This window comes from Arachis stenosperma, chromosome 3 (genome assembly GCF_014773155.1).
Source record: "Arachis stenosperma cultivar V10309 chromosome 3, arast.V10309.gnm1.PFL2, whole genome shotgun sequence".
Taxonomy (NCBI): domain Eukaryota; kingdom Viridiplantae; phylum Streptophyta; class Magnoliopsida; order Fabales; family Fabaceae; genus Arachis; species Arachis stenosperma.
Window position 1 is genome coordinate 161,660,534 of NC_080379.1, and position 129,551 is coordinate 161,790,084.

Here is a 129,551-nt window from a genome sequence, read left to right on the forward strand (position 1 = left end):
CGTACCAAGTCGGGGTTGACACCGACCTCTAGAATGGAGGTGGGTGCTTTGCTAGGCTTAATCTATTGGATCAGGCCTTTCGATTGGACCTGGGCCCTTAACATTGGGTCGGGGTATGAATATTATTATTATTATTATTATTATTATTATTTTTATTATTATTATTATTATTATTATTATAATAATAGTAGTATTAGTCGTCGTCGTCATAATTATTCTACTATGAGAAATTATAGGTAATTAATATTTTTATTTTACTTTACATTTACATTAAATTGACTAATTTTTTTAATTAAAGGTGTTGACCTTCTTGTATTATCTCTTTATATCTGCTACCTCTATATTAGAAAATATTTAAGATATTATACATTAATATAAATCTAAATATATTTGTTATTGATTTTGTATATTTAATAAGAAAATATTATAATATATTCAAGATATTATATCTACATATATTCCTTGTAATTTTATATCAGTACTTGTTTGTATAAAATCAATATGAGATATATGTAGTTACAATATTAATATTCTGAATATATTATAACGTACACTCCATACTCCTATAAATTCCTTGATACAACAAGTCAACAACAAAACCAAACCTCCCACCAAATTCAAAACAGTTTCTTCTCGCACTCTCTGGGCAACATGATGACGAGCACCCTTTTTCTCTTCATCCTCCTCCTCTTCTCATCCCTTACTGTAAGCGTATACTTCTGTCTCCGTCATAATTTTCCATATCCACTTTCATGTTTACGTAATTTAGGCTAATATCATTTGTGCATTATTACTATTATTATTATTATTATTATTATTATGATTATGTAACTCACATTATATATATATATTAACCACCGTAAATTAAAGTGGTCTTTTGTACATACTATATGTATTATCCGTCATAATTAATTATTTCGCTTGCAAATTGAAATGCTGTTATAGTATTTTTTAAGTACAAGTAGAATTAAAATTTCAAAATTATTTTCCAGTCTAACACTATGTGATCGAAAGAAACTAATAACATTCTTTTCATCAAACGCATTATTCACACGCAGATTGGTTTCTCCAGCAGCGGTGCCAACGGTGGAGACAAAAATCCGTTCACACCAAAAGCGTACGTTCTGCGGTATTGGGACAAAGCCATTCAAAACACGCTTCCAAAGCCATCCTTCCTCACCTCCAAGACCTCACCATTAACCGCCATCCAAGCCGCTTATTACGCCAAACTCGCCGCCACCAACGCCCTCACCACGCGGCTCCCTGAGTTCTGTTCCGCCGCGCACCTTCTTTGCCTCACGGACATTAAGCCCAATCTCTCCAAGCGAGACAAGAGCCAAAGCTTCACTGGCTACGAAGACGGCCAGAACTTCACCAGCTACGGCATCGGCGGAGCAGGAAGCGTCAACGACTTCAAGAACTACTCCGACGGCTTTGGCAACCCCGGGTTTAACGAGTTCCGCTCCTACAGCCGCAATTCCGGTGGCGGAAACGAGACCTTCACGAGCTACGGTGAAGGCAACAGTAACTTCGAACAACGCTTCAACACCTACGGCAAAGGTTCCGGAGGCGGCACCGGGGAATTCACACAGTACGGAACCAACACAAACGACCCAACCCTCCGGTTCTCGTCGTACGGCGAGGAAACCGGCGGAAGGCAAGAACAATTCTCCAAGTACAGCGACGACGGCAATGCCGGAGAGCAAACGTTCTCGAACTACGGCAAAAACGCTGCCGGAGCCGTGAGCGAGTTTGACAGCTATGGTAACAACTCGAACGTGGCGGCGTCGTCGTTCACTAGCTACGGCGGTGGTGGAGCCGGACAGAACGAGACGTTCATGAACTATGGGATAAACATGAACGTGCCTGAAGAGAATTTCAGTAATTATGGGGCTCGAACCACCGGAGGAACGCAAGCATTCACGAACTATAGAAATCAGGCGAACGTGGGTGATACCTCGTTTTCTTCATACGATAAGGGATCAAACCAAGGAGCGGCCAATTTCACCAGCTACGGCCAATCCTTCAATGAAGGCTCCGATACCTTTAAAGGCTACGCCCTCAATTCTACGAGCAAGGTCAGTTCTCTTGTTTCTTGAGAATCGATCACTTTTAATTATTAACTTAAAATATTTTTAACTTATACTTTTAAATATTAATTATTAACTTATAAATATAAATAATAAAGTTTGATAATTTTTTTATATTTTTTTATTATTTAACTTCTAAATACAAATAATAACCCTATGTGATTATGGTTTTGTAATTTGTTGGTTGCATAAAAGGCTGGGTTCAAAGAATACGGTGTGAACACGACCTTCAAGGAGTACAACAAAGACGGTGTCTCCTTCTCCGGCTACACCAATGCCACCACTTCTTCCGCCCACATGAGTGGCAGTCTGGCCAAAAAATGGGTGGAACCAGGCAAATTCTTCCGCGAGAGCATGTTAAAGGAAGGCACTATTATGCCCATGCCGGACATCAAGGACAAGATGCCCAAAAGGTCATTTTTGCCCCGTTCCGTTTTGACCAAATTACCCTTCTCCACCTCCGAGCTCAAGCGCATCTTCAAGGCCTCCGATGAATCCTCCATGGACAAGATGATAAAAGACTCCATGGGAGAGTGCACCAGAGCTCCCAGCGCGGGGGAGACAAAACGCTGCGTTGGATCTGTGGAGGACATGATCGACTTTGCAACTTCCGTTTTGGGGCGTGACATTACCGTTAGAAGCACCGAGAACGTTAACGGGTCAAAGAAGAATGTGATGGTGAGTAAGGTCAAAGGGATCAACGGTGGAAAAGTAACCAAATCTGTTTCTTGCCATCAGAGCTTGTTCCCTTACTTATTGTATTACTGCCACTCGGTTCCTAAGGTTCGGGTTTACGAAGCGGATCTTTTGGACCCGAATACAAAAGCTAAGATTAACCACGGTGTCGCCATCTGTCACTTGGACACCACTGCATGGAGCCCAACCCATGGTGCATTCTTGGCCCTTGGATCAGGTCCTGGTAAGATTGAGGTTTGCCATTGGATCTTTGAGAACGATATGACTTGGACCATTGCTAATTGAGGAACAACGGATAATAATGGATTCGAAGCAACCTCTCCATCATCAGTTAATATAAGATTTTAATTTCATCCCTACTACCAAGTTAAGTCATGGTTTTCAGACCGTGGTCCTTTATTATTATTATTTATTAGTTATTACTATTATTTTTTTGTGGTCATGCTTTTGGATCCGAGTATATATAGTTTATGTAGTTGTTAAAATATATAATGACGAGATTGCCTTTTTGAGTGTGTATTTTATGGTTTCTCTACCATGGTAGTTGTAAGCCAACGACGAATCAAATGTGCATTTTGTATTTACATAATAATAAGTATTACTCAATCTCTATTTATAAAAGGTAAATTTTGTGATGACTATGACATATTGACAATATTTTTGAAAACTTAGTTAAAAATTTAAAATTATATTAAATTTTAATTTAATTACTCTTTTTTATTTTTTTAAAAATTGAGAAGCGTTGCTAAAAAATAAAAAATAATGTGACTTACTTTTAGCTAAAATTTTATAATTATCATAACAATCAAAATCATAATTATAAAATGCATCTTAATAAAAATTATATTTCCTTTTTTCTTTTTTGGCATTTATTTCATTATCCAATCCTTAACCCATATCATTTATTTCATCTATATCGGATGTGTAAGTATTACGTAAAGGAATTATGAGGTTGCTTCCTAAGCTTGTATTTTATGGATTCCAGTTAATGCAACGAATATAAATAAACTCCACGTATACATGGAGAAATGAAAAAATAGTTCATATTTATCTTATTTATTCTTTATTAATTATTTTGATAATTAATAATATTAAATAAAATAAATTTAAATTTTTTTCTAAATATTATTGATTAATATATAATTATTGGTCATTTCTTTAACTACTCTATTATTTGAATTGGACGTAACTAGGTAAGCCGTTACATATTATTGCCACGTAGCATCGCAAATATCATTTTAGTTCTGATTTGCCAGTGGGTTTAGTATGGACCTATTGGGAATATTAATTAGAAATGCTAGATCATCAATAATTAATGCATGAATAGACAGAGACATAGTGACATACTACAGTGATGGTATAGTCCACGATTCCACGTTTTAGAAGGGTGGACAAGCTAAGAAGGAAAACCAGCTTACACATAAAAGTTTGTGATTATATCCACAAACAGCAGTCATGTCGACAAAATAATGAGTCCATACTTAAATGTCACCCATAATATACATGAACGGGTGTGCAAAAGTTTACAACACATTTATATATACATAATATATTAATTAATAGAAAGCAACTTTTCTATTAATTTTTATATAAATATAATAAAAAATTTGAAATTAATTAAGATAATAAATAATACATTTTTATTTTATAAATTTTATATATAAAATTATATTTTAAAAAAATAATTTGGACACCAAAATACTTTTCATATTTCTTGTATATAATAGATAAATAGATAAATAAATAAATAAATAAATAAATTATATTACATATATATTAAAATTAATTACTAATATAAAATATATATTAAAATATAAATATATATTAAAAATAAATTAAATTATATAAATATATATTTATATATAAATATATTAATAGTTAATTTTAATAGCTAATTTTAATATATATATATATATATATTTAAACAATATTTTTGTAGATAGATAAATAATACCAAGATAGGAGAAAAATGAATTTATCTTTTTGAATTTTGATTTAGGTAAAAGAGTATTTTTTTTTACTTTTTCATTTTTTAAATAACTTTTTATTTAATGAGTTTTATTGACATAATTAAAATATAGTTAAGATATCACCTCTATATGGATTATCGAGTAAATCATGATACTTTAATGAGAAGAAACCCTCTTCTGATTTCTAGAATAAAAGCTGTAATGATTAATTATATTATGTATACGTTAAAATCAGTTATTAATATAAATTATATGTTAAAATATAAATATATATTAAAAATAAATTAAATTATATATATTTATATATAAATATATTAATAATTTATTTTAATGATTAATTTTAATATATAAATTATATTTTCTAATTATTAATATACTAATAATAAGCATATTTTTTACTAAATAATTAATATTTATATATATAATTGAAGTGACTGACATTTGTGAAAGAAAGAAGAAAATAACTAAGAAAGGTACGTAATAATGAATAAAGCAATATTAATCTTATCCGATCCTTTATTCTTTCTTTCTTTTTTTCCTTTTTTTTTTTTTGTATACAGCTCACATCCTTTATTCTATAGTGCAGCATTTAATCATTCATGATGCCCTGGGTTGAAAGTAATTAATTAGAACATTATTGTTTAATGTGATAATTTAGACCCATCATTAGCTCTGAGTTATTCTTTTTTAGGTTAAGTAGCTTTGAGTTATTTAATTTCGATGGCCTTGACATTCCCCCCCCCCCCCCCCTCTCTAGTACAGAATTATAACTTCCATTCCCCCCCCCCCTCCCCCTCCCCCTCCTCTCTAGTACAGAATTATAACTAAGTACTACTATATCATTGCCTTTAGAAATTGAATTAAGATTTCCTTGCTGCTTTTCAATTTTTTTTAGTAAGATAATTAAGAAGACTCAAACTCACAATCTCTTAAATGAGTATGAAAATATTATATCATTTAAATTAGAATTTGTTGGTTGCTGTTTTTGAATGTTAACGACATTGAAAATATATAAATTATAAATTAACGGTCGCCCAACTAAATTACTATTAGTTTCATCACTAGTTTTAATAAGCCATCTTCAACTACGTCCTAATCATGTGTTATTCTAGAGATGCATATAGATCGAGTGACATCAAATTTATCTTAATTTGGATTCGATCTTGCATAATAATTGAACTTGTTTTTTAGATGTTATCTTATTCTAAATACAGTAAAATTATCTATTTTTAGAGCTATATTAAAATTAGATTTAGATCGAATAAAGTTCAGATTTTAATAAAATTTATCTCAAAAAATTACGATGCTTTCATTTATAAAAAAAATAATTAAAAAAATTATACTTGTTATCAAAAAATTAATATCTATATCTAAACCTGAATTTGTCTATAAATTTTAATTTCATATTTTTTTTATCTATTTTTCTAATTCAATAAATATGACTAAAAATAAAATAATAAACTTATAATTAATATAATATAATATTTGAATTAATTTAAAATATTTATATTTTTTAGTCTTCCAATCTTAAGATTCACATAGACCGATGGAGTGAAACTGAATTTGCCTTTATACAAACTCAACTCTAAATAATGATAAAATATATTTTTAAAATTTTATCTTTTTAAAATTTTGTCCAATCCTAAATCTATTGAAATCGCTCCAAAATATTCAAGTTTAGACCGAATTTTCGGGTTGACTGAGTCATATATACCCCTGTCTTTTGATCATATATATGTTAACGGTACTTATTTGTGGTTCCAACGAGGATTAATAATTAAGGATTAGATTATTTTAGTATACCCTAAAATTTAGATATACCTCCTCAATCACAGTTATTTGATTATTATTATTATTATTATTATTATTATTATTATTATTATTATTATTATTATTTCAGAAAAAAATGATTTTGTAATTTTTAATTCAATTAATCAATTAAATTCTCTGGTATAAGTATAATTTGCATCTTAGCCGTTGCGCTTTCGCTTTCATGATCACACATCCACTAATAAGACTTGGCTAGCTTTGCATCCAGTGAGCTAACTTCATAATTTCAAACCACGTTTAAACTGCTACGCCAGAAAAGTCAAGACATTGTAACAGTCTTATTATAATTAAACATATACATAATTAAGTTAATTTTGAATATAATGAATATCAAGGTTCTCTCGTTGCGGCAAAAAGGTTATAATTTGAGGTATTCAAAAATATGCTAATGATTAACTTTCATCAGGATATCATATATATCTTATCTCCGGCCATATATATACGTACCAGCCACTGCAATTATTGGAGTAAATAAATATGTTGTCGCTTGTTGAAAGAGTTTCGTTTCATTAGGACTTATTAGGAGCAGTAATCATATCATCTTTTCTATATATATATATATATAGAAAAAGTATAGGTAACAACATATTATCTGCCAACTTCTGTCAACTCTTATTTATATTTGTGTTTTATGGAAGTGTGTGTCTAATAATTAATATATTTTAAACATATATATAAAGAGACACATCCAAAAAATATATCTATAAAGATACTTCTATTAAACACAGTTATAAAAAAATATTTTTATTAGACACATCCACGAACACACTTCCATGAAACACAATTATAAATAAGAGTTGGTAGAAGTTGGCAGATATGTTGTTGGTAACGTAGCGGAACCCGATATATATATAATGGAAAAGTCTAGGAGACCCACAAATTTTTGTGTTTTTTAGCCAACACTTAACTATTAAAATAAAAGTGAATAATCTCTCACTATTAAAAATACTATTGATGGTCAATTAATGGTTGTAAAACACCAAAATTGCTGCCCCCTAGTATTCCTCATATATAATATAATACTAGTTTTCGTATCTCTCTGCCGTGAAACTAAAATAAAATTTTTTTGGCAACTATCTGTATAGCATAGTTTCAGTGAATTGATGAGGAAGCTTCGAGCTGAGTGATAAATCTTAAATTTAGATAGCGATATAATGGAGGGAGACACACACATAATGTAATGGCAGTAGTACTAATTAACCAACTATATATATTCATAGTATGCTTCAACAACAAATTTATTACGTTCATTAATACGGTCTCCAATAATGAGGATAACAACCAGTTGTAAAATCGGAAATATTTGGGAGGTAATAAAAATCAGCTTAAATTAATTTAAAATTAATAAATATGTGATTTTAAATATTATATATATAAAATTATAAATATTAAATTAAAATAAATAATTTTATATTATTGTTTTTTTAGCATTATTCTCTAAAATATGCTTCAAGTTCACCCCCCATATCATAATACAGCTCATCATTGTATACTATTTGAGTAACATTTATAACATTTATATCAGTGCATATCCAGCGTATAGTTATGACACTTTGCAAACTTAGTCTTCCCACTCAGCAGCCTTATCCCAAACAACCAATTATGATTCAACCTATATATATAATTTTTTATTAACAGTTTTTGTATAATTTGTATTCATTATACATAATTGTTCATACTCTGGCCCAATGTTAAAGGCCCAGGTCCAATCGAAAGGCCTGATCCAATAGATTAAGCCTAGTAAAGCACCGACCTCCACTTAAGAGGTCGGTGTCCACCACGACTCAGTACGAAGAAGTCGGTTATGAGATTAGCTGGCAGATAAATACTCATTCAAATGAGTAACCGCCCCTGAAATCTCTCTAACCACTTCATAAAGCCATATCTTAACCTCCCCAAGATAATGGGACGGTTATTATCCTAAAGATACGGCACTACTCCAACGGTGGTTATTGGCTCACCACTATAAGTACACTGACACCAATCAGGTATTTCTAAGCCCAATACTCTCTAGACCTGCTCACACCCTTGCTAACTTAGGCATCGGAGTGTCTTTGCAGGTACCACCCCCCATTCCTGCACGCGAGCAAGTCGGACGGAGCCTCCCGAGTTGCAGACACACCCGGAGTTCTCCTCCTTCATACACTTGGGCCATCAAACGTCATCCACCTTATTAATCTCCGGTTACCCACCGTAACATTGGCGCCGTTGCCGGGGACCCGAGAGATCATCCATCGATGGCGGATAGATTCCACGAAGAAGTCCATGCGGAAACGGATTCCGAAGAAGAGAATCTGAACGCAGGTAATGACAACGTGGATGTAACCCTCCACCAGGAAGTTAATGATCAACATAGAGAAGGCACCTCCGGGGTAAAAAACCCGAAGGCAAATCCTTCAGACGAGCGAGAATCGGAAAAGGGTGGACCATCCCACGTAACTGAACTAATGGGGTTGGTCCACAGTCGCTTAGAACAATTGGAGCAAGAGCGGGAGAAGCAGAAAGAAACTGAAAGGTACCTCAAAGAGGAGATGGAACGGCGAAAAGAGTTAGAAAGAAAACTCTTACAGCTAGAATCCTCCCTCAAGGGCCATAACTCCCGTGACGACCAAGAAGATCAATTCCCGGGTGGAGAGGATCCCTTCAGTGAGGACATCATGAGGGCAAAAGTTCCGAGAAACTTTAAAAGCCCTGATATGGACCTCTATGACGGGACCACGGACCCAAAGCATCATCTAAGCAACTTCAAAAGTCGGATGTATCTAGCCGATGCCTCCGACGCTACGAGATGCAAAGCTTTCCCGACCACTTTATCAAAAGCGGCAATGAAGTGGTTCGATAGCCTCCCACCAAGATCTATCACCAGCTTTGAAGACCTCTCAAGGAAGTTTCTGATGAGGTTTTCAATTCAGAAAGATAAGGTAAAACATGCACCGAGCCTCCTGGGAGTAAAACAGGAGGTCGGAGAGTCTTTGCGAGCCTATATGGAAAGGTTCAACAAAGCATGTTTGGAGATCCAAGACCTGCCCACAGAGGCAGTCATAATGGGGCTAGTCAATGGGCTCAGAGAAGGTCCCTTCTCACAGTCCATATCTAAAAGGCACCCCGTTTCTTTAAGTGATGTACAAGAAAGGGCCGAGAAGTACATCAATATGGAAGAGAACGCGAAATTAAGAGACCTGAGTTGGCGACCCGGACCCCCTCCCTCATCCAAGGAGAGGGAAGGGGAAGTCAAGAAGAAGGAAGAACTCGGTCTCGAGAGGCCCAGAAAATATCACTCTTATACTCCTCTCAAAACTTCTATAGTGGATGTATACAGAGAGATTTGCCACACTGAAAGGCTGCCACCCCCTAGACCTATTAAAAACAAAAAAGGGGGAAGCCGCAGCGACTACTGTGAGTACCATAAAATATATGGTCACTCCACCAACGACTGTTACGACCTCAAAAATGTGATAGAAAAGCTGGCCAGAGAAGGTCGGCTTGATAGATATCTCATGGAAAGGTCGGACACTCACGGGAAAAGAAAGCGAGATGATATGGATAGAAGAGATCCACCACCGCAGACTCCAGAGAGACATATTCATATGATCTCGGGAGGATTTGCGGGAGGGGGCCTCACTAAATCCTCTCGCAAAAGACATCTCAAAAGAGTCTACCAAGTCGAGGAAGAGACACCCGACTTCCCCACTATCTCATTCACGAAAGAAGATGGGCAAGGGATAATTCCCGGGCATGATGATCCCGTGGTGATAACTATGATCCTAGCCAATGCCCATCTCCACAGAACCCTAGTAGACCAAGGAAGCTCGGCGGACATCCTTTTTAAGCCCGCCTTCGACAAGCTAGGGTTAGATGAAAAAGAGTTGAGAGCCTACCCCGACACCCTATACGGATTTGGGGATACGCCAATAAAACCACTGGGATTCTTACCCCTTCACACCACTTTTGGAAAAGGGGAAAAATCAAGGACTCTGAGCATAGACTTCATAGTCATAAATGAAGGGTCGGCCTACAATGCCTTAATCGGCAGGACTACTCTTAATCGCCTGGGAACAGTGGTATCTACTCCCCACCTTTGCATGAAATTCCCAACCCCGGGAGGAATAGCAACGGTGAGGGGAGATCAAAAATTGGCAAGAAAGTGCTACAACGAAAGCCTAAATCTGAGAGAAAAAGGCAAAGAAGTCCACACCATTGAGTTAGGCGGCACAAGAACCAGAGAGGAGTTGCGACCCCAACCGGGAGGAAAAACCGAGGAGATACAAGTCGGTGAGGAGGAAGGAAAAAACACTTACATAGGAGCCAACCTAGGGGAAACCCTAAAAACAAAGGTTGGGAGAACTCCTAAGAGCTAATTCCGACCTCTTCGCATGGAAGGCTTCCGACATGCCCGGGATTGATCCCGAGCTCATGTCCCACAAGCTCTCGGTTTTCCCAGGGTCCCGACCTGTACAGCAAAGAAGACGCAAGCTCGGCCCAGAACGAGCCTCAATAGTAGAAGAACAAGTACAGGCGCTCTTGGAAGCCGGCTTTATTAGAGAGGTCAAATACCCAACGTGGCTAGCCAATGTAGTGCTAGTCAAGAAACAGAATGGTAAATGGAGAATGTGCGTCGACTATACCGACTTGAATAAGGCATGTCCTAAGGACCCTTATCCTCTACCGAGTATTGATACCCTGGTGGACTCCAGCTCGGGGTACCAATACCTATCATTCATGGATGCCTACTCGGGATATAACCAAATCCCGATGCATGAACCCGACCAGGAGAAAACATCATTCATCACGCCAAAAGCCAACTATTGCTACGTGGTCATGCCATTCGGACTAAAGAATGCAGGAGCCACGTATCAAAGGCTGATGAACAAAGTGTTTTCCCCCCATTTAGGGAGCCTAATGGAGGTATACGTCGACGACATGTTAGTAAAAACCAAGCAAGAAAACGACCTCTTAACCGACCTCTCACAAGTCTTCAACACTATAAGGTTGCATGGGATGAGACTAAATCCCGCAAAATGCGCCTTCGCAGTAGAAGCGGGGAAATTTCTAGGCTTCATGCTAACACAAAGAGGGATTGAGGCCAATCCCGACAAATACAGAGCCATCCTAGAAATGAAAAGCCCGACTTGTTTGAGAGAGGTTCAACAGCTCAATGGCCGACTTGCAGCCCTCTCCAGATTTTTGGCGGGATCGGCACTAAAATCCTTTCCACTATTTTCTTTATTGAGGAAGGGATGCCAATTTGAATGGACTTTGGAATGCGAGGAGGCATTCCAAGAGTTCAAAAGATTCCTAAGTCAACCTCCTATCTTAACACGACCAGTACCGGAAAAAGACCTTGTCCTATACCTATCCGTGGCAAACAGGGCTGTCTCATCAGCTCTGATCAGAGAAGACAAGGACGGGCAACACCCGGTTTACTTTACCAGTAAGGTCCTACAAGGCCCTGAACTAAGGTACCACAAACTAGAGAAGTTTGCCTACTCCTTAGTAATAGCCTCACGAAGGCTACGACCTTACTTTCAGGCTCACACAATAAGAGTCCGTACGAACCAACCCATGAAGCAAATCCTCCAAAAGACGGATGTTGCAGGGAGAATGGTTCAATGGGCAATAGAGCTCTCCGAGTTCGATCTGAGATATGAAACTCGGACAGCAATTAAAGCCCAATGCCTCGCCGACTTCGTTGCAGAATATGCAGGAGAGCAAGAAGAAAAACCGACTACATGGGAACTCTATGTAGATGGATCTTCCAACAAAACAGGGAGCGACGCAGGCATAATATTGGTAGATGAAAAAGGAACCCAAATAGAGGTATCCTTAAAATTTGAATTCCCGGCCTCGAACAATCAGGCAGAATATGAGGCCTTGATTGCCGGGTTAAAACTAGCAGAGGAAGTTGGTGCCACTAAGGTAGCAATCTACAGCGACTCACAGGTGGTGACCTCCCAAATAAGCGGAGAGTATCAGGCAAAGGACCCTAATATGAAAAGGTACTTGGAAAAAACCTTGGAGCACCTCGGGCGCTTCGCAGAAACCGAGGTTAAACACATAACTCGGGATCTAAATAGTAGAGCGGACGCCCTCTCCAAATTAGCAAGTACCAAACCAGGAGGAAACAACAGAAGCCTGATTCAAGAAACCCTTCAAGAACCCTCGGTAGCAAAAACAGAAGATAAACAAGAGACACTTGAGGTAGTCGGTTTAAACCTCGGATGGATGAATCCCTTAGTCGAATACCTGAAATTCGACATCCTCCCTAAAGAGGAAAAAGAAGCCAAAAAGATCCGAAGGGAAGCACAACACTATACCCTGGTAAGAAATGTCCTTTACAGAAGAGGGATATCAACGCCATTATTAAAGTGCGTACCGACCTCAAGGACCACCGAGGTGTTGGAGGAGGTACATAGTGGGATCTGTGGAAACCATCTAGGAGCAAGGTCACTCGCCAGGAAAGTAATCCGTGCAGGATTCTATTGGCCGACCTTGCAAAAGGATGCCACAGACTTTGTGAAAAAGTGCCAGCCATGCCAGATGCATGCAAATTTCCACGTAGCTCCACCCGAAGAGCTCATCAGTATCACTTCTCCCTGGCCCTTCGCAAAATGGGGAATGGATTTGTTAGGCCCTTTTCCCCAAGCACCAGAACAAGTTAAATACTTGATCGTGGGAATAGATTACTTCACAAAGTGGATAGAAGCCGAACCACTAGCCACCATCACCGCTCAAAGGAGTCGCAGGTTCCTCTACAAAAACATCATCACAAGGTATGGAATACCTTATTCCATCACCACAGACAATGGAACTCAATTTACCGATGCCACCTTCAGAAGTCTAGTAGCTAGTCTGAAAATCAAGCATCAATTCACCTCGGTTGAACACCCACAAGCCAATGGGCAAGCCGAGGCAGCTAACAAGGTCATACTGGCAGGACTCAAGAAGAGGCTACAGGAAGCAAAGGGAGCTTGGGCTGAAGAGCTCCCTCAGGTGCTATGGGCTTATAGGACAACTCCCCAATCCGCCACGGGAGAAACACCCTTCCGACTAGTCTATGGCGTAGAAGCCATGATTCCAATAGAAATCAATGAGCAAAGCCCAAGGGTAATTCTCCACGATGAGGTCGGAAATATACAGGGGCACAAAGAGGAGCTCGATTTGCTCCCCGAAGTCCGAGAGGGAGCCCAGATAAGAGAAGCTGCACTAAAGCAAAGAATGACTACAAGATACAACAAGCAAGTCATTCGAAGAACATTTGCTACAGATGACTTGGTCCTAATCAGAAATGACATTGGAGTCAACAAATCGGGAGAAGAAAAACTCGCCGCAAATTGGAAGGGACCATACAAAGTCAAAGAAGTCTTAGGAAAGGGTTATTATAAAGTAACCGACCTAAATGACACTGAGCTACCAAGGTCGTGGCATGCTTGTAATATGAAAAGGTACTACAGTTAAAAGCGAACTCTACTCCCTGATGTACTCTTTTCCCAACTTCACGAATTTTTTCCCAAAGAAAAGGGTTTTTTCTGGAGAAGGGTTTTTAATGAGGCATCATAGTAGAGGCTAAGGGAAAATAGGCTATCAAGACCCTTAGTAGCAAAAAGGTACCTTCCAAATTAATAAAGATCTTTTTTCAATATCTCTTATAGCATCCTTCTTTATTCTAAGTCTTTCTACGAAACGCGCCGACTTAAGCTCGACAAAGCGTGAAAATCCCATGAACCGACCTAGATGGTCGTCAGGATAAAACGACGAGGTACAAGTCGGCGTAAAGAGGTTATATGAGTTGATCGTAAGAACTCAGGAATCATCCGACTCTCAAGTCGAAATGAAAATCCGAGTAAAACGAACTCGAAAGAGCTCCGAGTAAAAGAAAACCGAGCTCCGAGTAAAGGAAAAACGCATCACAAAAATAACCTAAGTCATAGAAGCTCACTAAAGTAAAGTTGAGTACATAGGATAACAAAAGAGATAGGAAAACCTGGAAAAAGTTTAAAGGCTGCATAAAAGCCCTTGAACGAAAAAGGCTCGAGAAAAGCAAGCCAACAAAGAGGTTTCTTCAAAAAAGATCAAAAAAATATATCAAAAAAGCATGCACGCACGAAGTAACTTAGAACCCTTATCCAAAAAGGGCATTTATTTTTCTACGCCCTTGTTTAAAAGGGGCAATCGCCATAAATATTTTTGTTTACGGCCTTAAAAGGCCAAAAAGAAATTGTTCACGACCACCAACAGAGAAACAAAGTTTAAAAAAGAGGGGACCCACAGGCCGGGCCCCCATATAGCCATAAAAAATAAAGAGTCATTTCTTCAAAGGAGTCGAGGAATCACCACCGCTAGGCTCAGGAGGGGCGCCACCAGGACCGGCCGGAGGAACGGAGGAAGAACCCGAGGCATCCTTAGGACGAGGAGGAGACTCTATAATCCTCTGCCCCCGAGTCTTCAGGTCTGATTCGGAAATGACCTCGGGGGCAGGAGGATCCACGATGGCGCCATCAATAACTACCTTGTCGGGATGTAAAGGAGAAAGGTCCAAGTCGGGAGCAATAACTCTGACTTGTTCCAAGAAAATTCTCCAAGACTCCTCGGCACCATCGGCGATAGAGTCCTCCAACTCGGCGTATGCGTTCCGAGAGTTCGGCAAGTCCTTCCTCACAGCAACAATATCTTGAAATAAACTGTGGTAGCTGTCTTGTGCTGTTTTCCTCAAATTTGCCTCCAAAGTGCATTGAGCCCGCAGCTTACCTACCTCCTCCCTAAGGTGATCCCTCTCCTTCCTCAATTTATCTCCCTCCTCCTTCAACTCCTTCTCATGTTTTTCAAAAAGAAGAAGCCTCCCCTCCAACTCCTCAACTTTTAAGGTTGCCCCCAAAGAGCTGAGGGGAGTCTTCTAAAAAATGTCCAAAAGTTTGCCGCAAACACCCGCCGTCCTAAAACTCTCCTCGGCCATGGTGGTAAGGTGGTTTCGAACAGAAACATCATCCATATTTATAAAAGGATAGATGTTCTTTCGGACGAATGCAAGAGCATCCGCCTTAACCCCACCATCAAAAGAAGAAGGGCCAGACTCTAAAGTCTTTCGCTTCTTCTTCTCGGGCTCGGAGAGAATTTGGACAGAAGGGGGTGGTCGGGGCAAACTCGAGGAAGAAATGACAATGGGTTGAGAAGGAGTGCCAGTGTTCTTAGGAGGAGGAGGAGGAGGAGGAGGAGAGGTGATCGCCCTGGCACCCCCGGACCTAGCCCGGGACTTCGCCTTGGCTTCCTGGACCCTTTGGTAGGCCTCCTGAGCGTTCCTTTTTGCCATATCTACAAAAGAAAACAAATAACAAAAATTACAAGTCGGTAGAATGCAAGTCGGCAGAAACAACTCGGAAATTAGGAATGCATGCACTACCTAATTGAGATTGAACAAAAGTCGGTGTTCCCTGGAGGATTTTCCGGGTATCCAAGTATGGGGATTTCCCCCACGCTTCTCGGAAAAATCCCACAATAGCCGCCTCCACCTCGTCCAGGTCATCGGGACCATACTTTTCACAAGAGGAAGGCGGCGACCAATAAAGGGGGAAGCGGGGAGAGGAATGCTCATCCAGGAAAAAGGGGTGGTGACCCTCTACAGCTTGGAGTTTGAAAAAGAAGTCTTTGAAGTCGTGAAAAGATTCGTCGAAAAGGGTGAAAATCCTCCGACCTTGTATGGCTCGGAAGGATACCCACTGCTGTTTGTTGTTTAGCCCACTAAAGGGCTTAGTCATATGGAAAAGAAAGAAGAAAATCTTCAAAGAGGTCGGAAAGTCCAGAGCATGGCTGATAAACTGGTAGATCTTCAGAAAACCCCAAGAATTGGGGTGAAGTTGAGTAGGGGCAACTCTACAGTGATGCAAAACAGATATCTCGAAATCGGAGAAAGGAAGAAAAACACCCAAACGGGTGATCATGCACTCATACATAAAGAAAAAATGAGGGGCCGCCTCATTTTCTCTCCCAAAACAGACCCGGTCTTCAGGACCCGGGATTATTAGTTCATATTTTGGCTCGTCCTCCTCCGAAGTACAGAGCCGGTGATGAGTACGAAGATGAGTGATAAACTCAGCATCGACCAGGGGTTCCTCCCCAAGAACAGTGTCATCAACCCACAAATAAAGAACATCTACGGAAGCCATTTTTTATACAAAGAAAAGTGGCAGAAACCTACAAAAAGAAAAAAAAAAGAAAAATAAAAAAACACGGCCCCCAAAGAGGAGAGATGCGAAGCCAGAATCTACAGGTCGACCTATCTACTCACAAAACAAAACATGCAAATACGAAGCATGACATAAAAAACAAAACTAACCTTTATCCGAAGAAACGAAGGTTGGAAAAGAACGGAAATCTTCGAACACAAGAATGCAGCACGAGCAGGGAAAAAGAAAAGTTTGCAAGATTGCAGAAACGGAAAAACGAAAGAGAGGGAAAGTATTTATAAATAGGCTGAAGGGCATAATGGTAAAAACGAGGCAGTCATTAATGAGACTGCACCGTTACCAAAGCCCTCAATCCCTAAACGCTTCCCCAACGGACACGACGCTTGAATTGACGTAACTGTCAGAAACAAAAGGTCGCGAAAATCACGTCGGTTTCAAAACCCGTGAAGGTCGGCTACGAACCTGAGTTAAATACTTGAACCCAAGCCTTAAAAGGAACTCGGGCTCAAGTAGGGGCACTGTTCATACCCTGGCCCAATGTTAAAGGCCCAGGTCCAATCGAAAGGCCTGATCCAATAGATTAAGCCTAGTAAAGCACCGACCTCCACTTAAGAGGTTGGTGTCCACCACGACTCAGTACGAAGAAGTCGGTTATGAGATTAGCTGGCAGATAAATACTCATTCAAATGAGTAACCGCCCCTGAAATCTCTCTAACCACTTCATAAAGCCATATCTTAACCTCCCCAAGATAATGGGACGGTTATTATCCTAAAGACACGGCACTACTCCAACGGTGGTTATTGGCTCACCACTATAAGTACACTGACACCAATCAGGTATTTCTAAGCCCAATACTCTCTAGACCTGCTCACACCCTTGCTAACTTAGGCATCGGAGTGTCTTTGCAGGTACCACCCCCCATTCCTGCACGCGAGCAAGTCGGACGGAGCCTCCCGAGTTGCAGACACACCCGGAGTTCTCCTCCTTCATACACTTGGGCCATCAAACGTCATCCACCTTATTAATCTCCGGTTACCCACCGTAACAATAATTTTCATATATACGTGGACGTGGAACTATGTTGAATTTAAGAGAAAAGGAAAAAGTTAATATTACAATAAAATAGGAATTAAAATATTTATTTTTTAAAAATAAACTGAAATTTATAGGGAAAATGTGAAATTTGGGGAGGCTATTATGCCCTTATTCTCAATCAGACTTGGTCCATATGCATCACATTAGTATATGCTTAAGCCTTAACAGTAGGATTGTACATGCCAGTCCGCCCCCGAAATTCGATCCCGTTCCGAATATTTTAGAGGCTAATTTAGTGTGATTTCATCGGGTTTAGGATAGAATAAGGATCTCAAAAATAGACTCGGTCATTATTTTAAATTGGGTCCGGAGCATAGTTCGGGTCACCTGAATTCGGCCCAACCATCATACACGATTAATATTTTGTATTATTAGTAATAGATGATAGTTATTCTTATGTGGAATTTAAATATTATAAATCTTAATGTTTTGTGTTATTAGTCATTATAAGATTATAAGTTAATGTTTTATATTTAAAATGCATAAGACTTTAGACTAATACATGATATTGTGTTATTTGTATTGATTTAAATATTTGGTGTTATTAGACAATATTAGTATTAATTATGGTTATCCTTTAATTTTAGAGAATGATTGGTTCTTGTTATATTTTTTAAGTTGATTTTACTATGTGAATTGTGAAATAATGGTTGGAGATTAGGTGATTTTCACATGCTACAGACCCGGTTTTTACCCGATCCGAAGATACGTAAATTTCATTGGATCTAAAATCGGGTTAGGGTCTAAAAATTAGGCCCAATCTATATTTTGAGCTGAATTAAGCCAAACCCGATATGACTCGACCTATGTACACTCCTACTTAACAGTAGTATAATTAGCAGTAGTATAATATGACATTTAGTTTATAATAATAATATAGATATGGAGAAGGGTAGAGATTGTTAAGCATGAGAATTCACAATGACAATTGACAAGGATGCATGGTAGTTATATGAGCTATGAACGTATATTCCCTCCCAACGCTGTAACGCCATTCCCTTTGAGAGACAGTGTAACGACAACAAATCAATTCTTGTGTATACAAATTTCCAACTTTTGGGATTCTTGCAGGGAATTTTGGCAAATCGCAACTAATATCCAAATTCATTACGCGCTTCTCCTTTGCACTACATGCTGCTGCTTTACACAGTTAACATCCAAATTACAAACTCCATTCATCATTCACAATTGACAAATCAGAATAATGTCTACTATGCAAATTGTCTGTCATTTTTAATATTTGTTTTTCCTGATATTTTATACTTATTTATTATATTATTAGATGAAATTTCCTATTTTTGAGTACATTTTTGCTTGTGAAGTAAAGTGATAAAGTCACAGATACCTTTTTTGTTTTTGGTCTTGAGTCACAAATACCTTGTTCATGTGCTATTGAGCTAATGCTATTTTTTTTTAGTTGACCAATGGGGCCAGCCGGCCAGAGCCCACATATTTTAACAAAATACGGTTTTGTTGACTTCCACAATTATCTTTTCTCCTCTTCAATCTTGGCCCCTCATCACCAATGTGTAGATTGTATGTTCCAATGGGCCCTGTATATGGTTCCTGCCCAAAATCAAAAGACCAAAAACTAGCTATCCTAAAACCATAAAAAAAACAAACTAAAAGCCCCACAAGTGCAGGATGGAACATTGTTCGAAAAATTGAACTGCGAACCGGAAATCGATCACCTAATAAGTTTGATTAAAGATAAAAATTAATCAGCGATAAGTCAATTAAAAAATAAAAAATCGATTAAATAATTAATTAATCGATCGAAATTATACATTTTTTATATAAATATATAATTTTATTATATTTATTTTGAAAAATATTTAGAAGACAGCATTTTTATTAAAATTTGACCAATATTCAATCAACAAAAGAAAAGTGAGTAATTTCACAGATCACAAAATCTGACTCCTAACACTCCTCTTCGTTTAGTTCAATTTCGATTGAACCTTTAAATTTTTAAATATATAATTTGATCCATTTGATCGCGAATTTAGTTTTTAAAAACTTAGATGAAAGTTAACCGAAATAAGTTAATTAAATCAACTTAGGAAAATTAAATCTAGCTTATTAATAATTGAATTTAATTGTAAAAGTATTATGTCTGTCCATTTTTGTGCAAGTTCTTTTTACTCTTTTATTGTAAAAAAACAAAATTTTTACTTTTTATGAATTAATTTGAATATAAAAAATAAAAAAGTACGTGTTATGAGATATTTGGATGAAGTTATTTTGGGTGGGTATGGGGAAGTGTAAGAGGAAATGAAGTATGAGTATGAAGAGTTGGATGATGAGGCGCATGGGAATGGCGATACTTGTGCCACCCAACCCTATTCCTTCCATAATCCCTTCCTTCCCTCGCTCTTTCACCACCCTAACTACGCCGTTTCTCACTACTTCCCGCCGCCTAACCCTTTCAGCTCCATCTTCTTCCTCTTCTTCTCATTCCCACTTCTCTGATTTTGGTCATTACTTACTCAACGCTCTCTATTTTTAAAAATATTTTACTTCCCTTTTTTAATTTTGTCAATATTTTTTAGATGCAGGAGAAGGCGACTGCGTTGCAAATGCAATTCCATGGAACGGTTCTAAGGTGCTTCTTAAAGGGATGACTTATACTCAACTCCAAGTATGTTTCATTGTTTTAATTTCACTTTCGTTTATCATTGTTTTCGATATGAATTGCTTTCATTTACTTAAACTATGTACTTTTTTTTTATATAAATAACATGTCAATAAGATGATTTTCAAATAACATGTTATTGTTAGTAAGACATGCCAGTTCTTAAGCTTGCTTCAGGTTTTATGGAATATGGATAGAACACAGTCAAAGTTTTAGTTTCGGTATCTTATGTTGTTCTATGAATAAACTACTATTTATGACCACCAAAGATTTATGCACAGCCAATTCTAACCATGAAAGATATAAACTAGCTCAATATCCATTGAAGATTGGGGTAGTTGACAAAGCTATCCAAAACGGTTGACAAAACTACCCAATCTTTGATGATAATTGGTTAGTTTATATCTTTCACGGTAGAATTGTTATATTCTTGAATTTCTGTTGAACATGTCATGAGCAGGCAAAGAGAGATATATTGTGAAAAATGGGTATTTGATTTCTCAATTTTTGTTGTTACTGCACAGAAATGGGTTCAATCTCATGGATACAGACCCGGGCAGGCAATGATGTTATGGAAGCGTATGTATGGAAACGATATTTGGGCTTTTCATACTGATGAACTGGAAGGTTCATAATTCACCATCTTCTCCTTCATGTATTTAAGCGAGTTCAAATAATTTGTTTTATGAAAATTTGTGCTGTTCAATAAGTTAATCATGCTAATGTCCATCTTTTTCAGATCCTCCAACTGAATGAGTTAAAACTCATGATTTTCTATCAACTTTCGCTTAGATATTCTGATTCTAGTTTACTAATAAATGTAATTTATATACGAATGTTATAAACATGTAGGTTTGAACAAAGATTTCAAGAAGATGCTGAGTGAAAAAGCTGAGTTCAGGGCACTCTCTTTGAAAGAAATTCGCACAGCGGCTGATGGAACTAGGAAGGTTGAAATGATCTTTCCCACTGTGTTTGCCTTCTATTTTTCTTACAGCATAAGTTCATCTGTTAATCCATGTTGCAATCAATTTTTCCCACTCTTTTGTGATGCATTTTTGGAGAGTCTTCGTGTTGACTGTTAATCTCACAGGATATTGCAGATTTTGTTCGCATTGGATGATGGGATGGTTGTAGAAACAGTTGTCATACCTTGCGATAGAGGCAGGACCACTGTGTGTGTTTCAAGTCAAGTTGGTTGTGCCATGAATTGCCAATTTTGCTATACTGGAAGGTAACTTCTTTTTCTGTTGTGATCAATTTACTGGCTACATTCTGACAGGAATCAAACATCTGATCAGTTAGGAGTTAGCTGGTATATGAGTAGTTAGGATTTTAGAGAGGATAGTGGTCTCTAGAATGGACCTTAACACTTGTAACCATTTATAATAAGTAGCAACGACGCATAATTTCTCCATTGTTTTACTGTTCTTTCCTTCACTCACTTGTTCACTGGTCCAGTTTTATCACATTTGAATCTTGGTTCTTGTTCTATTTTGCCTGCAAGTTTGAAACACGCCTAAATATTTTGTAGAATGGGTCTCAGGAGACACCTTACTGCTGCAGAAATAGTAGAACAGGCAGTTTTTGCCCGCCGAATGCTTACCAGTGAAGTTGGTTCCATCACTAATGTTGTCTTTATGGTAGGTCTATAATTTTGTTGACAGTTGTAAAGCTTACCTCATGTCAACAGTCTGCATAGATCAGAATTTGTACTGTATTCTTACATTCTAGATAATAGACTGCTACTTCTGTTCACACCTCATACATTAACATGTCAATGTGGTGATAGAAAAATATCTCTAAAATATGAGGAGAAAGATATTCTATCTTTTATTTTCGCTACTCCTGTCTCCTAAATATAAAATTATCCATGAGTCCCTATTTAAACTTTTGATTTTATGTTATTGTTGATTGCATGCTAATACCAGCTATATATTTCTTTTAGGGAATGGGAGAACCACTACATAACATTGATAATGTCATTAAAGCTGCAGATATTATGGTGGATGAGCAAGGGCTTCAATTCAGTCCCCGCAAGGTCACTATTTCTACCAGTGGGCTTGTTCCACAGCTCAGACGTTTCCTTCATGAATCCAAGTGTGCTTTAGCTGTTAGTTTGAATGCCACCACTGATGAGGTAAATTTATTATTAATCACATGAAAAAAAAAAAGTTGATGACAGGGAGGGAGGGTTGATCAAACTTGAATATAATATTTCAGGTAAGAAATTGGATCATGCCTATAAATCGGAAGTATAAGTTGGACTTGCTTCTGGGTACTCTTCGGGAGGAGCTTTGCTCGAAACGCAACTATAAAGTTCTTTTTGAGTATGTAATGCTTGAAGGAATTAATGACAGGTTAGTTTGCTTTTGCCCCCTAGTGTTCATTGTCATGTTGCCAGACAAACTATTTTTCAGACTTTCAGTTCAGAATCATTTGTTTGGTCCACACACAACCATGTCATAAATGGCTTTTTAGGATTAAAATCCATAAGATTTTGAATTGGAATGGAGCAAAGAATTCCAAATTGCATGATGATCTACTATTATATTGGCAGTTCCTTGTAGCTTAATGTTTAAGTAGGATTTTTCATGATATTTAATAAAATTTTGTAGCGCCTTTTTTCCTTCTATCTGTTCTATGACTAGTGGCTGTTAAAGTTTAAACTTCAAAATCTTCATCTACATAACTATATTCTTCCAGCCAGTGGAATATGGGTCGTTTGTTGTTGATGAAATCTTTGTGACTTTTCCTTTTCCCTTGCTCGGTAGTTTTTTCCCCCTTAACTTGTAATCTTTTATGCAGTGATGACGATGCAAAGAGGCTAATTGAGCTTGTGAAGGGAATTCCATGCAAGATCAATCTCATCTCATTCAACCCGCATAGTGGATCATTCTTCAGACCAACAAAAGAGGAGAGGATGATTGAGTTCCGGAACACATTGGCCGGTGGAGGGTGCACAGTCTTCTTGCGGCTCAGTCGAGGCGACGATCAGATGGCTGCCTGTGGTCAGTTAGGCAAGCCCGGCACCATTCAGGCACCGTTGCTACGGGTACCACAGCAGTTCCAAATGGCCATTGGAAATTCAGATTGATTCTTTATAGGTGTGGCTACAAATTTGTCCAACAGTTATTAGATGAATCCCATATGGACTTGACATTGAGAAAGCAAAATTTGTTTAGAACTAGCTAGTCGGATTGTTATATTTATCTATTTCCATATTGGAAATCCCTACTGTTCACAATAATTTGATATATGATATATATCTTTGGTCAACTCTGGTGTTGTATCACGTTTTGTTTGCTTGCATTTTCAGATTATTTGATTAGTAAAGGGAAAACTTGTGGTGACTCTTGCATATGTTACATTTTTTGGCACGACTCTGGCTAGTATTTCCATCTGTAAACTGTGATCTGTTGCTGGTTGTGAGCCAGCCATACTCTCTCTCTCTCTGTCTCAAATTCTGTTACTCAATTATAGAACTCTTGACTTGAAGAATATCCGATAATTACTTGGCTTTGCGTTACAGCTTGTCAGGTACAGTAATGTATGTATGAAATATATACTAAGAAATTTTTTGACTAAATTTCATGATTGTTTTCCTCGGTAAATATACCTAAATTTAGAATAAAATAATTATGACCGTATAGGAAAATAATTTTTGTTATGTTTGATAAATTTAATTATGTTTATAATAAGTTTATCCTAAAGAAGTGAGCATGGAATATTCTTTTGTTCTTCCCGGGTACAGGTGTCCAACTTTAGAGGAGGGGCTTTCAAGTTTTTTTTTAGATAGTGTAACGTGTTTGCCTAGGGAACTTACTAGGTCCTTTTCACCGTCAACAAGCAATCATTTTCTCCTCTCTAACATTTTTTTTATTAATAATAATCATTACATGGGAACTTAAAAAACGTTTGGGGTCTGTATACTAAACCAAGTAATATTAATGGTGCGATTGTTCGTAAAACTGAGTAGTTAATATTCCTTAAATTACTACATGCAAGTTGCAACTTGCAAGTTGCAACCATCATCATGGGCTGCTTGATATATTCCGATTATCTGCATGACCCTAAGACTCGAGTAAAATACAAAGGTAGGAATTTAATTGCAAAATTATTTACTAAGATACTTTTAGTTAATAATAATTAATTTTATAATATAAATATTTCATTGTTAATTGTGCTCCACATTCTGTGCAGGATAAAAAAAGAATAATCAATATGTATTGCATTGAAACATGAAAATAACAAATAACTAACGGTATTTTACAACACTATTATTAAATAATCAATTTCAACTTAAGTTTAATAGTTGTCATGGGTTAATAATGCTATTTAACCAAATGTTTATGCTTTATGACTTTAGAGACAACTACATAGTTAATTGACCTTCTTTTGTATTTTCCAACACATAATTAACTTTTTTTTTACTACATACACAAATTTTTTTTTGAATTTTAATAAAGACTCGCATTCGATTTTATTAATTATTTTTAAGTAATAATTTCGTATAAAAATAAGCGCCTGTAACTTTTTAGCTTGAATTTTTAGCGAACCAAGGGAAAGGAAATTGATATTTTGCTCGGGGAGTTGTGGTGCACGCGCTTCAACTTGGCGGGGTTTTCACCTGATGTTGATGAACATAAAACATTGAACAATACGTAACCAGAACCCGCACTCTTTCTCTGGTTCTCCATTTCTCCCCTTTGCAGTTACAGTTACGGTTACACCACTTCTCATTCTCTCTCTCTCTCTAGCCTCACGATTCATTCTCTTCTCTGCTTCACTCGTTGTTTTTGCTCAGCAATCAGCATTCAATGGCTGCTCCTGCAAACGACGTCGTCGCTGTTGAAAGGACATTGCTCAAGCACGTTCGCGACAACGTCCATGGCAATATTTTCCTTGAGCCGGTAAGCAACAGCTTTTTTTGTATACTATTTAGGAAAAAAAATGGAACATAACTCTCATTCAAAATTTTCTCTAAATTCATTTTGCTTCGCTTGTTGCTATTTCTTTCCTCTTCGTGTTTCTGGTCACTTTTGCTTACTTATAACATTAGGTGTAGATTCTGTGGCTGTAAACTGAATAGTTGTATGTATGAATGAGATTTTTCCGTGATGGAGTATAATCCTCTAACTAAGAGAAGATTCGAAAATCCTCAGGAGTATGCGTATAGTTGTGAATTTATGATCAACAACAATATAACATCGGTTGAAATAAGATTAAACTTAATCGAAAGTGAAAGAGAATAATAAATGAAGATTTTCACTATGAGAAAGTTGTAATAATAGTAAATTCAGAAACTGGATGGAGTATTTTTATTTTAGCCTTTTCTGGTGGTACATTTTTTCATCATTTATTGTTTCCGTTGATTTTGGTTGAACCTGAAATTCTCGTTGTTTATTGCAGATTTTCTTGAAATTTGTTGACACCGAACAATTTCAGAGGCAAGTGCGCATAGTCAAACTATATACTACTACTACTTAACTCTCTTATTTCTTTTTAACTTTTTTTTCTTGTTTTAAATTTATGCAGACTTCGTGATTTGAAGCAACTAGGTGAGTCAACTTACTACATGTGAATGAAGTAGTCAAATAGGATTTATGAAATAACTCTTATGTTTATCAAATTTAGTATATAGTTTTATGGCAGAGCATATGGATGTTGTCATAATGTGAGGAAGTCTGCACTTAGTCGATCAAAATTAAGCCCTAACTTTGAATCTTTGATTTTAATGTAATACAGGTCTAACTCATATGGTTTATCCTGGAGCTGTACACACTCGTTTTGAGCATTCACTTGGTGTTTATTGGCTTGCCGGCAAAGCTATTGACATAATAAAAAAATACCAAGTAAATATATATAAACTGCCTTGTGTTGCTATATGCTTGTTATTGGCAAGATGATATGAGATTATGTTGTTAAACAATCTTACTATGCTTTTAGGGCCCAGAGCTTGGTATTGAACATTGCGATGTGATGGCAGTAAAGCTTGCTGGTACCTGACATGTCTGGGGAGTTATTTGTTTTGACACTTCTAATTCCACTATTTTGTTATTATTACTAATATGATATGATATTCTGCCTAGGATTACTGCATGATGTTGGCCATGGTCCCTTCAGCCACATGTTTGAGGGCAAGTTCCTTCCCCGGGTCTTTAATGGTGACAAATGGTAATTCTATGATGTTCTTGTTAACTCAGGTTTTCTGACTTCTCTCTGTACATTAAAGTTTCTTCACATGATTAATAGCACATGTTTCCTGCTTCGTCCAACAACATTCCTAAAAATTATATTGTCTATAACTAGAACAAAGAAATATAGCAATGTTTGTGGGACTTGCTTCACATTATCCATTAAACTGAAGATAGATATAACGGATTCTGTCATTATGACTTAGTAACTTATACATATTTTCTGGATTTGTTTATTTCTATTTAAGGAATTAAATTGACTTTCTAGAACCTGCAACTATGTGTTGGTTGAGAATTCATCCTTTTGAATTAACATTACTTTCAGGTCCCATGAGAAAATGTCAGCAAAGATGATAGATTACATGGTTGATGAACACAATATTGATATTGATCCTGAACTCCTCAAGAAAGTGAAGGTTAGATCTTAGTGTGTGCTATCAAATGAATACACTCACACTTCTGTTTCATGTTTTTTCGAAGCAGCATTCTGTGATCAGTGAGAAAGGGCGGTTCCTCTTGACATACTGCAAAATTAAGAAATTCTTGGAGTGCAATGATACTCTATTTTTGGGACCATATTAACATCATTACATTTCTGCTACTTTGTAATCTAATATGTTTTGGCTCCTTGAACTATTTTACTTGTTGAGGTTCTTATGTTTCTCTTTCTGTACATATAACACATCTATAGTTAGAAAATTCCAGTATATAGATAAGGAGCTCTGATGCGGTTTTAAATTGTGGCAGGAAATGATCACTTCAAGCTGTGGCAGTACTACACAAAATGTCGGTCTACCTAATTCTAATTGTCTCTCTTCTGGATGTTATTTATTTGCTCTCTACCATCTTACCACTCCTAAAATTTCCTTTTTGAATTTCTTAGGAAAAGGGAAACCAGTTCTTGTATGATATTGTGGCAAATGGTCGCAATGGAATTGATGTTGATAAGTACATACTTTTCTGCCTTTCTTCCTCGTCTTGTGTGACTGTTATTGATATGAGTGCTTTTGATAATAGTACTATAAAATTCATGATTTTCAGGTTTGACTACATTGTTCGTGATTGTCGTGCTTGTGGCCTAGGTTGCAACTTTCAGCCTGAAAGGTATATATAAGGATGAATGCTTTGAGTTTGACAATGACTTCCCTTTTGTGCAGAAATGTTATTCTACTCTTGATTCCTGAACTATGCAGAAGCATCCATACTTTATCCATGTTTCTCTTTTCAGAAGGGATGATAACTGAAAACAATTTTACTGTATTTTGCAGATTGATGGAGACAATGCAAGTCATTGACGATGAAATATGTTATCGTGCCAAAGATTGTTAGTACATTCTGAAAATTTTGATATCATTGTTAGGGTGGAAGTTATGGTACGTATGTTATCTCAGTTTGACATGTTGGTCAGATCTGACAATTCACAAGTTATTTGCAACGCGGGCTGATTTGCATCGAACTGTCTATACACATGCAAAAGTACAAGTGAGTGATTTCTCTAACTTCACTGATGTAAAAGCAAAAATCCAAATTATTCCGCCTTTCAACGAGAGAAAACCACTTCAGTGTTGACTGTTGTTTCCTTTATCAGGCAATAGAATTGATGGTCATAGATGCGCTGGTGAAAGCAAACCCATATCTTGATATTGCCTCCTCAATTCATCAACCATCTGAATTTTGGAAGGTCTGTAATAATTTTAAATTTTTCGGAGTTGGGATTTCGAATGTAGCAGTAGCACCATGGAAATATCTCTCTCTTGCCATATATTGCAGTTAGATGACTCGATTCTTAAAGCAATTGAGATTTCTCCTCGAGAAGAGCTCAAGGAATCCCAAGATTTGATCCGACGCATTCGCAGAAGAGATATATACCAGGTATTCTACCTGACAAATTTTCTAGCATAGATCCTTAACTCTCTATCTTTGTTTCTTTTTTCGTTGTCTTTTCTCCTTTACTATTATCTATTTTACAGGACATGAGAATTGAATATTTCTGTGTAGCACTGTAGTATTGCTTAGTAGATAATTATCATCATCAGCGCATGCTAACATGTTATTTAAACTATATCATTTTACTCCACTTTTGTAGTTCTGCAATGAGTTTTCGGTACCAAGGGAGAGACTTGACCACTTCAGAAACATCACACCCCAGGATATTGTTTGTTCCCAGGTTCACAAATAGTCGTTTAACTAGTTATTTGCTTATTTATTTTGGCAGAGAGGGGGTTCGTTACTTTATTATTCATGATATATATCAGTTTTTTTAATTTTTGGCTTGTCAGACAAATGGCGTAAATTTGAAAGAAGATGATGTTGCTGTGAGCAATGTTAAAATTGATTTGACATACGGAACCGAAAACCCTCTCGAAAGGTACTTGGTGACATAAGTCAAAGCACTTTCTTATATGGTGTGGCATTGACTAATAATGTTCTTTCTTTATTGTGCATGAATCTCCTGATCCAGAATTAAATTCTTCAAGGTACAGTTATTTGTGTTCTAGAGTTATATTTCATTTAAACTTTTGCACGTTGGTGTGTGATTGGTGATTGCAAATCTTGTAGTACATGTAACAACTTAAACAAAAGGCAAGCAGAATAGTCTAATTTGGAAAGATTATTAGTATATATGTAATCAATATTTTGGCCAATAGGCGGTTATGATATACCTGTAATTGCTCGATATTGTAATGGTGCAATCCAAATTTTGTAATGGCTTTGATAATCCTCATTCCTCCATGTGCTAATCGATTTGCATGTTGGCAAAGTATAATCTTGTTTCTTCATTTTGAACATTCTTCCAAGTTGTAAACCAAGCTTAGCCCACAGACATCACATTACAAAATCCAAACTACATCTTATATCATGCATATTCTAGATGTAACTTTGAGTTCGATAGTGAAGAGCATAACAGTTTTTTTTGTCCATTGAGCAGGATTACGAGAGCAAAGAAAAGTTCCCAATCCCAGACTATCGCATCAGTCATTTGTTGCCAGCTTTCAACGAAGACATCATAGTGAGGGTATACAGTAAGAAGCCTGAACTGGTTAGTACCTGGTGACAAAATGATGAAACCAAAGCAAAAGTATTATACTTTCACAAGTAGTTATTATTGTTGTTGTTGTTGTTGATGATGATGATGATGATGATGGTGTAGGTTGGTGCTGTTTCTGCTGCCTTTGAAAATTATCAGTACAAGATATTTGGAAGAAAAGCGCAAGTACACGAAACTCCTGAGAAGAAGAAACGCGGAAGATGCCATCATTCGTATGTCTAACCTATTGGGACCCCAGCTTTGAATTTGTAAATTTCCACTCACAAGTCTCTCAGATCAAACGATATACGTAGGTAGTGGCTCTTAGTTAAAATGGTAACCATTTTACGTAATGAATTGTGTATATTATATGTCTAGAATTGATATTATAAAACGTTTTACATAGCCGTATAATCACATTTATTTTTTAGATGACCATTTAAATATGTCATATAAAAAGTAGTTATTTTTTAAAGCATGTGCTAGTGAATAGTGAGTGATATTTGATGTTACTCCGGGTTTCTTATCTTGTAATTTTAAAAATTCTTTTAACTAGGTTTAAATGTTTTTATATAAAAAAAATAATAATACAAAAAGAAAAAATAGATAAAGATTAATGTGTTTTGACCTTAAGAATATATTTATTTAATGTCTAATAATATATCTTTTATTATTATATAATTATTATAAAGGAGGACAAGAGATTTTAAAATTTAATTACAATTCTATAATACTATTAAATTAATTATTAATTTGTTTATACATTAATTTTAAATAATTTATTAATTAATTTATATTTATTATACCATACATTAAATAATTTATTAAAAAATATTAATATAATAAATATAAAAATTAATTTAAAAATGAAATTGTATAAATTTTTTTAGAACAAATAGGTCTTTAACAAATAGATTTAACTAATTTAACATCAAAACAAACATTTTATTTAAATGAATAAAGATAAATAAATTTTTGACCAATTTAGATTTAGGAACAAAAACAAAGATAAATAAATCTTTAACTAATTTAGATTTAGGAATAAATCAGTTCCTGTTTATTTTATGTTGTCACTTAACATTCAACTCAAATTAATATTAACATAATACATCAATGATTTCTATTAACAGATAACAATAGTATTGACAGAAAGACGATATTATTTCATAAAAATCAAAAACAAAAATCGAAATAGATCTTTATTTTTGTCAAGAATTGCATTGCCAATTGCCATTATGAAAAAGACGGTGTTTCTTTTGAAAGGAGTACCCACTTATCTAATGGAATGAATTTTGTTATTGAACTCGTGACTTTCATTAGACCTTTTGTCTTACATCTTAGTTGTTAGAACTATGACGTTGGGTTTCACGGAATTGTTTTTGTTTTAAGGATTAACTATTAATTTAGTATCGAAAGGATAATAAAAAAATTTTAAAAGATATTATCGACAAAATAATTTCTGAATGATTTAAAAATATAATAAAAATAACTAATAAATATTATATTTTTTGTAAGTAAATAAAAAAACTTTTTTAATTAGTAAATAATTTATTCATTTGATCTAATTTTCTGTAACAATATTTGAATAAATATTTGGAAGGTATAGAAAAAAATTTAGAACAAATTTTGGTCTCTAATTTTTTTTTATTATTCAAAAAAAATGTTATTATTCACAATAAAAAAATTAAAACAAAATTTAATCTCTAAATTATTTTTTTATTTTTCAAAAATACGTTATCATTCACGATTAAACTTTTTAAAAAAATTCAATTTGACATAAAATTATTAAATTTTAAAGATAAAAAGATTATACTTTTTTAATAATGATTGCAAAAATTTACATCAAAATATGATCTTTAAATTTTTTTCTAGAATATATATTTAATATAAATTTTTTATCCCATTTTTAAATTTTTCGATAACTCATTTTGTCATTAACATCTTTTGAGATTTTTTTTATCAAGGATGTAAACTTCAAATACTATTTTGGTATTTTCTTTTGAGTATTTCTACACATACAAGTCTTTTTGACATACAAGTTACTTACATCGTGCGCGTGAAAGCACGTTATTTCACTTTGTATCTCGCGTTCCTCCTCCTATTCTTCTTCTTCTTCTTCTCCTTCTTCTTTGCATTTCTCCTCCTTTTTCTTCGCATTTTTCATATTCATCATCATTTTTTTATTACTGTTGTTGTTGCTGTATTTTTTTTCCTCCTCCTCTTTTTATTGATTTTACAATATTATGTATTTTTTTTCTTTGTTTGTTTTTTTCCTCTTAAGAAGAATTATAAGAATATAAAATAAGAAGATGAAGAAGAAGCAGCAAAAGATGAGAAGGAGGAAGAGAAATAATTTTGAATTATGCATAATTTATTAGCACACATACACCGAAAATTCTTAAACAATACACTCGAATATCTTCGTGTTACACTCAAATATCTTTGTGTTACATTCAAATTTGCTGCAAATACAAAAAAAAAAAATATTTTCTCTGTGCTACATTTTTTTCTTCTTTTTTTTCTTATTTTCTTTCTTTCTTTCTTTTTTTAGTTGAATGAATGTAAGTTCATCCTTTTCCAAGTAATTTTGCAACATTACGTATTTTTTCTCCTTCTTTGTTTGATTTTTTCATTTTTATTCATGTTAAAAGAGTAAAATACGAAGAAATTTGAGAAGGTAAAATAAAAAAAAAAAGATGAATAAGAAAAACAGAAAAAGATGGTGATGATGATGATGATGAAAAAAAGAAGCAGTAGAAGATGAGGAGGGAGAAGATGAAGAGTTTTGAATTATGCAAAACTTATCAGCACACATACACTGAAAATTCTTAAACAATACACTCAAATATCTTCGTGTTATACCCATATTTGCTGCAAATACAGAAAAATGTTTTCTCTAATGCTTCATTTTTTTCTTCTTTTTTTTATTTCTTTCTTTCTTTTAGTTGAATGAATGTAAGTCCATCATCTTTCAAATAATTTTGCAGCATTATGTGTTTCTTCTTCTTTTTTGTTTGATTTTTTCATTTTTATTCTTGTTAAAAGAGTGAAACAAGAAGAAACTTGAGAAGGTAAAAAAAAAAAAAAAAAGATGAATAAGAAAAAAAGAAGATGGTAATGATGATGAAAAAAGAAGAAGCAGTAGAAGATGAGGAGGAAGAGAAATAGTTTTAATTATGCAAAATTTATTAGCACACATATACCGAAAATTCTTAAACAATACACTCAAATATCTTCGTGTTACACCCAAATTTGCTGCAAATACAGAAAAATATTTTTTTAATGCAGAACTTTTACATTACATTCAATTCAAACTATCAACGATGAAATATTATTCACCTACAAAATTATAAACTATTAACGAAAAAATTAATTATAATCGAACCATACCTCAACTACTTGATTGGATTCAAAACAATAATCAATTTCGTTTCGGTTCAATTGACAATCTGAACTTGAATTATTTATTATCTTTAACAACGAGATAACTGATGATGGAGGAGAAGAAGGAAAAGGAAGGAGGGGAAGCAATTCCAATGAAAAAAGAAGGAGAAAGAGGAGGAGGTGGTGTTGATAACAACGATAAAGAAAGAGAAAAATAACGAAGAAGAATGTGCAGTAACGGCACGCACGAGGAAGAACGTGCGCGCATGAATATAAATGATTTGTATAGACTTGTATCAAAAAATGATTTGTATACAAAAGCAACAACGACAATAAAGCCTTGTCCCACTAGGTGGGGTCGGCTACATGAATCAAACGACGCCATTAAGTTCTGTCATGTATCATGTCTACAGAGAGACCGTTTACATGTAGATCTCGTTTGGTCACCTCATGGATGGTCTTTTTAGGTCTTCCTCTGTCTTTCTCATCCACCCTCCTGATTGGATGTTCTGTCGGTTTTCTTCTTACATGTCCAAACCACTTGAAACGCGATTCTACCATCTTTTCCATAATAGGTGCTACTCCAACTCTCTCCCTTATATCTTCGATCTTTATTTTATCAAATTGCGTATGACCATTCATCCATCTTAACATCTTTATCTCTGTCACACTCAACTTATGGGGATGCTCCCTTTTGGCTATGGATGTCAATGGGGCGGGGCGGGGCGGGGGCGGGAGGATGCCTCCCTGCTCCCTGTCCCCGCCCCCAGAATTAATCCTCATCCCCGCCCCGTTTTTCGCCATGGGAGATAATTGTCCCCATTCCCGTTTTCCGCATTTTTCACGTTCTCCGCAGGGTCTCATTTCTCATCTCTTTATATTTAACATTCATATGAAAATTATAATAAAAAATATAAAAAAACCCAAAAAACAAACTAAATATTTTTACAAATACACAAACATATCTTATCCAAAATTATAAGTCCAGAAATATAACATAGCAAATAATAATCCATAAAATAAAATCTTGAACAATAGGGTTAGAATTTTTCAATGAGTGAAATTACTAAAAACACCCCTATATTAGAAATAAAGCAAGGGGTTATTAAATAAGTTAAAGAATTCGGAGAATTATTGGGGATGGGGCGGAGATCCCCGCTCGAGTCCCCGCGCCTATCTTGGGAGAATTTCGCTCCCCATCCCCATCCCCATCTCTACGGGAAAAATTTTCCACCATTAGAGCGGTCCCTGCGGAGATCCGATCTCCGCCTCCTGGAGATTTTTGACACCCCTACTTTTGGCCGTCCAACATTCCGTACCATAAAATATAGTCGGTCTTATAACAGTGCGATAAAATTTGCCTTTAAGTTTTAAAGACACTTCTTTGTCGCATATTTGTCGCATATAAAAATTAAAGACCAAAAACTTGTACGTGGAGAATAATTGTTTTCCTCTAGTTTTAATTTTGCCGAGGACCAAAGACAGTTTATGATAGATGCCTCATTGACACAAGAGCTCGCTTATCACACAACTTATAAAATATCGAGACATTAGCCAAATTAGCTCAAATTGGTGGTGTTAGTTTGCTCTTAAACTCATGTGCTGACACTGACAACGTTAAGGACTAAGGTGAACAAGACAAACCCGCAAGTTAAAACGATATGGTGAAACATAACATCAAATGAGTTACCGCATCAATCCTATAATATTAATCCAACTCTCAGCGATTCAAGTACAAAATAATTGGTAGATTCATCTTGGAGCCTACCTAGCAGACTATCATCTCTGTACTGACCTGTCCTACTATACATTTGGAAAGTGGAAGGAACTCTTATCCACAAGAAATGGTTAGAAACTGGATATGTGTTTTTACGCATAGTAAACTGCCGGCCACCTTTTTCCATGTACCGTGGGAAACTCGGTGATAAAAAAAAGTACCAGATAGTTGATGTCTGTACAGGTGAAGAAACAATAACATCGATTATGTGAACTGTCGAAAGATTCTTCATCCAATTAAAATGCAAATTGTAATTCATGCGGTGGTTAGATCAGGGTCCTTGGCTGTCTCAGCAGATTCAGTTGGACTTGTGCCCGAAAATGATGAAGGAGAACACTTTGGAGAATAATTACGGTCAATTGAATTTGTAAGTTCTTCCACGAGCAGTTTACGGATTTTCACTCTCAAACTGGATGCTTCTGAAGGTTTGAACCACTGCTTGCCAAACTGCAAATTGATCAATTATTAGAGATAAGATCTTCTCTTATTTTAACTATCAAAATAAAAAAAAAAAATATTTTGTGGTGGGGGTGTGTGTCAGGGTGGGGTGGGGGGAGTAAGACCAACACTAATTACCATAGCCAAATTTTTCTTTTTGAGTCTTTCTGGTGCCTCTTCAATGAAACGTTCAATAAAGTACAATACAAAAAGGCCACAATCATAATCATTCCTTTGTTGGGGAACCTGGTGCAAAAGACACGCATAAAAAGTGGAAATAAGATTGATTAAATCATATTATCATCCTCAAACAACTACCACAAACAAGATACGCTAGATTACAGCACATAAATTTACCGTGATAACTTGCGTTTCAATTCGACGGGGAAGGCAATTCCATATCCTGTCTGCAATTGAAACATCTGATGACATATGTTCCTGATCCAAATAGTTCTTTTCTTCTATCAGAAAGCTACAAAGCATAATTTCGCTACATTAACTTCGATGTTTGAATTGTAAAAAAAGGACTAACAAAGCAAGCAAAACTAGATTGTGCATCGACCTAGTCAAATGGCCTTCTTATCAGCCCCAGGTCCAAAAACAATAAATCAGGGAAATTGGTTACCCAGGTAGGTGGTAGTGGACTTAACTGAATTTGTCATACCCACCAAACACACTACCCAAGAGGTTTAGCTGGATCTGGCTTTCAAGTCCAGTACTTACAAGCACATAAGAAAAGTACCTACTTGTAACATAGGATGGTAGTGAAGTCACAAGATATGGAAGCTGTGATATGTTTAAGAACTAATAACCAGAGCACAAATGAACTAGATATGTCACATATATGGTATACAATAAATCAAGTGCTACTTCATCCTAACCTTTTGATGTTATCAAATAGTGATCTGCTAGAGTGAAGACTCAAAGAATCCAGATGAAGTATGATTGGCCCTGATTCATCACCTTTATCCGGGATACAAATAATGATCAAGCTCCAATGAAGACTAAATACATGAAACATTAGAAGAAAAAGAATCCGGAAATGAGAGAATGGACAAGAGAGATTAAAATATAACAATAAAAATGACCCTGCTGCCAATATAAAATTGGGCATGAAGTGCATTCATAGGAGCACAGAAAACATAACTATAAAAATTTACAGTTAAATAACCCATTCTTCATTTGTTTTTTCTTACCAGTTTTTCTTCTCCCACTATTTCTTCTAATATGAAAATATTATAAGGCAGAAGAGACTTAAAATATATCAAAGAAAAACTAACTACAGAGCATATCAGCCCCTTATTTTAGTCGGACAAGCCATAGTTGTAGTTTCAAGTCAATGTAAAATGAGGTGACACTATAGCCCAAGTATTAAATATATTTCTTGACCTTAGAGGGCTTTCCCTATCACAAGAATTGTATTTTCTTCCTATAATAACCTAAAACAAAAGAAAGCACAAAAGAACTTCCTCGCAGTCAACAATTTAATAACTTACAAAATGAGTTTCACTGCTAAGGAAAAAACTTACTCCTCGTGTACTGGAATCAAAACATAGGTCTTCTGAAATATATTTACACCCTTCCACCACCTTCTGAATTTGACAAAGAATGTTGCTCTGTCACTTTGCTATATCATTTAATGGGAAAATGAATTAGAGTACATACTAAAAAATTAACACTCCAAAATGCCTAAGTTGCTAGATTAAGGCACGTGGATGCAGTTTGTCTCTTATACAGAAAAGCCTTTAGGCTTGAAATGCAGACAATACCCAAGCCACCTCCCTCATGCTGAAATTTAACTGTTAATAAGAATAATAATTACACCTATTATTCACTTGTTCTCTATCATGCATTCTAACTAATGAACTATCAAATATCCCACTTAAATTTCCAGATTACTTTTCCCATAGACAACTTCACATGTCTCCTAGAAAGAATCAGTGCAAAAAAACAAAAAACAAAAAACATTGCAAAAGGGTCATGATACAAGTGATAAACTAATAGTTTATGCTGCCTGAGAAATAGTTCTTCGATCAGTCATTTGCACTTGTATGGTGATCAATTGAATGTTTCCTTCAAAACTATCAAGCAAAAACATATTTAATAACAGAAGTTAAACATCATTAATACGGTATCAGCTATCAGTCAAACCAGCAGCCAGTAAAGGGCACATTAATTTTAGAATAGAACAATTAAGAATGTGATGATCTTAAACATATAAACTCTACTTGCAAATAATTAGAAAATTATTGCCATACATACACATAAATACAGCTATGCATGTGCATAAAGATAATATAGTACCTTAACCGAAACAGCCTCCTGAAGCTTCTTGTAGAAATATGTATTAAAAAAATGATACTCGGATAATGATCTATTTGCCAAAGATGCTTGCTGCTTCAAATATCTAGCAAAGTGAAAATGTCATAAGTAGAGATATTAGCTAACATCATACTGCAGTATGGTTCAAGTTTTCAGCTAGAGTCATCCAAAAGGTCAAAAACAGCACATTGGTTTAGGAATCAAAGCAATAGTAATGACAGGGAGAAAACTCCAGTAGGAAAAAGTAGTGGAGCAATATCGAATTTCTTGGTGTTATATTTGGCTAAGCATAGCCACACACACACACAAGGTCAAAAACAGCACATTGGTTTAGGAATCAAAGCAATAGTAATGACAGGCAGACAACTCTGGTAGGAAAAACTAGTGGAGCAATATCCAATTTCTGGGTATTATATTTGGCTACACACACAGCAGACAACTGAACTTAAAGACTAAATAGTTTCAGTAGTAAAAAGAACTATAATTTATCCTATCAAATACGCATTTTGCTCTATCCATATACATCCCCACCAAATCATATCCTATGAATATAGGTTAACAAGAGAAAGAAAACACAAACTACATATTTCACTTCAAAATAACAAAGAAAAAAAATATTAACATTAATAACCCATTTGGAAAAATGGAGGGGAAGTACAAATAAACTTACCGTATGTAAAAATTCATAATAGTTGAAGTCAAATAGCTTTCAGGAGCAAGGCAATCTATGTCTGAGTAACAAATTTCAACAGACTCTGGATCGTCACTGGGCCATCACAAAGGTAAGTTTAAAGGTCATACAAGAAAAATGTGGATCTAAACAATGATGGTTAAAGTACAAAGTTCTATCCTTTGGAGTACCTTGATGGGTAATACATCTTAGCATCTTTTGCACTGAAAAGCAACACATACAAATCAGATAAAAAAACAAATTTCATAGACATATTGCTGAAGATGAAATGACTAAATATATAATACCATTCAGCAAGTTTTTTTTCTTGCTCTGTCTTCTCTAGCAGATAAGGTTCATCATCATCATCATCATCATCATCAAGGACAATGGGCTGACCCTGTTTAAAACATGTTATATATAACATATCACAAATCAATTATTAATGAAGCTAAAGTTGTCTTTGATTATCAACATACTACTAATCAAACTGTGGGTTCTAGTATAAATCACTCTAATTGCCAAAGGTGAATGGATATATGAGACATTTTTTATATATAATATAATAATAAATAATATATTATAAATATACCTTCTTGGACCTCGAGTCATCTGATTGAATTGCCTGTCTAGTTTCCTTCCTACAAGAAAGGAAAAAATCAAATTAGAACACAACTAACAAATTCATTCATTTGAAAACTCCCAGTTAGAAACATGAATAACAAATCATATATGTAACATCTTCAGCTCAGATAGTAAACAGGTAAGAGAAAACCATATTAATATTAATGGCTTACTTAAGTACCTGAACGATTGAGCATCAGGTTCTCCAGATCATGAGTTTAGATTACACAGGAAGAGGATGAAAGCAAAAAACTTTTTTTTTTTTTTTAAAAAGGACAAGGAGACAAAATAATTTCAGATGAAACCGATTGCTATTCTTCATCTAGCCCAAATTTGTATTGGGCACTGACCCAAATACAGAAAGGCAGAAATCCCACACACCATTATCCTTATAAACTATAGGATGCCCCTGGGTAAATTTAACTAAAATTGGCAAATACTAGAGAAAGAAATATTCAGTACAAGAGATGCAAAGGATACATGTCAAGTGAATTAACGATGGTAAAATGGCTAGGGTTTGAATGAAAAACAGTGAAGCAAGACATTCTTCTCTTACACTTCTGGAGCAAAGAATCTTGACAGGCTTTTCCCAATGTTCGCAGCAGAGATACTGGAAGCTGCTCTGGATTTTTTACCATCATTAAAAGCATCATTCTTGGAAAGGTTGGTAGCACATTGAAATGGCTCATTTCTAGAAGATGATCTAAGCCTCCTTCCTCCTTTAGGTTCTCCCTTGTCTTTTATTGTCTCGTTATTGCAATGTCTGAAATGTGAAGTCTCTTTTCCAGATGTATCAACCACCATACAATCAGTCTGCTTAACAAATTACAGTCAAACCGGGTACTGACAAGTAAGTCAAAAAGGACAAATGGAGTATCTTGCAAATGTTGCAAAGGACCTTACATCAACTCCTTCCAATTTCTTAGAAAAACAAGATGCAAATGAGGGTTGAACTGGCACTTGAGATGAGATACTCTTCTGTCTCGAGTCACTAGACACACCTTCAAAAACATCCAGTTTCTCAGTATCCCACAACAAACAAGTAATTCAATCACACGTCACTGCATGGTTTTACAGATATATCACACCAAACATTAAGCATCTGGTGTCCAAATTGATAATCTGATATGAAAAACTTTTACAATACCGAAGATGCACACCTTAACCAACAAATGCAAAGCCATGACATAATGCCCCAGTAACAATGGCAAGAAAAGATTCAATTTCACTCATAGACCATTTTCAACAGCCACCTTCTATTAGCAACCATATGATTAGGCTCTATGGGGTTAAGGTGATAGTTAATTAATAGGCATTACCACAAGATTGATTCAACCAAAACAGAAACCTCACCAACATCACTTGAGCCAGTAGCATTTCTCGGTTTATCATCAGCATCAACAACTTCCTGTTCTACATAGGAAAACGAAAAATCAAACAAAATATAAGTAACTAAACTTAGAACAAAAGTCCTTCGACATCAATAAACCACATGAATTTACAGCGCAATGCTCATTTAAGCGAAAACCGACTCGATTAATGCGGGCTAATCAAAACCAACGACTCACACAACACATTAACACACATTTTTAAAAGGAAAAAACAAAAAAACAAATGAATGTTTCTTTGTATATTAAGAGGCAAACCTGGACGTGTGGCGTCCTTTTCCGGCGAGCTAGCTCTTCCTCTTGTCGCTTGATGGTATCGAGAATCTTGACACCTCCATCCTTCAACATCGGGAGATGGATTCTCAAGGTTTGCTTCTTGCTATGAATGCTTTCGATGAGCTGGTGGTCGGTGTAGTATCTAAATTCATCGTCGAGGGAGAAGGAATTACCGGAGGCCATAGGCTTGACCACGATCTCCGGCGGCGGTGCGTCGCCGTGGCGGGGGAGAAGAGCTACCCAGTCAAGGTCGAGACGGCGCTTCTTCTGCGAATTAGAGTTAGGTTCGCGTTGTTGGTCCATTCATTTGATCTTTTTTAACTCTCAGTGAGTTACTCAGCGAGTAGGCGAGTGAACTCAGCGAGTGAAGGGTATTTTTGGAATGAATCAGCAATCCGTAAAAAATTGGAATGAAGGAAGTAACGGCGGAGAATCCATTTTACGGTGCGGTATGGTGGCCTGCGCTGCTATGCTAGGGTGGCACAGTTTTTCAGAGAACGATGGAACTTATTGCTAATTCACACTTTTTGTTAGGGGTAAAATATTTCAGCCGATTATTATATACTCAAATTCCTTCTCAAAACTTAGAATTGTATGTTTTCACTTTTCCGTAATAATATAACAAATAAAATCTTCTAAAAAATAATTTCTCTTTTAAAAATGAATTTGGAGTCCCTATATTCACGCGATTATTCAATTTAGTCATGTTACGGTCTGGTCCAAGCCACTCGCGAGTCAACCCAACCCACATATGACCCGACCCGAACGATCGGGCACATACGGCTCACTTCGTGACCTGAACACGCGTCTTTGACAGCTCTCTGCTACAGCTGTGCGAGAAAGCTTCAAGGAAGGTGGGCCTGTCTTTGCAGGGCCCACCTCTGACATGGTATAAATGGGGAGGGACATATCCCTCCCCCAAGGTACGTCACACACTATCTTACCCTCTTTTTCGCCTGCACATTCGACTGACTTAAGCATCGGAGTGTCATTGCAGGTGACACCCCCTCCTCGTCGAGAGCTCGGAACATGGTTTTCCCGTCTCACCCTCGTGACCCATCTCTAGATCAAGCCCCAGCTATCCACGCGAGGACTACTCCGAACCGTCCGGTACTCGACTTACCGAACATTGGAAGGGGTAGAAGAAGCAGTGGAGAAAGATCTGATAGATAAGACAAGGGAGATGGCGCATTTGACAGAAGTAGCGCTAAAGCAAAGAATAGCCCTGCGTTATAACGCCAAAGTGCTCAAGAGGGAGTTAAAAAAAGACGACCTGGTCTTGCGACGCAACGACATAGGGCTTACGACTCAAGGGGAAGAAAAGCTCGCGGCGAATTGGGAAGGACCCTACAGGGTCAAAGAGGTGCCAGGCAAAGGCGCATACAAGTTGGAAAAACTCGACGGTAGGGAGATACCGAGAACTTGGAATATAGGTAACTTAAGAAGGTTTTATTCCTAGCCTGAGCACGCCGACTTGGTGGCTCAGCGAGTTTAGTCATTCGCTATTATTTAAACACTTACCATGACTATATCTGTTTAAATGCCGATTAATGTTTACTTAACAAATCTATTCTTCGCTTTCCGTGCATTCACTGTTATGCACCTTACGACAACACGTCCCTCATAACGAACAATAAGCAGGACAACAACACGGCACCCCGGGATTGATCACCCCGGGAGCCAACCAAGTTAGAAAGCCATAACGGCCCCAGTAATAATAAAGGCACATCGCGGCCTCGCCAAAGATACCAATATAACGGTAAAACGAATAAACGAGCAACGAGCAAATGGAAGCAACATACTAGATAAACGGAAAGTATATCCACCAACCGATCAAACGGCCAATAAGTATGACAAAGTTTCAAAAGTACTACAACAAACCCACAAAAAATACAAGGTACAAGAGATCACTTCCTCGACATGTCGACAACCTTGCCGTCCTTAATCGTCTTGAAAACGCCGATTGTCGATGTGTCGAAATCCGGAGCAACAATCTTTATCTGAGCGTTGAGAGCCTCTTCGGTCATGAAGATCGCACTCTTTCCCTGCTCTCTAACCTCCTTATGCTTCTTCTTGAATTCCTCATACTCGTCCCGAGAAGTCTTAGCCGCCGCAACAGCCGTATCTCGTTCCTTCTCCAAGGTGACCACTCGACCTTGCGCTGCACTCAGCTGGCTCTCCAAAGTCATCTCCCGCTCACTCAAACGAGACACGGAGGCATCAGCAACCTTCAAATTCTCCCCAACAGTCGTGGCCTTCTCCTCGGCAATCTTGAGCTTCTCCTTCGCCTCGAACAGCTGCCCTTGGAGTGTTTCAACTTGAACTTTGAATTTATTATTGGCTGTGACGGCGAACTCGAGTTTTCGGCGCAGCGATGCCATTTCCGACAACTCGAACTCAGCCTTCCGAGCTATGGCCGCGCCACGAAGGAGAGTGCGATACATCCATCGTGCTTGCCACGACAGGTCGGTACCATGAAAATGTTCCTCCGTGCCCGGAAGCAATTGGGAGTCTATAAACGTCCCGGCATCGAAGTTCCTTTCCATCACGGTAAGGACCCCCTCAGGACTAGAGTGCGACCTTTGCCTCTTAGGTGTCGGAATGACCCTCAACTCTTCATCCTCAGCCTGTTGAGCGGAAGACGAGTGCCCGGTGCCAGCCACTTCCTCGAGAACAGGGGAATCACGCGTCGCACTGACAAGCTTATTCGACATGATAACGTCAGGAGGTGTGGGCGCCGCTTGCTCCCCCTCGTTCCCGGGAGGCACCACTGTTTGCTCCTCGGCCTTCTCCCCAACATCTTCCTCCAAGAAAGTCTTGTACAAGTTCTCAAGACCGGTCACTTCGGCAGACATCCCCACTGCAAACAAGAAATGAACAAGTTAGTCAGTAATCAGCACACTAAGACAAAACAAGCAACCATGCAAAAAAAAAAAACAGCGCGACGTAGACGACTCACGAATATAATCCCGGGCGACCTCCCGACTACCCATGAGAAGGTGTGGATTCACATGGTTTCTCCCGAAAATAGCCCACAATACGTCGGCTATTTTTCGGTCCACAGCCGACATCCCCTTGTAAGTAACTTTGATAAAAGTATTGGACCCCGCCCCGAAACTCCAATACGTCGGGATGAGGCGTTCTCCCTCCAACGATAACCAAAAAGGATGACGACCCTTAACCAGTCGAACCTTAAAATACTTGTTCTTGAACCCATGGTAAGAGTCCTCGAACAAGCCGAATATCCTCCGCCCCTGGGCAGATCGGAAGGACATAAACCCCTTCCTCGCCTTCCCTTCCTTGGAAGGGTTCGTAAGGTTAAAGAAGAAAAGAAAGACGTCAACGAATACCGGCAGCTCCAAATACTCGCATACTATCTCGAAACAGCGGATTGACGCCAAACTGTTCGGATGCAGCTACGACGGCACCACGAAAATCCGACTAAGAAGCCCCATTTGAAAGGCAGAGAAGGGGATGCGAACCCCCACCTGTGTGAACATGGCTTTGTAGAACCAAATCTAGTCGGCAACCCGAGGAGCATGGAAGTTGAGCTCGTATAACCGCTCATGAGGAGCAGGAACGTAGACGTCATAATTGGCCTCCTCGTCAGTACCTCCACATAGGTACTCAGCCTGACAGAACTCGGTGAGCTCCTCCTCGCCCATCTGGTTTGGGAAATCCCTGAGGTCGGAAACCACCCAAGCATACGGGTCATAACCCGCGTTGGAGGTAGAAGCCCGGGCAACAACACGAGGCATACCTATAGTGGGGGCACCACTCGATTAGTCTATGAGGTCGGGAGCCCGAAAAAAACCCAGAAACTACACTTCACCTATCCTACAACTCAAACTAAGCATGCCTGAAGTCAAAACCAAACAAAGCCTATTCTGGAATGGTAACCCCCCTAACGCACCTACTTGGCATTAAAAAAGGTATCTATCTTACAAAAACCAAACAACAAGTAGCAAGCACATACAGCAAACATGCAAGAAAGCATTGAAGCAGAAGAGAAAAGGAATCGATGATTACCTGGATCGATTGCGAAAACTTTGAAAAGAAAGGGATGCACAAGAATGCTGGAATAAGTCTTTGGATAATAGGGAATGCAGAAGGAGGAAATTGGAGAAGCAAGAGTGGTAAAGAAAAACCAATGCAAAATTGTTTAAAATTGTCGTAAAGGGAGCGCGAAAGGCCTAGAGGCAAAATGGTCTTTGCGTACAGGGTTTTCCAACCCATTATGAGCATTTAATGCTCTGCGCGAGGAACAAGGCGACGAATGATCGTCCCAACAACGAACGGGCACGCACACCAGAGGCGCGTCCCCTCCACGGACAACCGACCTGGCGACAACGAATGAGAAGAGATAACACGCCACCAACAGCCAGCGCGGCTATTGCCGGCGCGTTGGGGGCACTGTTACGGTCTGGCCCAAACCACTCGCGGGTCAACCCGACCCACAGATGACCTGACCCAAACGATCGGGCACATACGACTCACTTCGTGACCCGGACACGCGTCCTTGACAGCTCTCTGCTACAGCTGTGCGATGAAGCTTTGAGGAAGGTGGGCCTGTCTTTGCATGGCCCACCTCTGACATGGTATAAATGGGGAGGGACCTATCCCTTCCCCAAGGTACGTCACACACTATCTTACCCTCTTTTTCTCCTGCACATTCGACTGACTTAAGCATCGGAGTGTCATTGCAGGTGACACCCCCCTCCTCGTCGAGAGCTCGGAACATCGGTTTCCCCGTCTCGCCCTCACGACCCATCTCTAGATCAAGCCCCAGCTATCCACGCGAGGACTACTCCAAACCGTCTGGTACTCGACTTACCGAACAGGTCCCTAAATTTTAAAATTATTTATATCAGTCCTCCAGATTCAAGTCCGGACACCAATATAATTTCTCGACTCTTTCCTGCAATGACTAGACAAATAGAGTGCTGAGATGGAGCTCTCATTATCACGCTCGATGATGAGTAAACGACGTTGTTTATCTTTGGTGCCCAAACAAGTCAGAAATGAAGAACAGTGGAGGTAAAGAAGAAGAAGAATACTTTATTTTGGATCTCCATCGTTTCTTCTCCCTTCATATAGAAAAGTGATGACATTTCTGACTTGTTTGGGTGCTTAGGATAAACGACGTCGTTTACTCAACATCCACCGTGGCAGGGAGGGTGTCATATCAGCATTCTGTTTGTCTAGTCATCGCCGAAAAGAGTCGATGGATCATATTGGTGTCCGAACTTGAATCTGAAGGACCAGTACAGATAATTTTAAATTTCGATTATCAAAATGAGTAATCGCATAAATCTCATATACCAAAATGAAAATTTAGTCATGAATTTGAGTATTAATACATTATATAGAAGAATTTATATAATTAGGATTAAAAAACCTTCTAATTATCTATTTGCCCACAAAAATATTACTTATTTATTATAATAACAAAAATACTCAAAACAATATTAAATAAGAGGTAAATAGTAGCATAAACTTAAAGTTGGACATAGAAGAATTTCATATTAAACATTTTGATTTCTAACAAATTTTATTTTTTAAAAATTTTCAAAAAATAATTTCATTAAGGGAAAGTATGAGGAGACAATATACTTATTGTACAGTACATACAATGGGGGTTTAATTGAAATTAACGTTAAATTATGGGTAATTAATTAATTTTGATTTCTTTCTAATTTGAATTTTGAAACAAATTAGGATTATCGTCAGTTATAGAATCAGAAAAAGAAACTGCCTCCATCAAGACGGCGTGAATTCAACTCTCTCCACTAATTTGAGGATCTCGCCACCTCAGCCCTTCAAGATCACTAACTGTCGTCTGCCTCTCTTCCCACCGTCTTGTTGTTCGAACTGCGTCCAGGTGGTTTGCGTGGTCTTCGCGCTAGCGCAGCAACCCAGACCTGCAGCAATGAGTATTTGCAGCCGGAAGACCGTCTTCCCAATGGCCACATCTCAAGACGAACGCGTTTCAAGCGAGGGTCATCCTTCATGCACACTACCGGACAAAGATACATTAATGGAGTGCGATCTCATTGAACCCCTAGGCTGTGATATGTCTACCATTGCAATGGTTTCATCAGACCAACCTCAAAGCATATCCGGCGATATCGTCGTCGGCGTTGAGAAGTCAAACCAGGTGAGCAATTTTCATAAAGAAATTCTGCCATGGATGTTTAGTTTTCGAAAAATTCAGATTTAGGTGAGCAATTTTCATAAACAAATTCTGCCATGGATGTTTAGTTTTCAAAAAATTCGGATTTTATGTCACATTGTAAATGAGGTGTTTGTTTTTATCATAAGAGCAGTATCCATATGTGATGAATGAGTTGTTATTGAACTAAATGTGTGATTGTTTTCTATTGAATGGTATGATTATATCCATGCAGAATTTGAAAGAATTAATTAATCATTTCATGCGTATATGATTGTTTTTAAAGGAATGGTATACTTATGTGTAGCAAACATATTTTATACTTATTTTTTTGTATATGAATGTATTTTGCCTACATATTATATGGCATGTTTTATATGCTAACCATCCTATTATATTTGTATCTGTCATCCAGATGGCCATATATTTTATATGGATGTTGGAATAGCCTAAATTAGTTAGTTGGTATGCATTGTAATGTATGGTATGCGTATATTGTTGCTACATAAAGGTCATTCAATGAATTAAAAAAGCAAATATAAGATGATGCAGGGGTTGACAAACAGAACTAAATTAAAGTGTATGGTACTTGGATTTCCTACATGTTAATCATGACATGCTTATTTTAGTGCTTTGTATTGGCATGATATCTTTATATGATAACTGCATATATTTTTTTATATGCTCACATACTTTCTGCATATTATGTGGTTTATATGGATATGGGATTTGTGTGGTTTATATGGCATGGTATCCTTATATGAGTGTTTTGTACGTATATGATATATGCACATTATGCTTACCGGCATGTTTTTTATTTATATATTTTATTTATATTTTTTATGTGTAGAAAAGATGTTTTGTAGCTAATTCTACATGATTGTCATTGAGTGAAAAAAGAAACAACTAAAGGGTGGAAATTAATTAAATAATACATGAAATGAAATAAATAATTCTCTTGGCTTGATTTGTAGCTGTTGCTGTGTTTTTGGTGATTGATTTTTGAGATTTTATTTAAATGAGTTTTGATAAGGATCTTTAACCTTTTGGTTACTCTGTTTGTTTTGGAATTATAGGCTACGCAGTTGTCGGATGTTATGGATGTTGGAAGTGAAGAGATGGAGCTTGGTGATGAGGTTTTAGAATCTAGTTTACTTTTGTGTAGTCATAATGTGCATGTTTGATTTGATAACTAATGGTAATTAATTTTTCTTTCGGATTAATATAAAATATAGTTACCAGATCATGGTTGCCTACAAGAAGACGAGATACCAAGAGTTGGAATGCAGTTTGCTCAGTTACAGATGACTCATGACTTTTATGTTACCTATGCAAAGAAAGTTAGATTTGCAACTAAGATAAAGACGACAACATTTGACAAGATTACAAAGGCTCCCGTTAACCAAGCTATACACTGTAACCACGACGGGTACCGCGAGTCTCGTGTTAAAGCACCAACGCGGAAGAATATGATTTCAACTGCTGGGTGCAAGGCAAGGATATATGTAAAGTTTGATAAAGACATGCAAGACTGGGTTTTGTTCAAGGTTGACTTGACGCACTCACACCCATGTTCAGCTAGAAAGGCATTGCACTACCATGAGTATAGGCAGCTGACCATACATGCAAAGTGCGTGATCGAGGATAATGATGAGGCTGGGATTCGACCAAATAAGACATTCCTTGCTTTGTCAAATGAGGTTGAAGGCCCCTCTAACTTGGGATTCTCAGAGAAGGATTTAAGAAACTATATAACAGCAAGGCTCCGAACTAGCAACGTGAATGCGGATGTCAGGGAGATGATGAGCTACTTTATGAGAATGAAGGACATCAATCTGAACTTCTTTTACGCGGTAATGTTGGACGAGGAGTGTAAATTTAAGAGTGCAGTATAGGTGGATGCAAGATGTAGGGCGTCGTATGAATACTACTGAGACGTTGTGTCTGTTGATAACACCTACAGTACAAACAGGTATGAAGTAGTTCAATTGGTGTTGTGCACTTTATTTTTTTAAACTCTATCTAATCATGATTGGCATTTCTTATGTCTGGTTGGTTTTTCTGGTAGGCATGGATTACCGTTTGTGTTGTTCGTTGGAGTCAACCACCATGGTAAGTCAACCCTCCTCGGTTGTACTTTGCTGGGGAATGAGAAAATCACAAGTTATGAGTGGGTCTTTAGCGAATGGGTGAAGTGCATGGGATCTGCTCCGCAGCGTATCATAACCAATCAATATCGGTCCATTTTTCGTGTGATTAGGAATACATTACCCGACACACGCCACCGATGGTGCATCTGGCATATTACGAAGAAGTTACAGAGCAAGCTTGGTGGTTACCGTCGGTACAGAGCTTTGTATAATGACCTCAATGACATTGTGTGGAACTCTCAGACTGAGGAGTCATTTGAGGATAACTGGGTAGAATTTATAGATGAGTACAAGTTACATAACAACACATGGCTGGCAGGTCTGTTAGTAAATGATTAATTCACGCGCTTTAATAGACAATTATTTGGTATCTGAATTGTTCTTATTTGTATTAATAAGTTTGGTGTAAGGTTTCTTTGCTAAAATTGGGATTCTTTATTTTCTGTAGACTCGTATGATGACCGGCGCATGTGGGTCCCCATATACTTCAAGGGTAAATTTTGGGTAGAAATGAGGAGTGCACAAAGGAGTGAGAGCATGCACGCATTCTACGGTAGATACTTACACAGTAAAACTAGCTTGGTTTTATTTGTTCACGAATATGACAATGTGCTTGGAGTCAAGGAGCAGAGGGAACTGGAGGATGATGCTGCAAACTCGAGGGGGTTATCCCTTGTGCAACGAGCTTGCCTATGGAGAAACAGTTTCAGCAAGAGTATACCACGAGCATGTTTAGGGATGTTCAAACTGAGTTTGTGAAGAAGGCTGACTGCAGAGTTTCTGCAGTTGATGAACAGGGTCCATTGGTCTGCGTGAAGGTGGAAGAGGAGAAACTAGTCAACGATACTATTCTATGCATTCCGTACAATGTTCACTTTGACCGTTCCATACAGGAGGTTCATTGTGAGTGTAATCTTTTTGAGAGTTCAGGTGTGTTGTGCTGTCACTGTCTTGAAGTTTTCCATTCGTATAAAGTGTACAAAGTACCTTCTTGTTATGTTCTCCCTCGATGGAGCAAGAAGATAAAGCGCAAGCATACGTATGTCAAGAGTAGCCATGATGTTAGTCGGTCGGATGAGAGTCATGTTGCATTCAGGGGACTATGTGCACACTTCTATAATGTTGCTCAAGAGTTTGTCGGTGACGATGACAAAACAGCATTGCTGCATGTTACTTTAGAAGAAACAAAGGCCAAGTTGGCTGTGCACCATGCCAAGAAGAGGTCCGAGAGCGTGTCAGAGACCCAGACCAACATTGGCTCACAGAAGGCTCACAGAGTTCGAACGATGTCGGTGTTGATGACATCCAAAGCCCATCGAAGGTCACCACAAAGGGCAGGCCAAAGAGTAAGCGGCTCGGCACTGCCCTTGAGAAGTCATTCAAGAATTTAACTCGGAGAAAACAAAAGAATTCATCCCCGGTAGATGTTTGGCTTAATCTCAACTTTGTATGTTTATTTGGTACAGTACTATCCAAGAACTTAACTGTTGGACTTTTTCTTTTTTTTTTGGCAGGTGGTTCGTTCGCACGCATCTCAAGATGTAAACCATGATGCTGTTGCTGGCCTGAATGTTCCCGAACAAGCCGGTGGTTTCATGTCTTTGTTAAGCTCCTTCAATAAAAAGAAGGATTAGTTGGACAAGGTTGTGATAGTGTATATTTTCTCATCTCTGTGTTTAAAAGGTTCATGTTAGTTTCAAGGTTCTAAGGCAGCTGTTGCAAAAGTCCATATGTTATTAATTGCAAGAACCCTTTTTCCATTTGTTAGAACGAACCATTTTACTATTTTTATTTGGTTTGGACTTAATGCACAACGAGTGTATTTGATGGGTATTCTGTAATTTACGAGATAGTTTAATAAAGTTGTACCTGATTTTTACATGCTTTACTGTATAGTTTTTTGGTACGTGCCTGTTCGTTATAGACATTGTTTTCACGTATTTTTAATGAACTAAAGTGGATGTTCATTTCTATAAGTAATCAGATGTTCGTTTTCACTATGAGCATGGATGGTTAGCCGTTAGTATTCATGTGTGTAGCACTTGGTTGTTATGTTTTAATTTTGACCAAGTTACACTAGATGTTCATTATAGTAAAGTATAGGATGTTCAGTTTAGCTATATTGGTGGATGGTTATTGGTCACCTATTTCAATATGCACAAATATGGCAACTTTACCAAACAACTTTGATAAATCCGGGATTCTAACCTATAAAAAAATATAGATAATTTTAAGGTAACATAACCAATAAATCATTGTACTGTAGAAAAACAAAATACGTCCTAGAATCAAGTCTTTCTAATGTGACATAAACAAATCCCTAAGCATGTCAGCAGTAAGTAAACTAATTATAATCTGGTAGTTCAATTCATTGTAACTAATCCTAAGTAAGAAACTTCTTCTTTCCTTTGCGCATTGCCCCCTTTGGTAATCCTTCCGCACGTTCAATCAATGACTGTGTGCTAGGTGCAGTGTATGGTGAACTAACTTCCTTCTTCTTGTTCCGTGGTGCATTGCGCCGAACAGGTTTAACCTTATCATTCAATAATGAAAAAAGCTGGTGAATCAATACATTGTATGGGCCACAAATTATGTCTAGCATCAACTCCATCCTGTATGATCTGAGTGAATCCTGTGAGTAGATTTATCAGGCGATTTAGTGTTAAGAATTGTTATAGTGATATTTTTACATCATGAATAATGAGAAGTGCGAAAATGTTTATTTGACAAACCTCATCCCATTCATAAAGTTCACGATCTTCTGTCCAACTTTTCATGAACTTAATAATGCACATGCCACAGTCAAAGCTACAGGAAAATAAATTACTTTTGCAATTAGGATGACAAAAACTTTTAACATGCTACGCCCAATTATTGAAAGAAATCTAAAGAAGCCTCAAATTTGGGTTATAATTTCATCTCACTTGTTCGGTTGCTTTGGAACCCTAGCGTAGGAACGAGCTGGGCCGTACAGAGTCCAAACAAATGCAGGAATAGCAATGCTTGCTATATCCTCACACAGTTTCCCCTGAAAACTATGGAACGAACATAGTGGAACAACATGCTAGCGAATTAGATTATATAGCTGTATATTGAATAAAAGAAGTATAGTATCTTACCACATATGCATCGAGTTTATCTCGTTTGTCATCTTCTGGTGCAGAATGCAAACTGTCGAGTATAACTATGCGCTTCGAATTCACCTCAAATGCATATACCCACCAATGGCCCCTCCAACAATAAGGAAATAAGAACTGCAGCAAACAGTACATATGAATGAGTTTGTCTCGTGAGTAAACAAAAAGAAAACCCCAAAAAAACCTATTGATCTCCCTCGAGCATTCAATAACCAAACATCCTCGAATTATATGACAACTTATTTCTAACAGCATAGTATGGTAAAGTCAATTAACGTAATAACATGGGAAAACCCAATACCAAAATATGCAAATAAAAACACCCATAAGAAAAATTGGTCACAGTGACCCCCCGTTCCAGATTTAACCATGTATTTATTAGTTGAATCAAAAGCCCGGGTTAGGTCACGTATAAAAATCGTGGTAAAATAATAAACAACCCGCATAAACCAATACCGGGTTCAAGGAGGATATAAACAGTTCAAAACAAAATAGCAACTCACACAGTTTCTCTTTGCTGCTACTGCCTTGTTAAAGAACCTAGTATCCTCACCAAAGCTTGGACTAAGACCAGCATAAATTGGTTTCACATCGTCAATAAATGAAGCAAGACTATCATTTCGTGTCACTGATTCCTGCAAACCCACACACATAGTAAGAATCCAGACAAAATCTTTTCCAAATTGTAATGAGAAGAATGTAATTACCAATATGCTTGGACACACGTAATAGAAATCTCGCTTGAATATAGATGACTCGGTGTCGTTTAAAGAGTAGCATATCCATTGAATTACCTACACAATTTATTTTGCTAGTGTAAGCTAAACCCCGATATAAAGATAGTGAATAAAAATGCATGATTAAGTTCATATACTTACGCAGCTATTGACCTAACTGTGGGGTTTCAAGGTCTAGAAGTCCTTCCTTTGTAATACCATGTAGTCCCGTCCTTCATACTTAGCTAAATCTTGATCTTTGTCCAAGGACGAGCTAACTATCCATGTTCTGATTTGTTCCTCCTTAGTCTACCCCAACTTTATATTTTTTAGGGTTGGATGAATTGAATGTATTGGGAAAGGGGTTGGAGTCTTTTCAAACTGAGTTAAACCGAGTGAAAAGCTCGATCTCCCTGGACTCGGTGTATGGTAGCTTGATTTGTTTGGCAACACCGTTTGCAGGGGCTACATGATGATGGCATTTGTCTCGCGCCCTTGTTCAACATTATTGAGTACTTGCTCAAATTCAAGACACTGAACGATCGAGATGTCAAATTCGCTGCAAACGAATGCGACATGAAGTTAGCTAAAATAACAAGTTATGCCTAGTTAGACGGGAAATCACATGGCATGGGTATGAAAAATAAAGAAGATAAACATATAGCAAGGTAATCCAAAAACCACTAACCGGTCAAAATCATAGTCACTGAGCTGTACAAGTGCTGCTGGCGATGTGTGTGGAGATCTACTTTTAAGGTCAGTGTTTTCTTCTTGAGGACTACTAAGATTGCCCTTGACTACGGGATCTGCTTGTTTTACATCATGTGGCGGAGGCTGCTGTTGGAATAACTGTATCCTTCTAGCAAGCGACACATCGTCGTCATCATCAGAATCTGGGACTACCAATGGTGCAGCATTGCTTCCTGGTAAATTTTTTCTTGGAATTGCTTTTTTGTTGCCGCGTCTAGATCGGCTTTTGCAGACAGGCAACTTTCTCCTCGTACCAATCTTGGATTCCTGTGGTGTAAATTCATGCATATCGTCAATTGCATCAAAAATACTGAAACTCTTCATCATAGATATTGTCATTTGAATGAAAAAATAAACACGCATGATAATAACGCAAGTAATTCTAATTAACCAAAAGAGTTAAGAACTACATGCACATCACAGCATGTTGCACACCAGCCAATGAAGGAATATACAAAGATTAAGAAGGATGCATGAAAATACTAACAAAAATGAATCACAAATGCATGTGTCTACATAACAAAGACAATCCAAATTAAGAATCAAAACCGACCATTGCAAACAACTCTCCCAATTTTCATTCCCAAACATCATCTATCAAAATCTAACATTTGATTCCATAGTAAAGTTACCTTCCAATTATACAAACCGAAGATCTATGAATAAAAACAACCATCCAATCATATACTCGAGTAACGATCCAACAGGAAAAACTCTCTATCTATCATAAAAAACAACCATCCAAAACCCTACTAAAGTGAACAACCAAAACCCAACTAAAGTGAACATCCAATTTAAATTAGCGCATGAGCTATCATGAAGAAAACAGATCACCTTATTCGCTTCCTTATAACTTTGCTGAGATGTAGTCTTGGCTATGGTAGATGGAGATTTGTCAGTTTTCTTGTGGGGCCTTTTACACCCTCCTTTCTCGTTAACTGCTTTACGTGAGGACTGTTCCTTCTGTTTTTTCTCTTTCATTGCATTGTTGACTAGGCAACCCTGTGTGTTCAACATGGGACAACAAATAGATGGAAAAAACTAATGTGAACCTTATGGCGCAAGACAAACAGAACAAAGTCGCAATCTATCATCACAATCAACCATCTAAAGCCCTACTATAGTGAACACCCAAAATCCTACTACATGCGAACATCCTCAATTACAACCACACCAATCATCAATGAAATCTATTTTCACATAATCAATCAACTTGGCAGCCCCATAAAGCAATTCTTTCATACATAAAAAGCCATCCAAATAAAGATATCATACGTTATCTATCCAGTTCAGATAAGAACCTAATTAGAGCATCTTAAATCTATCTGTTTACTTAACAAACTTGATTCAAATAAAATCTTAATAAAAATAAGGCACAACTAATGTAATCAAACAAGCCTTCAACATAAAAATATGTAAATATCGTTCACGGTAATTGGAGTCAGCTCTCCAAAAACATTCATTAATAAACACTATATATAAAAACAAGCCATGCAGCCACATAATGAATTAACTTTACAATTTTATAATGGCAAATTCTATGAAAAAGATCAACCATCCTATCAAATAAGTAAGGATCCAATTAAATGAGCTCGCGAGCTAACATAAGGAAAGCAAATCACCTTTTGCGCCTCATTATAGCTTGGATGAGGCGTAGTCTTCCCTTTGGTAGACGGTGATTGGTCAGGGTCCTTGCGGGGCCTTTTACACCTTCCTTTCTCGTTAACTGCTTTACTCGAAGAATGTTTCTTTTGTTTTCTCTTTTTCCTTGCATCGTTGACTATGCAACCCTGTGTGTTCAACATTGGGCAACAAAGAGATGAAAACAATCAACGTGAACCGCTAATTTGCATTTTTGTTCAACTAGATTATAAAAAATGCATTATTAGACATTAAACTTGTGAGATAACATAGTCGGCCTTCTTATCAAGTTCATTAGTTGTCCATTCAACAATCCAAGGCTCGGGTACTTAACATCCATGTAGCGGACCATGTTTTAAGCTCTGAAAGTACAAAACTTATACAGAAATAACTTAAATTTTAAGAATTACACCTACAGCCGTACATGGGTTTTAAATTTAAGTAATTTATTGCCATTACCAGCAACACGAACATGCACCCGCCGCATGTTTCTTAGTTCTCGTCTTGGAATTTCCTTATCGCATCTCGCAGCCACTTTAATATGTGATACGGCCAATGAAACCTTCTTGGGTTTGAGACATCCAATATCGAAGGGAGGTGCCACGGAGAAATAGTCTGCTGGCTTGTGGGGTTAAGAAACATCTTCAACACAACCATGATAAAGTATCTTCTAAAGGTCATACTCTGTTGCTCGGTCTCCATCGGACAAGCAAAGACAAAGTCCCGCATTTGGGTTGTAGTTTTTTTCTGAAATTCTCTCTTAATTGCCAAATGCAATTCATTTTTTTCTGCAATTCGGGGATTGGGTCCCCTGCCCGAAACGAAACAGTTTACCACAATCAGTACGTGTCAACATCGAAAAAAGCATTACCATACAGCAAAAAGCTTTACATCTTACATAATTTACATTAACCTCGAGAAGGTATGCCGAATATATTGCCGATAAGTTCTGTAGTAATGCGAATGTCCCCGGCGTCAATCCTGAGAGTGTTTGTCTATACGTCATAGGCCCTAGCTAGTTTGAGCATGATGCTCTGCTTCACATGCCATTGTGGTACCCGGCACAGGAAATCAAATCCAATGGCCTAAATCCCGGCCAACTTAGCTTGCTCATTATGTCATTTCAAGTGGGTAAATAAGTTGTTAATGTAGCAAGGTGAGCAACGCGTCTCGACTAGTTTCTGTAGAGCAAAACAAATATGGATAAGCAGAACGTCATAAAAAATACCCAGATATGTTCATTTATTCATGTAATCAATGGGATACCTTTTTACCCATCTGAGTTTGTCTTAGGCCGGTTTAGAGATTGGTTTGTTCGAGCACCGTGATAATTTACTCACGCAATAGCCCCTTGCAATCTAAGTCGTTAACTCTTGCAAAAGAGGCAAGTAACCTGTAGCCAAATAATGTAAATTATAGCATATTATTATATTCTAATTGATGTCACCTTAATTATTGGAGCTATATGGCACGACAATATCATACTGATGTATCGAGGCAGATAAGAAAATATTGACCTCGAAGACTATAGCCTTTTTCTTATATCTACTATGTTATTGGAGAGATATAAAGTTCAAACCTTAAAATTTTCCTTTTGTAACCATATATAATTAACATAAAAAACCAATTTATGAAGACATAGCAACAAATACAAAATCCAACTGTCCAACCACAAATTTAAGTAATGATCCATATAAATATGGCCAATGTCTATCAAGTGCACCAACCATCCAATACCCTATTAGAAAGACCATCCAAAAGAATTAAAAACTACGAGCACATCACATCATGTTTCACAAATATAAAGAAGGATGCATGAAAATACTAACAAAACTGAACCAAAAACTATCATTCAAGTTTAGTTCATAACCCCTTTGAACATCTTAAGGACGCATAAAATGTCGTATAAAGCAATATAAATGTCGTGAAAATTAATATCTAAGGAACACTAAACCAAGGGGTTTCACCTCATAGCAATTAAGGACGCCTATCTTGTAGAAACCTTGAACTTGGGATAGTGAGATTGCTTTAATGCTTCCTGTGGCACACACCAAAAAAATAAATAATAAACTTATATTGTGTAGTTATCCTGCTCATGTAGCTGGAAGCATGACTTAAGCACAATAAATAAAAACATAGCCAAATTTAGTTTGCACAAAACAACATGACACAAGGATGCACCTCAAGTCCATAAACCCTTTCCTTATATCCATATAGCAGATATTACCTTGTTAGAGCCTCCTAAATGCAATTTTGCCATCCGGGTTTAAAAATCCTAACGGTCCAGGTCTGAGATGAAAATTATTTTAAATTTATTACAAACCTATAACAACAAGTTCAGGTAATTCTTTGGCTGCAGTGGCAAGAGCAACATAGCAAGAATTAGAAATTGTTCAGACTTGAGAAAATTCGCAAAACTAACCATCCAATATCCTACTAAAGTAACCATCCAACAAATATCAACCAATTTTAAACGATGGTCGGCCAGTATACGTCACGTTGCATGCACATGGTCCACACAGGAACAGACAAAATTTTTTTTAAACTTAACTCATATATAAACACGATCCCAAACTTATCTGACCTTTCCCGCGCTAAAATAAAATAATCATGAACTGTATCAACCTAAACTAACTACAAAAATGGCTCCTATTGCTATTTCACCATGGTTAATCACGCATTTCATCAACGAAATCTATCTACAATCAAACATGCAACCGCGATTACCAATAAAAAATGAACAACCTCACCCACTTACCTTGGATGGTTAGGATTATTCTGGTCATGATGTTCGTTGTATTTCCGGTGAACCGTTGACTAAAAGGCGGCTATTTCTTCAAGGTCGGCTACTCCACTGCTCAGAGACAACGGGGCCTGCTCGCGGAGTACTATGAAGATGCTCAGTTAGACCGTGAGATCTCCCTGCCGGCAATTCTGGTCTGCGGCGTCTCGCCCATCGGCTCTGTTGCAGCGAAGGCTGGATGTTCAGCGACGGCGCCGTGCTTGAGGGCAACAAATAGGTCACTTGCATTCACCTGTGACCTTCCTTGGTTGCAGGTTACGGGGCTCAGGGTTCTAGTGCTGTCACGGATCTCTACAACAAATTGGGAGGGTTTTGGTGGGGGAAGAGAAACAGCAAAACAAAAGGGATTTGGGATTTGGGGAAAAAATGAAAATAGCATAAATCTGGTGGTGTGTTAAAGTAAACATCCATAATAGGATTAGGGTTAATTTTGTCCTTTAATTTCAATTGGGCCTAATAAAGAGCCCATTGTAGGCATTGTATACATATTTCATTGTCTCCCTAGCGGGACTCAGTATTGCTAGGGAGCCAATGGTTTAAGTGTATAATGTGTACAATGGACTATTGAGTTACAAAATGATCATACCATCCGAGTACTAGGGATAATAAACATCCTAGGTCATGAAACCACTCATCCCAAAAGTTTAAACTGATTTTGGGGTTCACCAAGGATCGAACTATTGACCTTTCGGATCTAAATCTCTAATACCATGTCATGATACCACTCATCCCAAAAACTTCAGCTGATGGAAAAGAGTAACACTAATGGTTATATCTCTAATACTCTCTAAACCTCCATTGTATACGTTGTACAAATATTCCATTGGCTCCCTATACTCTCTCATAAAAATAATATAGTAATGATCAACATTAAAAATAAGAGTAACCTAAAACAGCAACTCCATATTCACATAACATGAATTTGGAGAAACCAACCTACACCCCCACCCCAAACCGAAACCCCCCTCAAAACCTTAGTCAGACTGGATTGTTGCACTGAACACCAACATCCACTCCACCCGCATTCCCGACCGTTTTACCGACTAGAAGCCGCGCCTAATGCCTACCATAATGCATTCGAAAGAAGCACTCGACGCTCTCCATAACGCCATTGACGCCGTCATTAGCCAGCAACGATAGTTTACACGCAATGGAATTGTCATCGAGATCGCACGCACCTTCACCCCGCAAGTTCGGCCACATCCCAAAGCCGCAAACCAAAACTCCGTATTTCCAAGGACATCTCCATTACAAGACACATGCATAAAAAGACACTTCCATTAAAAGATACACGCATAGGAAGACATACCCAGAGGACACATCCGACGTATTAAGAAGACACACTAGATACGAATTAGGTGGCAGTAGAGCAGCAGCATGCGACAAAAATGGAGGACATGAGTCCGCGTCCTAGCGATAGCAATAGCTCTCACACCCACGAGATGAATGCTGAAGGAGGTGGAGCATCGACCGACCCGCCGGAGAAGATGAATCCGTGGCGGCATCTTTGATAAGGATCCAAAGCAGAGGCAGCAACAAGTGCCGTCACGGTTGACGTGGATGGCTTCCTCGTGCGCGACGGCAGCATTTTCTTCGCCGGAGCACTGGACAGCGCTGATTGATGTTAGTTGTGGGAGAGAAGATGACTAGGGGAAGATATGCAGAAATCGTCACCTGTAGAAGAAGCTCACCAATGGTATGGAACTAGAGAAGTGAAACATAATGGTGGAAAACTGGGCATTAGGAGAAACGGTGATTTTTTGAATTGATTAGGGTAATTAGAGTAAAAGCTAGATAATTGGGTAGATAATTTTTTGGTAATTTGAGTTTTTGGATCTAGCCAATTAAGAGTTGGCATAAATTTGTTGGACTCCTAGTTAGTTACTTAGCAAAATTCTTAACACGTATGTTTGACTCCTTAGTCCGTTTATAGCTCGACCCGTATTCGATGTTTGCTTACCATTTACCCAATCTTAACCTGTTTTGTTTTCCATCCAAAAAGTTGTAAATTCCAAAAAAAAAGTGGTGTGACATATGATTAGACATCTCTTTGATATTATAACATAATTTGTGAACCTTAATCAATTGAAATCTATATTGACATCCAAATTGTAAAACCTTAATCTCCAATGCACAAAATATAGGTTAGGATTTTATAAATTTTTGGGGCTCAATATAAATTTCAGAAGGCTAAGGTAAACAAAAATAATGTTATAGTGTCAAGTGTCAATTGGAAAAGCAATGATAATTAAAGATACAGTGAAAGGGAGATCGGGATTAGTGACTCCAACATCCGATGCAAAATACAAAAACATTAAAAATGGCTACAAAATATATTAAAAATTAAAATAAACCTCTCTGAAATTAGATTTAATGGTTTCAATAAATATTTTCTGCACCCAGTCATTTCTTTGAATCTAAATTGATGAGGAAATTCTAAATTAAGAATAAGGAATGTTACGATAAAAATAAAATAAAATATTTATTTTTTATGAGAAGCATCAATTTACTATTTTACGAAAAAACAAAAACAAAGAATAAATTAAATATTTATTACCAAAATCAAAGTACATAAAAATAATTACCAAATTTTTCTTATAATGTCCTTTGCAAAATTGAAGTGTAGGGTAGTCATTTGCTAATTTTTTTTATATATCAAAAAAATTTTTAGTGTAATGCAATAAAATTGATAGATAGAAAAAATTTTTACTATTGTGATGTCAACATAAAATGTAATCTGCATTTTACCTTTTATAATTTTTTGTTTATGAAATTAAACAAACGCAACCTGCATTTTTTCTTTTTGAAAATTTTCAAAGTGTCAGAAAATATTTTTTGAAAGCATAAAACGTAAGTTGCATTTTGTGAAGGAAAAAATATTTTAAGCAAGAGTGTTGTTGCCTATAAATACGAAGCGGGACTCATTCAAAGTTCTGCACTCCACTTTTACTCCTCCTAATCCTCTTTCTTGCAGATATGTCATAGTAGTGAATTTTTTTTGCAGTTAGTTGTGTCAAAGAAGTTGGGTTATGTGAGGTAGAAGTTATGGAAGGTATTGCAAATTTGCGATTGTATTATAACAGTGAAATTATACCAAACACACACGAAGGAGTAACTTTTGTTTGTGAATGTCCGTTTTTACATGAGTTTTATAGAGTTGCAAATGGTCTTTGTGATAACATATAAAGTCATATTTCAAAAAGGGTGAGCAATATTTTATACAGGAATCCTGTACAAGTATTTGGTATGCTGATACAGTTTCAAATAATGTCCATCAATGACGATGCAAGTATGCAGCAGATGTTCTATATTTATCAACAATTCCGATTTCACGTGCCGATGATAGAGTTGTACGTTGAGTTTGGACAGCAGTCGGGGCTGGACGCGGTTGGCGAGGAGGTCACTGTCGATGACCTCGAGAATATAGATTGGGAAGAAGATAACAACGACAGTGAAGAAGAGTTCGAAGCCAACTATGAAGTCGATGACGAAAACGATGATGGAGACTTGGTAAGCAACCCGGCGGTACAAAATGAGGCGCAAACGATTGTAAGTCAGCACCCCTTTGGCATTCCGTCTTTTATGCGTACTCTGGATCTCAAAGTCATGCATGCCCCAGAATTTTCTGAGTATGCGAATATGGGTATGTTATGATTATTAATTCAAGTTACCACTAGTGTGTATTTTATTTGCTTTCTCTGACTGATGGTGGTGCGCATGTTGTAGGTGAGGGCAACGTTGCGGCAGAAGATGGTGAGTTTAATGTCGGAATAGAATTTGGTTCTAGAGAGTCGGTGATATCTGCAATCAAAAGCTATACTATCTCTAGAAGAGTTGATTACACTGTGTATGAGTCTGAGTCGCAGACATTCTATGCGAAATGTAAGGGTTATGGTGCAGGGTGCGATTGGCTTATTCGAGCTAGCTTGATTCGAAAGAAAGCTTGTTGGGAGATCAGGAGTTACAATGGCAAACACACGTGCACAATAGGCACTATTTCACGAGACCATGCCAAGTTGGACTCAGACACAATTGCAAATGCTATTAGGTCGTTGGTTGAAGTAGACCTATCGATCAAAGTGAAGTCTATTATTGCAGAAGTTCAATCTAGATTCAACTACACTATAAGTTACCGCAAGGCTTGGTTAGCAAAGTAGAAATCTATGGCAAAGATTTTTGGTGATCGGAAAGTTTCTTACCAGACTCTGCCAGTATGGTTGAAAGCAATGATTGCGAAGATGCCAAGGTCTCGTGTTCAAATCAAAACGCTCCCCGTTTACCGTGAGAGTGAGGTGGTTCAAGGTATAAGAGTTCTCCATCGTGTTTTTTGGAGCTTTTATCCGTATATTGTAGCATTCAGACACCACAAGTCATTGGTGCAGGTTGATGGCACACACCTGTACGAAAAATATAAAGGTGCACTTCTAGTGGCAGTTGCACAAATAATGTGTTCTTCAGGTAACGTAAGATCACGAACCATTTTTTTATTATAAAATAAAACCCTAAACCTTCTATTCTTCTTCTTCTTCTCACACTTTCTTCAAACCCTTTTCCTCTTTCAGCGCACACTCTCTCAATGGAACCCATTCACCCTTACGTTTTGTTAAACTCTTTCCTCTTCCACCTGCATTTTTCAATTTAAAGGTCCTCTCAGCACCCTCGACGAACATGTATCACGCATGTATACACGGTGCTGACAGTCACAACCTGTGTTTGGGGACTTTCTAAGACGGTCAACACAGCAGGTTGCAGGGAGTTGGGACACGTTTCATCCACAACATGGCCCTCCCTGACAAACGCAAGCTGCGTTTTGCAGCTGTTGCTGCTTTTACTTTTTCTATATCATAAAAAACGTAACCTGTGTTTTTCAGGTTACTGTGTATCGCAAATCCACATTTGGGGATTACACGCTATGCACCAATAATATTGCATATCACCATTTTTACCTCCATTAATAAATTAATTTCTGGTAGTCATTCAACTGTCATTAAATGAAAAAATAAGTGTTTGGTCATATCAATATTTTCGTAATAAACTAACATGATTCTAGGACTGTCAAATGGATTAGTCCGATCTATTTAGACTCAGTTCGTTAAATTCGTGAGTTAAATGGGCTGGACCGTTTAATCCCGCTTTATTTGCGGGCCATAAATTTTTAGTTCGGATCGTTTATGGTCAGTCCGATGGGTTAAACGGGCCAACCCATTTATTCTTTTATTTTATTTTTTGAAAAATATTTTAACAAAAATACCACTTTTAAGTCAAAAACCTTTTAAAAAAATAATATTTTTTAGTTGATGGGTTGAATTTTCAGGTAAAATTGGGAGAAATATCGGCTAAATGTGCAACTATTTTTGATAAAAAAATGTAAAAAAAAAATAAACGGGCCACCCGTTTAGTATGCGGATTAGCCCGTTTAACCCGTAATTTTTTTGGCTTGATTGGACTTAGCCCGTTTAGCCCAAAATTTAAACGTGTTTAATTTTAGAGACAAAGTTCGTCCATTTAAATGGATAAACGAGTTAGTCCGATGAGTTTAACCCATTTTAACAATCTTACATGATTCTAATTTCCAAAACTGATGTAGGATTTTATTTTATTTTTATCAAAAGAATTGATATCGTAGAGAATAATGAATAAAAAGAACACGAAAAAAGAAAAATTATAGAATTCAAACCTAACAATAATCTCTATTGCTAATACAATGACTCTATTCAAATTTAACAATAATCTTTATGAAATTATGAATATCTTTATTAACATGTCTTCTGAAAAAATTTAGACTTGAATTATAAAGATGTCAAGTATTCCATCAGAACCTACAATCAATATAAATAAAAATTCATAAATAGAGTTAATATTTTAAAAATCATAGACAAATAAATGTAAAAGCACAGAATGGAAAACAAACATATACAAATGAATTTTTTTCAAATTAATTTTCAATTCAAAGTTTAAAATCTGAATACAAAAATTTGCGTATTAAACAAATAATAATTATTTATATAATTTATCTAATTAATTAACTAAAATACAAAAAAAAACCATATAAATATGTTCCGGCTACCGTTTAGATTCCACTACTCTATTTTAGTCATTGATGTTGTGTTTTCTATTTTCATAGTCTCATTATATATGTATTTTCTGTGTTTGCTATTCAATACTTTTCAGCGATCTACTATCTTCCATAATTTTTCTTTTCTATATCCATTACTTCAACATCGATAATCACTATAAACTCCACTATAACTACTGCGACCACCATCGCCATATCATTGTCACCACCTCATTTATCGCTGTAACACCCTATTATCATCATTGGTATTTTTTCTACTGCTATGACTTTTTAGAATATTAGAACTATGAGATATACTGACATCGTACAATAAATTTTCTATTTTTTGTGTGTATATAAATTCTATAATCTGCACCTCTAACTTAAATTAGGAACAAGAATAGAAAAATAGAATCAGTGAATTGAAAAAAAAAATAAAGAAAAAAAAATAGAAGAAGAGGAAGCAAAAATGATAAAAAAGAACAAAATCTGAAAAAGAGAAGAAGAAGAAAAAATAAAGGGAATAATTTTTTTTTATTTCGAACTCAAAATTTAAAACTTGAAATTTCATACTTATTCATTATGTGAAATGCATAAAATGATGTTGATTGACTAAGATGGAAGAATTGTTGAGAATTAACTTGATGCAAGATACGTCAGAATTTTACTACTAAAAATATTTGTTTTATGTATTTAATTGGGTGTAAAAAAATTGAATAAATTTTTTTTAGCTACGTTTAGTAATTTTTTAATAATAAAAATAAAAAAATTAAATTTTTTTTGAGAAACTATAAAATAATATTTTCACATAATAAATAAACAAAAAATAATTTTATATTATTGTATTTAAACATAATTAATAAATTAAAATATTTAAACATAAAATTATTTTTATTTTATTATAAATCTTTTAAAAAAATAATTCAAAAAAAATATTTTTAAAAAATTCACCCAAATAAATCTTATAAAAATGTTATAGGATATATTTATAGTTTTATTTTATTTATTTATAATATCTTACAAACATTTTAATTCCAGTCATCTAATAATAGGAATTTTTTATTTTTATAAATTAAATAAATGTAATAATTATCAAAATAAATAATTTTAAAAATATTTATTAAAATAATACTTCTTTTTTATCTCGTTACATTGTAAACAAGATAATTTTGCATTGTAAATAAGATAAGATAGATGTATGCAATATGTATTTATCTCGATGTATGCGATAGGTATTTATCTCGTTTACAGTGCAAAATTATCTTGTTTCCAATATAAACGAGATAAGAGAGGTATTTATTTCAGTAAATATTTTTAAATTATTTATTTTAGTAATTATTACATTTATTTAATTTATAAAAATAAAAAATCCCTAATAATAGTATACCATATTACTTTAAAAGTAGTCACAAAAAAAATATTACTTAAAAAGTAATTTAAAAGAGAGTGAATCAACTAGGGGAGCACCCACCAAAGGCATTCTTATTCCCTCGCTCGTTGATCAGCAATAAAAGCATGAAGCACTCCTGAGCGAAACCTCGTCATTGTGATTTGTGAACGCCGCGAAGCAGCAGATCACAAATTCGCTCCCAACATAACCCTCGACAGCTTTTAACTAAACCTCTACCTAGGGCACGGCACGGCACACAGCAATTTCACCACCACTAACATTGAAAACCAATAATAACTGAATTCCAAACACAATTCACGTAACCAACCCTTACAATCTTAATCTTATTCTTCTTCTTCTCTTTTCCATGGCGGATCCCGCCTCCTCTCCCGCCGTAACCCTAGAACCCAAACCCCAGCACACTGAATCACAACCTGATCCAGCTCCACCATCCACATCCCTATCTCAATCTCCAGCTCCCGCAAACCCTAATCCCAATCCCACTCTGCTCTCCGCGCCACCGCCCGCGCCGCCGTTGCAGCAGCACCATCCCACCTTCTCCTACGTGCCGCCTCAGGTCTCCGCTGGACCTCCCTTCGCGCCTCCCGCCGCCCCCTCCTTCCGGCCGCTGCCTCCTCAGGCACCGCACTTCTCCCCGTTGCCAAATCCATCCGGAGGCGCCGCTCCGCCGAGCCTTGCCTACCAGAATCCGTCGATTCCACCTCCTGGTGTTAGCTCTGCGGCTGCAATGGCTCCCGGCGTCGCCTCTGCTGCCGGTGGCGTTGCGGTTCCGGTGTCTGTGCCGCACATGCAGCCAATGATGTCGTATCAGGTTCCTCCCGGCCAGCCCGCCATCCCAACCCTGAGACCGCCCTACGCGATGCCAAACGGTTACGCCGCCATCCCGGGTGCTCCTCAAACGGCTGTACCTCCCGCTGGTGGGTTTTGTTGCTTCCATAGTTCAACTGCTTATTATTGTTAATTGCTCAATTATTATTATTTTTGTTGTTGATATTTTGTGATTATGCGTGTTTGTGCATTTAGTGCTTGTTCCGAATCGTTGATGTCAATGTGATATGTTTTTGCTTGCGTTAAGATTGATAGTTAGTAGTACTTTACTAGCACTTTGAAATGTAAGGAGGCTGTTGACTGTTTCAGCAAAAGACAAGGAAAAGAAAACCTTTTTTTTTACTGGTACATCTTATAATAATTCAGGATTTCGTAGTGTGGGAGGAGTTTGTTTCAGATGAATTGGGGAGGGATTAAGAAAAGTTGTTGTTGGTCGAGAAAGGGGTATCGATGACAGGATGTTTTCTCCTACAGTGTCTTGACTCTCTTGATTGAATTCGGTGAGAAAGGTTGGGAGGCTTCATATTGCTTACAGACCTACATCTACAACAGTACAACTCGTTTAAATTTGGTATGCACGTGTTTGCCAGGTTTCTTGCTTTGTCTTTTACTAAAATTGGAAATGAAAGTTTACAAAGAGTGATACTCACAATGGGAAAATAATATTTGTTCTTCTGTCGATGTAAATAATATATGGTTGTGTCATGCTCATTTTAGTAGGCTACTTTGTGCTAGTTGTAAGAGTACTTTCCCTTCAATGGTTTTATGAATTCCAGAAGTCGACCATGTTTGCAACTGAATGCACGTTGGCCTTGTGTGCTAAGGTATTGCAATCTTTTCAATTCTCTATCTTTCCTCTATTGCACTTTCATTTCCCATTTTTAATGCTGCGAGTTAAAAGAAAAACTTAGAATTCAACTAGAATTTCTTCTTATTTAAACCAAGCGTACATGAGACGAGGATAGTCTCATGTCACACATGTGCTTTGGTTGATGGGATAGTTTGAGAAGCCCACTATATTACAAGTGATCTAGAAAAGGTAAGTGCTTTCTACATAACCGTAAATTTCAAACTCGATAGTATTTCTTAATGTTTTCTTCAGGTTGTCATTTCAGCTGGTGATTGTTGGCTGTGCTGCCATCTCTATTATGCTTTTGATGTGTGGTAACAGCATTCCATTGTTCTTGTCGCATTTTTCCACATATATCCTTAGTGTTGTATTGATTAGGTTATAATGCAGATCCATTTATGACCCTTTCTAATATATTTGCATAGATGTTTTTGTATATCTGTACAGGAATGCCTCGTTATCCTCCTCCATATGGAACTATGGTTCGTCCTGTATATCCTCCTCGAGTACCTGGAGCGGTTAATGTTCTCCCGGTATCACGTCCCCCTGTTGCAGGGGTACCTCCAGTTCGCCCTATTATTCCTCCTGTTGTCAGACCTGTGGTTGCTCCTAGTGTTACTCCAGCTGAGAAGCCACAAATCACGGTTTATGTTGGCAAGATTGCACCTACTGTGGAAAATGATTTCATGCTTTCTATTCTTCAGGTAAGTTGTGACTATTTTGTCCTTGTGTCTGGGGAGTGGAGGTTTTTTTTATATTTTTTTTTGGTATACAACATTTATTAAGACAGTTTTCTTTCTCTGAAGTTATGTGGACCAGTTAAGAGCTGGAAACGTCCTCAGGATTTATCGAATGGAACGCCTAAAAGCTTTGGCTTTTGTGAGTTTGAGACTGATGAAGGGGTTCTTCGTGCCTTGCGTCTTCTTACTAAATTAAATATTGATGGGCAAGAGCTAATGGTATATCTTCATTTTCATAGCACTTCTTTCTTTTGCTGTTGTGTTTACATTAATCTTGTTATCAAATTACTTGAAATTGTCTGTCACTATGAATGATAAAGGGTTAACTGGGTATTTTATTTGTCATTATACAATTGTTCCTGCAATCCTTTTGCTTTGACAAGAGCTGTGGTTCTCTAAAAAAAACTGAACTTGTGCATTACTATTCTCCATTTTCTTTTTCTGATTGGTTCTATATCTGAGCCATGCATCCTTTTATATTTGGTTGACAGCTGAACATCAATGAAACTACGAAAGAACATCTGAAGCGGTATGTTGCGAAAAAAACTGAAGATTCAAAGAAAAAAGAAACCCAGGTAGCAGGTGCTGAAAAAGATGATGAAGGTGCACAACCTTCTGATGGTGGTGGGAAATCTGATGCCGAGGACTCAAAGAAAGAGGATAGTGATTCACATAACAAGGAATCCCTTGATTTTGCTACCTTCGGCATTGTCACTGATGATGATAGGGAAGCTGATCGAGAGGCTTTGGAAAAGATTACGAACATGATAGAGGAGAGGTTGAAAACAAGACCTTTGCCTCCACCGCCTGCACAGACGCCTGGTGATGGCTCTGCAATAACTTCAGAACAACCAGCTAAAACAAGAGATGGAGATTCTGATGAGGCTATGGGGAGGAATGGTGAGATTTATTGTAGACAAAAGTCGCATTATCTATTTCTTTTGATATGTCGAGATCATATTATATCAATGAGATACATTGTCCTCTGCAGTTCTTTCTTTTATTGCTTTTCCCTCCCTTCTGAAAAATTTATCAGGAGATTACTGTTCAATTTTTGTAGAAGGAAATGAAGATAAAACTGAAAAAGATGCAAACAGTGACATCAAACAAACTAGTGAACATGATAAGCCTGAGACCCCTGATAGAAGGCATGACAGGAGAAGCAGAGAGAGGGACCGAGATAGGGAACTAAAACGGGAAAAGGACAGGGAGCTTGAAAGATATGAACGAGAAGCAGAGAGGGAACGTATTAGGAAAGAAAGGGAACAAAGAAGGAGGATTGAGGATGCTGAGCGTCAGTATGAATCATGTTTGAAAGAGTGGGAGTATCGAGAAAGGGAGAAAGAGAAAGAGCGCCAGTATGAAAAAGACAAGGAAAAAGAAAGAGAACGCAAACGGAGAAAGGAGATACTATATGATGAAGAAGATGAGGACGACGATTCAAGGAAGCGGTGGCGTAGAAGTGTATTAGAGGAGAAGAGAAAGAAGAGATTGCGTGAAAAGGAAGACGACTTGGTTGACAGACAAAGAGAAGAGGAAGAAATTGCCGAGGCCAAGAAGAAGGCAGAGGAGGATCAGCAACGGCAACAGCAGAGAGATGCACTGAAACTGTTATCTGACCATTCTATAAATGGCGGTGAAAAAGCCATGGCTACTGAAGAGGCTGCCAATGAAGTAAAAAATGTTGTTACAGAACACAATAATGCAGTTGATTATAATCATGAAGGCCATATAGGTAATTTTTATAAGCCTTATTCTCTGTTATTTCTTTTACTCTCTCGTTGTATTAACAATCGGATGCTTTACATGGCAGGTGATGTCAATTCACTAAACGCTATGAATGATGAATCAGCCATGGCATCTGTCTCAGAAAATGATGCACGATCAAGTGCAAATGCTCCTGCAAAGAAGTTGGGATTTGGTCTAGTTGGGTCCGGAAAAAGAACAACTGTCCCTTCTGTTTTCCATGAGGAGGAGGATGATGATGCACACAAGGACAAAAAAATGAGGCCTTTGGTTCCAATTGATTATTCAACTGAGGAACTGCAAGCTGTTCAACCTACTGCCGCTGGGCCAACACCTCCAAATTTGGCTGCTGCTGCAGAATTTGCAAAGCGTATATCCAGTGCTAATCTCAAAGAAGAGAAGCTTGATGGAGAACGAGATAGAAGTAAGCGTTCAAGTGAGAAGTCTAATCACCGAGACAGGGACAGGAGTGATGAAGATGGCACCCACAACAGAGATGACCACAAGGAGAAAACTGACCGTGACAGAGATCGAGATCATGGATTGGACAAAGTAAAGACCTCGGATAACAAGAGACTCTTGGATGCAAAACAGTTAATTGATATGATTCCAAAGACCAAGGAGGAACTGTTCTCGTATGAGATAAACTGGGCAGTGTATGACAAGGTATGTGATTCTTAACTGTGGATGCATTTGGACTTGTGCGACTACTTGCTCGATATATCTGGAAGATGTTTGTTTTACCTCTTTCCCATATGGTGCTGGATAGAAGATGGGTACAAGCCCTATTTTTAGGGGTGGTAGGGGCGGGTTTTGGTGTGGGAAGAAAGGTTGAACATATTCTGGTTTCTGTTAGAGTATATTTTTGGCATCGTTATTGGGGGCACCATATGAAAAGTGTTGAAACTTTTAAAAGTTATGAAGATTCTGTAGAATGATTTTACAAATAACTTACCACAATACGTTTAGAAGGAACACCATAACCTATTCTTCATAGTCTATTTTGTGCATGTTTTTAAGAATTGCAAAACATTAATAACTGGATAGAGTGCACAATGGATGTACTATGGAGTATTGACTATGGATAGAGGAGTCCTAGACAATATTTTTTGGGATTGAAATTTTTGTGCTGATTGAGTTTAAAAATTTCTTGCATTTTTATTGTCATTTATATTTTGGTGGTTTGTCTTTGTGTTGTGTAGCCGATAAGAAAAAAGAAAAGTTCATTGTGCTCCAAACTGTTGACTTAATATCTTATTTTTCAGCATCAGTTGCACGATAGAATGAGACCGTGGATTTCAAAGAAGATCAAAGAGTTTTTGGGGGAAGAAGAAAATACATTGATAGATTACATTGTTTCCAGTACACAAGAACATGTGAAAGCATCCCAGATGCTAGAACGTCTTCAAATAATTTTAGATGAAGAAGCTGAAATGTTTGTTCTCAAGATGTGGAGGATGCTTATCTTTGAAATTAAGAAGGTAGAGACGGGGCTTGCTTTGAGGACGAAATGATGATTTCTCTCAGGATTTTAAGTTTAGAGTTCTGCTGGATTGAGATTTTTACCACCGTCCCCATGTCTTCATCCTAAATTGTAAATTAATTGCATGACCGGTTAGCCATAAACAATTTAATGTAATTTTTTCCGTCTGTACTGAATACTGATCCAAGATTCAATTAGGCTTTTGGATAAATTCGTTTCCTTTAATGAGAAGGCTGCACTTTTTGTCATGTTGAGAATAGTGTAAAAGTTAGAACTTCGGTGTTGGCCGTTTTTATTTTGTTTGTCAAGTGAAGTAGTGAACAGTGAACAGTATATAGTCCTTGGCTGCATGAAAGAAAGGGGTGTCACCCTAACTTCATAATGATTACACTCTCTGATCATAAACAATTTGAGTTGTCTAATTTTGCTTTGAACGTTACTCGGACTTGTGTTGATAGCTTTGGAGATGAGAAGTTGAGAACGTGGAACAGAATATGTAATAGTAGAGTAGAGTAGAGTAGAGAAGAGAATAGTGCAATCACTATTCATATTTTGTAAAATGATATTCTTTAGCCATCAGTGTAGAGTAGAGTAGAGAATAGTCTGGAAATGGAGAAGGTAAAAGAATTAAAAATTTGTGGATGGATTTTTGTTGTGTGTTTTTGTCATTCTGAATATGGTGGCTATTCACTTATTCGTATGAAGATATAAAAATAATAATAAAAATGTAGATATGCATTGCATTAAATAGTTCAATGTTGAACCAATTTGGGTTTGTCGAGTGGTCAGCTCACTCGTCTGCTTAAACAAGTGTCGGGAGTTCGAACCGCGCCTTGTGCATGCAGCAACCCATTGGCCAGCGGCAGAGCCTTAAATGGAGCATTAGTCCTTAACCTGTCGGATTGGAGGATACCGTTTGGGTAAACAAAAAAAAAAAAAGTTCAATGTTGACAATTTAACTATAAAAGAAGTAAACTAAATATCCATCAAAGATTGAATTAACTTGACAAAGCTATCCAATAGATTACTAGTTTTATCGAATGTTTTGGGTGATTTTATTAAATTAATCCAATATTTGATGGTTAGAATTATTCGTCCTTAGTCTTTCATGATAAAAAACAATAGTTTAGAATTATTCTTGCTTAAATCTTTTTTTTTTTTTTGCTTCCAATGCATGAAACAACCGGCATTTCTTGTTCCTATTATCCTATATGGAAATGTAACAAGCACACGCGTAGCTGAAAATAGAAATGTTACATACATAAATTCCAAATGCACGGCAATTCATTAGAAGCGGTAGGTTGAAAACTACATAATTTTTTGCTGAAGAGAGGAAAATGACAATAAGGACCACCTTGAAGCCATTTGCTCAATTCTCATGCCTTCAAGTTCACATAACTCCAACTCCAAGGTAGCCTATCTACTACTTGTATTAATCATTTGTATATTCTTTCATATCCCTATCTTATATATATTGGTTTCATCTAAAAAGTGTCATAATGTTTGACATTTTCATAGTTTAGTAACCATTTATTGTTTACATCGAAATCAACATGCAGACCATGTTAGATTTCTCAAGCTCTAATGTAATAATTATGTTTCAATGGAAAGAGTTCATGCTTTTATTCAATACCTTTATTCTTTTGTGTTCTCAAACTTATTCTGCCAGCAGCAATTGTGTCCTTAACATTCAATACTCTTCAACCTTGAGTAACTCAAACTGTGAACATCATAGTTGGGGAGGATTCATCAATACTTGTTGTCAACCACTTTTTGATGATTATCTATATGCCTTGGGGCTTCATGCCAACAAAACTGGAAAGATATTTTTGAACCCCTCAGAGCAAGAAAACTGCTTCGTGCCGGCGAAGAATTTTAACCTCTGCGGCGGGGTCAAGAAGTTGACAAGGGGAGCTGGCGGTTGCTCTGATTACACTGTTATGGATGTCACCAAGAAGCTTGGTGAAAATTTAAGGAGATTAGATGAAGATTGTATGAATGACAAGCCAAATGGAAACTGCAGTTCATGCTTGAAATCATGGGAGGATATAGTTGTAAGATCAGAGGATACAAAGGAATCAGAATCAGAGAGTTTCAGTGATGATGTTTGTAGGTTTGCTGTTCTTATCTCAATGACAAGCATCAAAGTTTATGATAGAGAATCCATTCAGAAAGTTTATAAATGTATAGGGGGGAACACCATTTCTGAAGGTGAGGTCTTAAACTATATGGAGATAAGATTTTAGTGTCTTTTAAGATTTTAGTATACATATTAAAAATTCATTAAAATTACATAATAGTTATTATAAGTAAATTGTAAAAATAGTTATTACAAGTTAATGGAGATCATTATAGTAAGGCCTAAGGGTAACACTAGAAAGAACAAACTAATTCAATTATAAAACTCAAACAACAGATGTTTATAGACTTAATATGCATGTTGATGAACCTCTCACAGATAAGCAAGAAATTCAAGCAAAGGGGGGCAATGCTAAGCCAGGTATATAGTTTCAGCCTTATAACATGTGAGACATAAATTCTCTCAGATTCATAATAGATTATGTAAAAGAATATGATGACTACAGGTCTCAAGATTCTAGCCTTTGCTTTAACTGGAGTCACAGTAGTAGTACTTCTTGCAGCACTTGCATTTTTTGTCAGAAGAAAAAGAGGTGCTACAACTCCCACATTACTAGAAGGTACTCATGAAAAAAGAGCCTTTTAAATTTTCTTTTATGGTCCTGAAACATTTATTTCCTTATCTCTTATTTGACACCATGATATGATGTAATTCAGTTTATGAGGATTCAGCATCAGTTAAAATAACTTTGAAGGATGTTTATGTAGCAACTAACAATCTCAGCGCCGCGAATTTCATTGGCCAAGGTTCGGCAGGTAAGAATATGCCTTGAGATATATGGGATTTGATATCATCAGGTAAATAATATACAAGTTCAAGAGTTTGATTAACAATGTTGATGTTAGTTTTCTGTATTTACATTTATGATCAGATTAAGTTAGAAAAGAAAGCTGTCTTCATAGGAATTGTACCATAAACTACACAATGATGACAAGGAAAATGATAACAGTCATGTTCATATCAAGCTGAGATAATAATATTATTCATGAATCATAAAACCTGTAACATGAAATAAAAAGATTCTCCATTTCTGATTTTTTGTTTCAATTCCAGGGAAAGTGTACAAAGGTATACTCTCCAATGGTCTACATGTTGCAGTGAAGCATATTACCAATGGAAGTTACATGGAAACATTTGTTAGAGAAGTGAAAAGCCTTTCCCATGTTAAACATCCGAACCTTGTTACGCTGCTCGGATACTGCGAAAACAATGAATCTGAATGCTTCCTAGTCTATGAACTGTGCTGCAATGGAAGCCTGTCACATTGGCTATTTGGTACTTACTTTTCCTTCTAAGCTTCCTCTGTCCATACAAGTTCTTGAACTGATTAGTTAACTGTGACAGACTATGATAAAGTTCTTTCATGGATTCAAAGACTAGAGATTGCTGTTGATAGTGCAAGAGGCCTCAAGTTTCTACAAAACTACCCAGGTGGCTGCATTGTTCACCGTGATATAAAGGTATACAATCTTATCTGGGATTTTAAGTCCATTGAATCTTAAGAAAGAAGCTAGTCAAATAGAAATCACATTTCTTTGTAATGTATGGTTTATGATCAGCCAGCAAACATTCTTCTTGATGCCAATTTTCAAGCAAAACTTTCAGACTTCGGGTTGTCCAAGGTTATGGATGTGGATCAATCCTATGTGAGCTCCGAAGTGAGAGGAACATTTGGCTATATAGATCCTGAGTATCGGACAAATCACCATGTGAATGCCTCTGGAGATGTTTACAGCTTTGGCATAGTGTTGTTGCAACTTCTATCAGGACAAAGGCTCCTTCACAGCAATTTTCACAGACCAATGTCACTAAGTAAAATGGTGAGAAATCATAATATCAGTAATTTAGTATAACAGTTGATTGATGATTTACTAACCAAAAAATAAAATGGCCCACACAAAAATTTCAAGGACTAAAATTGTAAAGACTAAAATAGTGTACTTAGCAATTTTAACACTAAATTACCTTTGACATTTTTTATGATCCTAGGATGTGTATCCGACAAACTAGATCTATAAGTACCAAACTAACATTTACCCTAATTCATCCATGGATTTGCTTTTTCAGGCCAAAGATTCTGCTAGAGGCGGCGATATTTCAGAATTTGCAGACCCTAAACTCAATGGAGAGTATTCTGTAGAAGCATTTGGCATCATACTGAAGCTAGCTTTGTCTTGCATAGGGCTCAAGGAACAAAGGCCCTCTATAGCAAAAGTGTTGCATAGTCTAGAAAAGGCACTACATATCTCATCATCATAATAATCACACTCTATTACATTATCTAGAATATATGATCAAGGAAAGAAAAACATGTTCTTAAAATTGAAAATAACATACAAACAAACAAAAGCAGATCACATATTTTACTTGAAGAAGAACATAAATTGATTGTCAGACATAAACAAACAAAAGTAAATCCTCTCTCATTCTTCTTGAATTGTGAAAACTACTTGGTCTATAGGGCAGTTTCACTATTTATGTAGGCATAAAAAAAATCCTAAATAGGATCTAAAATAGTTGATATTTAATTATATTAAAACATATCTTATCTTATCGCAAATGATTTGTTCCTCAAGATTAAATCGCCTTAAAATAAATCCAAATATTAACAATAGCAATAATATCCAAATTAAATCAACCCACATATTTTGCAAATCATATCCATATCTCTAACTTGCATATCTGAAATCCAATTAAACCGAATCTATTTTAAATAACTACTTTACGTGTATACTAAATCAACTATCTGTATTAAATATATTTTGATGTATAAAATATACATTAAAAATAAATTAAACACTGTATATATTTATTTTACAATTCAGATCACATATCATTTCCTAACTATTTATTCTTCGATTGATACAGTATGTATACAGTATCAATACTATCATAACAAGTGACGAAGGATATTAGTCCAAAGAAAGAAGGAAACAAAACAGTCCAAAAATATAAAATTTAATAATACCTCATGCAAACCTAATTTATAGAGAAGTCTACATCATACTATCATAGTCCTGTATCGAACCAAAATGATAATTTCAACTGTCACATTTTATTGCGTAATGAAAAATTGACTAATACCTATGCCAAATTACCTATTTATAGACACACGGGAAATCTATTTTTAAAGATTTAATTAATATGTTAAAGCTATCAATTGAGAAAATTAAAAAAAAAATTAATTTTTAATATATTTATTAAAATAATAATATTAAATTTTTTTATTAATAATAAATTTAGTTTATGCTCTAAATAAACTCCTATTATTAATGTTTGATTTCATCTAAAAAATACTTGATATGATCTTGAATAAAAATTTTTAGAAAAATATTCAAGAGACTGTAATTTTATGTTATATTGATCAATAATTTTAACTAATAATTCAATATTTTTAGTTCAGTAGTTTAATATTATATTTTTTTTGTCAATACTTTTAAATATTATTAATTAACTACTTGACTAAAAATAATAAATTCTACTCTCTTCTAACATTCTTCAAATCTTAAAATATCAATGATAAAAAAAAACCATGAAATTTTAGAATTGAGCTATAGCTCAAACATAGCTTTCAACATGGATAAAGATCAAGTTGAGACTGATCATAATAACACTAAACTCCAATGGGTGACACCAACATACAGGTGATGGAGACTTCAACCCTTCCCCCTTTATATATATATATGCAAGCTGGCCCAACTTGCACACTTTTTTGTCCATGCTATCAATAATATTGTGTGTGATGGGTTGTGACCTTTTTATTTTTCTTCCAATTATTCGCCGCCTTTAATTAGTTTAGGAATATTTCTCCATTCAGGCTAAATATATATTTGAAAATAAAAAAAATCAAAATTATAATTTTTTTAGTAAATATTTTAATTTTCCCTAGTAAGATTATTTTTTTAGAATATATTATTGTGTTTCTCTCTTTAAAAACACATACATTATTTATATAGATGTGCTGTATACTTGTATGAGTCAAATAAAGAGTTAAGATTGTTTTTTTTTAATAGAAAAAATAAAATAAAATAAATATAATAATAATAGAGTGCGCTTTACATTTAATAAAAATAAATAAATTGTCTAATAATAATAATTGAAAATGCGCCATCCTATTGGATTTCATCTCCATCTCCATCTTTAGCTTGTTTTTTTCTTTGGTTTTAGCTCTTTATGACCGAGTCAGCAATTGAGTGCAGGAGAGGAGAGAAGAGAAAAGAAAAGTAAATTGGGCGTGCCATAAATCAGCATATAACACCATTACCACCGCCTTCAACTCACAATGTCCTTTTCCCTTAATGGGATGCATGCAACATTATTGCAACTTTGCAACCTCTTCCATTATTTATTATTATTTTAAAAAATTTTCAGTATATAAAAAAAGAATTTAGTTAACATATATTTTAAGAATACATGATAAATTTATCATAAAAAAATTTATATTTTGTTATTTAATAAATATAAAATAAATATATTAAAAATTTAAATATTTTATATTTTTAATAAAAACTTTTTAAATTTATAATTTTAATCTATTTCTAGATAAATGTATAAAATAATAATTATTTATTAAAAATACAAGTACTAAAATATTTTTTATTTTAAGGATTTATTTAATTTATATCTAAAAGATATATATTAAATTTTTAAAATAAAAAAATAATTAAAAACATAAAAAAATAAAATTATTAATATATTTATTAAATAAAAATATTTAAAATTTTTTATTAATAATAAATTTATTATATATTTTTAGAACGTATGTTAATTAAATTTTTATTTTAATAACAAGAAGTTACTAAAAGGATAATATTTTGCATAAAATATATGTATAATTGTGTAGTATTTTGTTATTTTCAGTATTTTTATTTTATAAATTAAAAATTAATTTAGTATAAATTTAAATTTTATTTAAAAATTTATACATAAATTATTATATATACAAGACAAAATTTAAATGTATGATATTTATTTAAGAGAACGAAGGAATTCATGGCTGAATCAATTCAAGCTTGTTAGACTGTTCAGTCTTTAAGTCGTATCAGATTCCTCTGCATGCCAGCTAAGTCACTCCTGTCAGATTTGGTCACTTTCAGACATAAAGATACTTTGACATTTTTTGTTCTCTCACTAACCATGCAATGCAAATCATTCCTCGTTACTTATTAGTCATTAGCACCATATATCATTAAATTAATTAATCAAAGCTCATGGATCCCTCATTTGATTCTCTCGAGTTATTTATTTAACTGTTTATTTACCTACCAACTACCCAGTTTGGAATCACCAGGGCATTTATATATTGCTGGATTTTTGGACTGAAAGAATCATTTTTATCATTGTATGCCATGACAATTCAATTTAATTCAATTTCAGATATGTAAATTTGATGGGCCACTACGTACGACTCAATGGATACGAATTTAATTAAATTTAAATTTTAAAAAATTTGATTTAAAATAAAAGCCATAAATTTACATTACTAACATGTCAAAAAAACAAATAATATATGTTAAAATGTTTAATTTCCTTTTAAAGCACATAAGAATTTTTCTTATTCGAATTCCACTCGTAAAAGAAAAAAAAATCCTACAAGTTTACTAAGATCCAAATCCTTAACTAACAAAATGAAAAATAAATTATTTTGTAATGACGAGTTAGAAGGAAAAAGTGATTATGATTGATTGAAATGCAAAAAATGATTAGCAATGGAATCAAGACGTACGTACACGCTTTGAAGTTGAATCATGAATGAGTTGCTTCCAATCGGATCACAGCTCCCATTACAAGAATGGGAAATTGGGAACTCCATCCACTGCGCCTATAAAGTCTTTATCCAACTTAAGTCAAATTATGGACCTCTTTCCATTCATTTTTCTCAATGTAGTCAATGTACAATTCTTTGAAACTGTATGTTCATTTAAATAAAAAAAAAAAAAATTTCTTTGTTTTAATAAAAATACTTAATATAAACGCACATTATTATTCCCACCTAAAACTCCTATATTGAAAATGAATATCATAGCATATATATTTCATAACTTTTATTAATAGGTGGAGATCACTCGTTCAAATATCAATAATCGAATGAAAGAGATATACTCCTTTAATCAAATGTCAATAACTTTTATTTTTCATTAAATAAGAAAAAGAAAAAAAAAGTTCCAAAATATTGATCAACTATACGATTATACCATCGAAATGCTTACAAAACTTACTTACAAACAACTCCTTAATATCCCTTTTTATTGCTTATACATTACTCTAGCAAGGAAAAAGGCTTAGTATTTATTTGGATGCTATTATTTTGATAAAAAAATTAATAAAAAGAGATTTTTTTTATTTTTTAGTATGTTTGGCAAATTTTTAGTAGTAAAAATAAAAATACTAGAAAAATAAAAAAAAATTTAGAAGCTGTAATTTACATCTTTTTTTAAAAGATCTTTTTTTCTTAAAAAAATGATGTTTTTCATGTAATAAATAAATAAATAAGTACTTTTATATCGTTATATCCAAACATAATTGATAGATAAAAAGATCTTTTTGTATGAGATATCCCAACATAAAATTACTTTTATTTTTCTATAAGATCTTTTAAAAAAAATAACTCAAAAAAAGATCTTTTCTTAAAAATTTATCCAAACAAGCTCTTATATCGGTTGTTATTACTATCAGTTTTATTAATATAAACCATTTCTTACATTAAAATTGGGCACAAATAATATTTTTCTTACATTAAAATTGGGCACAAATAATATTTTTCTGCCAAATACTAAAATACCAACATTTTTAGCCAAAATAACATATAATTGATTAGTATTAACTTAAATACAAGACAAATAAAAAAAAAAACATTAACTACTAAATAATTTTGACCAATTTAGATTAACCAAGTAATCAGTTTACTTGTCTATTATATTAGAATTTAAATTTAATCCTTGTACATACAATAATTTATTGAAAAAAAAAAACTACTAATATTTTTATTTAGTTTTTAGTTTTTATGTAAGAAATAACAAGCATGCGGGTGAGACTAGGAGTGAGGGTGCCCATCAAACATTAAACAAGATGTCTCACCCGATTTCCATGCTCCCCCTAACTTTAAGGCCAACCCTACAGAGCAACAACCCTGCCAAACGCCCAAACCTAAGGAAATCATACTCACATGACTCCTTTTGATACATTGCCTTTACCATCCAAATCAGATCACTTATTAACAAACCCCAAACATATACATATAAAATAGCCACTTAACCAAAAATAATAGCCAGCTACAAAACAACTAAGCAAAATAGATTAAGTATTAAGCCACCATCACCACCACACCCCAATATATAGGCCACATTTTTCTACTCATAATACACTACTAGACATGGCACTAATTTGGCAACTCAAGCTTCTCTTCTCACCTCTCTTAATAATCTTATTAGCAAACGTGGTTTCTTCACGCACTAGGCCCTTCACAGCTCCAACTGTGACACCCTTGACTAATTCCTTCCCTCGTGTCCCAATTGATCCTGCTTTTTCTAATGCTTTTGGGGCCTCCAATGTCAAGCTTCTTGCTAATGGGACCATGGCCACTCTGGCTCTCGACAAACTCTCAGGTGCGTCCGTTCGTGCCTGTTCAGCCGCTAGTATTATATAATAATCAATTCTTCTATTGCAGGCTCCGGATTAGTGTCCAAAAGCAGTTACTACTATGGATTCTTCAGTGCTGCAATCAAATTACCAGCTGGTATATCATCTGGAGTTGTAGTTGCCTTCTATGTAAGCTACCTAATAATATATCTAAGACTATAATTAGTCAAAGCTTAGATATTAGTTTATAATTAACAGAAAATCATTGTGAAACTAACTAGATAAAGTGTCGTATATACCAGTTGTCTAATGCAGATAAATTCCCTCATAACCATGATGAGATTGATATCGAACTTCTTGGGCATGACAAGAGGAACGATTGGGTTATCCAAACAAATGTGTATGCCAATGGAAGCGTGAGCACTGGAAGAGAAGAAAAGTTCTACTTCTGGTTCGACCCAACAAAGCAGTACCATTACTATAGCATCTTGTGGAACAGTTATCATACAGTGTAAGAACCTTAATCACGAATCATCTCCTTCACCAAAACAGAGTAATCTCATATAGCTTCTAGAGTTTTTGGTATAACAAATCATCTTGGATGACGTGTAAATCATTTTTCACTAGTATACATAAATTTTTTCCTAAAAAAAAAAATTTTGGTAGAATCTTATGAAAAGTCATTGAAATTAATAATTAAAAATTAGTGAATAATAATTTAATTAAATATATTAAATTATCTAATCATTCTTAATTATCAACTTCACATAAAATTTACTTCACGTAAATCTCTATCAAACATACTTTTCTTTAAGTGAATCTAATTAAATGTCATTATTAAAAATTTTTTATACTATAGTAGCAGTAAAATAAAATTTAGATAAAATATATTTTTTATTCTTAATGATTGCGATTATTTTTAAAAATACTTCGACCAATTTTATTCTTAACGTTTTCTATTAATTCAATTTTATCCTTAATTTTTTCGATTTATGTCAAAATTACTCTTATTATTAATTTTCAATTTTGTCCTTGACATTTTACATAAAATTAAAGTCTAGAGATAATTTTAAATGTAACTAAATATTAAAAATATTCTTGAAAAAAAGATAAAAACAAAAGACACAAATTATTTTTTAATTTTAAAATTAAATTGATATATTAATTAGGTTTTGTTAAGTAGAGAATAATTTTTGTAAAATATTAGGATAACCATATGCACACCTAGTGACTTGAACATCAAGTCATTGTTAACTGTGCATGAATAAATCAAATCAAAAGAAATAATCATCTATTTAAAAATAATAAACATAATCATCTACATACTTATTAAATTGAACATCCGACATATCTATTGTTCACATAATTTAGTATTCTCATTGCGTACCTATGTTTTTCAATATTAATATTATACAAGTGGAGTAGTTGTGAAAAGAATTGTAATTTGAATTTATGTAGGTTCCTAGTGGACAACATTCCAGTGAGAGAATTCATACACGGGTCTGTTTTCCCATCAAAACCGATGTCGGTGTATGCAACAATATGGGATGGTTCAGAATGGGCCACACATGGTGGAAAATACCCTGTTGATTACAAGTATGCACCATTTGTTGTTTCATTCTCAGAGATGCAACTCGCTGGCTGCACTTCTGACCCATTAGCATGCTCTAAATCCACCCCTTCTTCTGGTCTAGACCCTGTTAACGGACCTCAATTTACCAAGCTATCCCCACAACAGATGGCAGCACTTGATTGGGCTAGAAAGAAGCTCATGTTTTACTCCTATTGTACTGACAAGAACAGATATAAAGTCATGCCACCAGAATGCCACTAAAAACATAAATATTTTTAACTATTCTTTTTTCTCATACTTATACTTTTTCATTTTTTTTTATTATTTTTCTTCACCTGAGTGGGGAATGGGGAATAATAGTAATGTTGTGGTTTCAATAGAACATTCAATATGGTCAAGTCAATGTATAATGCATGTAATTTTATGTATGTATCTACAATAACAATACTTCATATATTTATACACTCGCATCAAGTTTCTTCACATAGTTGTGAAATGATGTTAACTTTCTTGTAGTTTCTTTCCTTCTTCTACTTATGAAAGGTAAAAGTCTTCAATACCAAATTATAATTACTAGTTAATCAGACACAGAAAGCACTTTTGGGGACTTAATAATATACTAGCTAATTAATAGTAAACTCTATTGCCATTTTTACCTTACATTGAATTTTGATATGGTTCACATACCCAACTACCCATGTGATCACATCAAAATGTTGGTCCCCTAATGATAAGAAAACATGCACAGAATATGTTACCAATTCAGAAAAATACAGTATGGCCGTTTTGGGTTATGTGTTTCTAACTTTTATAAAGGCACATGTTAACTGTTAAGGGATTGAAAAGTTAAATTTGATTCTTTTTTAAAATATAAACGTTGTCTCTTTTTTATATATACACTAAAATAATGTATATAACATTATTCTTATATTTATTTATTTATAATATAGATCCTTAAAAAAGCATGTTGCTGTGACTTGTAATGATATATTGGGTGCATACCATGTGGCATGTGCCCAGCACAGGGGTAGATCCATCCGAATAGAACGTTGAGAATTGCAGATTTCAATAACAACTTTAAAATTATTTTAATATCAAACTTTAAAAGATGAAAGAAAAAAGTAGACAAAGAGTATAAACACTAAATAGAAACCTTTTTTTTTTTCTCCTTCCTTGGAACCTTCGGCAATCGGCAGCAGTAAACACAGCCTAGACCAGCCAGAGATGGCTAGTCACTCTCATAGCATATAGCCATGTGGGACACAAGTCTTAAAATAGAGATTAGAGATTTTGAGACCTCTTATTATCTTTCATGTTATCTTTTGGAGAAATTCTTTTGTGTATACATTTTTCTAGTATCGCAAAATAATATATATTGTGCGGGATTCAAACTCTCGATATTTGCTTAAACAAAGCGAGTGAGCTGACTATCCGACTAACCCAAGTTGGTTTAGTAGTTGCTTTTTTTTTTTGTGTCAGTAGTCGCCTTCAGCGTAGTCGCCTTCTTAATAACAGAGTTCGGTTATCTGATTGAGTAAAAAACACAAAAAAGAAAATCTAACAGTCCTTTCTGTGTTTTTTTTTTTTTGTCATGAATAGTCCTTTTTATATTTTTCTTTTCCTTCATTTTTCTTTTATTGGTTTACATAGTTCCAGTCCACCACAAGTTTCTTGGGCAGAAGTTATTTTCTTGACTTACCAAAACTCAAACAATACAAAAATAAGACACTTTTTCTTTTGGGTCGAAAGCCCAATGCTTGAGTTGGACCTATCCGCATGACAGCCCAAATGTAATAAACAAGAGAAAAGGGGGAAACTACTCCGTTATACTACTACTACTACTACTACATGACCAAAAAAAAAAATACTACTACTACTAGAGAGAGCGCACCAAAAAATAAAAAATACTAAGAGAGAGAGTGTACTCCTTAAACTTAAGCCGAAAACTGAAGTATAATTAACTTTATATGAAAGTGATAGTTGAGAGTTGTTAAATTATTTAATTAATTTTTTTAATAACTCTCAATTATTAACTTTACGTAAAATTAACTGAATTTAAATGTTCACTTAAATTTAATACTGAAAGGTTTGACCGTTTGACAGCTTATTTTGGAGAAGTCACTAAAATCAGCAACTTCAGAGTTAAAGTAATTTCAAGAAAAAATTTAAAAACAAGTGGACGAGTGGTGAGAGATTTATTATGGAGTAGAAGGTTTAAGATGTTAAATAAAGAAGTGACATAAAATATAAATAAAATAGAAATACTTAATATTCCTAAAAAAAATTAAAATACATAAGACTTGTAGGAGTAACGACAGAGTATGAGGCGAAGAATGAAGGAGAGGAGGCGGCGTTTCGTAGTTTAATTTCAACCAGTTAATGGAGGTGTACTTGTTATTTTAGATGAGACATGAGTAAGGTTGGATGATTTGTTGTTTCGGAACATTTCATGTTGTTGACCTTTTTTGTTGTGGTGTTAAAAAGATAAAGGAAAAATAAATTGAAATTACAAAAAATAATTTATAAATTTAAGTGAGGAAAAAGACAAAATACACGTGGAGGCTGTATCAACACAGAAAGCGACAAAGAAATGGCAGTAACTGTGCCGCCAGGGCTCAACTTACGAGGCTCCCACTACTCTGACTCTCTTATCTACATTCAATAGAATAGTATTTGTTTCATACGTATCTCTTTTATATTTAATTATAAATAATATTCTTAGTCACACTTTTGACATTATGGACCATCCCCATCAAGGCAACAACTGAAAATCTCTCTCTTTTTTATTACATTGTGGAAGAATTCTAGGGAGAAAGGATAGAGATAGAAGACTAGAGAGTAGTGACAACTTACAAATCATAAACAAACAATGTCACATGTGTACAAAGCAAAAAAACCCAAGAAAATTTTTCATTATCATCATGATTGGAGTTCCTCCTATTTATTGATGTATAATAGTAAATAGTAATGGCAAATGCCTAAAGCCATGCAGGGTTCTTCAAAGGGGTAACAACTGCCTTGACTTGCAAGTAATTCTTGAGGCTGTACTCTCCCTTTTCCCTTCCCTGCCCACTCATCTTGTAACCACCAAATGGAATTGCTGCATCAAATGTGTCAAAGCAGTTCACCCAAACTGTTCCAACTCTCAACGCTCTCGTCAGCGTGTTCGCCGTGTCTATGTTCTTCGTGAACACCCCTGCCGCCAGTCCATACCGCGTGTTGTTCGCTCTTTCAATAACCTCATCGAGGTCCCTGAGATTATTAACACACATATTAGTCCAAGAAACAAACTTTAACATTATATCAAGAGAATAAGACGCATTACTTGAATTTTAGTATGGATTGCACCGGGCCAAATATTTCTTCCTTTGCAATCAGCATGCCATCCTGTTCATTGTAACGAAATACAATTAATGACACTAAAATTGTTGTACTTCAGCCTCCACTTATAAGATGGAAGAGCAACTACAAGATGGTATACCTCAACATTTGAGAAGACGGTAGGCTGAACATAGAAGCCCTTGCTGCCAAGTCTATCTCCCCCGGTTTCGAGTGTAGCTCCACTTTGAACGCCGGATCTGATATACTTCAGTATCTTCTCAAATTGTTCAGAATCAATCTGATGGTTGTTATCATAAATGAAATCATCAGTATAGCCACGCATTTCAAACGACTCGCATCTTGAAACAATGGAATATGAAATTGGCAGCAATGTAGCATTCTATGTGCATTTCTATACTCAGAAGCATCAAGTATATAACATTGCAATCACTAAAACATTTAAGACTTTTCCATTCATCAGTAATTGGCACTTGAGTTAACTTAGCATATAATTGATAACAAATTGTCACTATTTCACACAATAAAAAGAACAGTTCGGAAAAAAGCACTAAGCACAAGCACGAGGTTTTATGAAAAGGATTCTTTGAAATTTTACCTGAGGACCTTGCTCTATTCCACTCTTGAATGGATCACCAACAATACGTTTCAAAGCACGAGCCTTTGCTTTCTCTACAAACTCGTCATATACACGTTCATGTACATATGTCCTAGACCCAGCACAGCAACATTGTCCCTGGATTTTTTAAAGAGAACCAATCAAAATCTGCTTAATCCTATGGAAAGATAATTATTTTTGTCGCAAGAATTCTATATTTATAAATATACCTGATTAAAGAATAAGGCAAAGTGTGCTAGCTCGACCGCCTGATCTACATCAGCATCCTCACATACAATAAAAGGAGATTTTCCACCAAGCTCCAAAGTTACTGGCTTAAGATTGCTTCTAGCCGCTAGCTCAAGGACAACTTTCCCGGTATCAGTAGAACCAGTAAAGGCAAGCTGCGAAGGAAGCAATTGTCCAAAATTCAGGCTATGAAGACATTATCATGTCTAGATGTCCAATAATTAGATGGGGTAAAAATCAAGTACTAAACATTGAAATTGAAAATTTAATTGCAATGAAATTTGTTATAGAGTTTCATGAGACTACAGGGGACATGGTCTGAAGTATATTCTTGGCATCTAGTTGACTACAGAAGAAACTTATTTTAGTAACAAAGACATCGATAAAACGAATCTAATGCCACTGCAGAATTAAAATATCTTGGCACCTTATCCACATCCATGTGACTTGCAAGAGCAGCGCCAGCAGTGGGACCAAAGCCTGATACCACATTCAAAACACCTTCAGGAAGTCCAGCCTGCCAAACAGATTATAAATTTGGAAGAAAGATTGATCATCAAAGCTATTTTAATTTAAACTACGCCTCTTTATATCTTCCAAACCAGTAAATGAGCATGGTTCCATTTATAGAGAATATGGCCCACCTCATGAAATAGTTTTGCTGCGTACAAAGCAGACAATGGTGTCTGCTCAGCGGTTTTGAGAACAATTGTATTGCCACAGGCCAATGCCGGTCCAACCTTCCAAGCAAACATGAGAAGAGGGAAATTCCAGGGAATGATCTGACCAGCAACACCGATCGGTTCGTGCAATGTTTGCACATGATATTGCCCATCAGCCGGAACTGTCATACCATGGATCTTATCTGCCCAACCTGGAGAACATCAAGATTAACAAATTTTAGCATTGTTGCTCATAAAATGAAAGGAGGAAGAGCAATTTCTGAATCCCTCAAGTTACTTACCAGCATAGTACCGGAAAAGGCGAACAAGCATTGGGATTTCAATCTGAGCAGATTGTTCATATGGCTTCCCATTATCCCAGGTCTCAAGTGCTGCAAGCTCATCATTGTGCTTCTCAAGCAGATCGGCAGCTCGCAACAATATCCTTTGCCTTTCCTATACAAAATCAAAGTAAACATAAAGGAATTTTAAGCGGATAATCATACAAAGATTATATACTCATAAAAAGAACAAAATAAAGGTCCAATGGTATGAATTACATAGGCTGTCATCTTAGGCCATGGCCCTTGATCAAATGCCTTTCTTGCGGCTGCAACTGCTCTATCAACATCTTCAGAGTGACCCTCAGCAACATGAGCAATCACTTCCCCTGTTCTTGGATCCAAGGTTGGAAAAGTTTTACCTGATACCAAAGAGGAACCCCAACACTATGGTAAGATACCCCTCACAAAAAAACTTCAAAACACTTTTTTTCTTCTTGGCAGTAAAAGATGCAAACTTTATGATTTTCATGTCCAACTATAGTGGAAAAAACAAGATCAACAACAAACACCAAAAAATATTGGAAAGCTCACCAGAAAGAGCATCAACGAATTTCCCACCAATCAGGAGTTGGGTGTGTTCTACTTGCACTGCTGGTTTAATTGGTTCTTCTTCAAGGGCAGTGGCAGTGCTATATCTGCTGAATCCTGCACCAAGGTAACCCTTCCCACCTGAAAGATTTCCATTTTCGTTCCAAACATCCAAAACAAAAAGGTCAACGCCTTTGTAAGGCCTAAAAAGTAAAACTTTTTATTGAAAATCCCAAATCAAAAAACACCAACCCTTATTTATTTATGACAAAGCTGAAATAAATGCCATGAAGATGAGTTAATGAGTTGTAGCCTTCAGAATGTTACACCCCATAGACCCAGATACAGTACTAAAACTGAAAAGTACAGTGGACAAAGAAAAAACATAGGAATCATCGGAATAGTGGTGGTGGTGGTGGTTGATGAAAGGGACAAAGCAATCAATGAACTCTCTCTCTTTCCACCCTTTTCCCCCATTTTTGCCACACGTGTTTATTTTCACCAAGCTCCTATTAAATTTTGCGGCGATCTTTATCATCATTAATGAAAACAAACCCAGTAAGCCAATTTCGATAGGGAATCAAATGGCAAGAAAAAGTTATCATTTTTTGTTTGTTGAAAATGATGGGGCAAAAACACAAACAATAACAAAAACGACGAGCTTTGAATTTACAGCGTAAAAAAATTTGAAGGGGGAAAAGAAGCAAGTATACCTCGCGAAAAGAGAGAGGCGGAGGAGCGAGAGAGAAGCCTGGAGATCCTGGTTGAAGAAGAAGCCATGGTTGGTTGGTGAATGAAGAGTTGTGAATGTGAGTAATGAGTAGTACTAGTATTATTCCCTTATGAAAAAATGAAAATGAAAGGGCAGTCTTTCACTCACTCATATAATGCATGACATGAGCAACCAAACTTGTTTGTTTTGTATACAGTTGCCTCTCATGCTTTGCTCATTGCCTTTCACATTATTGTAGATATTTTCTTTCCATTTGCTTTTACTTTTCCATTATCAACTTAATATTATTTTATTGGATAACTTATCCTTTCTTCCATTCAATCTAGGTGATTAATTCTTTTGCCGCAATAGTCATCCATTTAAGAAATAAAAAATATTTGGGACATACTTTGAGAACTATAGAATTATAGATAGTTGGAACTTGGAAGTTGTATTATGTTTTTTTAACATCATTAATTATTACTAGAAGAAATACCTAATATTAAATATAATAAGTATATAATTATAAATATAAATGTTAAGTTAAAGAATATAACTTTCAATTATTATATATATTTTTTCTTAAGAAATTTTAACCCTTTTGATTAAGGGATTGAGCGATTGGTGATTTTAAAATTATTATATATTATTTAATTATTATTTAATAATGTTATATATACAGAGTCAATTATCAATTGTATATAAAAATATATATTTAATATATAAATATTTTATTATTATTTTATTATATATAAATTTGATTATTCTTATGATTGACTATTTAATTAAAAGTTATAAAAATTAATATATATAAATATATATAATTACATATTAATTTGGTAATTAATTTTAGTATTATAAAATGTTTTTTAAAAATATTACGTTAAATGTATAGCTTTTTAAACTGAATTTGTAGTTAATAAAATAGTGCATAATTGAGCGACAAAATAATTTTTTACACATGGTCAACTCATTCGAATTAAATCTTAATGGCATACTATTTTTGGTGACTTTAATGGCATACTATTTGGTAACATGAGTTTATTATCTTAAGTTCTTAACTATTAGAGAAAAAGATAAATTTATCTCTGATTTTTGGGTCTGTAATATTTAAATTTTTTAAAATTTAAAATTATATTTAAGTTTTTGAACTTTCTAAAATTTGGATATTTCGATTTTTAAATTTAATTTGTTTAATTTTAAAAATTCTCTTAAGTGTACATTTGTATTAATTAAGTCGTTACAATGAAAATTACATTTAATTTTTGGGTTGAATTTGATAAATCCAAATAAATATAAAGAATTAATATATCTAAATTTTAAAAAAAATAAAAAATTTAAATATATTTTAAAATTTTTAAAATTTAAATATGTATAAATTAAAAGATCAAAAATTTATTTTTTTTTCCAACTACTATTAAATTTAGCGTAATAAAAGCTAATAAAGTTAAAATAGAACACTAAACTCTATTAATTAATGTAAAAGATAAATGAAAAGATGCTGATGGCAACATGATGTGGCGGTTATCTTCTCTAGCCGATCTACAAAAGAGGGTACAATGGGGATGCATCTTTCCTGTATATTTGGTAGCTGTTGATTGTTGAGTACTATCTAATAGCAGGATCTTTTATTTTTATAAATTAAATAAATATAATAATTATTAAAATAAAAAATTTAAAAAATATTTATCAAAATAAATATTTTTTTTGTTTATAGTATTAATGAGATAATTTTGTATATATTTCGTTTACAGAATAAATGAGATAAGACATGTGGCACTATAGGTGTATATCACGACATGTATTTTTAAAAAAATTAAAAATGATAAAAAATACTAATATTATAAATATTCCAAACTTTTAACATGCAATTAGTACATAAAAAAGTTGGTAGAATAAATTAAAATAAATATGTTTGATCAATTAGTAATAAAAAAATTGATAGGACAGTGGAAGAGAATTGAAACGGTTATCGTTATCTCCCACTATCGATAATCGTTTCAATTCTCTCTCCACTATTCTCATCAATTTCTCCTAATAATTGACAAACGGTTATTTTTATTTTTCAAATTTAAATCAATCCAATTAGATCATAATTTAATTCTCTTCCCACTATTTCATTAATTTCTCCTAAACTGTTATTTTTATTTTTTAAATTTAAATCAATTTAATTGGATAATATAATTTAAACTAAAATTGTTTATGTACTCTTTTTGAGTATTAATTGATCAAACATATCCATTTTAAAAAGTTTCAAATTAAATTATGATCTAATTTGATTGATTTAAATTTGAAAAATAAAAATAATCGTTTGACAATTGTTAAGAGATATTGATGGGATAGTGGTGTAGAGAATTGAAAGGGTTATCTCACGTGGATAGTGGGAGATAATCATTTCAATTCTCTTCCCACTCTCCCATCAACCTTTTTAGTACTAATTGATTAAACATATTCATTTTATTCTCTCCTACCAACTTTTTTATATACTAATTACATGCTAAAAGTTTGGATTATTGATAATATTAATATTTTTATTATTTTCAATTTTTTTAAAAATACGTGTATCTTGTTTACAGTGTAAACGAGATACATGCAAAATTATCTTATAAATGAGATAATAGAGGGATATTTATTGCTAATGAGTAATAGTTCAAATAGCATAGTCTCTACATACTCAATTAAGAGGTTGTGGATCCGAGTCTTCTATATTTGGTTAAAAAAAGAGAAATATTTATTTCGGTAAATATTTTTTAAATTATTTATTTCAGTAATTATTATAATTAAGTTAATTTCAAAAGCTAACTCTAATGTTCAAACTTATGATAATTATAAAGATTAAAGAGTCATATTCTTGATTCATTGAAATTTTTAATATTTTGAGTTTGATTTTGATGTATAATTATAAAAAATGTATTTGATATAAATATTTAATTATGTATATGATATCAATTAAAATAATATATTTATTCTATAAACAATGAATTAACAGAACATACTTAAATACTTAATTAATGAATGTATCAGATTAATTAAACTATTAATCTTTGTTTTCTTTATATTTTTGCTGATTAATTCTATCTTAATTTTCATTAAACTTCTGATTTATCAGTCAATGCATTAGATAAAATTTTCAATTTTATTTTTATTATTTACTTTGAATGTGCTAAACTAGTTTTAAATCTATATGTTGAATTTTGTAATTTATGAAAAATTAGTCATTCCTTAAAAATGAATTGTGATTTGTGAAATGTCAATTGAACCAGCGCGAAAAGTAGCCGACATATGCATTTGCAATAGCAGTCCGTCATTGTCCCTATGGAAAGTTTTGACATATCTATGCACACAAATGACTAGGGTGGCAACAGGTAGGTTGGCGCGGGTTTTTATTCTATCCGATCTTATTCTGTTGTATAATAATTGGTATAAAATTTATTCTATTTTTATTTGTGAGTAATAAAATATTGAATCTTAATCTGTTTTTGTGGATATTTGTTCCGTTTCTATCCGTCATTATAATTATTAAAATTTAATATATAAAATTAAATTTTAAAATTTATATAACTATTATCACATACATAACATAAATTAAAATAAAAATTTAAATATAATACAATATTATTAATCATTTACTAATTATTTTATATATATTATATATATAGCGGGACGGGTATAGGTAAGAACCCGCCTCACTAAAAACCCGCTCCGAACGGATAGGAGCGAAATAGGTATCCGTGAGTTCGAGTGGTATTGCCATCCCTACAAATGACACAATAATATGTCCAGTTTTTTCATCAATAAAAATCTAATCAAATAGGTTTAATGCCTTAGACCGTATTTAATTTTGAAAATATGATAAGATAAAATATTAAAAATAAGATGTAAAAAATAGAGATACAAAAATTAATATTTTTATATTTTATTTGGTAATAAATTATAAAAATTTAATTTATTTTTATTTTTTTCATTCAAAAAAATTAGAAAAAATATAATAATAAAAATTATTATACTAAAAATTAACAAAAATAATAAAAAATATATTTTTTATTAATATTTTTATATTATTTTTATCAAAATAAATACAATATATATTAATTCAATATCTCTAAACGTAAAATTTTATTTATATTTTATTTACTAAACATAATTTTATGTTCTAATATTCTTTCTCTATAAACAAATATAGTCTTAGAAGTCAACAAAAAAAAAATATAGTCTTAGATGTCACCTAAAAAGCCGTATAAATATTAGGAAATACTCGAACCATATATTTTTTAAAATATGTTTCTAATCTTATATTAGAGGTACCAAATTTTTGTCTATAAATAATAATAAGAAAATGAAGCACTAATTAAGTATATCGATCGGATAATGGAATAGTGTTTTTTAGAAATTTAAAAAGTATGTATTTATGAAACTTTTAAGAGTAAAATAATAGTTAAGAATCTATTCTATTATATAAAAATTGGATGTTTACAATTAATGATGGAGCTGACGTGGCATGCTCTGGAGAGTGTTTCTCGATTTAATTATTTTAACTCATTCAATACAATTTATTACCATGACTTAATTATATCAGCTAATTGATTTGATTAGATATTTAAATATTAATATAATTTATTATAATATATATTACTTAATTAATTTTACTACATTAATTGTAATTTGTTATAGTAGTTAATTAATTTATTTATTTATAAAGTCTGAAATAAAATAAATAATTTATTGTTTATTCTAATTGAATTCGTTAAATTTAATTATACATTATATACAAATTAATAATAATTTGTAAATCACTTTATATTATATATGTATTAACAAAATATTATATATGTCTTAATGTGTTAATTAAATATTATATACGTATAGAAAAATAAATACAAAAATAATTTATATAATATTAATAAAATTATATTAGCACGGTGATTTTTTTGTTTTGATATCATATAGTATTGATAATGATAATATTATTATATAGTATTATATAAACTTTCTAATATTAGTATAGAAAATTGGAAAATTATTCCTTATGACAATCATTCTTAGTGGAATAGTGTGTCCCTTATATAGTATTGATAATTGTTGCTTAATTTAAAGTAATTGTATGTTGGTATCTTAAATTTATTTTTCAATAATGGCCTAAATAGATAAATCTAATTGAATTGAATGATTATATAAAATATTTTATATTATTAATATACTAAAATTAAATTCATTTTTTGGTACAGAATTTTATAGGTAAATTTTATACAAGATTAAGTTATTTTTTATTTTTTATTTGTTTTATCTGTGTTACTTTATTTAATTTTAAGTAGCGTCATATTTACAATTACCGCCAGTATGATATTTTATAAAATATGAAAATCAATTTTTTTTATAATTTAAATATCAATGTTTAAATAGAAGAACTTAACAGACTCACAATCAGAGAGAGAGAGAGAGAGAGAGGGAAATTTACCTAGAGAAAAGAAACTCGACATGAGAATGGTGGCGACGGGCTCAATAACGACGGTAACGGGATGAGCAGCGATGATGACATAAGCTGTGAACAGTGATGGACCCAGAAAAATTTAGTAATGGGGACAAAAATATAATAAAATTTAGGTATAGATATTTTTTTTGCTTCCCACGATATTCAACAAGTTAAGGACTAATCCGTCATGAATTTGAATTCCATTTAAGAATCTACAATTGGCCGGCAACGGGTTGCTATACATACGAGACAGAATTCGAACCCTCAATACTTATTTAAGCGAACGACTAAGTTGATCACTTGATCAATCTAAATTGGTTTAGATATATTCAAAATTTAAAATTAGAACTATATAATACATATTGATAAGAACTAGAAATATACACACAATTATTATTATAATATTTAAAATAATAAAAATATAATTTCATACACATAGTATAATATTTAAAATAACAAAAAAATATTTATAAGGACCTTTTTTTTATTTTTAACATGATTAAATATTATTTTTTTAAATATATTTTTAAACAATTATTTTACTTAATTGTCAAATCTACTTATTATAATTTTTATAGTATAAATAAATTTTTTAACCAAAATAATTACAGTATATTAATACATAGATAATATATTTTTTTATCTTAAATAATTTTTAAAAAATCACTAATAATTTAAGTTGTATTTAATTATAAAACTAAGTTTTAATTTAATTATTAATTAATTAACTAATATAATATAATTAATTATCACTAATTTTTGAGTGTATTTATTTATTTTTCATACTAAATCAAATTTAACAGTATAATTATTATTATGTGTTAAGTTTAACAAAATATTTTTTAACATAAAATACAAAAGAACTATTTATATTTTATTTTGAGAAAAATATAATATAATAAGTGGTATATATGTATATAAGTATTAATTTTTTTTTAAAAATTTGTGGGGGCAAATGCCCCCTCTATATTAAACGTGAGTTCGTCTCTGGCTGTGAAAGAAGATGGGAGTTGTGAATAGGTAAGCGGCGATGGGCTCAGCAACAACATGACAGGAGCTATGCGGTTTTTTTGTGAAGAAGTCGAGAAGAAGAAGATTTTAGGTGAGGATGATTGAGTTTATCTTGCATGGCTATAGAGTATAGACTGAAGTTATGAATCATGTGTGATGTGAGGCAAATCCTAATTCCTAAAAAGTGTTTATATGTATACATTCGGGGCAAGTACACCCTAAACCCGACGATACCTGTCTTGAGCAAAATTTGTCCTGACTTGGGTCAAGTTATTACCCTTTTCATTCGGGTATAGACGGGTCGAGTACCTGCGTATTCGAAAACTCCTACCAAGTCTAACCACGTATTGATACTCCTTTTATCAAGGGTTTATCGCTAGCCAATGGAGTGCTATATACACAAGGCGAGATTCTAACTCCTAATAGTTGTTTAAGCGACGAGTGAGATGATCACTTAACAAACTCAAATTGATTAAGATAAATACTAATTATTTTTAATATTTTAATATTAAAAATTTTAAGTGTTTGATTTTAATTATAACTTTATAAAATATTTATAATAATAATTATTATATATATTATTTAATTTTTTAATAAAATTTTTAATATAATTTTATGTATTATCCCGTACAAGGTACGGGAACATACACTAGTTTATGTATTAAAATAGATCAGAGATCAAAATATAATTAATGGCTATCCACTGAGCTAAAGAGCTAATTACTAATCCACCATCCCCATTCCACACACAAATGTTGTCTCTTCATTATTAGTTTATTCTGTTTTAATCTCTCGCGCAACAACGACAATAATGGTTTTGGTTTTGCAATCTCCAATTCGGGAGGAAGAGTAATTAGATATGTTAGAAACTTAAGAGTCTAGTGTTTGAAGTTTTATAATATTCAAAATAGGTAACAACTAAGCAAATATGTCATATACCAACATAATATGTGATTTCCTTTATCTTACCATCATACACTAAATGATACTCCATATATGATTAATTATATGTTATGTCCCACGGAGTACCCTATTCTTATATATAACGGATAATCAAAAATTAATGTGATAACAAATAATTAATTATCTACTGACTGATACTGATGATATGACCACAATATATAATTATTAGACCGCATGATCATAGTTCTTAAACAACCGAAGAATGATTAAATAGTAAAGCCAACTCAACTCAATAGATCACATAAAAAAAATATGTTCGTGTATTTCAAGTGGTTGCAATAATGATCAAAGATACAATTATTCGTTTAGCATTTCCGGCTCCATGCATGTGATGTGTTTGTTCCTGCAATCCTGCTTGGACGGAGAAAAGCAAAAGGATTTTTTTTCCCCTTTTAGTTTTAAATAAAGGAAGATATATATACGGTGAAAATTAAGTGCAGTCGACTTCACGTGAAGTTGATAGCTGAGAACGTTAGATGAAAATTTAGTCAAATAAATCAAATCATTTAACGGCTCTTAATTATCAACTTTCCACCCATATATATACAGATATAATGGTTTTTGACTCTTTTTTTTTTTTGTCAAAAGCAAAAATAAAAATAAAATACGGCTTCTTTTTTGTCTGGCTAGGCAAAGGACTGGCGTTTTTCTTTGACAAAAATGGAAAGAATCCTTCCATTCTCATTTCCGAGTTCTTAGTCTTACACATGTAAGCAACTTCTATCGACAATAATACAATGAAAAAAAATCTATAATATAAATGAATTTAGATATTCTAAAATAAAAAATTGATAAAATAATAAAATAAAAAATTAATTATTATTAATTTTATAACTTTTATAAAATATGTATTTTTTTATTTTAATTTAAGAGTGATTAATTTTTATTTTATTATTTTTTTTATTTTAGAGTCTAGAGCATCTTGATTCTACAAAGTAGATATCTAAAAATATAAACACATAAGGGACTTTTGTGAAGGGATTATTATAGTAGACATAAAACTATTTACTCTAAAAGATTAAACTGGTAAAAAAAAACAACACAAATAGTTATAGTTATTTTTTGAATTTGTTTGATTTTTATATCGATTTTTTTTAATAAATATTTTAATATTATATAATAAAATCACTTATCTCCAAAAATTAAACTGATAGTAGTAACCAACATAAATGGCCTAAATCAGAATTATGTTATATCCACTGACCCAAGTTTTTGCATATACTATTTAAGTAAAATATATACCAATTAAACTTAATTAATATTAATTTAAAAAATAATTACATTTAAACAAAACGCATATATAAATTCTAGCATTTTGGTTTAATTGTTTTTCTTAAAGAAAAGCAAGCATATCTCCTCTTGCTTTTATTATTGTAAATGTTGGAAAAGATTAAATTAAAGTAGTTAATGTTTTTTTTGTTATAGTCAAATTTATCTCTTAATTTTTTTTAAAATTAATATTTTAAATAAAACTTTTACAAAATTAATTATTATTATTATTGAAAAATGTTTTTAACAAAACTTTATATTATTTCAAAATAATAAAATTAAAATATCCTTTAAAAAAAATTCACATTATCTTTATTCAGTAAAAAAAAACACTATTAGTATGTAGTATCTCATTGATATGATAGAATCACGGCTCATATTGCATGGCCATAACTACATAGTTACATACGTAGAACATTTGCATGGGAGGAAGGGATATATAAGTGATTAAAAAATAACATCTTTAAATACTCAAATTAAAGGTGAAAATTCAGGTGAAGTCAATTACACGTTAAATTAATATCTGAGAACTGTTGGATGAAAATTTAGTCAAATCAGTCAAATTATCTAATGGCTTACATGTATCAACTTCATGTGAAATGAACTACCTGAGTTTTCATCTAAGTTAAAATATAAGTAATTTTTTATTTTAAATTAGTTTAAATTTTATCGAATAAAATAATATTTGTTACAACACGAAGCAGCAACGCAGCATCTGATTAAAAAGCAGATTCTTTGTTATTTTTACGCTTTATGCTATATTCGTTTTTCCCCCAATAATAAAGAGCCAAACACGGTCGTAACTGAAAATCAGTGAGGGTATGGCTTCGGAAGTGAAGAGGCAAAGAGACCACGAAGAAGAAGAAGAAGACGAGAACGGTGTCTCTGTCTCAGATGGAATTGGAATATCATCCCTCATTCAAGGCTGGTTCTCCGAAATTAGTCCAATGTGGCCTGGTTCGTTCTTTTTCTTTTAATGGATGCCAATTTGGTCTGCTTAATTTTGATGCATGGTTTTGTTCTGATTGACTAGTTGATCAAATTTTGTTTGATGATGCATCTTGCAGTAACAAAATTATACACTTGTGGCCATAATTGTTACAAATCCAGTGCTTTAGGTAGAAATAGAGGAGTTCTAGGGGACAGCAACTTTTGTGATTTGTAGCTATCAAGTAGCCATCAATTATATTTTTAATGGTGTGAGATTTCATCTAATGGTGTGGGATTTCTCATTTTTCTTTTGCTGGTTAGTTGCTGGCCAGAATTTAATAAAGTTGCTAGCCCCTTAGACTTTTTCGTAGGAATATATTTGTTGTAGGTAGAAACAGAATCGGTTTTATCTTTGTTTTCTGCAACTAAAACTACTTTTGCTTTTGTGATACACTCACAAAATCAAATATGGTTGTACATTTTGCAGGAGAAGCACACTCATTGAAAGTGGAAAAAGTTTTGTTTCAAGGCAAGTCTGATTACCAGAATGTCATGGTGTTCCAGGTACACGAGGCTCCACCAATCAGCCTCAAAGTTACTATTACGTTCATTCTGCGAGCTTTTTCGTTGTCCTGGTTATGCTGTCAATGCAATTCTATAATGTCCTTTGCAGTCATCATCATATGGAAAGGTTCTTGTTTTGGATGGAGTCATACAGCTCACTGAAAGGGATGAATGTGCCTACCAAGAAATGATCACTCATCTCCCTCTTTGCTCTATTCCAAATCCTAAAAAGGTTTCTCCATATTTATATGCTTCCATGAAATATTTTTTTTTTTGGTGTATGTCTATGTTGCATGTTCAGCAAACAAAATTTGTGGTTTTTTACTGCCTCTAATTGTCTTTAATGTTAGGTCTTGGTTATTGGTGGAGGAGATGGAGGGGTCTTGAGAGAAGTATCACGCCATTCATCAATTGAAAAGATAGACATTTGCGAAATTGACAAGATGGTTGTTGATGTGAGCAACACAGAGTTATACTCAGTTCTTTTCCTATTTCTCTAAAACAAGTATGAAGTACAATTTTAGATTTTTTTCCCAAGCAAGAAGGAGCAGAACAGCAATAACCACCTTAAGGGTGGATTTGGTGATTGTTGATCTATTCCCTTCTCTGTCTGTCTAGGAATAAAGATGTACTATATGTACATTCACTCAGTAATTCATCTTATGCAGGTCTCCAAGCAATTCTTCCCTGATGTAGCCATAGGTTTTGATGATCCCCGTGTGTCGCTTCATATTGGGGATGGTATGATTATCAATTCTAATTTGTCCCTTCAGTGTTTTACACTTGGGAATTAAGTTATCTCATGCTGGCTCCTCTGTTGATGGTTCTAGGAGTTGCATTCTTGAAGGAAGCTCCAGAAGGAACTTATGATGCAGTTATAGTTGATTCATCTGACCCTATTGGTATGCTGCATATGTAATGCACCTAAGTATGGCTTTTTTGTTACTGTTTTGTTTGCCACTTAAAATTGTTTCGTTTTGTTAAAGAGAGTTTACTTTCTGTATTCTCAAGGTCCTGCTCAAGAGCTTTTTGAGAAGCCCTTTTTCGAGTTGGTTGCTAAGGCTCTTCGGCCAGGAGGAGTTGTAAGTACTCAGGCAGAAAGTATATGGCTTCACATGGACATAATTGAGAGCATTGTCACCAATTGTAGCCAGACTTTCAAAGGCTCTGTCAACTATGCTTGGACCACAGTTCCTACATACCCAAGGTATGCATCTATTTACAAAACTCTTTTGCTCATCTTTCCTTTTCAAATTCTGCAATATATGCCCCCCTATGCGATAACATCTTGTTCAGGTTTGAATTGTGATAGTTCCCCCATAGTTCTTTTATCTTTTTGTCTTTAGACTCTTGACAATGTTTTGTGATTTAATCTGTTTTCTGTATAGAGATAGCGAGACTGGATAATTGTCCATTTTTATGGTTCTTTTGTTTTGTTGTTTTATTTTCATTTCAGCGGAATAATTGGTTTTATGCTTTGCTCAACTGAGGGACCACCTGTGGATTTCAAGCATCCAGTGAATCCCATAGATGAAAAAGAGTTTCAGAAGTCAGTAAGACCAATGAAATTTTACAACTCTGAGGTAAGCTTAAAACTCAATTATTTGGATCATTGTTTTGCTAATCTAGTTCCAAATTTCGTTTATCCTTAGCTCCTTGCAATATTACTAATACTTTCTGTTTGCAGATTCATACAGCATCTTTCTGTTTGCCATCTTTTGCTAGGAGGAAGCTTGTTTCCAAAGCAAAATGAGAAGATAAATAGTACAAGTTCGGCGTTCAACTTTACTAGATAGAATAAACTCGACATTGAAGAGTTATATTATTTATGGAAATTAGTTATTAATTATATGATAACTAGTTGATGGATTCAACTATCAGTTACTTTCCCACATAAATATTTTAGTTTCTTGTTTAATGTATGTTTTAAATTTAACTATTTAAGACCACTATAGTCTATAGACGTTTGAATCAATAAAACAGACGAAAATAAACTTGAAAAAATATGACATGAACAAATCTCTGTAACACTCGTTCGTGTTGGTATATAAAGTAAGAAATAGTATTTACTCTTTCGTTACTATTCTCCAATTAAAATACACCTAATGACGTTACCGCTCTAACTTGGAAAAAAAAAAGGGATAAAGAATAACAAGTATCCCTCAATTTATGATATATGCTTTAAATTCGGTTTGCTTGAAAAAACTAAAACAGGTCAGAGAAAGAATTCTAATTGTTAGAATTAGTATTCAATTGCTAGTATGTATCAACAGAACAGCAGAAAATTATCCTTAAATTACAGCAAAGTAATATGGGAAAACAACTAAACTTCACAAGTTCACAATAGTCAAATAGGCAAGCCAACAGACAGTAAAGTCCTCAAGATCAACCATCCAATGCAATCAATGCTGTCAATCTAAGCGGAGTTCTTCATACACTTGATCAAGTGCTGAAGACTAAAAGAAAACCCCAGATAGCAGATAGGAGACATTAGGCACGAGGATCCCGGGAGCCGAAGATGACACACACATTCAGATGCAAGTAAAAAATCATCAACCGAGAAGGAATGACACAGTCAGAAAGTGGACAATCAAAGACACATGGCACTTGGCGCATGCTGGCTTGCTAGGGATAGAGCACCCAAAATAGTCTTGCACACAACCAAGATGGTGACCATTGCAATCCCAATCGTGTAGTATGCAGACCACAAACCACTAAAAGAAACAGTCATAGAGCAGACAATGAGAAGCAGCCCATCCATTTAACACATGATGGTGAGCAGTAGACACTAGATGTATAGCTAGTCACTAAATAGGAACCAATTTGAGTCAATTTCAAGACGATGCAGGATGGAAATAACTAAATTCTATCCACAATCACCAGAGTTCACCAATTCAAAGGAGGATGCATCTGCAGCATTCCTGTCCTGAACAGAACTAAAAGGTCCTATGCAACCAACTTGTTGCACTTTTAGTCAGCTTATATACCGAAGCAACAACATGAGACGATTGTGAAGCAGAGAAGCAGAGAAGCAGACAAGAACATGGAGTAAGTGGCGAAATGCTGTTATGGCCGATAATCAACCTCAAAACAAAGAAACACAAGACATTTAGGTGACTTTTATGAAATATTAAATATTAACATAGTCATTTAGTAAGACTACCAGCGAACAATTAACATGCAATATAAAGTAAGGAAGACTGAAGTGACCTTCAAGGTTCAATGATCCAAGTGTGACAGCCCACGCAAAAAAGTGTCCCCAGGGCACCCTTTTGTGGCAACAACACTACGCAAAAGCCATAAAAATCCCAAGAGTTTATAAATACCCATTACCACTGTCATGACATCAACATAACTAACATGTCGGCAGTGTGCTCAGTCAATCCTAGGGGAACTACATTATAGCACAGCGTTCCATAATGATAATTCAGCAATTGATCCATTCAGATCCGATCTCAATCTCTGAAAGGAAGATATCAGAAGAATCTAAATTAACAAGGGTAATAAGATCTCATGTCTATTATTTAACTTACATCATTCATGACAACTTAATTAAACATAGTAAAGCATACCCATTGGCATAAGGTGAATCACGCCGAGCATGTCGGTATGGAGGGGACCTGCTGTAGCTGCGACCCCGATAAGGAGGTGATATGCTACGTCTCTTTGGAGATCTTCTCCCACGAGGACTAACACTCCTAATAAAATAAAGCAAATTCATTGGATTAATATCAAGTTCTGGCTTTCATGAATCATCCAAATGCAACAAAACAATGAGAAGAAAAGAATATATCAGAAGCAGCTTCCATAACCAGAGATGTCAAGTTTCATAATAACAAAGTCAAGACTATTGACAAAACATGCTATAGGATAGTTCAAAGACAAGGCTGGCTAGTCAATTTACAAACTTCATTTTACCATATCATGCTGCTTTCTAACACAGCAAACAATAGTTCACTATTGTGCAATCAAAGCAAATAAATCATAAAGAAAATGCAAGCTAAAAGGCATAGAAATTTGAAAATTTATTTGAAACGCATAGCATTCTAGTTCATATTTGGCATGTCAGTCAACAACACACCTGCGGCCATACCCATAACTTGGACTTCTGCGACGCCTATAATAAGGACTTGGACTTCGCCTCCTTCCACTACCCAGGCCACGTGAACCAACGCGCAAGCGACACTCCCTTGCAAAATGTCCAGGTTCACCACATTCATAACATTTCAGGTCATCACTTCCACGCCCACGCCCACCACGGCCTCCTCCCTTAGAATTATGAGAAAGCTCTACGCGCCACCCATTTTTCCCTACGTGAGATAAAAAAATAGCATTAATCAAACTTCTAATGAAGCAAAGCAAAAGATTTGGCTTCTCTAAAAATTTGGCACTTTAACCGGTGAAGTGTATCATCTCAACTATTTATGAGAAAACACAGTTTAGGAACCAACAATGACAAATTGAATTAACAAGGAAATAAACTGACCATCCAAGGCATGAATTGCGTCAAGCGCATCCCTCCTATCATCAAACTCGATGAATGCATATCCGGGCGGTCTACGAGCAACCCAGACACTGCATCGAATTTAACATATTTATTGCCAATAGAAATGTAAAAGAAACCATGAATATATAATAAGACTCGTGAACCATTGACAAAAAACACAGGTTTAGAAGCATTACTAGCACAAACAAATAACAAAAACAGATATAAACTATTATCTCGAAATAGACAAAAAAAACTGACGAGCTCAACTGCCAAAGAGAACAGTGAACTTCACAAATACATATCTTCAATTGGAATTACTAGAAAAATAAAAAAATAATAAAGAATATTATCAGTAAAAAAAAAGAACCTTTTATTTACGGGATTTTTGCTTTTTTTTTTAAAAAAAAAAGAAAAATTGTTGATAGAAATTTTCCAACATATATACTCGTTTTATAAACAAAATAACCACTTAATTTATGTCAGAAACTGGTAATTTGGTTACTACTCCTTTTACACGAGTTTGAATTTGGTAACCAGCATAAGTGATTTTCATTGGAAAAAAACAAAACGAAATAACTTTGAAGAGAATCTACCTCCGAAGAACACCAAATAAACGAAATTCATCTTCGAGATCCCTCTCAGACACACGAGGGTCCAGATTCCCAATATAGACCCGAGCCATCGTCAATAAAATCAGAACCACCCTACAGGACCGAAAAAAGCTTAGATGGAGGAACAGATAGTTCGAGAAGTGAACGTGAAAATCAATTATCCTTACAGAGAAAGAAGAATACCGACGATGAAATCAAAGCTTAGCTGAAAGTGTAACGAATCTTCTGGATGATCGGAAAGGGAAATCGTAGAGCTCTAAAACCCTAAAACCTTTTTATTTTGCGTATTTTTTGCACCTTTACGCTGTCGTTTCGGGCTGATTTTAAGTTTTTGGTCAAAGTTTCGGGCAAATATAGGCCTACAATTTGGGCTCATCGTATCTCATAACGGGAGAAAAGATATTTAGATTTCATGCATTCCTCAAAAATCTGTCCCCCCAAAAAAAATATATACCCAAAAAAAAGTGTTTTTTTTTTTATCAAGCTTCTAAGTAAGTATGAGGAGAATATGTCATTTGAGTTATAGTTTATTGGTAAAAAAAAAAGTAATCTTATATCTTACAAATTTTTGTATATATATAATTTTTATCTCATTTAAGTCTTATATATATAAGATCAATTAAAAAAATCGAAATTTTTATTTATATTTCACTATGTTTTTATTTATGTTTTTGCTAATAAGAACTAAATATATATCTATTTAATTTTAATTTAGTACTAATTTTATATTTTTTATTTTCTACGTATTCTATAACTCGACAAGTTAAGGATTAATTTGTCGTAAATCTTATCTCTATTTAAAAATTTTGTCATTAGTCAATAAATTGTTACATAAATAAGCCAAAATTTGAATTTCCAACATTTGTTTAAATAGACGAGTCAATTGATTTCAACATAAAACCACCACACTAGCTTGCATTGCTTCTTGATTTTCTCATGATCGTCTCTTTATCTCTTCTTCTTCTGTCATCTGATCACACTTTAGTTCTCTCATTTGTTAGTGTTCTGCTTCTTTTTTTGGTGATGATCTCTCCTTTAGTCCAAATATATTGCTAATTCAAATGGTTAATTTTACCGACGATCAAGGTTTTATAATTTTTATGTCATTAACAACCTCTTTCAATGCATCTATACTAGTAATTTCCTTGTTGTAAACTTTTCACACAATTTCAAAAGGTTCATTTCTCTAACATTCGAACTCACTTCTTTTCAACTTCTATTCTTTTCACAATCGTTACATCCAGATTTTTCCTACACCTGTAACATGATAAAATTTTTAGTTGACATTTAAAACTAAAACAACTATCTACAACACCATGTAGTATATTATATATAATATATATTTATGAAATTTTTAGTTGACATTTAAAACCAAAACAACTATCTACAACACCATGTAGTATATTATATATAATATATATTTGTCTCGTGTTGATAAATCTTCAAAAACTTCGTCGACCATAAACAATTCATTGAGCATTTGTAGTTTTAGAAAAATAATTTTCAATTAAGTTTAAATCTCAAAAAATATATTTTTATTATTTTGACGCATACATAATTTTTTTTTTTGAATTTTTTTTGCTCTTTGTTTTTTATTGAATTTGAAACTTAGTCACGATGCGATCAAGAACAGAGTAAGATTCAACCCGTTCGAGTAGGGTACACTTAAGTATATAGTGAAGGAGGTGAGAGTTGAACCCACAATTTCCTTATGTAATAACTTGCAATAAATAAGTAATCACATAGTTAGATAATTTAGTAATTTAGAGCATTTGTATATTTATAATAATATGTATGCTTGTAATTTTATGTTGGATTTTTTTAGAATTTTTTATTTTTTATTTTATATTTTATTAATATATATGAAATTTGGAATGATTGAATTTTATATTTACTTTGAAAAAATTTGATATTTTTGTGGGTATGGTATGACAGGGTTTAGAACTTTAAGGTGTGGGGTAGGATTAGAGTTGAAAGATTCTCAACGCGCAGGTATGATCGAATAGAGTTTTAATGAAATTTTTTCACTGGTGGGTAGGGTTAGGGTAGAGTCCATACCCTACCCTATCCTACCCATTGCCAGCCCTACTCTTTACATTTGAATAGCTGTGACTTCTGTGAAATAGGCAATGTAGGAGACACTTTTATTTTGTCTCATATCGAACGAAAATAGAAGAAAAATAGAGAAGAGAAAATCACACTATCTTGGTTCAGTCATCATGTGCAATGTATCCTACATCTAGTCTTTTCCACAACTGTGGTGAAATTTTCACTATCATTCACAATGACTACAAACACCAATTTTTTTAGAATTCAACCCAATCTTATATGAGACAAACTCAGCTTCTACCCAAGTTAGATTTAGCTAGATTCACTCCCTAGACTTACAACCACTAAGTGCTCACCTAACATAGCAAGAGAATCCCCTAAAATTATGTGTACAAAACAAGAAAATATACAAAAAAAAAATTGACATAATTTTCTGTTTTTTTTTAATAACTCTCTTTGTCTTTTCTCTTAATGGATTTTACCAATATCTCACTTAATGACTTTTTTTCGTTGAAAATAAAAAAATGAACTGAAAAATAAAAAATTTAACATAAACTCATGAAGGAGAAGAAGAGTTAGCATGAAATTAAAGTTATGAAGACCCAAACTTGTGTGTCCACTTCTTGCTTCAATTTCTGGCCGTTTTCTCTTTAATAGAAGAGTAAAGTTTACAAAATTTAAACTTGACTTGACTAGATTTGACTTCTTCTTTCTCAAATAATACAGCAGCAGTGTAGAGAAGAGATGTGACAATAACAGTAATTAAAGTTAACATGCATTCTTACGTAGCTACTTCTCTTTCTTTTTCAATTTTCTTTAAGAATTTAAGTCATTCATCAATACTTTAACTTCAAATTTTGTTCTTAACTCCTGATTTGTAACAGAATTTTATAACTTCTATTTTTTAAGTTTTCTTTCAGTACATATAGAAAGAAAGCATATTCAACAAACAACAATGAAGTATAAAAATGAAAAATATTTTCTGATTCACCTTTGAATTTGATCTTTGCTTTTGCACCCTATCCTATGATTTTTTTTTTCTTTTTCTTTTGTTTCTTGATTTTAATAATCACCTTTTTCTCTTTGATTTGAGCCATAATCAGAACTTTCCTTTGAAACTACTTCACATGAGTTAGAGAAAGGGAGAAAATGAGTTCGATCATTTTGCTTTTGTTTAAAAAAGATGTGTTGCTTCTTTTCATTTAGGTTAGTGATTAGCAACTATTCCTGAGCCCATTAGTAATTATGGGCTTAGAGCATCATTGGACATTGTCTATTGCTCTTTTTTTTTTTTAATTTTGTCTGCACACTAACAAAATAAAATTATTCACACCACTTTGAGTCTTTTGGTCTATTATTATAATGTTTGACCATCATCAAATAATTGTTTTATTTTTCTTAGAATTCAACACTTTTTTGTTAATGTAAAATGCCTTAATTTATGGATGTGCATTTTTTGCATGTTTTTAAATAATTTGATGACAATTTTATCCATAATAAAATTTGAGCACATTTTTATTAGTAACAAAATAATTTAAGTGCATTTTTTAGAGATTTACCCTTTAATTAATTAAAAGGACAACAAAAATTACTAATTTAACCTTTAGTCTTTTCTAAATTTTTAAATTTGTCTCACCAGTAAAATCTTTTTAATTACCTCGGTTGGATTAATGATAATCATGTTTAACTTCATGACTAAAAATATAATCACTTTTCAGGCTATAAAATCTATCAATTTTTTATTAGTAAGTCAACTCTCTACTATGATTATGGTTGACTTAGCTACCGTAATCATGACTTTATACTAAAAAATTTAATTTTGACAGACTCACAGTGTAAAGAATTTTACACAGTCACATAATTATATCCATTTTTTTGGATGACCATTCACATTATCAAAATGAAAGATAGTTATTTTTACTAATATAACGTTACGTAATTGAATGTACGTCTAAAACTACTTTATATTGACAATGTATCAAAATTAAATTCTTATACCTGAAAAATAAGAAAGATCGTAACCTAGGAATGATAAAACTCCCTGAAATGTAGGGATCCCCGCGAGAACTGTCCCAAATGGGGATGCAAAGACGAAAAATTTTTTCCGCAAAAATAGAGATGGAATAAAATTCTCCCGAAGCAAGCACAGAGATCCCGCCCCGTCCTCGCTAATGCTCAAATTATTAAATTTATTTAAATATCTTTAATAATTTATTTTAATATAGATTTTTTAGTCATTTCACATTATTATTATTATTATTATTATTATTATTATTATTATTATTATTATTATTATTATTATTATTATTATTATTATTAAAAAACCTAATCCTAATTTAAAAAATGTCTTTCCTTCTTTTCGTAACACTAACACGATGCCGCCCCACATTTTCAGTCTCTTTTCTCCATGATTATAGTATGTTATTTTATATTTTTGGACTTGTAATATTGGACAATACTCTATTTGTATGATGTAATAATATTTTGTGATTTTTTTTAATTTTTACTTGAATTTTCATATAAATTATTAATATAAAGAGATGGGAAATGAGGTCCTCGCGGTCACGGAGAATAGGACCTTATGGGTAGGGTGGCAAAATGGGTTGAACTTATCAGGTCGACCCACCGAACCCGCTAAAAATTTAGGTCGTGCTAGGATTTGGAATCCGTAAAAAAAATCCATCAAACTCGCACCGCTAAATTTGCAAGCTTTTGCGGGGCGAGGTGGGCTGGCCTGCCGAGCCAAAGATTTTTATTTTTCTTTTTTTATTAAATAAAAGAGTGATTAGTGCTACAAAATTAATAATTATATAATTTTCAAACACTTTTTTTTCATTTTTTGTTTTTATGCTTCTTTTATTTATTAACTTTATTTATTTTTTTCACAATTTCATATATATGCTCAAATTATGTGACTTATTTTTTAAAATAAAGATAGTTCTATTGACAAATATTATTTTGAACAATTTTATTAAAGTTAAAAATTAAAAAAGGATAGTGAAAAAATTATATTATAATTTGACTATTTTTTATTTATATTTGATTTTTTAATTACTATTTTTATTAATTTTAATAAATTTTATTATTAAAAAAAAGTCAAATGAACTAGTCCGTCGACCCGCCAATCCGCTATAAAGCGGGAAGAGCTAACATTTTGAACCCATCTTAACTCGTCTTGCCTTATTTTATGGTGCATGCATAGGCGAGGCGGAACGGATAAGAACGGGTCGACCCGTTTTGCTATCCCTACCTATGGAGAATGGAGATGGGAATAATATTAAAGATCAAGGTACGAACAGAGAGTTTGTGAACGAAAATGGATCCCTGTCCTGCCCGGTCATAGTTATCAGAACCGGACCTGACTGGCCGATTCGACCGAAAAATTGGTGATCTAATCGGTTCGGTTAGTGAGTTGAACCGAACATGTAATTGAACCGGTCAACGGTGGTCAAATCCGTTAAAAACTGGCCGATTTGAACTTCAGACTGCACCAAACCCACGCGGGTCTACCATGCACCTGTGCACCGCTGAACCACTGTAAGGTCTCTCCGTCCACAACAATTCAAAAAATGCAGTTTGGGAGGTTCAAACACGAATGGACAAGAATACGGCCCCTCTCCCTTGCCAGTGTGCCATCTTACTTCTTCATAATATATGTGACAAAAACTAAATATATAATAAATTATGAATGGTTTTTTTTATCCTTTTAAGCATGGATTTACATGGATACCAAATAAGTAATAATACCTAATATACAAACATATTGATATATTGATATTGGTTATGTTATTTTTTATCTTCTCTCGTTCGTTTAAATTAAACAAATATTTTGTATTAGTGACTAATTTATTATCTGTTTTTGCACTACAAATTATATCTAAGAATTGATATTTGATTAATCATTAATATATTTTTTTAAAACAAACATTTATTTTTTTTTATAATTTTATAATTTTATTTAATTATGATCGAGTCAACTAGATAAATCCCTATCAATTGAACCAATAATCCTATCGCATGACTAAGTTAATTATTGGTTCGATTTTGATAACTATGTCTCCGTTGCTATTCCTACCGTAACCTATGTAGGTAAAATAAAATTTAAAGAATATATATAAAAACTGTTGTGAAATAAATAAAATATATATTAAATATAAAATAAAGATGTATTAATATAAGACTCTAGCATTAAAATAATTAGCTCAATAATGATTTGTATATATATAATAATATTATATGGGTAATGTGTATATATATATAAAGATAGAAAAAGAGTATAAAAAGTAAAGAGAGAGAGAATTGCATAAATATATATATAAAGATAGAAAGAAGTATTAAAAGTAAAAAGAGAGAGAATTGCATTTGTTTATAGTAAGAGAAAGAAAGAGAATATTTTTATATTACTGTGTATTTGCTTGAGGTTTAGCAGCGTATTTATAGGCATGCAAAAGGTAAATTGTCAAAAGGAATTAACTTCAGTCTTCCTTTAATAGTCTAAACTTTTCACTTAGAAAAGTTAGCCACAAACATTAATGGGCATTCACCTCATGCTTTATCACAACACTCCCCCTTGGATGACCATTTAGGATTATTGCCTCATTAAAACCTTACTAAAGGAAAATCCTGCGGGAAAAACCTTAGTGAAGGAAAAAGAGTACAATATCCTTTATAATGGAGACTACCTCATTAAAAACATTTTCAAGAAAAACTCAATGGGAAAAAAACATGACCAACGAAAAAAGAGTACAGTCTCCCCCTCTTGCCGTCATCATTTAATGTCTCAAAATTGGCGCATCCCAATCTCATGTACCAATCTTTCAAAGGAGGATTTTGGGAGTGACTTTGTAAATAAATCTGCCAGGTTGTTACTTGAGCGGATCTGTTGGACATCAATTGTCCTTTGATTTTGAAGATCATGAGGGAAGAAGAATTTGGGAGAAATATGCTTTGTTCTATCACCTTTGATGTATCCACCTTTAAGTTGAACAATGCATGCTGTATTATCTTCAAATAGAACAGTTGGAGTTATCTTATGATCAATCAGTCCACATGATGACAGAATATATTGAATCAAACTCCTCAGCCAAAAACACTCACGACTAGCTTCATGAATCGCCAGTATTTCAGCATGATTAGAGGAGGTTGCTGCTATCGTCTGTTTCGTGGACCTCCATGATATAGCTGTACCACCATATGTGAACAAGTATCCTATTTGAGATCTCCCTTTATGTGGATCAGACAAGTATCCAGCATCTGCATAGCCAACTAATTGTGACTTGGAACCATAGGGATAAAACAATCCCATATCAACCGTTCCATGAAGATATCGAAAGATTTGCTTGATTCCACTCCAATGTCTTCTGGTTGGAGAGGAACTATATCTTGCTAGTAAATTCACCACAAATGATATGTCAGGTCGCGTATTATTAGCAAGATACATTAGCGCTCCAATGGCACTAAGATATGGTACTTCAGGACCAATGATATCTTCATTCTCTTCTTTAGGACGGAATTGATCCTTTTCCACATCCAAAGATCTTACGATCATTGGAGTACTTAATGGATGTGACTTATCCATATAAAATCTTTTCAAGATCTTTTCTGTATATGTTGTTTGATGAATAAAGATCCTACTTTTTATATGCTCGATCTGCAGGTCGAGACAAAACTTAGTCTTTCCAAGATCTTTTATCTCAAACTCTTCTTTTAGAGTTTTTATAATTGTTGGAATCTCTTCAGGAGTCCCAATGATATTTAAATCATCAACGTACACAACAATTATAATGAACCCAGATGTAGTTTTCTTTATGAAAACACATGGGCAGATATCATCATTCTTGAATCCATTTTTGGCCAGATACTCAGTAAGACGATTATACCACATTCGTCTAGATTGCTTTAGACCATATAAAGATCTTTGCAATTTGACTGAGTATAACCCTTGTGAATATTCATTGGATGGTTTAGATATCTTTAGTCCTTCAGGGACTTTCATATAGATATCCCGATCTAATGAGCCGTATAAATAGGATGTTACCACATCCATTAAATGCATATGCAGTTTATGATATGCAGTTAAACTGACCAAACAACGCAATGTTATCGCATCCACTACAGGGGAATACGTTTCTTCATAATCTATACCGGGCCTTTGTGAAAAATATTGTGCCACAAGTCGGGCTTTATAGCGCACAACTTCATTTTTCTCATTTCGTTTTCTCACAAATATCCACTTATATCCAATAGGTTTTACATCTTCAGGTGTACGGACTACAGGTCCAAAGACTTCACGTTTTGCAAGTGAGTCTAATTCAGCCTTCATGGCTTCTTCTTTCCATTTTGGCCAATCATTCATTTGTCGACATTCTTCGACTGATTTGGCTCAAGATCCTTACTTTCATGCATGATATTTAATGCCACATTATATGCAAATATTTCATTGACAATTGTCTTATTTTGGTCCCATTTCTCTCTTGTAAAGACATAATTTATTGAGATATCGTCATTTTCATAATTTTCAGGTACCTGAACGTCTTCTGGCGTTATATCAGAATTTTGGACAATTGCAGGTGTCTCTACTATGTCTTTTTCAACAGGAATATTATTTACCTCTTTTCTCTTTCGGGGATTTTTGTCTTTGGAACTGACAGGCCTGCCACGCTTCTGGCGTGAATTTGCTTCAATGGCTACTTGTCCTACTGGGACATCAATTCGAATTGGGACATTTTCCGCTGGTATATAAGATTTGGTTATCCTCTTTATATCGGAAAATGCATCAGACAATTCATTTGCTATTCTTTGCAAATGTATAATCTTTTGAACTTCTAGTTCACATTGTCCTGATCGAGGATCTAAATGCATCAACGATGATGCATTCCAATTAAGTTCCTTTTCAGGAAGCTTATTCTCTCCCCCTAATGTTAGAAATTTTGATTCATCAAAATAACAATCCGCAAATCGGGCTTTAAATACATCTCCAGTTTGTATCTCAAGATACCTCACTATAGAGGGAGGATCATATCCAACAAATATTCCCAATTTTCTTTGGGGTCCCATTTTGGTGCGATTAGGTGGTGCAATGGGAACATATATCACACACCCAAATATTCTTAAATGGGAAACATTTGACTGCTGGCCAAAAGCTAGTTGCATAGGAGAGAACTGATGGTAACTCGTTGGCCTCAAACGAATAAGTGCTGCGGCATGTAAAATAGCATGGCCCCAAACCGAGGTTGGGAGATTTGTTCTCATAAGCAAGGGTCTAGCAATTAATTGGAGGCGTTTAATAAGTGATTCTGCTAACCCATTTTGTATGTGAACATAAGCTACTGGATGTTCAACACTTATTCCATTAGCCATACAATAAGCATCAAAGGCTTGGGAAGTAAATTCACCAGCATTATCAAGACGAATTGCTTTGATTGGATTTTCTGAAAATTGTGCTTTTAATCGAATAATTTGAGCCAGTAATCTCGCAAACGCCAGGTTGCGAGAAGATAATAAGCACACATGTGACCATCTCGAAGATGCGTCTATTAGGACCATAAAATATCTAAAAGATCCACATGGTGGATTAATAGGTCCACATATATCACCTTGAATCCTTTCTAAGAATTTAGGGGACTCAAATCCAACATTTACTGGTGATGGCCTTAAAATTAACTTTCCCTGAGAACATGCAGCACAACAAAATTCACTAGTTTTAAGAATCTTCTGGTTCTTTAGTGAATGTCCATGAGAGTTTTCAATAATTCTCCTCATCATGGTTATTCCCGGATGACCCAATAGGTCGTGCCAAGTTATGAACTCATTTGAGTTAGTAAACTTTTGGTTTACAATGGCATGTGATTCAATTGCACCAATCTTGGTATAATACAACCCAGATGAAAGTGAGGGTAATTTTTCTAATATAACTTTTTTATTTGAATCATGAGTTGTGATACATAAATACTCATGATTTCCCTCATTCATCGTTGATGAGCGGATAATTTGTACGCTTTTTGGCATTGTTTCCAGTATGTTTTTAGTAGGATTTAGTTAGTTTTTAGTTAAAATTCACTTTTCTGGACTTTACTATGAGTTTGTGTGTTTTTCTGTGATTTCAGGTATTTTCTGGCTGAAATTGAGGGACCTGAGCAAAAATCTGATTCAGAGACTGAAAAGGACTGCAGATGCTGTTGGATTCTGACCTCCCTGCACTCAAAGTGGATTTTCTAGAGCTACAGAAGCCCAATTGGCGTGCTCTCAACGGCGTTGGAAAGTAGACATCCTGGGCTTTCCAGAAATATATGATAGTTCATACTTTACCTAAGATTTGATGGCCCAAACTGGCATTTAAAGTCACCTTCAGATTTCCCAGCGTTAAACGCTGGAACTGGCACCTAAGTGGGAGTTAAACGCCCAAACTGGCACAAAAGCTGGTGTTTAACTCCAAGAAGAGTCTTTACACGAAAATGCTTCATTGCTCAGCCCAAGCACACACCAAGTGGGCCGAAAAGTGGATTTTTATGTCATTTACTCATTTCTGTAAACCCTAGGCTACTAGTTCTTTATAAATAAGACCTTTTGCTATTGTATTTTCATCTTCGGACATCTAGTTCTTAGATCAGATCTTGGTTCTTTTGGTTCCCTCTTTGGGGCCGAAGCCAATGATCACTTTTGTTCTTATGTATTTTCAACGGTGGAGTTTCTACACACCATAGATTAAGGTGTGGAGCTCTGCTGTACCTCGAGTATTAATGCAATTACTATTGTTCTTCTATTCAATTCAGCTTGTTCTTATTCCAAGATATTCATTCGCACTCAAGAACTTGATGAATGTGATGATTATGTGACGCTCATCATCATTCTCACTTATGAACGCGTGACTGACAACCACCTCCGTTCTACAAGCAAACAAGGTTCTAATGTTTATCTCTTGGGTTCTTTAACCGGAATCTTCGTGGTATAAGCTAGAATTGATGGCGGAATTCAAGAGAATCCGGAAGGTCTAAACCTTGTCTGTGGTATTCTGAGTAGGATTCAATGATTGAATGACTGTGACGAGCTTCAAACTCGCGATTGTGGGGCGTTAGTGACAGACGCAAAAGAATCACTGGATTCTATTCCGACATGATCGAGAACCGACAGCTGGATAGCCGTGCCGTGACAGGGTGCGTTGAACATTTCCACTGAGAGGATGGGAGGTAGCCACTGACAATGGTGAAACCCTACATACAGCTTGCCATGGAAAGGAGTAAGAAGGATTGGATGAAGACAGTAGGAAAGCAGAGAGACGGAAGGGACAAAGCATCTCCATTCGCTTATCTGAAGTTCTCACCAATGAATTGCATAAGTATCTCTATCTTTATCCTTATGTCTTATTCATATATCATCCATAACCATTTGAGTCTGCCTGACTGAGATTTACAAGGTGACCATAGCTTGCTTCATACCAACAATCTCCGTGGGATCGACCCTTACTCGCGTAAGGTTTATTACTTGGACGACCCAGTGCACTTGCTGGTTAGTTGTGCGAAGTTGTGTTTATGCCATGGTATTGAACACCAAGTTTTTGGATTGATTACCGGGATTATTTGAGTTGTGAAAAGTAGTGATCACAATTTCGTGCACCAAGTTTTTGGCGCCGTTGCCGGGGATTGTTTCGAGTATGGACAACTGATGGTTCATCTTGTTGCTTAGATTAGGTATTTTTCAGAGTTCTTAAGAATGAATTCTAGTGTTTCAAGGTGATGTTCTTTTCATCACCAAAACTGATTGATTCTCATCAATTTAGCTCTTGAATGCAATGTCCTGCTGAAGCTTGGCTATCCATGTCTAATTCCTTTAGACTAAAGCTTTAGACTAACATTGCATGATTCCTGGAATTCTCATTAAGAATTTTGATACCTTTATTTTCTTTTCCACTTAATTTTCGAAAAAAGCACAAAAAAATTACAAAATCATAAAAACCAAAAAAAAAATTTTTATGTTTCTTGTTTAAGTCTAGTGTCTTATTTTAAGTTTGGTGTCTTGCATGCATTGTTTATTTGATCTTGGTTCTATTTTCAAGTCAATAATACAGAGAACTAAAGATTCAGTACATGCAGCAGAGGAATTATACAGAAAAAGCTGGGCGTTCGAAACGCCCAGTGAAGAAGGAAAACTAGCGTTTAAACGCCAGCCAGGGTGCCTGGCTGGGCGTTTAACGCCCAAAAGGGTAGCATTTTGGGCGTTAAACGCCAGAATGGATACCATTCTGGGCGTTTAACGCCAGGATGGCACAAGAGGGAAGATTCTGTTTTCAATGCAATTTTTTTTCAAGTTTTCAAAATTTTTCAAAATCAAATCTTTTTCAAATCATATCTTTTCAATCAAATCTTTTTCAAAATCAATTTCTTTCCATTTTCAAAAATACTTGCTATCAATTAATGATTTGATTCAACATTTCAAGTAAGTTGCCTTTTCTGTTGAGAAAGGTTTAATGTTTGAATCATATCTTTTCTTGTTAGGCAAGTCATTAATTTTTAAAATCAAATCTTTTTAAATTGTTTTTCAAATCATATCTTCTCAATCATATCTTTTTAATCACATCTTTTTCAAACATAGTTTTCAATCATATCTTTTTGATTTCTAATTTCAAAATCTTTTTCAAAAATCACTTGATTTCTTTCCCACTCTTAGTTTTCGAAAATCAATTAGTATTTTTCAAAATATTTTTAAAATCTTTTACTTAATTTTCGAAAAATCTCTTCCCCTCTTCTCACATCCTTCTATTTATGGAGTAACACTCCTCCTCAATGCACAATTCGAACTTTATCTCACTAAATTCGAATTCTTTTCCCTCTTCCTTCTATTTTTCTATTTCTCTGACACCTCAAGGAATCTCTATACTGTGACATAGAGGATTCCATACTTTCTTGTTCTTTTCTCTTTCATATGAGCAGGAACAAAGACAAAGGCATTCTTGTTGAAGCTGACCCTAAACCTGAAAGAACCTTGAAGCGAAAGCTAAGAGAAGCCAAGGCACAACTCTCTGTAGAGGACCTAACAGAAATCTTCAAAGAAGAAAAACCCATGGCAGCCGAAAACAACAACAATGCCAACAATGCAAGGAAGGTGCTGGGTGACTTTACTGCACCTACTCCCGACTTCTATGGGAGATGCATCTCTATCCCTGCCATTGGAGCAAACAACTTTGAGCTTAAGCCTCAATTAGTTTCTCTAATGCAACAGAATTGCAAGTTCCATGGACTTCTATTGGAAGATCCTCATCAGTTTTTAGCTGAATTCTTACAGATCTGTGACACTGTCAAGACCAATGGGGTTGACCCTGAGGTCTACAGACTTATGCTATTCCCCTTTGCTGTAAGAGACAGAGCTAGGATATGGTTAGACTCACAACCTAAAGAGAGCCTGAACTCTTGGGAAAAGCTAGTCAATGCCTTCTTGGCAAAGTTCTTTCCACCTCAAAAATTGAGTAAGCTTAGAGTGGAAGTCCAAACCTTCAGACAGAAGGAAGGTGAATCCCTCTATGAAGCTTGGGAAAAATACAAACAATTGATCAGAAAATGTCTTTCTGACATGCTTTCTAAATGGAGCATCATAGGTATTTTCTATGATGGTCTGTCTGAACTGTCCAAGATGTCTTTGGATAGCTCTGCTGGAGGATCTCTTCATCTGAAGAAGACGCCTACAGAAGCTCAGGAACTAATTGAAATGGTTCCAAATAACCAATTCATGTACACTTCTGAAAGGAATCCTGTGAACAATGGGACAAATCAGAAGAAAGGAGTTCTTGAGATTGATACTCTGAATGCCATATTGGCTTAGAACAAAATATTGACTCAGCAAGTCAATTTGATTTCTCAAAGTCTGTCTGGAATGCAAAATGCACCAGGCAGTACTAAGGATGCTTCATCTGAAGAAGAAGCTTATGATCCTGAGAACCCTTCAATGGAAGAGGTGAATTACATAGGAGAACCATATGGAAACACCTATAATTCTTCATGGAGAAATCATCCAAATCTCTCATGGAAGGATCAACAGAGACCTCAACAAGGTTTCAATAACAATAATGGTGGAAGAAACAGGTTTAGCAATGGCAAGCCTTTTCCATCATCTTCTCAGCAACAGACAGAGAGTTCTAAGCAGAGCCACTCTGACTTAGCAACCATGGTCTCTGATCTGATCAAAACCACTCAAAGTTCCATGACTGAAACAAGGTCCTCCATTAGAAATTTGGAGGCACAAGTGGGACAGCTGAGCAAGAAAATTACTGAACTCCCTCATAGTACTCTTCCAAGCAATACAGAAGAAAATCCAAAAGGAGAGTGCAAGGCCATCAACATGGCCGAATTTGGAGAGGAAGGAGAGGCAGTGAACGCCACTGAGGAAGACCTCAATGGACCTCCACTGGCCTCCAATGAGTTCCCTAATGAGGAACAATGGGAATCTGAGGCTCACAATGAGACCATAGAGATTCCATTGGACTTACTTCTGCCATTCATGAGCTCTGATGAGTATTCTTCCTCTGAAGAGGATGAGTATGTCACTGAAGAGCAAGTTGCTAAATACCTTGGAGCAATCATGAAGCTAAATGACAAGTTATTTGGTAATGAGACTTGGGAGAACAAACCTCCTTTGCTCACCAAAGAACTGGATGACTTGTCTAGGCAGAGATTACCTCAAAAGAGACAAGATCCTGGAAAGTTTTCAATACCTTGTACCATAGGCACCATGACCTTCAAGAAGGCTCTGTGTGACTTAGGGTCAAGTGTAAACCTCATGCCTCTCTCTGTAATGGAGAAGCTAGGGATCTTTGAGGTACAAGCTGCAAGAATCTCACTAAAGATGGCAGACAATTCAAGAAAATAAGCTTATGGACTTGTAGAGGATATTTTGGTAAAGGTTGAAGACCATTACATCCCTGCTGATTTCATAGTCCTAGAGACTGGGAAGTGCATGGATGAATCCATCATCCTTGGCAGACCCTTCCTAGCCACAGCAAAGGCTGTGATTGATGTGGACAGAGGAGAATTGATCATTCAAGTGAATGAAGAATCCTTTGTGTTTAAGGCTCAAGGATATCCCTCTGTCACCATGGAGAGGAAGCATGAAGAGCTTCTCTCAAAACAGAGACAAACAGAGCCCCCACAGTCAAACTTTAAGTTTGGTGTTGGGAGGCCACAACCAAACTCTAAGTTTGGTGTTGAACCCCCACATTCAAACTCTAAGTTTGGTGTTGGGAGGTTCCAACATTGCTCTGAGCATTTGTGAGGCTCCATGAGAGCCCTCTGTCAAGCTACTGACATTAAAGAAGCGCTTGTTGGGAGGTAACCCAATGTTATATTTTATCTATTTTCCTTTGTTATTTTATGTTTTCTGTAGGTTGATGATCATGAGAAGTCACAAAATCAATTGAAAAAGCAAAAACAGAAAGAAAAACAGCACACCCTGGAGGAGAACTTACTGGCGTTTAAACGCCAGTAAGGCTAGCAGATGGGCGTTTAACGCCCAGTCTGGCACCATTCTGGGCGTTTAACGCCAGAAAGGGGCACCAGATTGGCGTTAAACGCTAGAAAAGGGTAAGCACTTGGCGTTAAACGCCAGAAATGGGCACCAGCCCGACGTTTAACGCCAGAATTGGCTCAGAAGGCATTTTTGCACGCCATTTGGTGCAGGGATGACTTTTTCTTGACACCTCAGGATCTGTGGACCCCACAGGATCCCCACCAACCCCACCACCCTCTTTCTCTTCACCACTCATATCCATCCTTCAAAAAACCCCATCTACCTCACCATTCAAATTCAAACCACTTTTCCTCCCAAACCCACCCTCCCATAGCCGAACCCCATCCTTCTCCTCCCCCTATATAAACCCATCTTCACTCCTTCATTTTCACACAACCTAAACACTACTTCTTCCCCTTTGGCCGAAACATAAGCCTCCTCCATCTCCTCCATTTTCTTCTTCTTCTACTCTCTTCTTTCTTCTTTTGCTCGAGGACGAGCAAACCTTTTAAGTTTGGTGTGGTAAAAGCAGTGCTTTTTATTTTTTCATAACCATTTATGGCATCCAAGGCCGGAGAAATCTCTAGAAAGAGGAAAAGGAAGGCAAAAGCTTTCACCTCCGAGTCATGGGAGATGGAGAGATTCATCTCAAGGGTGCATCAAGACCACTTCTATGAAGTTGTGGCCTTGAAGAAAGTGATCCCTGAGGTCCCTTTCAAACTCAAAAAGAGTGAATATCCAGAGATCCGACATGAGATTCGAAGAAAAGGTTGGGAAGTTCTTACCAACCCCATTCAACAAGTCGGAATCTTGATGGTTCAAGAGTTCTATGCCAATGCATGGATCACCAAAAACCATGATCAAAGTGTGAACCCGGACCCAAAGAATTGGCTTACAATGGTTCGGGGGAAATACTTAGATTTTAGTCCGGAAAATGTAAGGTTGGCATTCAACTTGCCCATGATGCAAGGAGATGAACACCCTTACACTAGAAGGGTCAACTTTGATCAAAGGTTGGACCAAGTCCTCACAGTCATTTGTGAAGAGGGCGCCCAATGGAAGAGAGATTCAAGAGGGAAGCCGGTTCAACTAAGAAGGCATGACCTCAAGCCCGTGGCTAGGGGATGGTTGGAGTTTATCCAACGCTCAATCATTCCCACTAGCAACCGATCCGAAGTTACTCTAGACCGGGCCATCATGATCTATAGCATCATGATTGGAGAGGAAGTAGAAGTTCATGAGGTTATAGCCCAAGAACTTTATAAGATGGCAGACAAGTCCTCTACCTTGGCAAGGTTAGCCTTTCCTCATCTTATTTGTCACCTCTGTTATTCAGTTGGAATTGACATAGAGGGAGACATCCCCATTGATGAGGACAAGCCCATCACTAAGAAAAGGATGGAGCAAACAAGAGATCCCACTCATCATGAAATCCCTGAGATGCCTCAAGGGATGCACTTTCCTCCACAAAACTATTGGGAGCAAAACAACACCTCCCTAGGAGAATTGAGTTCCAACATGGGACAACTAAGGGTGGAGCACCAAGAACATTCCATCCTCCTCCATGAAATTAGAGAAGATCAAAGAATCATGAGAGAGGAGCAACAAAGGCAAGGAAGAGATATTGAGGAGCTCAAGCACTCCATAAGACCTTCAAGAGGAAGAACAAGCCGCCATCACTAAGGTGGACCCGTTCTTTAATCTCCTTGTCCTTCATTTCCCTGTTTTTTGAATTTTTATACTTATGTTTATCTATGTTTGTGTCTTATGATCATTAGTGTCTTAGTGTCTATGCCTTAAAGTTATGAATGTCCTATGAATCCATCACCTCTCTTAAATGAAAAATGTTCTTAATTGAAAAAGAGAAGAATTGCATGAATTTTAAATTTTATAACAGATTAATTATTTTGATGTGGTGGCAATACTTTTGTTTTCTGAATGTATGCTTGAACAGTGCATATGTCTTTTGAATTTGTGGTTCATGAATGTTAAAGTTGTTGGCTCTTGAAAGAATGAGGAAAAAGGAGACATGTTACTGAGGATCTGAAAAATCATAAAAATGATTCTTGAAGCAAGAAAAAGCAGTGAATACAAAAAAAAAAAACAAAAAAAGAAAAGGGAGAAAAAGAAAAAAATAAAGTTGTGATCCAAGGCAAAAAGAGTGTGCTTAAGAACCCTGGACACCTCTAATTGGGGACTCTAGCAAAGCTGAGTCACAATCTGAAAAAGTTCACCCAATTATGTGTCTGTGGCATGTATGTATCCGGTGGTAATACTGGAAGACAGAGTGCTTTGGGCCACGGCCAAGACTCATAAAGTAGCTGTGTTCAAGAATCATCATACTTAACTAGGAGAATCAATAACACTATCTGGATTCGGAGTTCCTAAAGAAGCAAATCATTCTGAATTTCAAAGGATAGAGTGAGATGCCAAAACTGTTCAGAGGCAAAAAGCTAAAAGCCCCGCTCATCTAATTAATACTGATCTTCATAGATGTTTTTGGAATTCATTGCATATTCTCTTCTTTTTATCTTGTTTGATTTTCAGTTGCTTGAGGACAAGCAACAATTTAAGTTTGGTGTTGTGATGAGCGGATAATTTGTACGCTTTTTGGCATTGTTTCCAGTATGTTTTTAGTAGAATTTAGTTAGTTTTTAGTATATTTTTATTAGTTTTTAGTTAAAATTTACTTTTATGGACTTTACTATGAGTTTGTGTGTTTTTCTGTGATTTCAGGTATTTTCTGGCTGAAATTGAGGGACCTGAGCAAAACTCTGATTCAGAGACTGAAAAGGACTGCAGATGCTGTTGGATTCTGACCTCCCTGCACTCGAAGTGGATTTTCTGGAGCTACAGAAGCCCAATTGGCGCGCTCTCAATGGCGTTGGAAAGTAGACATCCTGGGCTTTCCAGCAATATATGATAGTCCATACTTTGCCCAAGATTTGATGGCTCAAACCGGCGTTCAAAGTCACCTTCAGATTTCCCAGCGTTAAACGCTGGAACTGGCACCTAAGTGGGAGTTAAACGCCCAAATTGGCACAAAAGCTGGCGTTTAACTCCAAGAAGAGTCTCTACACGAAAATGCTTCATTGCTCAGCCCAAGAACACACCAAGTGGGCCCGAAAGTAGATTTTTATGTCATTTACTCATTTCTGTAAACCCTAGGCTATTAGTTCTTTATAAATAAGACCTTTTGCTATTGTATTTTCATCTTCGGACATCTAGTTCTTAGATCAGATCTTGGTTCTTTTGGTTCCCTCTTTGGGGCCGAAGCCAATGATCACTTTTGTTCTTATGTATTTTCAACGGTGGAGTTTCTACACACCATAGATTAAGGTGTGGAGCTCTGCTGTACCTCGAGTATTAATGCAATTACTATTGTTCTTCTATTCAATTCAGCTTGTTCTTATTCCAAGATATTCATTCGCACTCAAAAACTTGATGAATGTGATGATTATGTGACGCTCATCATCATTCTCACTTATGAACGCGTGACTGACAACCACCTCCGTTCTACAAGCAAACAAGGTTCTAATGTTTATCTCTTGGGTTCTTTAACCGGAATCTTCGTGGTATAAGCTAGAATTGATGGCGGAATTCAAGAGAATCCGGAAGGTCTAAACCTTGTCTGTGGTATTCTGAGTAGGATTCAATGATTGAATGACTGTGACGAGCTTCAAACTCGCGATTGTGGGGCGTTAGTGACAGACGCAAAAGAATCACTGGATTCTATTCCGACATGATCGAGAACCGACAGCTGGATAGTCGTGCCGTGACAGGGTGCGTTGAACATTTCCACTGAGAGGATGGGAGGTAGCCACTGACAATGGTGAAACCCTACATACAGCTTGCCATGGAAAGGATTAAGAAGGATTGGATGAAGACAGTAGGAAAGCAGAGAGACGGAAGGGACAAAGCATCTCCATTCGCTTATCTGAAGTTCTCACCAATGAATTGCATAAGTATCCCTATCTTTATCCTTATGTCTTATTCATATATCATCCATAACCATTTGAGTCTGCCTGATTGAGATTTACAAGGTGACCATAGCTTGCTTCATACCAACAATCTCCGTGGGATCGACCCTTACTCGCGTAAGGTTTATTACTTGGACGACCCAGTGCACTTGCTGGTTAGTTGTGCGAAGTTGTGTTTATGCCATGGTATTGAACACCAAGTTTTTGGATTCATTACCGGGATTATTTGAGTTGTGAAAAGTAGTGATCACAATTTCGTGCACCAATCGTCTCAACATGATATCCATTTCGGCGAATATCTTTGAAACTCAACAAGTTCCTCAGAGACTTCGTAGATAATAGTGCATTATTTATTATAAATTTTGTTCCTCCAGGAAACAAAATTATAGCTCTTTCGGTGCCTTCTATCACATTGCCTGAGCCAATAATAGTATTAACATATTCCTCTTTTGGCACAAGATAGGTAAAATATATATCACTTTTGAGAATAGTGTGCGAACTTGCACTATCCGCAAGGCATACATCTTCATTACATATTCTTGCCTTTCTCTTAAAAAACAAATAATAATAAAATGAGTAGTATGCACAGTTAAATTGAATACTTGATCAGAATTATTTTTCTAAGAAACACTGTACATAAAATAATGTCATATACTAAAATTTTATTTTAAAATTTGACACATTTAATAATTTCAAAATTCATAAACATTAATATTTCATTGTTTATGTACATCACATTTGAAACTTAAATATATAGAAAATAAAACTTAACAATAAATTCTTTACATTATTTATTTACATAGATACTTCACAATCCCACATATTAAACTATTTCATCATTGATCAAATGACCAATATTTCCTTCAGGATCCTCAAAGAAATTAGATACATCATAATGAGTGGTGGAGTTCTCAGCGTCATTTGAAACAAAATTTGTTTCCTTTCCTTTGTCGTCCTTTTTCAAAGATGCCTGGTAAAGATCGACTAGGTGCCTTGGGGTACGACAGGTACGTGACCAATGGCCCTTTCCACCACAACGGAAACACTTATTCTCTGTTGATTTATTCTGCCCGATATTCCTTTCTTTATCCCACTTCTGGTGATATCCTTTCTTTTGAACATAATTCTTTTTCTTTCCATAATTTTTCTTATTATTAAAACCTTGTCATTTACCTGTTCTGGGATAATTTGCCACATTTACTTCAGGAAATGGGGCAGCGCCAGCAGGGCGCGCTTCATGATTTTTCAATAACAACTCATTGTTGCGTTCAGCAACAAGAAGGCAAGAAATTAACTCAGAATATTTTTTAAACCCTTTCTCTCGATACTGCTGCTGCAGGAGCACATTCGAGGCATGGAAGGTTGAGAAAGTTTTCTCCAACAAATCATGATCAGTTATTTTTTTTCTCCACACAATTTCATTCGTGAGGTGATTCGAAACATTGCAGAATTATATTCATTTATAGATTTAAAATCTTGTAAACGCAAATGCGTCCATTCATATCGGGCTTGAGGAAGTATCACCGTTTTCTGATGATTATACCTTTCTTCAAGGTCTTTCCAAAGATATTTATTTTTCAATTCTTCGTCAAGATGATGACGAAGAAAAATCATGGCTTTAGCTTTATCCTTCTGGGATGCATTATTTTCAGCCTTAATGGTATCTCCAAGATCCATTGAATCAAGATGGATTTCAGCATCCAGTATCCATGATAAATAATTGTTTTCAGATATATCAAGAGCATTGAATTCAAGATGAGAGAGCTTCGACATAATAAAAATTTGTTACCTGAGTCTTCCAAAAAATTTGATCAGAGTCTCATGCTGATAACGTGTTGTGAAATAAATAAAAGATATATTAAATATAAAATAAAGATGTATTAATATAAGACTTTAGAATTAAAATAATTAGCTCAATAATAATTTGTATATATATAATAATATTATATGTTGTAATGTATATATATATATATATATAAAGATAGAAAATAGTATAAAAAGTAAAGAGAGAGAGAATTGCATAAATATATATATAAAGATAGAAAGAAGTATTAAAAATAAAAAAAGAGAGAATTGCATTTGTTTATAGTAAGAGAAAGAAAGAGAATATTTTTATGGGTAAAGTATACTTTTTGTCCCTGAAGTTTACTAAAAGTTTCAAAATTACCCCTAAGTTTCAATTTGTTTCAATTTTATCCCAGAAGTTTTCGAATTGCATCAATTTTATCCTTTAAGTTGACGCCGTTTAAATTAGTAACAGACGTTAGTGATATGGCAAAGTGAAGCGTGTGATGTGGCAAGAAAGGTGAAACCCCCAAAATACCCATGGCTGAGTAACCCCAGTAAACGAATTGGCTTCCTTGTTCAAACATAAGCCTTTTATCTTCCCTGTGGCACGAAGGAACACAGCCAGGAAAATAGAATCAGTCGAGGAAGCTTGCTGGGTGGTCAGACGACGCACCGTTTTCTTGAGTCCGCCGCGACGAGGGGCAGGACGGCGCATGTTGCGACGCTGTCGAGACTGAGGGAGGAGTCTGGGATAGCATTCAGTCATCAACAATTCAGTCTGGGGTAGCGCCATTCTGATCAACGTTTCTGACAAGGTAGGCCACGATTCTGATCAATCTTGCTACTGCATGTTTGAACAGTTAGGATTTAGGGTTTTTCTTTATCAATCTTGATTGCTGTTAGGGTTCTATTACATTCAGGGATTGAGGGATTTCTGTTGAGTTTTTGTGAAAAATATAACTTTTACGTGGTCTATATTTTCGAACTATTAGTTACTCTGTTCTTTGGTCTGAAAATGTTTTTATAACGGCAGGATGGATGATTTCAGTGTTAGAGTTCATCACAGGGGTAGGTTTTGTAGTGATAAGGGTAAAACTGAGTATGTTGATGGTGAGGTGACAACGGTTGACTGGTGTGACAGAGATAGATGGAGTGTTATAGAGGCTTATGATGTGGTTGGAAAACTTGGGTACATTGCTGAGAACATTGGGGTACTGTGGTATAAAGATACTGAATTAGGATTAGAAGGGTTGAAGTTGTTGAAAGGTGATGAAGAAGCAATGGAAATGGCAAATATAGGAGTTGAAAAAAAGGTGGTTGATTTGTATGTGGTGCATAAGGCTTCAATCCCTGATGATTTTTGTTACGACATTGGGTATTTAGATGTTGGGGGTGGCAGCAAGGTTGTTGAGGAAGAGTGTGTGGATGCTGATAGTGGGCCAAGTGATAATAGACAAGCCCAAAATATTGAAGTAGAAGCCCAATGTGAAGGGGTGGATATGGAGGCCCAAATGCAGGGATTAGTTGATGTCCATTTAAATGCTGAAGAAGTGCTACAGAATGTTGGTGATGGGGACAATAGTGAAGAAGAGGATGACTCTGATGACCCAGATTATGAGGCTGATTCTGATCTTCATTTTAGTGATAGTGAAGATGATTATTGTGGTGATGATGGGCTGTTTGATGTTGATATAACTCTTGGGGAGATGCATCAAGATATAAGAAAGTCTAAGAAAAGTAAGAGTGTTGTAGAGAAGTTAAAGAAGACTCAAAAGGTGGCTGTTGGAAAGAGAAAGAGCTCTCGTTTAAGTGATGATGAAGGTTTGAACAGTGATGAGTTGGAGGAGGTATCGAGTGAGGATGACGAAGCCAGCAAGAAGAAATTTCCCGTTCACAAGGAGTTGAAGGATATGAGCATGTATAAGTGGGAGTCTGGAACTCTCTATGCAACAAGAGAGGAGTTCAAGGAAGCTGTGACATCATATGCTATTCATACTGGGAGAAACATAAAATTTCCAGTGGTGGACAATGTCTGGGTGAGGGCTAAGTGTGGAGATGGGTGTGAATGGTTTGCATATGCGGTGAAGATGGCCAATGAAGATAGTTGGCAGCTAAGAACTGTTAATGATCATCATTCTTGTAACACTGCATTTGACATAAAAGTGATGAAGTCGAAGTGGCTGGCGAAGGTCTTCGGGAGGAAAGTAGAAGAGAATCCGAAGTTGAAGCTGGGCACCATACAAAGTAGGACCCTTAGGAAGTGGAATGTGTAGATTTCAAGAGCAAAGGCATTTCGGGCCAAGCAGATTGCACTGGTTGATATTAATGGAACGTTTAGGGAGCAGTATAGAAGACTTTATGACTATTGCCATGAGTTGCTGTGCACGAATCCTGGTTCATCTGTGAAGCTGAAAGTCCAATTACCTCCAGCAGCCCAAACTGAGCACCCTGATACATCACTCGACTTAAGTCCACAATTTCATAGGATTTACATTTGTTTAAAGGCTTGCAAGGAGAGTTTCATGAAGTGTAGGCCTATGATAGGACTTGATGGTTGCTTCTTGAAGACACCATATGGAGGATGGCTTTTGGTTGCTATGGGGTGGGATCCGAATGACCAGATGCTACCGATCGCATAGGCAGTCGTGGAGGCTGAGACAAAAGATTCATGGACGTGGTTCCTCTCAAACCTAATGGATGATATAGGAGCAGAGAAATTACTTCGTAGCACATTCATGTCTGACCAACAAAAGGTAATCTACTAACCTGTATTTTAGTGTAATTAAGATTTTGCTCTGTATTTTAGTATATTACGAGTTTGCTGTGAATTAGTCTTGATAACTATAATCATTATATTAAGATTGTATGATAACTATAATCACTATAATCATCATACCACTGAAGATGGTCATTGAAACTTGATGGCATGTTGAACTTGTCCACGTGAATTATATATGTGTTCTTTTTGGGGTACTCTGTTTTGGTTTCTGCTATGGTGTATCTGCAGGACAGAACCATAAGCAGAACACACTTGAAAATCAGTGAATTCATCATGTCACAGAACTCTCTCACTCTAACTCTCTGTGTCCAAGCCAATTTAGTCTATGGCTTCTTAGATGCAGGGATAGTAATAGTATGTAGCTGCTATTTATAATTAGATTTGAATTATTGAGTGCGCATAGTCAGCATAGATAAAGAAGATTCTTTTACTGCAAACACACATTCCAATTATTACTTATTTTTTTATTCTTTTGGGTCCTATTCTAATAATTACTTCAGATTTCCCTTCTATAACTTTATAAAAGGAGGAGTTGGCCTAGGCCCTAGTGGTAATGGCAAATGAGACACTACTGTATGTCTGAGTAGATATGGTTTATTTTGCTGATATACCACTTTAATACATATATATGTATGGGAGAATTAAAATACTATTTCTCATGTGTTATATCATGCTTCAAGTTGCTTGAAAATGTGAGGGTAGTTGTTGCTGTATCAAACTGTATTAATAGAAAATTTTAATTAGTTGAGCATTGTATCAAGTTGTTGTATCATTATATTAAGATTGTATGATGGTCTTTGCTGGTTTATTAAACATTATTTGAGCATTATATTAAAACACTGTATTTTGCACGAACAGGGCTTGGTGCCAACTTTTGATGAACTATTTCCAGGTGTTGATCACAGATTCTGTGTGAGACACCTCTATGCCAACTTCAAAAAAAAATTTCCAGGGCTGAATCTTAAAAGAAGGATGTGGAGAGCTGCAAAATGTACATATCTAGCAGCATGGGAAAAGGAGTTGATGGAAATCCGAGCGATTAGTGAGGGTGCCTATCAACACTTGATAGGAATTCGTCCAAAGTATTGGACTAAATCAAGGTTTGAATTCTATCCTAAATGTGATGCACTTGTCAATAATATGTGTGAAAGCTTCAACTCTGCAATTGTTGAATCAAGGGAAAAACCTATATTGACAATGCTAGAGGATATTAGAGTTTATTTGATGAAGAGATGGGCTGAAAATAGGGTACTTATTGAGAAGTATAAGGATGATATTCTTCCTAGGATTAAGCTTAAGTTACAAAAGGAAATAGATGCTTCTAGGTGGTGGTTCCCGGTTGCTGTCGGAATT

The 129,551-nt window shown here is 35.1% G+C and overlaps 11 protein-coding genes across 26 annotated transcripts; 7 read left to right on the forward strand and 4 right to left on the reverse strand.

Moving 5' to 3' along the window:
• The first annotated feature begins 517 nt into the window (after positions 1 to 517).
• LOC130968866 (polygalacturonase-1 non-catalytic subunit beta-like) lies at positions 518 to 3,353 on the forward strand. The gene is made up of 3 exons (XM_057894341.1): positions 518 to 705; positions 1,059 to 2,078; positions 2,286 to 3,353. The coding sequence occupies exons 1-3, from the start codon at positions 652 to 654 to the stop codon at positions 3,069 to 3,071; spliced, it is 1,860 nt and encodes a 619-aa protein (XP_057750324.1). The 5' UTR covers positions 518 to 651; the 3' UTR covers positions 3,072 to 3,353.
• An 11,535-nt stretch (positions 3,354 to 14,888) lies between these two features.
• Positions 14,889 to 16,743, reverse strand: LOC130967129 (formin-like protein 16). The gene is made up of 3 exons (XM_057891951.1): positions 16,653 to 16,743; positions 15,650 to 15,892; positions 14,889 to 15,034 (listed from the first exon to the last, which is right to left on the reverse strand). Exons 1-3 carry the CDS (start codon positions 16,741 to 16,743, stop codon positions 14,889 to 14,891), a joined length of 480 nt encoding a protein of 159 aa, XP_057747934.1.
• Positions 16,744 to 20,098: 3,355 nt separating this feature from the next.
• Positions 20,099 to 23,863, forward strand: LOC130969404 (uncharacterized). Of its 2 annotated transcripts, none has more exons than XM_057895103.1 (9): positions 20,099 to 20,337; positions 20,413 to 20,501; positions 21,020 to 21,122; positions 21,348 to 21,445; positions 21,599 to 21,729; positions 22,030 to 22,138; positions 22,444 to 22,635; positions 22,719 to 22,855; positions 23,304 to 23,863. In XM_057895103.1, exons 1-9 carry the CDS (start codon positions 20,142 to 20,144, stop codon positions 23,590 to 23,592), a joined length of 1,344 nt encoding a protein of 447 aa, XP_057751086.1. In that variant the 5' UTR covers positions 20,099 to 20,141; the 3' UTR covers positions 23,593 to 23,863. The 2 variants fall into 2 exon arrangements, with proteins under 2 accessions (XP_057751086.1, XP_057751087.1); XM_057895104.1 differs by having other exon boundaries at positions 20,419 to 20,501.
• Positions 23,864 to 25,072: 1,209 nt separating this feature from the next.
• LOC130969403 (uncharacterized) lies at positions 25,073 to 30,256 on the forward strand. Of its 4 annotated transcripts, none has more exons than XM_057895099.1 (19): positions 25,073 to 25,215; positions 25,303 to 25,408; positions 25,908 to 25,945; positions 26,034 to 26,056; positions 26,244 to 26,350; positions 26,445 to 26,496; positions 26,588 to 26,672; positions 27,018 to 27,108; positions 27,440 to 27,478; positions 27,576 to 27,796; positions 27,961 to 28,016; positions 28,101 to 28,174; positions 28,281 to 28,373; positions 28,463 to 28,564; positions 28,779 to 28,859; positions 28,972 to 29,060; positions 29,154 to 29,169; positions 29,622 to 29,732; positions 29,844 to 30,255. In XM_057895099.1, exons 2-19 carry the CDS (start codon positions 25,316 to 25,318, stop codon positions 29,961 to 29,963), a joined length of 1,491 nt encoding a protein of 496 aa, XP_057751082.1. In that variant the 5' UTR covers positions 25,073 to 25,215; positions 25,303 to 25,315; the 3' UTR covers positions 29,964 to 30,255. The 4 variants fall into 4 exon arrangements, with proteins under 4 accessions (XP_057751082.1, XP_057751084.1, XP_057751081.1 ...); XM_057895100.1 differs by having other exon boundaries at positions 25,099 to 25,408; positions 27,576 to 27,640; positions 27,734 to 27,796; positions 29,844 to 30,252; XM_057895098.1 differs by having other exon boundaries at positions 25,096 to 25,408.
• Positions 30,257 to 34,458: 4,202 nt separating this feature from the next.
• On the reverse strand, positions 34,459 to 41,134 carry LOC130969537 (ubiquitin-like-specific protease 1D). Of its 2 annotated transcripts, none has more exons than XM_057895300.1 (14): positions 40,582 to 41,134; positions 40,289 to 40,343; positions 39,839 to 39,936; positions 39,492 to 39,748; positions 38,904 to 38,952; positions 38,620 to 38,711; positions 38,503 to 38,535; positions 38,312 to 38,407; positions 37,624 to 37,726; positions 36,849 to 36,946; positions 36,201 to 36,323; positions 35,677 to 35,757; positions 35,458 to 35,565; positions 34,459 to 35,328 (listed from the first exon to the last, which is right to left on the reverse strand). In XM_057895300.1, the coding sequence occupies exons 1-14, from the start codon at positions 40,900 to 40,902 to the stop codon at positions 35,286 to 35,288; spliced, it is 1,557 nt and encodes a 518-aa protein (XP_057751283.1). In that variant the 5' UTR covers positions 40,903 to 41,134; the 3' UTR covers positions 34,459 to 35,285. The 2 variants fall into 2 exon arrangements, with proteins under 2 accessions (XP_057751283.1, XP_057751282.1); XM_057895299.1 differs by having other exon boundaries at positions 34,470 to 35,328; positions 35,677 to 35,791.
• A 24,445-nt stretch (positions 41,135 to 65,579) lies between these two features.
• Positions 65,580 to 71,329, forward strand: LOC130966518 (RNA-binding motif protein 25). Of its 7 annotated transcripts, none has more exons than XM_057891333.1 (8): positions 66,112 to 66,351; positions 66,737 to 66,833; positions 67,039 to 67,816; positions 67,919 to 68,071; positions 68,344 to 68,752; positions 68,913 to 69,587; positions 69,666 to 70,264; positions 70,864 to 71,329. In XM_057891333.1, the coding sequence occupies exons 3-8, from the start codon at positions 67,538 to 67,540 to the stop codon at positions 71,110 to 71,112; spliced, it is 2,364 nt and encodes a 787-aa protein (XP_057747316.1). In that variant the 5' UTR covers positions 66,112 to 66,351; positions 66,737 to 66,833; positions 67,039 to 67,537; the 3' UTR covers positions 71,113 to 71,329. The 7 variants fall into 7 exon arrangements, with proteins under 7 accessions (XP_057747313.1, XP_057747316.1, XP_057747314.1 ...); XM_057891331.1 differs by having other exon boundaries at positions 66,117 to 66,351; positions 66,629 to 66,833; XM_057891335.1 differs by lacking the exon at positions 66,112 to 66,351 and having other exon boundaries at positions 66,647 to 66,833; positions 67,039 to 67,086; positions 67,208 to 67,816.
• A 1,073-nt stretch (positions 71,330 to 72,402) lies between these two features.
• Positions 72,403 to 75,632, forward strand: LOC130970546 (probable serine/threonine-protein kinase PBL1). The gene is made up of 9 exons (XM_057896663.1): positions 72,403 to 72,492; positions 72,754 to 73,292; positions 73,540 to 73,581; positions 73,667 to 73,780; positions 73,878 to 73,976; positions 74,275 to 74,496; positions 74,566 to 74,681; positions 74,781 to 75,041; positions 75,289 to 75,632. The coding sequence occupies exons 1-9, from the start codon at positions 72,419 to 72,421 to the stop codon at positions 75,478 to 75,480; spliced, it is 1,659 nt and encodes a 552-aa protein (XP_057752646.1). The 5' UTR covers positions 72,403 to 72,418; the 3' UTR covers positions 75,481 to 75,632.
• Positions 75,633 to 80,318: 4,686 nt separating this feature from the next.
• LOC130970547 (probable xyloglucan endotransglucosylase/hydrolase protein 33) lies at positions 80,319 to 82,881 on the forward strand. Its single transcript, XM_057896664.1, has 4 exons — positions 80,319 to 80,825; positions 80,888 to 80,988; positions 81,102 to 81,310; positions 82,258 to 82,881. The coding sequence occupies exons 1-4, from the start codon at positions 80,594 to 80,596 to the stop codon at positions 82,631 to 82,633; spliced, it is 918 nt and encodes a 305-aa protein (XP_057752647.1). The 5' UTR covers positions 80,319 to 80,593; the 3' UTR covers positions 82,634 to 82,881.
• Positions 82,882 to 85,124: 2,243 nt separating this feature from the next.
• On the reverse strand, positions 85,125 to 89,038 carry LOC130968952 (benzaldehyde dehydrogenase, mitochondrial). The gene is made up of 11 exons (XM_057894473.1): positions 88,806 to 89,038; positions 88,096 to 88,233; positions 87,781 to 87,923; positions 87,523 to 87,676; positions 87,203 to 87,432; positions 86,986 to 87,075; positions 86,540 to 86,713; positions 86,310 to 86,447; positions 85,854 to 85,991; positions 85,698 to 85,759; positions 85,125 to 85,624 (listed from the first exon to the last, which is right to left on the reverse strand). The coding sequence occupies exons 1-11, from the start codon at positions 88,870 to 88,872 to the stop codon at positions 85,351 to 85,353; spliced, it is 1,608 nt and encodes a 535-aa protein (XP_057750456.1). The 5' UTR covers positions 88,873 to 89,038; the 3' UTR covers positions 85,125 to 85,350.
• Positions 89,039 to 98,285: 9,247 nt separating this feature from the next.
• LOC130969431 (spermidine synthase 2-like) lies at positions 98,286 to 101,007 on the forward strand. The gene is made up of 9 exons (XM_057895150.1): positions 98,286 to 98,474; positions 98,935 to 99,011; positions 99,121 to 99,243; positions 99,362 to 99,466; positions 99,680 to 99,752; positions 99,842 to 99,913; positions 100,023 to 100,218; positions 100,468 to 100,594; positions 100,699 to 101,007. The coding sequence occupies exons 1-9, from the start codon at positions 98,339 to 98,341 to the stop codon at positions 100,762 to 100,764; spliced, it is 975 nt and encodes a 324-aa protein (XP_057751133.1). The 5' UTR covers positions 98,286 to 98,338; the 3' UTR covers positions 100,765 to 101,007.
• A 219-nt stretch (positions 101,008 to 101,226) lies between these two features.
• On the reverse strand, positions 101,227 to 104,426 carry LOC130969053 (serine/arginine-rich splicing factor RSZ21). Of its 5 annotated transcripts, XR_009081770.1 has the most exons (7): positions 104,279 to 104,411; positions 104,094 to 104,204; positions 103,498 to 103,586; positions 103,093 to 103,321; positions 102,584 to 102,709; positions 101,892 to 102,473; positions 101,227 to 101,725 (listed from the first exon to the last, which is right to left on the reverse strand). XR_009081770.1 is itself a non-coding variant. In XM_057894617.1 (6 exons), the coding sequence occupies exons 2-6, from the start codon at positions 104,180 to 104,182 to the stop codon at positions 102,467 to 102,469; spliced, it is 540 nt and encodes a 179-aa protein (XP_057750600.1). In that variant the 5' UTR covers positions 104,183 to 104,204; positions 104,299 to 104,426; the 3' UTR covers positions 101,227 to 102,466. The 5 variants fall into 5 exon arrangements, 4 of the variants coding, with proteins under 4 accessions (XP_057750600.1, XP_057750598.1, XP_057750599.1 ...); XM_057894617.1 differs by having other exon boundaries at positions 101,227 to 102,473; positions 104,299 to 104,426; XM_057894615.1 differs by having other exon boundaries at positions 101,227 to 102,473; positions 104,295 to 104,426.
• Positions 104,427 to 129,551: the final 25,125 nt, after the last annotated feature.

Coding starts and splice junctions, on each gene's coding strand:
- LOC130967129 (XM_057891951.1), bottom strand. CDS start 16,743: ATGGCTTCCGTAGATGTTCTTTATTTGTGGGTTGATGACACTGTTCTT. Junction 15,893..16,652: donor TGAGTTTATCACTCATCTTC/GTACTCATCACC, acceptor TTTCTTTTGTAG/ATATGGCAAAAAGGAACGCT. Junction 15,035..15,649: donor GCGAAAGACTTTAGAGTCTG/GCCCTTCTTCTT, acceptor TTTCCGAATCAG/ACCTGAAGACTCGGGGGCAG.
- LOC130969404 (XM_057895103.1), top strand. CDS start 20,142: ATGAGTATGAAGAGTTGGATGATGAGGCGCATGGGAATGGCGATACTT. Junction 20,338..20,412: donor TTCCCACTTCTCTGATTTTG/GTCATTACTTAC, acceptor AATATTTTTTAG/ATGCAGGAGAAGGCGACTGC. Junction 22,856..23,303: donor CTTGAAGGAATTAATGACAG/GTTAGTTTGCTT, acceptor TCTTTTATGCAG/TGATGACGATGCAAAGAGGC.
- LOC130969431 (XM_057895150.1), top strand. CDS start 98,339: ATGGCTTCGGAAGTGAAGAGGCAAAGAGACCACGAAGAAGAAGAAGAA. Junction 99,244..99,361: donor CTATTCCAAATCCTAAAAAG/GTTTCTCCATAT, acceptor CTTTAATGTTAG/GTCTTGGTTATTGGTGGAGG. Junction 100,219..100,467: donor ACAGTTCCTACATACCCAAG/GTATGCATCTAT, acceptor TTTTCATTTCAG/CGGAATAATTGGTTTTATGC.
- LOC130969537 (XM_057895299.1), bottom strand. CDS start 40,902: ATGGACCAACAACGCGAACCTAACTCTAATTCGCAGAAGAAGCGCCGT. Junction 39,749..39,838: donor AGAAATTGGAAGGAGTTGAT/GTAAGGTCCTTT, acceptor TTTGTTAAGCAG/ACTGATTGTATGGTGGTTGA. Junction 38,953..39,491: donor AGATTCTTTGCTCCAGAAGT/GTAAGAGAAGAA, acceptor CCTTTCTTGTAG/GAAGGAAACTAGACAGGCAA.
- LOC130970546 (XM_057896663.1), top strand. CDS start 72,419: ATGACAATAAGGACCACCTTGAAGCCATTTGCTCAATTCTCATGCCTT. Junction 73,977..74,274: donor CATTGGCCAAGGTTCGGCAG/GTAAGAATATGC, acceptor TTTCAATTCCAG/GGAAAGTGTACAAAGGTATA. Junction 74,497..74,565: donor CCTGTCACATTGGCTATTTG/GTACTTACTTTT, acceptor TAACTGTGACAG/ACTATGATAAAGTTCTTTCA.
- LOC130969053 (XM_057894617.1), bottom strand. CDS start 104,182: ATGGCTCGGGTCTATATTGGGAATCTGGACCCTCGTGTGTCTGAGAGG. Junction 103,587..104,093: donor TTATTTGGTGTTCTTCGGAG/GTAGATTCTCTT, acceptor AATTCGATGCAG/TGTCTGGGTTGCTCGTAGAC. Junction 103,322..103,497: donor CGCAATTCATGCCTTGGATG/GTCAGTTTATTT, acceptor TATCTCACGTAG/GGAAAAATGGGTGGCGCGTA.
- LOC130969403 (XM_057895099.1), top strand. CDS start 25,316: ATGGCTGCTCCTGCAAACGACGTCGTCGCTGTTGAAAGGACATTGCTC. Junction 26,057..26,243: donor TCGTGATTTGAAGCAACTAG/GTGAGTCAACTT, acceptor AATGTAATACAG/GTCTAACTCATATGGTTTAT. Junction 28,017..28,100: donor ATGTTATCGTGCCAAAGATT/GTTAGTACATTC, acceptor CATGTTGGTCAG/ATCTGACAATTCACAAGTTA.
- LOC130968866 (XM_057894341.1), top strand. CDS start 652: ATGATGACGAGCACCCTTTTTCTCTTCATCCTCCTCCTCTTCTCATCC. Junction 706..1,058: donor TCCTCTTCTCATCCCTTACT/GTAAGCGTATAC, acceptor ATTCACACGCAG/ATTGGTTTCTCCAGCAGCGG. Junction 2,079..2,285: donor CCCTCAATTCTACGAGCAAG/GTCAGTTCTCTT, acceptor GTTGCATAAAAG/GCTGGGTTCAAAGAATACGG.
- LOC130970547 (XM_057896664.1), top strand. CDS start 80,594: ATGGCACTAATTTGGCAACTCAAGCTTCTCTTCTCACCTCTCTTAATA. Junction 80,826..80,887: donor GGCTCTCGACAAACTCTCAG/GTGCGTCCGTTC, acceptor CTTCTATTGCAG/GCTCCGGATTAGTGTCCAAA. Junction 80,989..81,101: donor GAGTTGTAGTTGCCTTCTAT/GTAAGCTACCTA, acceptor CGTATATACCAG/TTGTCTAATGCAGATAAATT.
- LOC130966518 (XM_057891330.1), top strand. CDS start 65,781: ATGGCGGATCCCGCCTCCTCTCCCGCCGTAACCCTAGAACCCAAACCC. Junction 68,072..68,343: donor TTGATGGGCAAGAGCTAATG/GTATATCTTCAT, acceptor TTTGGTTGACAG/CTGAACATCAATGAAACTAC. Junction 69,588..69,665: donor TAATCATGAAGGCCATATAG/GTAATTTTTATA, acceptor TTTACATGGCAG/GTGATGTCAATTCACTAAAC.
- LOC130968952 (XM_057894473.1), bottom strand. CDS start 88,872: ATGGCTTCTTCTTCAACCAGGATCTCCAGGCTTCTCTCTCGCTCCTCC. Junction 88,234..88,805: donor CGCCTCTCTCTTTTCGCGAG/GTATACTTGCTT, acceptor GAAATCTTTCAG/GTGGGAAGGGTTACCTTGGT. Junction 87,924..88,095: donor ATTCGTTGATGCTCTTTCTG/GTGAGCTTTCCA, acceptor CTTTGGTATCAG/GTAAAACTTTTCCAACCTTG.